This window comes from Crinia signifera, chromosome 5 (genome assembly GCF_055691185.1).
Source record: "Crinia signifera chromosome 5, ASM5569118v1, whole genome shotgun sequence".
Taxonomy (NCBI): domain Eukaryota; kingdom Metazoa; phylum Chordata; class Amphibia; order Anura; family Myobatrachidae; genus Crinia; species Crinia signifera.
This window is the reverse complement of record NC_139221.1, coordinates 234,802,763-234,946,941: the sequence shown is the minus strand read 5'-3', so window position 1 is coordinate 234,946,941 and position 144,179 is coordinate 234,802,763. Positions and strand designations below refer to the sequence as shown.

General features: G+C 42.4%; 2 protein-coding genes across 6 annotated transcripts in view; one reads left to right on the top strand and one right to left on the bottom strand.

Annotated features, from left to right (window-relative positions):
* TRIM71 (tripartite motif containing 71) overlaps positions 1-11,723 on the top strand; it is a 78,745-nt gene extending 67,022 nt beyond the window's left edge. Inside the window, exons 3-4 of the mRNA XM_083188664.1 lie at positions 6,292-6,426; positions 7,726-11,723. Of these exons, the coding sequence (XP_083044790.1) occupies positions 6,292-6,426; positions 7,726-9,177 (1,587 nt within the window). The 3' untranslated portion in view covers positions 9,178-11,723. The remainder of the gene's footprint in view (positions 1-6,291; positions 6,427-7,725) is intronic.
* Positions 11,724-44,550: 32,827 nt separating this feature from the next.
* Positions 44,551-127,999, bottom strand: CNOT10 (CCR4-NOT transcription complex subunit 10). 5 transcript variants are annotated; one of them, XM_083188659.1, is made up of 21 exons: positions 127,861-127,999; positions 125,984-126,080; positions 125,188-125,282; positions 124,075-124,236; positions 122,127-122,277; positions 121,180-121,248; positions 110,396-110,544; positions 109,595-109,678; positions 100,589-100,672; positions 99,195-99,312; positions 97,113-97,259; positions 94,825-95,027; positions 89,380-89,501; positions 86,924-87,100; positions 83,103-83,183; positions 64,599-64,712; positions 55,363-55,493; positions 52,634-52,669; positions 51,741-51,868; positions 50,050-50,125; positions 44,551-44,956 (listed from the first exon to the last, which is right to left on the bottom strand). In XM_083188659.1, exons 2-21 carry the CDS (start codon positions 126,003-126,005, stop codon positions 44,799-44,801), a joined length of 2,307 nt encoding a protein of 768 aa, XP_083044785.1. In that variant the 5' UTR covers positions 126,006-126,080; positions 127,861-127,999; the 3' UTR covers positions 44,551-44,798. The 5 variants fall into 5 exon arrangements, with proteins under 5 accessions (XP_083044785.1, XP_083044787.1, XP_083044786.1 ...); XM_083188661.1 differs by having other exon boundaries at positions 51,741-51,865; XM_083188660.1 differs by having other exon boundaries at positions 127,775-127,974.
* Positions 128,000-144,179: the final 16,180 nt, after the last annotated feature.

The window sequence follows — 144,179 nt, the reverse complement described above, 5'->3', positions numbered from 1 at the left end:
TTGTTCCTATAAGGGTCTATAAGTCTGATCCATTCTGACATTCTTTTGTCGGAATGGATCCGACTTGGGCTATTCAATTAGCAGCCACATCCTACTTTTCAGATTTGGTTGCTGCTGTTGTTCACCTGGCCGGGACCTGGTGAGCAACTGAGGTGGAATGGCATCGGGTGAGCTGCTTTCGTCCGATGGCCGGACAGGTGAGCAAAGTGGGACCCGGCGGGTGGCTCCGACTTGTTTTAAAATCTGGTTGAGATTGCCGGAAACGGGGCCAAAACTTGGCGGATTTGCCCATGTTTCCGACCTGTCGAAAAAAACAGACATTGAATAGGTCAGAACCCTTTTCGACCTATTCAAGTCGGAAACTGGCATCTTTCCAACAAGACTGCAGTTCCAACAGCAATTGAATATTCCCCATAGTCTTTGTAAGGATATTTTTATGTCAAAAGCGTGTTTTAAATTGCTCTATTGTCTGGGCCTTTATCACCTCTGATCAAGGCTGTTCCAATTATCTACTACCTTTTTTCAGGGAAGTAACTTTTCCACAGACTCTTACCCTACCTACCTCCTAGTTTCAGTGCTTTATTTATTATTATTATTATTATTATTATTATTATTATTATACTCAGTATTCTCACCACAAGGGATAATAATTACAAGAGATGCCCAATTACAGCGTATGTAAATAGGCAAAAAATGAACACAGAGTTGCAGTTCACGGCAATGGAGGACATGTCTTTAGAATGTAAGCTCTCACAAGCAGGGATCTCTTACCTCATGTACTTATCCTTTTTTACTTCAGTAGTCTTCGACTGCACCAAAGCAGTACTTATGTTGTAGTAATCGGCTGATGTTCCTATAATCATTTATCCTGTACTTGTCCTGTATTGTCTTTAACTGTAAGTCACGGTTTTCCTGTTTTGATTATGTGTACTCTGGAATTGGGCCCTGCGGGAACCCCTGTGGCTCCATATAAATAAAATATAATAATAATGTACAGGGTATATAAACTTAGGTACATCAGGAAACAATGCTGAAGTCTTGGGCGGCAGAAAACAGAACCATTTGGTGCCATCAAAGGGAGTATGGAGAAGAAGCCGGTGTAAATAAGAGAAGGAAAAGCACATGATGTAGAGTTTTCATTGTAAATGGGAGGGGCTGACTGGAGTGACATGGATGGGGTAGACAGTGAGCATGGAACGGAGTTGGGATGAGTAGTGGATGGATTTGGCAAAGTTTTATAAAGTCTGGTGGGGAAATGCATTGAATACTGCAGAAAGGAGCAGAACTTGCAAAGTCCTGGTGGTAGGATTGGGAGGGGGTAATCGGGTAGGCAGGAGAGGCAGTGTGCATTATCAAAATTAAGAAAATGGTTTAAAGCTTTGTAAGTGAGTGAATATGAGCAGCTCTATTTGGATTCTGAAAGAAAAGGAAAGCCAGCCAAGGGTTTGAAAGAGAGGGGAGGTAGACGTAGTAGGCTTGGAGACAAAGATGAGCTGGGCAGCAGCATTTAGAATAGATTAAAGTAGATATAGGCAGTTGTCAAGGATGCCAGATAGATTACATTAGTCCAGTCTGGAGTTGAGAGGATACGGGTCTGTATGGCATCCTAGGTGAGAGGGGGTCTGATCCTGGAAATATTTTTTGAGATGTAATTGTCAGGTTTGTGAAAGGTACTGAATGTATGGTATGAAGGAGTCAAGGATTACGCCAAGACAGTTGTGCCATCATGAAATTGTGGAGAGTGAAGTTTTGCAGGAGAGTGGGATGATGATCAGCTCTGTCTTAGACATGTAGAGTTTAAGAAAGCACTGGGACATCCAAGAAGAGAGAGCAGAGAGACAGTTGGAGATATGAGGAGAGAGCATTGGAAAGGTAGATTTGAGTGTCCGGATGAACAGAGAGGATATCGCAAAAGAGCTAATGAGCTCATCTAAAGAAGGTGTATAGAGAGCAAAAAGGAGAGGACCAAGAACAGAACCTTGGGGACACCTATTTGGTGGAAGTGGGGGTAGGTGGAGTCCGAGAGATAGGACAGGCAGGAAAGGGCAGTGTCATGTAGACCAAGTGAAGGATTTGCAGACTGTATCAAAGGGAATAAGTAGAGAGTAGTGGTTCTTAGATTTTGCAGCAATAAAGTAATTTGCTGAATTTTGTGAGGACTGTTTCATTTCAGTGTAGAGGATGGAATACAGACTGGAATCCATCAAGCAGTGAGTGGGAGGAAACAAACCCAGTAAGACGGTTGCAGATCATACACTCAAGGAGTTTAGATGCAAAAGGGAGGAGAGAGTGGATTCCTAGTTGGAGAGCGTGTTTTGATTTAATTGTAGGCTTTTTAAGAATAGTGGAGACGAGCCTTCTTTATGGCAGAGGAGATGGTATCTAATGTCCCTGGTATCTTATATCCCTATAGATTGTAAGCTTGCAGCAGGACCCTCTAACCTCCAAGTCTGTCTGTTGTTACCCAGTTTGTTTTATCGCTGTTTAATATGGTAAAGCGCAACGGAATCTGCTGCGCTATATAAGAAACTGTAAATAAATAATAAATAAATGAGAGTAAGAGATTTAAGGAGGTGAGCAAGATGGGATCAGGCAGAAAGAGGCAGCAGAGGTGATAGGGTCAAGTGGGGATACACGGTATAAGGGAGAAGAGGATGTCTGAGTTACTCAGAGGGATGGGGATGATAATGGAAAGGAGTTGCATGTTCTCGTGTTTTTAGTATTTCTCTTCCTTTGAAGACTCCATCCTGTACCTTGTTAAAACTGTTAATATATTTGAAAGGGTCTATTATGTCCCCCATATTCCTTCTCTGCTCTAGACGATACATGTTAATCTATTTTAGCAAAGACTAAATGATCTTGTCTTGTTTTACACTAATGTATTTCTATCCTTCCTTCTGGAGATATGGTTCCAGAACTGAACAGTATTCTAGACGAGGCTGCACCAATGACCTATACAGTGGCATTATAACTTCTTTTGTTACTGCTACAGATTCCTCTCCCTAGGCAACCAGGCATCTGCCTTACCTTCCTCATTGCTTTGTTACATTGCTTGCCTGCTTTCAGGTCATCTGACATGGTGACTCCTAAATCTCTTTTCTCTTACGTAGTTTTCATTGTAGTGCTCTTGATTCTATATGTAGTTGTTAATATCTAACCAGCTTTTACCCAGGGATGACCACTTTTGCTTCCTTGACAATAAAGATCTTTTTAAATGTCCAAGTCTTATAGCTCTGTCATAAAAGCATGTCTTATTATCCACTTTTATTACTTCCAGTTGAAGTGGTGGTCATTCACTAGAGTCTTGTTATCACTGCACTGCGCAATTTGGGATTGTGACATCAGCCACCCAGTCTGTCTTTCTTATAACCTTTCATGCATTGTTGTGGGGTGGAGGGAATAATGTTGCTACATTGAATGGTGGGTTTGCTTTGACCAATGTCCTTTTGGTAATAGTTAACAGCAGCTGTTGCTCTCCAATAACAACCCAATTTCAAAACAGGTGGGATCTTTTCTTAAAGGATCTTTTATGTAGAGATTTGTTATACAGAGCTTTGAAAACACATACAAAACAAGATACAATATTCAAAGCATGGAGCTCCAAATAATAGAATACCGTCTCCGTTGCTTTATCCTTTGGGTTCTATTTATTATGTTTTTTATTTTGTAAAAAATGGGTGATGGCTTTTCTGTAACTCAACTGTTGTAATGCATGGATGTCTCTGTTACTGTCACCACCTTGTCAGCATGAATGCTCCGGCCATTCTCCTATGACCTCTCATTAACAATGTGTTCTCCGTATGGAACTGCTGTTCACTGGATCTGTTTTTCAGGGTTTTTTTGTGCTTTTTCTTAAAGTCTAAAGACAGTTGTGTGCAAATATGAGGAGATCTGGTGTATACCACAACATGTCACCCACCAATCATTCCATGGTCAAAGTCACTTAGATCATATTTCCTTCCCATTCTGATGTTTGGTCTGATCATACTTTTAAGCATGGAGTTGCAGCCAGTATTGGCCAATTCTAATGCTATCTATATTTAAATTAAGTAGGCGTAACTAATAAATTTGGAACTGAGCGGCTCATGTATGGCTGGACATATAGTGTATCTTCATACACCAAGCCTCAATAAGTCATGCAGCGCAAGATGTTTGGCGTGAGTGAGCTGCACAGACCACCTTTTGCCTAAATGTGAGTCATAAGGCCCCCCATACACTATATCGGTTTGACTGAATCTGGAAATAAAACAGGGGATACTGCATCTTGGCACCTTTTATACAGATTCAGACTCTGGGCCTTATTTTGGTTCATTCTTTCTGACAAAATCCTTCTTAGATGGACAAAACCATGTGCACTGCAGGGGGGGCAGATGTAACATGTGCAGAGAGAATTAGATTTGGGTGAGTAATTTTGTTTCTGTGCAGGGAAAATACTGACTGCTTTATTTTTACACTGCAATATAGATCTCACTTTGAAGTAAAACCCCACCCAAATCTAATTCTCTCTGCACAAGTAACACCTGCCCCACCTGCAGTGCACATGGTTTTGCCCATCTAAGAAGGATTTTGTCAGAAAGAATGAACCAAAATAAGGCCCTCTGTTATGCACAGATATAAAAGTATTACATAACAAATCAGTCTGAGCAGCATCGTAAAGGGATTTTGTTGCAGTACAACAGAGATGCACATTTGCATTAGAAAAGATGCTTAGCGCATGCAGTCTCTCACGGGATTTGTCGCGCTGAGAAGGTATGTCTGACGCGACTGCAGCAGTAGGAAAAACACATCTGAAGACACATTTTGGGGGTATTTAATCCAGAATACTGACTGTTGGAACGTTTCAACAGTCAGAAACCCGGGACGTTTTTGGTTTGATCCAACAGTAACTTGTCAGTTGGAATTCAATGTTCCAAGTGTCCTTGGATCGTCAAATACTGCTGCTGATTGTCAAGAAAAAAAAAAAGGCAGTGAATTTGACAGTCCACGACCGTTTTGAAAAAAAAAAAAAAAATATTGACACAGATTGATTTACCCTATTTTGATCCGTCACATATTGCACCCTACCCTATAGCAACGTAGAGATCTTTAACTCTTATGATCTGTAGAGGTACAATATGGGTTGGAGGCATAGTGTAAGCATGTGCAAAGTGCAGTGATGTTTTCACGCAAACTTCATATTGTACAGTCCAAAAAGACACTGTGCACCTGTTCTATCACTGCGGAGGCTTGTGAGGAGTTCCTGCTTTATTAGTAATCTTCTACCGCTGCTCCTGTAGGGATGGTGCTGGGTGGGTGAAAATGGTCCTGAGTTTATTTTCAAATCCCAGTCTTAGTGCAGTGTCAGCCGTGTATAAATGACTGGTTAGTAATACTAATTGTTTGTCATTTATTTATGAGATACATAATCTACACATACTTTTAATAGACTTGCAAAATAATTTCTTTTTGGTAATTAACCCTTTGAGTGCCAACGTTGAGAGATGTGCAAAAAATGCCCGGGCGTAATTGAGGAATGTGAATCACTTTAGTTGTTGCCGGAAAAGGACCTGAAGTCAATTCATTGAAGGTTTTGTTAAGCATTGCGCCAAAAAAGCGGATGTTTTGCACATCGCTCACAGGAACGTTGCCACTCAGTTAATTAGGCATAATAATCCTGTTTTTTCAACTTCTAAATATTTTCTATAGTAGGTTTAATATGAGCCCTTTTCTCTTTTTTGCTAATGTTTGTAGTCCGCTGTGAACCTTGTTTTTGGGAAAATCTTTACAATACTGATGGTCACATTACTGCTCACATCACGAAGGTCCTGGGTTTGATTCCCAATTGACCCTATATCCAAAATCTAAATATATATAATCTACTCCTATTGTCTATAGGAGACTTAAAGCAAAAAATCAATAATAAGTAGTGAAGTTTGGGGCAAAATGGAAACCAACCAAAGATGCTGAAATCTTTTGCAGCCACTTTTTCCGCGGAGCTCACTGAAACCAAATACAGCAGTATACATAATATGTGGTTGTATGTTGTGTCCGTGCATGTGCTCACTATGCCTTTCAAGTCTTTGTGAACGTTGAAATAAAGCCTTTGCTAACAACAGATGGCTTGCAGGACAGGTAGCGGTGGCCCTTCTGAAGTGGTTAAATATGTACCGCTTTATACTGCATTAGGAAAGGGTCCTGTGAACAGAGTGACCTACGTGCTGGTGCTAGTGTGCGCAACATTACAAGAGATGTGTAGCATGTAAGGTAATGCACTTTTTAATTGTGAACATGGTTTCTTGTTTCAATTCACAGCTGAGCCTTGAGCAGGCCCAAGCGCTAGCAGAGCAAGTTGAGATGAAAGCCAAAGTTGCACAATCAGAGATCAAAGCCGTCACATCGAGGCACAAGAAGGCACTCGAAGAGAGGGAATGCGAGCTGCTGTGGAAGGTTAGTAACATTTTGTTTCATGTTCCCCGTATCACATTTACCATGTTAAAGGGTTTATGTATATGGTACATATGGGCATACACAAGGGTTTGTGTGCTGCTGTGTGACTTGGAGGGTTAGTAACCTTTTGTTCTATGTTCCCTGTATCACATTTACCATGTGAAAGTGTGTGTGTGTGTGTGTGTGTGTGTGTGTGTGTATATATATATATATATGCATGCACAATCTATATAGCTGGTACTATGGGCCTAATTCAGACCTGATCGTAAAGCACTTTTTCTCAAATGGACAGAACTATGCTGCACTGCAGGTGGTGGGGCAGATGTAATGTGTGTTTCTGGTTGTATACCTTTTAGCACTTCACCTTACACAGAGACTACATGGTACCACCTGTGGTTAATTGAGCCTCCCACTAAGATAGAATAGGGGGTGGTTGTATAGAAAGGCCATACAACATATTTAAAATGGTCACTGTTATGCATTATACCTAGTCATGCTTTCCTGTCCCTATTTAATGAATGATATTTATATGGGTTCTGTGGCTTACTGAATCAGCCACAGAATATTATTATGATTATAATTAGCCATAGAATATTATGGCAAGCCTAATTTATACTTGTTCCTGTTTGTATTCACTACTTGGAGATTATTTTAAGGTTTACAACATGCAGTATATAAAATGGAAGCTTCTCATCCAATTTAGCAAAACCTCTCAGGTGCGGAAAGGGAGGTGGTGTTCCCCGCAAGAAGAAAAAAAAACTAGTATTCCAGCACACCAAGGGTCATTAGAAATTAGGTTTGAATACTACATGGTGTCAAATAATTCAGAGCTATTAGTTACATATATAGGCAAAGATATGGTAAGCCTCCAGGCTAACATCATGAATTTTCTGATACTGGAGGTCCCTAACACTGAATTATAACATACACGCTCTGGCCCATATAATGGTCTACAGTAAGGCTGCATGACCATACCACTTACAAAACTATATTTAAATTTGAGTGTCAACTTACACGGAGTCACCCCTGGGTCCTCCAAATGGTACTAATAGAACCATCATGCCCTTGCCATACCTAAATTTTAAGATTTTCCTAAATTTTTGATACAAACCATGGTATGCATCATATAACAGGAGGCCTGCTGCTGTTTAGTGGTGTTCTGTTTGAGTTGAATTTGCAAACCTTTTGAAATGTGTAGCTTTAAAATCCTTTATGGAATTAAACTGTGGGTTCAGCAATATGAGCCTCATTGAAGTGTCTTACTAGACTTTTAAATTACTCTGTTGTGTTTATCCACAGGTTGAGAAGATTCGTCAGGTGAAAGCCAAGTCTCTTTACCACCAAGTTGATAAGCTCCACCAGGCTCTTAATAAACTGGACAGTACAATCAATGCAGTGCAGCAGGTCTTAGAAGAAGGTTGTTCCATGGATATCCTTAGAGCTCGGGACCGTGTTCTAGCACAGGTGCAAGATCTAAAGAATGCTAGGGGATTATTACAGCTGCAAGAGGATGACCGGATTATGTTCACAGCTCCTGATCAGGCCTTGTATCTTGCCATCAAATCCATGGGTTTAGTCAGTAGTGGAGCTTTTGCAGCTCTAACAAAAGCCACAGGAGAAGGCTTAAAACGGGCACTTCAAGGCAAGGTTGCCTCATTCACAGTTATTGGGTATGACCATGATGGAGAAACCCGATTATCAGGCGGTGACCTGATAACTGTCCTGGTGATGGGTCCTGATGGGAATCTGTTTGCAGCTGAAGTTAATGATCAGATGAATGGTACATACTTGGTTACTTACAGGCCACAGCTTGAAGGAGAACATCTAATTTCAGTAATGGTGTGCAATCAGCACATTGAGAATAGCCCCTTTAAAGTCAGTGTGAAATCCGGTCGATGCTATTTGGGTATCGGTCTACCTTCACTTTCCTTTGGAGGTGAGGGTGATCATGATGGAAAGCTCTGTCGCCCCTGGGGGGTGAGTGTTGATAGAGAAGGATATATTATCATAGCTGATAGGAGCAACAATCGCATTCAAATTTTCAAGCCTTGCGGTACTTTTCACCATAAGTTTGGCAGTTTGGGATCAAGGCCTGGTCAGTTTGATCGTCCTGCTGGTGTGGCTTGTGACAGTTCTCGTAGGATCGTTGTGGCAGATAAGGACAACCATCGTGTTCAAATCTTCACTTTTGAGGGCCAGTTCTTACTGAAATTTGGGGAGAAAGGGACCAAGAATGGGCAGTTTAATTATCCTTGGGATGTTGCTATTAATGCAGAGGGGAAAATCCTTGTCTCTGACACGCGGAACCACCGTGTCCAGTTGTTTGGTCCAGATGGGACATTCCTAAACAAGTATGGCTTTGAAGGTGCTCTCTGGAAGCACTTTGACTCGCCGCGTGGTGTGGCATTCAGTCAAGATGGATACTTAGTAGTGACTGATTTCAACAACCACCGGTTGCTTATTATAAAGCAGGACTGCCAGTCAGCACATTTCTTGGGCACTGAAGGCACGGGCAATGGGCAGTTTTTGCGGCCTCAAGGTGTGGCAGTTGACCAGGAAGGGCGCATTATAGTGGCTGACTCCAGAAACCACAGAGTACAAATATTTGAGCCTAATGGCAGCTTCCTGTGTAAATTTGGCACTCAAGGAAGTGGCTTTGGCCAGATGGACCGTCCATCTGGCATTGCTGTTACACCCGATGGCACAATTGTTGTTGTCGACTTTGGTAACAACCGGATTCTGGCCTTGTAACCAATTTTCAACACAAAACTGTCTCAGGGAAATGCTATGAAGAACTTTATAATATACAACATCACTGAGCACCTACCTCATTTTTTTTTTTCTCGTAAACATAAACTGTAATTTACAAAAATAGAGCCTGTGAACCATAAAAACAAAAAATTGGGAAAAAAAAATCTACCTCAAAACCTCTTAGAAGGAGGGGTGTTATGTTTTATTTTTCTGAACCTGCACAAAATATCAACTTACCTCAGATATGAATGATGGAAGCAAAATGACAGAATGCAAGACTGCACCTGTTAAGAGAATGTAAAGATCTCTTCTGAAGAAGCCAGAAAGGGCTATAAACTTTAAAAGAATACCAGGAAAAAAATATTGAAACAGACTTTTTTTCTAAGGTTAAAAACGCTTGAGTCCTCTTTAACCAAATTGTAATTCCTCCTTTTACCTGTGCTGCTGCAACAGAGGACGCCTTATAATATTATTACCTCAGTACGTTTCAAGATGAAAAATACCTCCATACAAATAATGTAAAATGTTTTTATTTTCTTCTGATCAAACGTCACATACCTCAGTAACTGAAAACCAATGTCCCGTTTCCTGTAATACTTGTGGGCCGTCTAAGTACGGTGAGCCCCAGTATAGTACATATCGATTGTTTAAGTCATGTGCTTATTCTCCAATTCTGCATTCATTTTTTGCAAATTCCAGTCTGCGCCAGGTGTGTGTGTGTGTGTGTGTGTGTGTTTGTCAATATTGCAAGAATGTTTTAACATGTTCCTGTTGAATCCCCTGCAGGGGATAATTATCGCAAAGATGAAGCACAACATGTACAGGTCAAGTTATTTTCTTGTTGAAACAACGTAATCATTTTGTGGTCGTCACAGTCACAAAACTCCAGGTTATATATTTTAGTGATTTCAGTGATGGGTCATAATAGAGAGACAGCAATGTTCTACTACACTATACAAAGCAAAATGTGTACTTGCCACTTCCACATCTTTTATGTTGAAGAAACTGTTGTTGTGCAGACATACTGTTGTAAATGGCAATGTGGTTGTTGTGCAAATCTAGTTTTAAAAGTTTAAATTTCCGTAAATCACTAGAAAATACATGAATGTATCACAGAAGGATTGCAATCTAACAGTATTTAGCCTGTATTCATGGCCATCATTTCTGTCATTAGAAGCGTTGCGCATATTATTTTGGAGACACAAATAAATGGTTAGAATCACATTGTATTCTTTATAGGAAAATTACTTTTAAAAGTAAAAATTTCAAGGAAAAAAAATGAAAATAAGAGATAATAATAATGAGAATAATCCCATCGCTGCGTCTATTTTTTTGTTCTTCTGGAGTATGGTGTTATCTGATCCATCTTACTTCTTCTTCTAGTCCTCTTTTTTTATATTTTCTTCTTCCCCCAACCAAAGACTTTTTTATTAGGCATTATTTTCTGACTTGGGAAAATCATTTTTAAATCTGCAAGCCAAAAAATAATTTTACAAAACATATATTTTATTCTTGCCATATGCTTTCCAAATTGTGACCATTTAAGCACATGTGAATGGGCTTATTGCTTCAGAAGCACTAGGTCTCCCTAATGCTCCCACCCTCCAACTATTGGCAAATGCAGGCGGCACCCTCCCACTGTAGTGGTGCCCCCCTTGATAAGCAGTGACACCTGCCTTCTAAAAGTAGGTGGTACACTTGTGTTTATTACCGAAATGGCAGGTCTGTCATCTAAATGGGAACATTTTAGTAGGTAAAATTCCAGATTGGACGCACCCCACCACCAACACCAGCACCACCTTTTTCTTTATCTCTCAAATTTGCACTTCTTTCTTTTTATTTTGTTTCTTATATGATAAAGCCTGTTTAACCCTGATCACCGAAAAGAAGGCTGAATTAAGGGTTATCTGTCAAACAGTGGTTTGGATTTAAGGATGTCAAGCTTTAGAGTACTCGCTCCAATTTATATTTTGGCTGCACTTAATGTTCTTAAGCCAGTTGGGTAGAAATATAATCCCTTAAAAGGTGTTTATATATGGCTTTTTAACTTGTGTTACTAGGTAGTAAAATAAGGAGTAGAGATTATTTTATGTTGCTATAGTGGTATTGTCTGATCAGGTCAGCTCTGTTGTACTTGGCCATATTCTGACCTCCACCTACGTGGTCTAGTAGAGCATACAGGGGATTGTACTTCAATGTGTGACTAGCCAAAAGTTTCCTCAGCCAGTGCTGATAATTGTTGTCTTTGGTCTTCCTGATATTGCATCAGGTGGACTTACGCGGTAAAAAAAGTTTGTATATTCTTTAGTACCATACTCGGCAGTAGGTGTTCAGGTACACTCTTATCACTTTAGTCTAGTATGCAAGATATTGATGTGATGAAACAGTATGGTTTAAGCTATCTACCAAATAGTATGACAGTGGGCATATTTACAGTGCTATCAGTCTTGTATTTTGCCGTATTTTCTCAGACTTTATCGGTCTGTACTATATGTAGTTTTTTGCTGCACACACCAATAACATTATGGGGGGGGGGGGGAATTAGGGGCTGAAATGTATTAAGTCTTAAGGGGTGTTCACACTGTGCGATTTTGATTGCTATTCTACCCCGAATCGATTGGGATCAAATCGGATGGCAAGTAAAACGCCTTTGATTTCGACTATATAGCACACATCTGTACTATATATTTTTTTGCCTGCAGTCTATTTTTCTATTTGCTTTCTAAGCCATGGGGCTGCGGATTGGGATTGAATTGGCATCAAATGCGGCTGAAAGCAGTTTGATGTCCATTTGATTTTGCTTACATAAGCAAAATCAAATAGAAAAATAGACCAAATTGAACCATGTGTACGGGGTATGAGAGAGTTGAGCATTTGTCCATGCCAACTAATCCGCTTTAAATCAGCCATTTTACAAGCTGTACTATAAAACCATAAGTAGAAGCAGCTTAGTTGTTGTGGGCAACTTCTCTTTATACTATACACACATACATAGGGAAATATGTATCAAACTTTTAGGATAGTGACCAACAGCAAGCATCAAGCTCACCCATTAAGTTATCTCAGTAATGGTAAAAGTTAAGATGTTTTGCATGGCTGTGAATGCCCATGTAAAGAAGCTCTCAGTGTGAATTAAAGGTGCAGTCTCATGGTACTTTTTTTTTTTTTCGGTTTTATATTCAGTCATGTAGCCTGTTTTAACAGGTGAAGATATTGCATGGAAACTGTTAAAGTCCATTTTAGTTTTATGAGTATTAAATTGCTATAGTATAAATGTGTTAACACCGTTGGTTACAGCATGAGATGCACACATTCCAGTGTTCCGTACACATGGCTGGGCAACCATTTTGTGACTAGTCTATACATTCATTAAAACTTAATCGGCTCTTTTTCATCAGTAGCGATTTAGCCTATAATTTCCATTGGAACTTAATATACTAATATACAATGTAGGATGGGGTGTTCTCTTTTCGACATTGTCAAAGAAATTGAGCATGACCATGTTTTCAGGCTATGGTTTGCACCAAGTGTGGGTGATAGCTTCAGCAGACCTTAGGTTGACACATGAAATAGGTCAACATGCAGTAGATTGACATGGTCATTAGGTTGACATGAGTCAAGTCCACATGGACATAAAAAAAAAACATAAACCTAAGTCGTCATGGACACCGTGTTAGTGTACTGTATTTGCTCGCCATGCTTCAGGTGTGGTGCCTCGCTACACTAGGCACACTATTATACGCTCACTCTATGCCCACTTGTATCCCTTTCACACCAAGAAGCAAATTACAGAGTTAAAGCTTTTCAACCCGGTAATTTGTGGATGGGATCCAGCAAAATGACCCGGCACTCAAAAGTGCCGGGTTATTGCCGGGTGGCCGGTGTGAAAGGGGTATTAGTAAATTTATGAAAAACAAAAAAAATGAATAAACTCAAGTCGACCTAGTGATGAACTATAGTGGTCAACCTAATGACCACCTAACGCTTGTAGACCTAGTGACATCTTCATCAGGAGGCCCATAGGGGATGCAAAGACCTCTGCCTCAGGCTTTTTATATTAAAGTATTCCCCATTCATTACACACTATACTAATGTGAATTGAATTAAACAAGAAGGTTGGGAAGGAAAATAGGAACAAAATCATTTCTGCATCAAGGTATTTCAGCCTTGGTCATTTGGTTAAAAAGTGAAAAGACCAGAGGAAAGCCGTGTGTCCTGGAAACAGATAACTGTAGGAATATGATTCATCTATGGGAATGTTTGATTCAGTATGTACTAGAATGTAGCAACGGTTTAGGTACTCCCTGAACTAGTTTCAAAGCAATCTCTTTTGAGTTCAGGGACTGTTTTATTCATTTGCTCAGTGTGTGGCGAGGGAGACATTGTACCCTTTGAATTGTATGCATTGTACCCTCATATAACACTACACCTCGCTCTGCAAATTAAGGGAAACTTTTTTTGTTTACCATATTTTATTAGTATAATGCATTTATAATATGGTTTCTTTTGTACATTACTGCTACTATTATTAGACTTAAAAATACTCCAGATTTTTCTATTTTTGCTCCCTAGAAAACCATTACATAAAATATTAATTCATGAAGCTGCACCTTTTAATTAGTGGAAACCAAAAAAGAGAAAAAAAAACGGCGCTTATTCCTGTTAACCCAAAAATTTAATTAATGTTACCGTGATATTGATCACTTCAATTATATGTCAATTGCATATCATTTAAGAAAATTTCATAAGTTTAAATTAGATTAAAAATAAAAAACTCTAAGACCTAAAGAATTACAGCAGCGTGAACGGGAATTGCCAAATCCCAAGTAAAACATCTACCTCTACTTTTAATTAGTGGAGTTTTGTATTTGTTTAACGATACGCTAAATTAAGCTTAATCTCTGCTCATACGGGGACATTGATTGTAAGTGTGTGTGTGTGTGTTTAAAATATTTTTCTACCTATATATTCCCTTTTTATTGTAAATCTAAATGTTATGTATGTCCTATGAAGAAATCTAAAAACCAAAGATTACCATTTTTATCATTTTATTTTGCATTTTATAAAAGTGCTCTTCCTATTAGGACAATTCATGGCAAATGTGAGAAAGGCCAGTAGGATTTTGCCTGTTTGACGTTACAACACGTTGTAACACATTTTCTCTCTGATTTTCGCTGTTGCTGTTTTTGTGTTGGACTGTTTTTACTCCCTTTTAGCAAAAATGGATTTGGGATTTGATCACTAGCATAATATCGATGTACACCAATTTCAGTGTGAACCCAGCTTTGACTGGTTTAGGGCTGGTTACCCAGTGACATTAAGAAAATGTCAGGAACGTCAATGCCAAATAAACTCTCTTTTAACATGAGATGCTATCCACTTGGCCCGGTGAGGGCAAGGTCAATTGAACAAGTGTGTAGAGCAGGCATTCCCAACCATGGTCTTCAAGGCACACCTACAGTGCAGGTTTTAGTGATATCCAGGCTTGAGCACAGGTGACTTAATTTGTACCTGAGTGATTCTGATTAAACCATCTGTGCTGAAGCCTGGATATCGCTAAAACCTGCACTGTTGGTGTGCCTTGGGGACCATGGTTTGGAATGCCCGGTGTAGAGTACTCACTACCATCTGGTAATGGCTGTCCTATTAGCTTGTAGTAAACTAATGATTATTCTGACACTGGTTTCTAGTTGCTGGAGGCATCACCATTTACTTGGATCATGCGATATAACAGTATAACATAGGTCTAAAAACTAATATACTGTATATAAAAGAGAATTCTGTAATTTTACCTACAGCTCATCCATAATGTGGTACAAAGTATAATTTTTTTTAAAAAGTAACCGTTCACCTGTCTGTCAGTCAAAGCATAATCTGCAATAAGAAGCCATGATAACACATTGGATTAGGAATTTACTATCCGATGATAAAAGCACCCCATAAATCGGATAGCCTCATCATAACCATTGGTCCAAAATCATGTTTTCCGGCTATTTTTATTGGCTGAAAAAAAGATTGTACCTAATAAGGTATAAGCCTGAATGGGAAGATTTCTCCTGTAGTAAAGTCTATGCGCTGTATGATCTGCCATTTGATGACACAAGAGTCTGGGGCAGATGTATTAAGCCTTAACAAGAGATAATGCAAGGTTGATAAAGAGAGATAAACGTCCAGCCAATCAGCTCCTTACTGACCTTTTTCAAACACCTCCTGTAACATGTCAATTAGCAGGTGATTGGCTGGACGTTTATCTCTTTATCATCCTTGCATTTATCTCTCTTGTTAATTCTTAATACATCTGCCCCATTGTGTGGAGAACGCTAATGCTTTACATCGTACCATGCATTGTCCCTCCTAACGTGTAGCATTTAGATAGGAAGATGCTTCCACACAATTAATCAAACCATACCATGATTGCAGAACAAATTGTGCAATCGTATTATCCGTCTTCAATTTGTTCCGCGCATCGAATATGTAAAGTGTCAAATATAAAGTTTTATGTGCAGGAATTAAATTGTTTTTTTAATGGCACTTTTTTTCTTTGGTATAATCGGATTAAGTTCTATTCACCATATGAAAATACAGTTATATGAATTTGTGCCCATCAATATTTGTATTTTATGGGCATCATATTTGCTATAGTTCATGTCATCCCTCTATAATCAATCTCATGGTTGTGCCCAATCCATTTTTGCCTGCTTTTTGTTCTTCCCATTCCTGGATACACCTCTATCCTATCCCACATTCAGTGATGTCACACACATCCTTAGTCAATAAACCATGCTGGATAGTATTGCTTATTGTGAACAATAGAATGGAAACAGAGGCATTAATACTCATTGTTCAGCTCTTCAAAAGTGTGTGGGGAAAGACAGTTACCTCAGTGTGGTGTGACCATGCACTTCAAGTTGCATGCTGCAACAATATATTCTTTTTGTGCTTAAGTTCACAATGGGTCAAGTTCATGTCTCCTTTGGTTATGCCCCCTAAAAGTACTGGGAACCCTGCCCATAGACCTTAAATAAAAATGCTATTGAATCTGAAAGAAAATCCTGCACTGTGGAGGACACCAGTTGTTCAAACAATATAGATGAATAGAGTAGATCTGTATTTCATTGGATGCTGACAAAAGTTCAAGGAAGTTTTAAACAAAAATGTGTCAAAAAGTAAATACCTATTGAGAATTTAGATACCAAGGTTCGGACCAGTCACAGGAGTCTGTATGAACGTTGTGGATGCTTTTGTCATATGGTAGACCTCTCGCTGAAACAAATGCCTATTTTATCCTGCAGGGCAGCTTTTATAGATCTAGTTTTAGATGTGCATGTTTTAAACACACCATTTTGACATGGGTTTTTGTTGCGTTGCCAAAGCTTTTAGGCATCTTAAAGTTGCCAAAATTAAGTGTTATTTTATTTTTAAAAGATATTTAATTATTAACATTGTGCAAATGTGCTGTAACCAGTAAGACCTTTTTTTAACATTTTTATTTTATCGGTAAACACTTTACTTTTTAGGTGTAGGTTACTTTTCTTGTGTAGCATCCTTCAACACATACATTTTTAACTACGGTGCCTTTTTATATATTTTTTTTCTTCGCAAACTACTTTGACCTCCTCCCCTATTTACAAAAATAAATTGTCGAAACTGAATGCAATTATGTTGAACTAATTGTTGTATTTAAGAAATCCAACAGTGAGTGATATGTAAACGTCTTCTAAATGAATACAGTAGTCATTTTAAACATTTGCTTCACCCATATATTGCCGAATTGCGTATTTGTTTTTGAATGAAAAAGTTTTGGATTTAAGATGCTTCCCCCTCCCCAGTTTAGAATACATTTTTTTCAAAAAGAGACCAAATTGTTAATAGGTACTCAGGTAAATAGCAAGAAAAAATGTGTAGTGAGCAGTAATTGGATTACACCCCAATCACAATTATACTGTTGGGCTAATTTTTACAATTTTATATTCACTGCAAACCTTTTTCTTTATTTCTCTGAAAGAGATTTTAATTAGTTTACATGGTTTAAAAGTAAACATGCTGTAAAACATGGTCTTTTTTTATTTTTTAAACAGAACAAACATGGTATTGCCCTGTGGTATGGGATCAATTATTGACATTGTGATTGTATTTCATTTAAATGTTTTGTGTGTGCATGTATGTATATGTATTTATTTTTAACTTTAATTTAAAAAAATAAAAAAACTTTTTGTACCACGACCACTTTTTTTCCACTGTATATAATCTGTTTTAGAAAACCGAACTTGCCATATGATGCAATATACTGTAGTCTAGCCAAATATTCCATCAAGTAGATGACCTTTGAATACTGGTGTGAATTTCTATTTTATTGTGAAAGGCTATAAAAATAGCTTTACAAAAGTTCTTGTACTAGAAACAAATTCCCAATATATTTATGGAGCGATTTCTCAGTGTGGTCGTTGTACAAAAAATGTATGAATTTTATTTTTTGCGTTTTTTTTTTTTTTGTTTGTTAATGATGGTCTCAACTAATGGCCACAGCAATTAGTGTCTGGATATGAAAAAATGTATTAACTGATTTTACGGGTTTAAATAGCAGACACATTCCATCAGTTTAATACCAATCCAGTGTTGAGTTGGGCCAAGTTGTTTGGTCAAATCCTGGCATGCAAGATGAGCTATTTTACGTTGGGACATATATGCAAACCACGGTCTATATAGATGTTGGGACACATCAATGTTGCAATTAAAACTATGGGCGGTATCCAATTGGCTGTATATCCTTTTATTGTGCTATCCTATTGGCGCCAATGCTGGCAGTTATCGTGGATTAATGTTTTGCATGCATTAGATATGCAAAACAAGGTTCTGGATATACCGCCATTAGAGCCCTATTTTTCCTCGAACACATGGGTCTGGGAACTTGTCCATTATTCCATGTGTTTTCACATAACTGGATATTTTTTTTTTCATCTGAAAATAAAGTAGGCTATAATTATAAAGGCTGAAAATGACCGTCGGGTAAAAATCATGTTAATAGCACAATTTTTCTTCAGAGGTAATTGGATACCGCCCTATTTTTTAAAGTGGACTTGTCTCATTGTAGTCTAGGTTTCTCTTGTTTTATAATGGAGTGCCTTCTTCACGGTGTTGGAAAAGGGAGAGATTTTACCTTTTTTTTTTTCTAGAGATTCTCCCAAGAACAGCCTCTTCCACTCTGCGCAGCAGCAGGGCTGCCACATAGAGCTAGCTGGCTGTGCTGCTGAGCAGATTATATGCACTCAGCTGGCGCCAGCACTATATGTGGTAACACATAAAGAAGGAATTATGCTGTTTGGCATACTAACAAGTACATTGTACTGGCAAAAATTAACCTCTGCTCTGGGTCAACTGTATGGTTCTTAAACCAGAAGCTTTGTATGCTTTTGTGTCTGCGTGGTCATAGACCACATTCTAATGATTGTATTTACCTTGCTGCAAACTCAGGTGTTAAACTCTTTACCATGTTTGGTCCTCTTCTGGCTGAATCTTGTGCACCCTTTGCATGAAATTAGAGAGGAGTCTAACAAAGTTACCTTGTAGTTTTTACCTTCTTGTGTGTTTACCAAAAATGTTATGTTACATATGAGTTTAGAGGGTGTTTTTTTATTTTATTTTTCTCCTATGTGTATTTTTTTGGGAAGGAATTTGGAATATCCTTTTATTTTAGTTTTATTAAGCTGGTGGTATTAATAAAATTTTAAGTATCATGGACAATCCATCCAAGAATGTTAACTATTTAGTAGCTTTTTTATTTGGGGGGGGAGGGTGAGAGGGGATAGAGGAGAGAGAGTACATTTATTTGATAGGGGGGGGGGGGGAGAAGAGTACATTTATTTGATAAAGCATAAATACCACAAGTTTATTTTATTATTTAACAAAAGTACTTTAAGCATTCATCATATAAAGATTTGTAGGACTACAGTACATCTAAGAAAAATTACTCTCTCCTTTTCAAAATCTCTTTTAGGAACAAAATATGTCTTTTTCAGTAGCTAAAAAGCGACTTTGAAAGCGTATCTGCATGCTATGTTATGTACCATGCGACTGTGGTTGCCATGGTTGTAACTATTTAGAATTGCAAACCATTAACAGGAGCTTAAAGAAATAGGATACATAATGATTACCAAGTTTTGTCTTTACACCATGACAGTGGATTGAAGTAAAATAAATTAAAAAAAACAATTTTTTTTTAATGGGATTATTGATTTGCTGTTTGTCAATTATAAATTTTAAGCACTGTTTTTTTTCTTAAGTGCTGCACACATTTACAGTGAGAGTATTTGATTTTGTATATGCATACTGTAATAATTTCATTCCATAATTCATGACTTGCTGATAACCAACTTGCTCTGGCCTTACCAGCTTCATTACATTAGGCTTTATAGGTATAAATCCAAATGTTGGCCCTTTCCACCGCTGAAGGGTGCATATTCAAGACCTTTTTTTATATTATTGTGCATGATTTCAACATTTCCTCGTGTACACATTACATCGCTGCAGCGACAACTAATTCATGAAACATTACTTAATTGAACTGTTTTAATCACCTGTATCCAGCAGGTAGACAATCTGTATCCTGAAACAATATTAATGAGAATTAATTTTCATATAATAATCAGTTTATGAATATCTAAATTCCTAGAGAATATTTGCATGGTCTGAAACCTGTATTTACAGCGGCAGTCATTTTGCAAAGTAAACATATGACACTTGTACAGTATCCTTAACAATCACACATTCAAGCCAGTGAAATAATTATGTTCTATCATGCTGTGATAGTTAGACACTGTTACTCTAAACTTGGATGAGTTTTCCTAGCAGCTTTAGAGCACTACTCATAGGGAGAAATCCTATTCGGCACATTGCGGCATTAGGCTTCATGATTATAGTCTTTACTAATTTTCCCTAATACCTCTGCACTACCGACCATACCACAGGCCCACTGTGCACATCATGATGAATCTGAATTCCCCTGTAAATGTACATAGAACTGACCAATGCATACTGTTTGGGGTACTTTTAACTGTTCTGTATGTGTCAGATTGGCTGAAGGCAAAATTAAAAGAACATGTATAATAAACAACGCATCTATGAAATCAACCAGTAGGGTCTTCACCAGCATCCCCACACCTCATTAAAGTGTCTGTGTCCATTTGAAATGTAAGTATTCCTCACTTTATGAATCTTCTTGTTTTTATATTTGGCTGTTTCTGGAGGCAATGGAAGCAGTGTATTATCCACGTGTCACCAGACAGACATGTTGGATTGTACCACTGCAGCAAGAGGAGAGCGAGTGTTGTCTTGGAATCTACATTTGAATGTAGCAATGTTTTCAGGGTTGTATTGACAAACCCAAAACTACTTATTAATTGTCTGTGACCAGAACAAATGTCTGTTCTTTAGGAACAAAACCCTGGGCAATGACTTATGAAGTTTAATGGTAGAAAACTGTCTGGAATATCGCATTGTCATTGGGCATGGCCTATAGTGTGTAATAATTCTTCCTTTTTGTTTTTTCTCCCCATGTGTGGGGACAGCAGAGTATATCCATATACTTAGGGAGAAAGATTTGAAATGTAAAGTTGCCATGACATATGACCAGTGTCACTATTACTTAATCTGTAGTTTACATTGTCAAATGTGTTCGGTTTTTTCAATAACTTTTTTTTTTTTTTTTAAACTCTGTGGGTGTTTTGTAAAGCACAGACTGTATCCCGCCAGCAGGAGGGAGTTGTGTTTTACTAAAATGACACAAAGTTTTGCTCTGTGGTCCTGCATCTCCTGCACCTCAATGAGGGTGAGCGATCTCTCTTCATTGTTCGTTCAGTGATGTTTGTGCCCTGCCATTTGATGACTGAGTAAGCCAGCGTCGCATTCTGTATATTGGCGCTGCAGAACTGCCAGCATCATAAAGGTTTGCATTGGCGGAGCCACAATCAAGCTGTTTGCACATAACTCCCACACTGTATGTAGGAAGAGCATGACTGAATGCGTGCCTCTGATCCATAGGGCAAAGGTTAAACAATGTTCTGATGGAAGTTTCTGAATGTACTGTCCTCCATGGTCCATAGAGAAGGCTAGAAGTTGTAGCATGGGGATATAATGTCAGCTACCGACAGCCTTTTTAAGTAGCCATTCTCTGTGGACCTTAAATTGTTCCTATGCAGTTTACTTTTTGTTTGCTAAATAAATGTTTTTATGTTAAACTCTTATGGGTCTCCGTGTGTTTATTTCAATGTGTTTCACTTCTACTTAGAAATTGTGATTTGAGGTACAAGGAAGGCTGTACCAACTTCATTCTTTGTATAAAAAAAAAAAAAAGGAACAATAATTGAAGTTGCTCTAGGCACAACAGTAACGACTGACCCCCCCCCCCCTGCCTAATTGTATTATTTAATTGATTAGTTGTTCACCCTCATTTGATGTTGGCCAATTTAATAGAATAATAAAAAAATTAGGACAGAAAAACAATGAAATGACAAACGGTGGCAGATTGAGCTAGATTCCGTTTTCATGGATGGGTATACGTTGGATTTGGTTATGAAAATAAAGAGAAATAACGAAGGTGTAAATGAGCCGTGTATATGGAAAAGGGTGTGTAAGAAAGGAGATAGGGGGATGCCTACCCTACTCACTCAGAACGGAGCGGATACAAGTATCAAGGTTTCTTTAGGGGTCACCACAGTGAAGGGTCAGATGTTATTTACCAAATGGCGCTATTGATGAGCGTACCATACTCACAGCTACGGCTAGTGTTGGGCCTTACATAAAGTTATCTTTTATCGTATCGGACCTCCCTTGATTGGATAACTGAAGATTCTCTCAAGAGGATGATTGTGCCATAGAAAAAAAATAAATTAAATAGATATAAAAAAATATATATTTTTTTATATCTATGTATTAGGTTCTTCATCATTATATAAATGGAGAGTATGTGAACGATGATCAATGATGGAGGTGTGTACCCCACTCACAGGTTTAAAAGCAGTGATAAGTCTGTAAAGGTTTCTTTATCTCACATAGGTCCCAACAAATCATCTAGTGGAGAACATTGATCATAGGATAACAATAATGCATACCATACACACAGCTTATAAGTGTGATCCTCCTATAAAGGTATCTTTGGTGAAAATCCATTCAAAGATTACCCTCACCATAGTCCCTTCAGTAAGAAGCATAAAAAGAAACAGAAGAGTCCACTTACTCACTAAACAATGATTTAATGTAGGATGACAAATCACATGCAGATAAGCATGTACATAAAATACAAAAATAAAATGAAATAATAATAAAGGTAAGGCCTCTGGGGACGCTAAGAGTGGCTACTTACCTTTGACTCCGATGTCATATGGTAGGAAGAGGCAGCCAATCACTCCAGGCAATGAGTTTCGACGCTACTGCTAGAAAAAAGTTGCCTCGTACAGGTGAGGGAGATCCTTGTTAGTGACGGACATGCCGCAGCAGGTCAGTCACTTCCTCGCGGCGGCATCAGCAAATGTGTATGTACTTTCCATTGCTGGCACCTCACCAGGTCCCCAACCGTGTTGATGGGGCTTTAGAATAATATACACATGACAACTGAATTTGGGATTACTTGTACATAGTTTTTGTTATTCCATAATGATTATTTTTAAACATTATTACCACCTCTGCTTCCTTTTGAGCTACACCATAAATACAAAAACATTGTTGATTGATTACCAAACCTACAGTACACATGGCTGGATGCCTTCTGAGCGGGATGTGGTCATTTGGTCAACATAAAAAAGGTCGACATGGGTTTTTCATTGTAAAAAGCGTTTTTTCTTTTTTTAATACTTTACTATCCATGTGGGCATAGAGTGTGGGGGAAAATGGTGCGCCGAGCGAAGCAAGGCACTGTGGCCGAAGCAAACGCAGTACACAAAGGGAAGCACCTACTTCTGAGTTATAATTACTCATTTTTCTGTCGAATTCTATAGGGATAAGGGATATATCCCATTAATTCAGAACAGGAGAATTCCTATCATATTGGCGCTAATAGATTCTCCAAAACACCATTTTTACGCAGTACACTTATATGGTGTGCATGTCAACTTATCAACATACACACAAAACAGGTCAACCTTTTTCATGTTTTTCATCCTCCTTTCATACTTCATCCTCCTTTCACTCTTATACTTACATCTACCCATTCATCTCTCCTGTTGCTGATTTTCCTTTCATCATATTTCCCTCTCTTCACCCTGATCTTTACATCTTTTTCATGTGAATCTCTCTTCTATGGCTTTCCTCACTTATGGCGCAATACTAATACATTTGTAGAAATTGTATATGTTAAAGTGATCTGCTGCCAGTCTGGTCCTGATTGCCAGCAGTGAAGAGTTCGGTGCCAGAGTATATTCTGGAGTATACATTTGAAACCCAACAACACCCCACCCCACCCCCCGGCAAAAACATTCCTGCCGCCCTCCCCTCCCCCCCACATATAACGCCCAATGCACATTGACACATGCTGTGATGGCCATTACACCCCACATCATGATACACATTATGCAGCACACCGTGATGCCCATTACATATGTAGTGTTTGTGTATGTTTCACCATGCCACATTAAGACTGCGACTCACCATCTATTAACAAGCAGCAAGCCCAGCAGACAGGTCAGGATGGAGGCAGGATTACAGGAAGAAGAGGGCATCAGCCAGTTGGAGTAGCAGAGGGCTCACTTGCTCAGTCAGGGCAGCAGTAGCAGAGAGGGGTCCTGTTGAGGGCAGGAGTGGAGTTTAGGGCATGCACAGCCATAGGCGGCCCACGGTGCTGGAGGCAGCACTGGACTGCAGTTCACAGGGCTGGGGCGGAAGGGGAGGCAGCCCAGTTCGCTGTCAGACAGAAACTGACCTGGTATGGTGTCAGTGTCACTTAGACTGCCCTGTGGAGGGCCTGTTGCACTAGGGCAGTGCAGCAGGGGCCAGGGGGGGGGGGGGAAACTTGGGGTTCCCCGGAGACAGCCAGTCAGTGGCAGCCACAGGAGGTGGGGCCCACACACACAGGGCTGGAGTCTGTTCTGGCCCTTCTAGAGAACTGCAGCCTGGGCCCTGGGTGGCAGCAGGGTCCAGGGGCGCAAAAGCTCCACAGACAGCCTGCGGTACTGGCTGGCTGGAGAGAGGCAGGGCAGCAGCAAACTTGATGGAGAGGTGACTGGCGGCCTGGTAAAATAGCGCCGGGGCTGCACCAACATGTATTGGCCCGGGTCACGCCTGCTTTACGCACAGGCTGATTCATGGTGTCCGTTCCAGTCTAGAAGGCACGCGTGCTGCCTGGGCCTCACAGCCATCTCCCAGTCACAAAACTCAGCGGCAACAAGCCGTCCACATTGTCCATCAGAACTGCACTTCCTGGACATTCCACCACTCCCCACAGACCCCGCGGGAACTAGCTCCCCAAGCAACCACAGAGTCTGCTGTACAATAGTTACGCCACTGCTGTACTGCACTATACATTATAAATAAAGTGTTTTGCAAATCCTTAACATTGCATGTATTTCAGGGCTTTTTTCTAGACTATTTGTCTCCCAATGCAAGCAGGTACAAATGTGCACCCCTCCCCTGTACATAAAAAAAAAAGGAAGTGTGGCCTCGAATAATACTACCTTACACCCCAAATGATTTAATGAACACTATATGAGCAACAATATATTAATTTTAAAATGTGGATTGCTGTTCTGTGAAAGCTACAGTACATGAAAGGGGACAATTTTTATGAACATTCGTTAGCTTTCTGTTCACTATTATTTGATTTACATTTAAACTGCTTTTAAACTAAGTTTGAAATTGCATGTCAAATGCACACACACAGTTAACACATTTTTCTTCAGATCTAAAGGTCATTCTTTTGATCTGAACACTTCTAACACATTATATGATGGTAGGAACAGTTAGAAGAGGTGGTGCTGCTGTAGAGTAGCACTCCCCTCCCTCTAAGAGCCACCTTCAGCTAGTTCACAGTCCGGTATCAGGAACTGCCTGTTCTCGAAGGACACGGCAAGGATACTGAGCTGCAGCACCGATATCCTGGCTCCCCATGCTTGCCTAGGCTGCCGCCATTACTATCCGGTACACACTCCAGCATGAAAGCACAGCCACAATGCATCCCTGGACTTGTAGTTGGGTGGTATGAGCACAGGTGCGTCAGCTGGAGGAGGACCCCATCCTCCAAAGGTAAAAGCAACAGCGGGATGAGACGTTCAGCACCCCATGCAGTTGCACAGCTAGTTCCATTGAAGTATTCCAGATTTTGGTGATGCACAAATGTATTCATTACTGGTTCACACATTATACATTTGGTTGTAATTTCGAGATTGTATAACATGCACTGTTAAGTGTCCTTAAGGAATGGAGGCTTTTCCCTGGCACATTCAGAATAATTTAAGACCAGAACATTTGTGAGGCTTGCCCAGTCCAAGTCATCCCTCCTTTCCTTTGATGTGCCCAATGCTGTAAATACCTCAAGGGGTATGAACTTGACAAAGAAGCAAGGTAGATTAGATATTATAGACAAATAGGCACCATTATTTGAGTAATATAGTAAAAAACGGAGAACTCTAGAAAACTAGCAAAATTGAGAAATATAGGAATTATAAGAAATATATTCTATTATAAAAGAAGCATGGTCTGTTTTGGATATCTATTTAATAAAGAGTTGCACAGAAGTAAGGCTTTTTTATGTAGTAAAACTTAGAAGGCAAAAATAATTGTGTGTGCTAGTCCTTGCCACAGGCTTTCTCCCAAACTGTGGGCCCCTACATTTCTGGAAAAAAAAAAAAAAAAAAAAAAAAAAACAGGAGCCCTGCAGTTGTTTTCGTTCTTTGTAGTGCACTGCCCAACAAAGCACTGCCTGCAGGTGGTGGAAAAGCAAGAAGCAATGTTAACATGTTTGCATGTGAATGCTCTGCGTTCCTGAGAGGGGATGGAGAGAACACAAGCATTCAATTCTCAAGAGCCAGGACCACACAATCAGACACTGTAGTTGTCTGCAACGTAACCATGGGTATAACTGCAGGAAAACAGAGGCAAAATAAATGAGCAGGCAAACACATTTCTCTTCCACAGGAAGGACTTAATGCGTTCAACAGATTGCTATAGCCAGGGCAGGCTGCATACTTCAAAAGAACCATTACCTGAAAAGATCTATCGCTTGTCTGATTGATGGAAGCTCTGAGAACCACAAGTCATTCTTCGGTGTTACCTTGTGAAATTATTTCTTCACAAATGAAACAATCTAAATAAATCCAGATGCCCGAAAGACCAATGGGGTCACTGTATGAAATGCTTTCATGAGGACAAAAACAGTTCACATCACATGCCACATTTTAAGAATAGCCCTGGTTGGGTTAAAAAGCAAAGAAAGACTTACCAGTGCTTGCACATCACGGTTAGATGTTCTCAAAAACCGACACCAACAGGATGAACCAGGGAATGATTTCTATAAAGATATACTACACACTTATGGGTATCCCTGCACAAAAATAAATGGAGACTGCTAGGTAATGTGAGGCAGCAGGCGGAGAGGACAGACAGATGGGCCCTTAATATTGACTATATATCAGTAGTACGCTGGTACCTCCTGATTAGCTGAACAAAACTCCATTCATTGGACTGAATGTTGTACTTAAATTATGTTTTTGGGCAGTTTAAAAGTGGATATGTACAACCTAAAATAATTCTTACAATAGGTGGTTTACAACCTGCTACCGCTACATCATGGGACAAATGCACTAAGCTTCAAAACTGATAAAATGGAGAGCGATAAACATGGCAGTAAGCAGCTGATTGGCTGGCTGTCACAGATGGTGTTTGCAAAATATCAGGCAGGAGCTGATTGGTTGGTTGTTTATCACTCGCCATTTTATTATTTTTTGAAACTTAGCCCAAAGTCAGAATGGGTCCTGGGCAAAGATTGCCAAGTTGTTGTTTTTTTTAACAAAAGACGTAACTCAAAGTAGTGAACAAGTCCATCATATGGAAAATAAAATGCATGTGCAATATTTGAATATTGTATTTCCCATGTACTGGATAAGTGCTCCTTAAAGCCAGTCCTTGGGAATAGCAGTGCATGTTTTACAAGTCTCCTTAATAAATTCATTAGAAATACCTGCGAAATGTTTAAAATGTCAGTCTATAATGTATACACCTGTGCTCCAGCAAAGCAATATGGAAAACATACTTCATCTACACTTCAAGTAAACATGGTATCATTTTAAAGATGTTCTGTCCAATGTGGCTAGTGTTCGAATGAAAATCTGGTAATGTATGTAAGCAAATGACAATTAATTATTTCCTCCAAAATTTATTTTCCAAAACAACTTAAGCTGTAAACACTAGGGGTGTACACCGGACACTTTTCATGTTTTGGATCTCAGTTCATGTTTTCTATTTGCGTTGGTTTTGCCAAAACTAAGCTCCTGGGATCTGTATTTATAAAAAAATCATAAAACAGCTAAAATTACAGAATTACATGTTTTTCCCCCTTTGTTTTCTATGGTTTATTAACCTCAATAACATTAATTTCCACTCATTTCGAGTCTATTCTGAACAGCGCACAATATTGTTTTTAGGCCAAATACCATTTCACGACTAAGCTAGGCAACAAAAGTGGGTGGCACCAACACTGGACTGATGCGGCGCACTTAGCACCCTTGCAGTAAAAGAAAAAAAAAGAATTTTTTTTTTATATAAAAATATATATTTACTACAGAGCCCCTTAGTTGTCACCTTTTATTGGTCCCCCAATAATAGCCCCCCTTAGTAGTGCCTCATAGTAGTAGCCCCCATAGTAGCAGCCCCTCTCAGCAGAGAGCATAGCCACATCAATGCTGTCTAAAATCTAACTGCGGGAATGAAGATGGAATCGATCACCAGGAATTATATAGAGTCATGATCTCACGAGAATCTGACAGTGGGAAGAGAACTTTCGACCTCGTTCTGGATCTGTAACAATGGCATCGAGGATTGAACAGCTCAGATCAGGCAAGTTAGGGGGGTTCCTGCTGATCTATAGTAAACACACCTATATGCAATGGTTATTATAGTATTCATGCAGAAAAGGAGATTTTAGCCATTACACCAGAACCGTGATGGTTAAAATCTCCTTTGAGAAAGGTCCCCGGCACAAAGGTCAGCATCAGTGCTGGGGACCCGTGGCTCTGGCTAGTAGAAAGTTAAAGTGGCTGCAGACAGATCACCGGCCACAGGACTCTCACAGGTTGGTGTGGCAGGGATGCGGCAGAGCTGGCAGTGCCCCCTGTGTCACATGCTGCGGGGATGAGCTGGGCAGAGCAGCAGCCATTGGGGAGCAGGTGAGGACACTTTGGGCTGTAGTTACACAAAACACCCGGCCAGAATGCTCCGTGGCAGCAGTGTGCTGATATATGGGCACAACGGCATCTTTACATAGACAGCACCGTGCACACTGGCACCTATACACAGTCAGCACTGGGCACACTGGAACCTAAACTCTGAGACAGCAACAGGCACACTGACACACACAGACAGCACCGGGCACATCGACTGGTTTCAAAATACACCACAGTTATTTTGTCCCACCTATTTTTGGAACCAGGATTATTAATAATAATTATAATTATTATTATTCTTGGTAATTTTTTTGGTTTAACGGTGCCTTAAAAAAAATTGGAGATCCAAAGGGTGCCTTGAAGTGCAAACATTTGGGAACCACTGCCCAAGAGAGTATCAGCACTTTTTTTTTAAGGCACATCTAGCATAAAAGTTTATTGATAATTTAATTTTAAATTAAGTAAATTGTGCCTACCTGTAATCCTTTGGTTCAGTTATGCGATAATATACAGTTGTGCTTTTCGGATTGTACACATTATGATGGGTAGACACTGGCACTGTGTTTCACCTATCACTGTGACCATAAATAGTTTGATGAGGCAAGGCACCCCTGCAAGAGCCTCACACGACCACAAAGTTTGGCAACCACTGCCTTATAACATGTTGTACTGCCCTACCGTCACGGTTAGTCACACCTCAAATGATGATGTTGAGGATGCCAGAAGATGGTAACTGCGTCTTTTCTAAGAGTCCATGAACAGGCTAAAACTGTGGATGGAGGGATCTGGCTTTTGACCTTACCTGTCCAATGACTATACCACAAGCTAACTATTCCTCTAATCAGCTCCCTTCACCTAAACTAATAATCCCCCCATTTCAATTTGTAGTTTTACCCGTCCGTTACCAACTTTGTTGTTTTCCACATAAATAGCAGAGAGTTGCTATGGGTAACCAATCCACTTATGCTCTTTAGAACAGTGTTTCACAAGGTATATGGACAGGCCAGGATTTAACAATACCCCTGCTGGAGCACAGATGTTTACATCAAAATAAATGAGGTATAAGGTTATCTGTCCTCAAGCATGGCTAGCCTTAAAACTTGAGTGCTGTGGTTGGGAATCTTTGCTTTGAGGTTTGTACATTGGTCTGCAGCTTGTCTTTGTATGGCATAATCCAGTTGCGAGGGGATACCAGAGCACCCAAAGGAAAAATAATAGAAATGTTTGGTACTCTTTACCTAGAAGGGCGCCCATCGCGGCCATCGCATGCACTAAAAAATCGCATGCGATGCGACCGACGCGATGCCCGCGATTTCCAATAGGGAACAATGTTAAATGTCCCAATTGACCTGATTTTCCTGTTCAATGTCTCAATTGACCCGATTTTTCCATAGGAAACAATGTTAAATGGCCCACAGAGGCCAAATAGGCACCCTGAAGTGTGAAATGGCCCCCACAATTGTTAACGCCACCCCACGATCAACGTGAACCTGAAGCGTGGCGAGCGCAGCGGTACGCGTCCTACGACCTTTTCATACCCCCACTAAAGACGTCGGCGTGGAGTTGAGAATAGAAGCGTGGCGAGCGGACGCGGATACCTTCACAGGTATCCGCGTCCCCTCGCGGGCTTCACAGCTGTCCGTGTGCGCTCGCCACGCGTCGGGCTCAGTGGCTCGCTGCGCTCGCCACACTTTCTATTCTCAACTCCACGCCGACGTGGATAGTGGGGGTATGAAAAGGTCGTAGGACGCGTACCACTGCCGCTCGCCACGCTTCGGGTTTACGTTGATCGTGGGGTGGCGTTAACAATTGTGGGGGCCATTTCACACTTCAGGGTGCCTATTTGGCCTCTGTGGCTAATTAAACATAGTTTCCTATGGAAAATCGGGTCAATTGGGACATTTAACATTGTTCCCTATTGGAAATCGCGGGCATCGCGTCGGTCGCATCGCATGCGATTTTTTTGGCCGCATGCGATGCGACCGACGCGATTTTTTTTTTACTAACGATGCCCACGATCAAAATCGTGGGCGCCCTTCTAGGTAAAGAGTACCAAATGTTTTGCTATACAGAGACAAATCTGCCTATCCAACACCATCCATCCCCGCCACACACATATACAGTACCTGCGATTTTCTGTATCCCGGAAAAAAAAAGGTTGAAATTCTCAAGAACTGACACCAAAAAAACTCAGCCTTTTCATCTGGACCTTTTGTCAACATTGACCTTATGCATGTGGAACTAGACATTGTCTATCCTTTCATCCATACCCTTGATGCAGAATAGCTGTAAGTAACCCATTGTTTTTACCTTGAAAAAGCTTCTTAGCATAGGAGCAAAACTCGTAAGGGGCAGAAGGACCCTTTTGGACAATCAGGGGAGAGGGATAGAGTCCAGAATTGAGGAGATAGTAGCGGCTGATGGTTGTGGGATAGAAGTGTCCTCATGAAGATTGTATCAATTAGCATAAAATTCGGAGAATAAGTTGGCGATATCAAGACACTGCTTACCAGAGGGGGTGGTGAGGCATTTAATATGGCTGCAGGCCTGACGGCTACGAAATTTACTTGCTAACAAACAGGAAGCTTTATTACCAGCAGTGTAGAATTTGTGACGGAGGCGGGTAAGGGCAGCTTGCATTCTTGTCATAAAAAGTTTCTGGAGTTGAGATCTCACCTCCTGTAGTTGTTTTCACAGTACTTTAGTGGGATGGGTCTGGTTCTGAGACTCGAAGGACCGAAGAGTGGACTCTAGATCAGACTGAGTTTTACGGGCCCCCTTCTGTATAGAGGTGCCCACAAAGTACCGCTTTTAAGGCACACCAATAGGTGAAAATAGGTGTTCTCTCGGGAGTTAGTCTGCATATAAAACTTCAAAGAGTCCGTGAGGGCACCCAGAGTCTCAGGGTCAGAGAGTTGATAATCAGGGAGTCTCCAAGGGCAAGTAAAAGGGCAATGGCAACCTGTATCCCAAGTCCATAGAACGGGGACATGGTCAGACCAGGTAATGGGGAGGATTTCAATTCTCTTAGTGTATTGGAGGGCAATTTTATCCAAGATGATAAAATCAATTCTGGAGTAGCTATTGTGTACAGAGGAAAAGAAAGTGAAGTCTCTCTCCTCAGGGTGGGACGTGCACCAGGCATCATACAAGTCAAACTCTGCAAGCAAAAAAAGGGGAAGAAAACAAATGGAGGGAATAAAGAACCCAAAAGGCCCAGTATATCAGGCCACAGTAGTTGCCGAAGAAAACAGGATCTGCAACATGGTTAACTGGTGGGGGCGGGCAAAACATGCCCCCCACCCATGAGATCATGCTAAATCACAGAGAAATCAAAGCAAAAATAAAGAGAAGGCAATTGTACAATGAACAGTGATATGCATATATGCATCAAATATAGCTATACAGTATTAAGAAATAAGGCACATCATGGCAGTACAATAAAATACAATAAGAATCTTATTGCTACCTGAAAAATATGCAGATAAGACGCCATCATTCAAAACAAGAGAACCATAATAAAAACAGGATATTAAATGGGGATATATAAAGATTAGGGGATCAGTAAAAGTCTATAACCAAACAAGAATACTTGCGGACCAGCCGACAGGGGGCACCACCTAGAAGTGGTTCATGGGAGTGGGAGATCCATATGGAGCAGCAGGACATTCGAGTCAGCTGATCCAGGATGGATGAGGGAATAGTCATTCACTGTTCCAAGATGAAGAGTTTGCAGTGTAGTCAACCCACTTGTGCAACAGATACAGGGATGTCCCATTCCTGGAGAAGTTTTACACCAGCCTCCACCAGAGACGAGATGACAAAAGTAGAGCTGTCGTTCCGCACCAGTAATTTAACTGTGAAACCCCATCGGTATAGTATATCCTGAACATGAAGTGCCGCTGTAATAGGCTGGAAGGATCTTCGTTTGGCTATGGTATGGATTGAGAAATCAGGGAAAAGTTGTAGATTGCCCAAGATGTCTGCATCTTCCGCTTGGCGAGAGGCCTTGAGGATGTCCTCCTTGATGTGGTAGAAGTGTAGGCGTAAGAGGGTATATCGGGGGGATCTACTAGGAGCAGAGCGGGGTTTGGGGAGTCGGTATATACAATCAATGGATCCTTATCAGCCAAGGGCAACAATTTCTTGAAGAGCGACACAGCAAAATCACGCATGCCATCAGCGGGCACAGACTCAGGAACTCCCCTTATTTTAACATTGTTCTGTCTTGATCGATCTTCCAGATCCACCAGTTTATTCTTGACCATGGAAAGCTCTTCTAGGACTGAGTTATGAGAGGAGGAGGAGGTCATTATGAGAAGAAACTAGTTCTTAGATTTTAGTCTTAAGATTGTTGGTACGATCTCCAATAGCCGACACCTCACTACTAAGTTGAGCAATGGAGGATTGTAGATCAGTGGAAAGGTCTGAACGGAGTGCTTGAAGCATCTAATGGAGTGTGCGGACTGTTAGCGGAGCGTCCGCGGGAGGTCCAGGGCTGGATTCAGCAGTAGTTGGTGAGGCCATTGAAGAGGCAGGTGAGGTTTTACGGCTTGTGCTGTCTCAGGGGTGCAATGGGGGGCAAATTTAATAGGGGGTGCCAGAGCAGAGATCTTGCTTTTTTTTTTACCAGGCATGATGGCCCTCCAAGGAATGATACAATGGGTAGTGGTGCCAGGCAGGAAGATTATTTATGGTTCCAGAGCAGGTAGTTTAAATCAAAAAGAAGGTCTCATGGGTGAGGAGGATCTCACATAGTCATTAGAGATGCAGGGTGGGCCCCAGGTAATGCCCGGTTGTGAGCAGTGGGGAGGGGTAGCAGAGTGACTGCAGTTATTTATGTATTTATTTAGGTGCTTTTTATGGTCAGCTTTTTATACTCCCTGTGAGTATTGTTGGGCGCCTGCACGGCACACAGGCGGCGGGAGGAGCAAAGTCCGCCTGTCTGATGATCCCCCGGGCAGGAGGTACAGGGGCTCCCGGCCTGGTGGGGGAGAGAAGTCCACAACCTGCAAGGACGGGGAAACCCGTCCCTGGCTCTGCAGCCCCGGTCGCTGGGTAGGTAGGGGGGATGGGTGATGGAGGTGCAGGGCTCCAGAGGTTGCTTAGGGGGGAGGAGATCCCTTTTGAAGCCAATTTGTGCCGGAGCTCCTGCCCTGCACGTCCGTCCAGCTAGCTAGCTAGCTATCCAAGCCACGCCCCCTCCAGCTAGATCTTAGAGAAAAGATGAGCCAGAAATAATGGCGTACCTTACTCACCACTTCTAGTGGAGGGGTAAAACTTGGGTACTTTTGAACTAAGCTACGTTTGAATCTACGTTGTCAGCGTAGCCCTATGGCTGCCTTACTTGTGTAGTTTCACAACGGCAGCCTAAGCTACGTTGTCTGCATAGCATAGTAAGCGTACGGTCTCCGCGGCAACCCTGCATAGTTATCAGTCACCATTCCGTCCCCAGGAGCTGCAGCTCTGTCCCTGGCAAGCGTAGTGAGCGCCTCTCACACAGAGCCAGTAACCACCAGATCCCCTGCGCTGGCAGAGAGGGAATCCTGCGGAGACACACTCCACCTGTATGAGATGCTTGTGCGTCTCAGTATTGTGGCAGGGTATGGCAACCCTACCGACAGGGTTAGGGGTTCAGTAGCTTGTGAGTCTCCTGCATAAAGAAGGGGTGTGGTAAGCAAATGCATGTCATGCCTAATAAAGGACATATTTGCCAGTGTAATCCGCGTACACTTTATAAGATCAACTCCATGCCGACATGGATAGTGGGGGTATGAAACTTTGGGCTCGCGTGGATAGTGGGGGTATGAAACTTTGGGCTGGCGTGGATAGTGGGGGTGTTTCAGGAACGCATTCACACCTGCCTTATCACACATCTGAGACAGTAATGATAACATGTGTTAACTGGTAACTGGATTTTAGCTAATAGTAAAGAAGTAAAGTACAGGCCGCTAAGCGGCCGTGGGAACACTACGCTGATTCTGACAGGGACGCTAGCAGAAACACTACTTCTGATTGACTACGCTGGCCATGGGAACACTATGCTGATTCTGACAAGAAGGCTACGTTGACGACATAACTGCCGCCGTAAAACTACACAAGTACCAAAACTTGTAGCGGTTTCTTTAACTCGTGGTTTGGGTGGTATGTAGGGACATAGGTCCAAAATAATTTTTTTATAACCAGCATTTAAAAAGTTTAAACAAGTTTTTAATCTAAGCAATCAATAAAAATACATATATCCAACCTAGGGTACAGATGACTTAAAAACAGCTCAAAGTCAAGCACTCAAAAAATAAAAAGCTAAAAATATTGTGACTTGTGTAATAGCACAGCGCCCGGCTACGCTACATTTTCAGCAGAGGCTAAGCTCCGCTGTCAGCGTCGCTCAATGGCTGCCTAGAGTATTTAGCGTAGAGACTGCCCAATGGCTGCCTAGCGTAGTGACTCCGCGGAAGCCCGGCTCTGTCCCTGGCATCCATGGCAAGCCTAATGAGCGCCTCTCACACAGCGCCGGTAACCACCAGATCCCCTGCGCTGGCGAACGCCGGCAGAGACGGGATCATGCGGGCGCCGGCGGAGAGGCGCTCCATCTGTCTGAGACGCAGGTGCATCTCAGACGCTCCTGTATCTCAGTAATTCTTGCAGCAGGGTACGGCAACCCTGCCCGTGTCCACTTTAGGGAGACGGGGTTAGGGGATTCCATAGCACGTGCGTCTCGTGCACAAAGGGGGTATGCAAGTGCGTCTTATGTACAATAAAGGAGGCATTTGCCAGTGCTCCATGTTACATTATGGCAAATGCCTCCTTTTGAAACCCCGCTATCCACGCCAGCCCCCCGACCTGTTCATACCCCCACTATCCACATCGGCATGGAGTTGATTTTATAAAGTGTGGTGAGCGCAACAAGCCACCGAGCCCGAAGCATGGCAAGCGCACGCGGAATACATGTAAAGTAATCCGCATGCGCTCGCCACATTTTATATAATCAACTCCTCATCGACGTGGATAGTGGGGGTATGAACAGGGGAGGGGGGGCGCATAAAGCCTGCGCTCGCCACACTTCGGGCTGGCGTGGATAGTGGGGGTGTTTCAGGAACACATTCAATCCTGCCAAAAAGGTCCAAGGTGATCCAGGAAATAACCAGCAAATTAACAGAACTGGTTTTAAGCAGTTCTAAGGGTGTGTTATAATCACTAGTACAATGCCTGGGTGAATGGAATGGTGCATGCAAATCCGGTGAAACGGAGATCGTCCCTAGATCCTCCTGGTCTCAGTTTGGGGTGCCACAAGTTGCCAACGTGTTTCAACCCACTGGCTTGGGGTCTTTCTTCAGTCTTGAGAAATACCCCAAGCCTGTGGATCGAAACACGTGCAGTCCATTCCTGCGTCCCATCCTCTTCATTCCGGTGCCCAACTTTTTACGTAAAATGTACAAATACACAACTGAAATGTATTTGTTTACTAAAACAATTAAAAAAGTAAAATCCTGTAAGTAACCAATCCAAGATGTAGTTCTCAGTGGGGACCGATCACATAGGTGAGACTTGGGTCCTACATCCCTTGCTCATCGCAAACTCAAGTTGGAATTACATTTTCAAATCATCAATTTCAGAGGCGTCCCCGGCGTCCATGGCAAGCCTAGTGAGCGCCTCTCACACAGCGCCGGTAATCGCCAGATCCCCTGTGCTGGCAGAGAGGGGATCATGCGGGCGCCGGCAGAGAAGCGCTCCAGCTCTCTGAGACGCAGGTGTGTCTCAGACGCTCCTGCGTCTCAGTAGTTATTGCGCACGGTACGGCAACCCTGCCCATGTCCGCAAGTGTGTCTTATGCACAATAAAGGAGGCATTGCCAGTGCTCCATGTTATATACTGTCAAATGCCTCCTTTTGAAACCCCAACTATCCACGCCAGCCTGAAGCATGGCGAGCGCAGCAAGCCCCGCGTTACGCTTCCTCCCGACTTGTTCATCCCCCCACTATTAACGTCTGCGTGGAGTTCATTTTATAAAGTGTGGCGAGCGGACACGGAATACATGTGAAGTAATCTTGTGGCCTACAAACTGAAGATTTGTAGCACTGTTTGTTCTTCAGAATGGGCACACTCCTTAAAATTTAAAGAACGAAAAATTATATTTCCACAGAAGAGGTTGTGAATCCATGGAGGTCTCCTAAGCATGTGGTCCATTTCCAGGTGATCAAACCTTAATTTAAATGAGCTATTGTGCACATGTTCATAAGCACAAAAATGTTTATTACCTAGATATCCATAAACCTCTAAGGGTAATCTCCGATTAGCTGTGGTAAATTCCTGCAGCTAATGGATTCACCAGGGGCTATCCAATTGGCCCGAAAAGCCCAGCACTTACCGTGGATTATACATCGAGTGCCCCGGTACTTGTGACTTATCTGGGTGCCCGATGTTGAAATTGTATGCCAGTACCCTAAGCATGCGATTTGACGCGATTTCCCTTGAAATTCCCTTGAAGAGAAAATCGCGTTGCATTGTATGCTATTGTATTGCATGCGATGCGATTTTAACCCCTTCCTGACGCAGCCAGTTTTTGCCTTCCTGACAGAGCCCTTTTTTTCAAATCTGACATGTATCACTTAAGTGGGGATAACTTTTTTTTGCTTTTACTTATCCCAGTGATTTTGAGATTGTTTTCTCGTGACACATTGTACTTCAAATTAGTGGTAAATTTGGGTCGATACAGTCTGTGTTTTTTTGTGAAAAATACCAAAATGTCGTAAAAAAATGGAAAATTTAGCAATTTTCAAAATGTTAAATTTTCTGCTTGTGAGACAAATAATCATACCACTCAAAATAGTTAATAACTAACATAGACCATATGTCTACTTTATGTTTCCATCATTATTTCAACTTCCTTTTAAATTTTTTGGACACTAGGAGGCTTAAAATATGAATAGCAAATTCTCAAATTTTCAAGAAAATTTCAAACACTGATTTTTTTTTAGGGACCAGTTCAGTTCTGATGTGACTTTGAGGGACTTGTATGTGAGACACCCCATAAATGATGCCATTTCAAAAACTGCACCCCTCACAGTATTCAAAACAGCATTTTGGAAGTTTGTTAACCCTTTAGGTGTTTCACAGGAATTAAAACAAAGTGCATTTTTTTTGCAGATTTGCAATTTTAATACATTTTTCTAAGGAACACAGTAGATTTTACTAGAGAAATGTGACTAAAAATTGATTCCCCCAATTCTTTTGTTTTCATAAATATCCTATATGTGGCCCTAGTGTGCACGTTGACCAAACCACAGGCTTCATAATAGAAGGAGCACCTACTTGATTTTGGAGCCTCCTTTTTATGAGATTATTTTTTAGGCACCATGTAGGTTTCTAGGCACCATAAGATGCTAAAAGTTAGGAACCCCCCCACAAGTGACCCCATTTTGCAAACTACACCCCTCAGGGAATTCATCTAGGGGTATAGTGTACATTTCAAACCCCCAGGGGTTTCACCAATTTTGATACAACTGGGCTGTGCAAATGAAAAATTACATTTTTTACACAAAAATGCAGTTCTGGCTCAAAATTTTTCATTTTCACAAGGAATGAAGGAGACAAAGCACCCCAAAATCTGTGCCCCAATTTCTCCCGAGTACGGCAATGCCTCACATGTGACCAAAAAATACCATTTGGGTGCATGGCAGGACTCAGAAGGGAAGGAGTGATTTTTGGATTTTGCAGCTCAGATTCTGGTGGAATGTTGGTGGGTGCTATGTCGCATTAGCAAGACCCCCGAAGCACCAATACAGTGGAACCCCCCACAAGTGATCCCATTTTGCAAACTACACCCCTCAGGGAATTCATCTAGGGGTATAGTGTACATTTCAAACCCCCAGGGGTTTCACCAATTTTGATACAACTGGGCTGTGCAAATGAAAAATTACATTTTTTACACAAAAATGCAGTTCTGGCTCAAAATTTTTAATTTTCACAAGGAATGAAGGAGACAAAGCACCCCAAAATCTGTGCCCCAATTTCTCCCGAGTACGGCAATGCCTCACATGTGACCAAAAAATACCATTTGGGTGCATGGCAGGACTCAGAAGGGAAGGAGTGATTTTTGGATTTTGCAGCTCAGATTCTGGTGGAATGTTGGTGGGTGCTATGTCGCATTAGCAAGACCCCCCAAGCACCAATACAGTGGAACCCCCCACAAGTGACCCCATTTTGCAAACTACACCCCTCAGGGAATTCATCTAGGGGTATAGTGTACATTTCAAACCCCCAGGGGTTTCACCAATTGTGGTACAACTGGGCAGTGAAAATGAAAAATTAAATTTTTTACACAAAAATGCAGTTCTGGCTCAAAATTTTTCATTTTCCCAAGGAATGAAGGAGACAAAGCACCCCAAAATCTGTGCCCCAATTTCTCCCGAGTACGGCAATGCCTCACATGTGACCAAAAAATACCATTTGGGTGCATGGCAGGACTCAGAAGGGAAGGAGTGATATTTGGATTTTGCAGCACAGATTCTGGTGGAATGTTGGTGGGTGCTATGTCGCATTAGCAAGACCCCCAAAGCACCAATACAGTGGAACCCCCCCACAAGTGACCCCATTTTGCAAACTACACCCCTCAGGGAATTCATCTAGGGGTATAGTGTACATTTCAAACCCCCAGGGGTTTCACCAATTGTGGTACAACTGGGCAGTGAAAATGAAAAATTAAATGTTTTACACAAAAATGCAGTTCTGGCTCAAAATTTTTCATTTTCACAAGGAGTGAAGGAGACAAAGCACCCCAAAATCTGTGCCCCAATTTCTCCCGTGTACGGCAATGCCTCATGTGTGACCAAAAAATGGCAGGAATCAGAAGGGAAGGAGTGATATTTGGATTTTGCAGCACAGATTCTGGTGGAATGTTGGTGGGTGCTATGTCGCATTAGCAAGACCCCCAAAGCACCAATACAGTGGAACCCCCCCACAAGTGACCCCATTTTGCAAACTACACCCCTCAGGGAATTCATCTAGGGGTATAGTGTACATTTCAAACCCCCAGGGGTTTCACCAATTTTGATACAACTGGGCAGTGAAAAAGAAAAATTAAATTGTTTTTACACAAAAATGCAGTTCTGGCTCAAAATTTTTCATTTTCATAAGGTATGAAGGAGAAAAAGCACCCGAAAATCTGTGCCCCAATTTCTCCCGAGTATGGCAATGCCTCATATGTGACCAAAAAATACCAGTTGGGTGCATGGCAGGACTCAGAAGGGAAGGAGTGATTTTTGCAGCTCAGATTCTGGTGGAATGAATGGTGGGTGCTATGTGGCATTAGCAAGACCCCCGAAGCACGGTGAAATGATGAACCTAATAATCCATAGATGTGTGGTATATTTTAAAACACTCCTTTATACATAGGCCGCGTTTGTCGGGGCAAGTTTCATAGTGGAAAATAGTATCCTTTCTTATTCCCATTTTATAGCAAACTTTGCACCTTTTTTGTGTCCTGCCCTTTCTTGCAGTGGAGGGGATTTCGTTAGGAAAATGCTGCCCTGGTACAATACGGGGGCCAGTACTAGAAGTACTGGGGCCCTCTGCCTGCTGGTTCCCAAATATTAGGCCCTTTATGACTTCCTCTAGAAAGTGCATAAATGTCCCCCTCTGGCCGGTAGAACGGAATAGCACGTAAGCGTTATACAGTGCCATCTGGATGATATACACGGTCAGCTTCTTGTACCAGATTTTTGTTTTCCGCAGGGGACTGTACGGCTTCAGTACCTGATCTGAAAGATCCACTCCGCCCATGTACCTATTGTAATCTAGGATACAATTAGGTTTTGAGGTGTGGGTACTGGTACTTCGTACAGGGACGGAGGTGGTACTGTCTCCATGAATTGTTGTCAGTATAAGGACATCCCTCTTGTCCTTATATTTGACCAACAACATATTTTCGGTGCATATTCCCCTGCTTTCACCCCTTCTCAGTACTTGGGCAATGTGCGTTTTTGGGAGGCCTCTTTGGTTCTTGCGCACAGTACCGCAAGCTGCTGTACCTCTTGAACCAAGGGCCTTAAACAGGGGGATGCTAGTGTAAAAGTTATCCACATAGAGGTGATAACCTTTATCCAGGAAGGGGTGCACTAAATCCCAGACAATTTTTCCACTAACACCTATGAGGGAGGGGGGGCATTCTGCCGGTTCAATTGTTGAATCCTTCCCTTCATATACCCTAAACCTGTGGGTGTACCCTGAGGTGCTTTCACACAGCTTATACATTTTTATGCCATACCTTGCCCTCTTATTGGGAAGGTACTGGCGGAATTTAACCCTTCCTTTAAAATGTATAAGGGACTCGTCGATACAAATAAATTTTTCAGGGATGTACATCTCTGCAAATTTGGCACTGAAATGATCAATGACCGGCCTGACTTTGAATAGCCGGTCAAAGGTGGGATCATCTCTGGGTGGGCACTGTGCATTATCTGTGTAATGTAAAAATTTAAGGATTGTCTCAAAACGAGTCCGAGTCATGGCCATACGGTAAAATGCTGTGCTGTACAGAACATCTGTACTCCAATATTGCCTAATTTCTGGCTTTTTTACTATGCCCATATGTAACACCAGACCCCAAAACGTCATCATCTCTACTGCATCTACAGGGGTCCACCTAGCAAATGATGACGTGGGGTTTTGAGCAATAAACTGCTGGGCATATAAATTACTTTGGTCCACCATTAAATTTATAAAATCATCAGAGAAAAATAATTTGAAAAAGTCAATTTCTCTGAGACCTGTTGAATCAAATTGGATTCCTGGGATGGCCAAAAACTCAGGAACCTGGGGCTCAAAATTGTCTGGTGGTGGGGTCCATACGGGATCAATCATTTGGGGGGGGGGTCTCAGCTGCTCTACGGGGGTGTCTTTGAGGGGGTCCCTCATCACTAGAGGAGGAAGAGGAGCTTAAGACGAATCCTTCAAATTCCCCGCTTGCATCACTGGCTGTGTCAGAGTCAGAGGCAAGCATGGCATATGCCTCCTCCGCTGAATACATTCTTCTGGATGACTGGGATGACATTTGGGATGACATTTGGGATGACATTTTTATTTTGGTGTTTCTGTAAGTGTAATGTTTCAACACGTGTATAGTGTAGGGGGGGTACAAACTTTATTTCAACACGGGGGGGTATGTAGTGTGTAGTGTGTATGTAGTGCAGAAAAAAAAAATACTTTATACAGGAATTTGATCCCAATAAAAAAAAAAAAAAATTGAAGGGGTTAAAAAAAAAAAAAAAAAAAAAAAGGGTCCTGCGCCAAAAATTGAGCACAGATGTTGATCAGTAACGTCCGTCACTGAACAGCGCTCAAAGGCAACAGGACACCCACAAAAGCAACGTGGGTGTAAAAACAAAAAAAAACTATTTAAAAAAACTGCAGAAAAAAAATTATATCAACCCTGTGCCAAAAATGCTGTTCAGTGATTGTACGTCACTGATCAGCGGCCACAGGACACCCACAAAAGCAACGTGGGTGTAAAAACAATTTAAAAAAAATATACCACAGCACTCTCCCAAAAAAAAAAACAATTTAAAAAAACTGCAGAAAAAAAATTATATCAACCCTGTGCCAAAAATGCTGTTCAGTGATTGTACGTCACTGATCAGCGGCCACAGGACACCCACAAAAGCAACGTGGGTGTAAAAACAAAACTCCACTGCACTCTCCAAAAAAAAAAAAAAACTGCAGATCTGTGATGCAGTGATGCAACACTGCAGATCTGTGATGCAGTGATGCAGTGAGGGGCAGCAGGCACACAACTGTGGGTGCAACCTGACAGGGTATATATAAAAAAAAAAAACCCTGGACCCCCAAAAAGTTGCTGATCAATTAATTTAAACTGATCAGCACAAAAGGGGGGGCAGCAGTCAGTTGCACACGCAGCACAACCTTTGGTGCAACTGACAGGTATATATATATATATATATATAAAAAAAAAACCCTGGACCCCCAAAAAGTTGCTGATCCTAATTAATTTAAACTGATCAGCACAAAAGGGGGGGCAGCAGTCAGTTGCACAGGCAGCACAACCTTTGGTGCAACTGACAGGTATATATATAAAAAAAAAACCTCTGCACCCCCAAAAAGTTGCTGATCAGCTCAGATATAGTGATCAGCACAAAAGGGGGTGCAGCAGACACAAAATATAGCACTCTCTATCACTCTCTCTCACTATCTCTGACTATCTATCACTATCTGTGACTCTATGACACTGCAGCAGCAGCACACAGGAAGTCACAAGATCCAGGAAGCATCCAGCTGCTGGCAGCACGCTACCAGCGGTGATCAGGTAAGTATCAGGCAAGGTTCAGGTATGTATAGCAGGACAGAGTGGCCGGTGACCGCTCTGCACGCAATTCCAGACCGGAATGGCGTCTGCAGCGCAGTCACCGTTAGTTTAAATGGCGCGCCATGGCTGTGATTGGTCCGTCGGTCCGACGGACCAATCACAGCCTTGGGGGCAGGTGGGGTGAGGTGTCGTCGTCACCGATGACCCCCTCATGCCCCCTCACACCCGGCGGTGATTGACACTTGTGTTACCGAGCGTCTGATTCGCCGGTAACACAGGAAAACGCTGCGAATGGCTGTTCACATTGAACAGCCAATCACAGCGATCGCCGACGGGGGGCGGCATCGCCGCCCCCCCTGGGCATGCAGGGACATGTCTGCTGTCAGGGACAGCAGACATCGTCCCTCTGTCACTGCGTCTCTAGACGCAGTGGCACTTTGAAGTCATGACGTATATATACGTCATGTGTCGGGAAGTACATCCCGGCCATGACGTATATATACGTCAAATGTCGGGAAGGGGTTAATATGTACAGGCACCCAGATGCCTGTTTCATATGTGAAATGCCCCCCAGACCCCATTTTTAATTGTATACCCACCCTGATGGCTAAATGACCCCATTGTTAAAGCCACCCCACTATCAACGCCAACCCGAAGCGTGGCGAGCGCAGCGAGCCCGTGAGGGGTGGCGGTACGCGTCCTCCGACCTTTTCATACCCCCACTATCCACGTCGGCGTGGAGTTGATTTTATATAGTGTGGCGAGCGCAGTGAGCCACCGAGCCCGAAGCGTGGCGAGCCCTGCGAGGGGACATGGATACCTTCACAGCTATACGCGTCCCCTCGCGGGCTTCACAGGTATCCGCGTCCCCTCGCTGTGCTCGCCACGCTTCGGGCTCGGTGGCTCGCTGCGCTCGCCACACTATATAAAATCAACTCCACGCCGACGTGGATAGTGGGGGTATGAAAAGGTCGGAGGACGCGTACTGCCGCCGCTCGCCACGCTTCGGGTTGGCGTTGATAGTGGGGTGGCGTTAACAATGGGGGGCATTTAGCCATCAGGGTGGGTATACAATTAAAAATGGGGTCTGGGGGGCCATTTCACATATGAAACAGGCATCTGGGTGCCTTCACATATTAAAATCGCGGCAAATCGCATCGCATGCAATCTGATTGTATGCGATGCGATTTGACGCGATTTTTAGGTGCGATGAAGAAAATCGGGCGCCCAGATAAGTCACAAGTACCAGTGCCCCTATAAGATGCCCACAGTTCCGCAATAACACATGGGTTTGGCAATTCTTCATGGATCCTGTGTGTTATTGCCAGAAAAAAAAATGCACTAATTGGATAACCTGTCAATTACCATCAGTCACATTAGGGCATATGTATTATCGTGCATTATAATACATCAACCCGGATGCTAATTACTGGGAGGGATTGCAGGGGACAGCCCTGTCAAGAGTTACTCGTGGGCTGTCCCTAGAGCACATAAATTGCGCAGTTAGTACATGTTAAACTTAATCCCCATAGAGCGAAGTTTTTTTTTTTTTTTAAGGCAAACCAGCATCAGGACTAATTGGATAATCCCCTTAATATTATTTTACTTAGTTTCCAAAAACAGCCATTGTATGCTGGTTCCCAAACCTGGAAAATTTTAGCTACTAGAATCAGAAGACATGACACAATGACATTCTTTATGTAAACATGTGCGATGATGTTTATTGTCCCCACTGATAAATTATTCATTATAGAGGAAAAAAACACAAATTTGGGGAAAAGATTGAGGTTTGGCTCAGTAAGAGCAGGATTAGATCCTTTTACTTTCAAGAAACATTTTTCTTGCTACAAATGGTTAAAAAAATGCCAATATGCCCTTTAACGAAGTATGGATTTAAAAATATTATGCCTCAGCTGGACAGTCCTGTGTGCAGGCATACATCACTTCCTCTGAACAGTGGTGAAAGCTGGCATCTGGATTGGCTGCAATGGCTGATGGATGGGCTGGAACAATGGCTTCTTGCGAAGATCCAACATCATTTTGATGGACGGCAGAAGCTGGTTTCTTTTAATGATCTGCAAGGCCAGCTGGGTATTGCCTAGGACAGAAGATCAGGTTATATGTAAGCATATTTGTTGGAGCAGCAGACAAATTAGTGCAGAATACAAATTACATTCATACCTCTTTTACACTAAGGCAAAAACCTGGGTATTTGCCACATGGACCTGGGTGTCTGTGTAAAAGGGGTACTGGAAAAAAAAAAAAAGCCACAGGTCCATTTTCTGCACAAATTCTACAATCCATCAAAATGGATGGGGCAGTACAAATGGTATGCTGGGTCATTCGACCAATGGAGGAGCCCAACCTATGGAGGTTGGACAGGGGGCACACACAGCCTCTGCTTCTGTCTGCTGTATTGTGTATTGGTGTAAAAACGGTATTATTTAACTTATTCTCCAAATACTTCTTGAAGGGTGATGCGATATAAAATACTTAAATATTCCAGCACACACCACTTTCAAATAGTAATATAAAATGCACAAATCAAGCTTACCCAGCCTTTTAATTAGATGTGACAGATTAGACAGTTTATATATGATTACGATCTGATGCATGGGCCCGGGTGTCGTGAGATAGAGCTTACGTGCTGCGCATATGATGTCGTAAGTAAATTATTTGCACATTGTGTCAAAATGCACCAAAATCGCCCAGGAGCTGCGGGGGAGTTCAAAGGAAATCATGAGACAATTTGGATCGGGTGTTGTTCGTCCTAATGTATGGCCAGCATAAGACACAAACCGTGACATATAAATACATCATTACTTCTCTGCTGAGAAAGGATAAAGAAACTTTAGCAGCTCTTATGGGCAGGGGGCAATTACAGACCCATTTCTCTGTGTGTATTGTGGCGACGCCCATGTGTGGTCCCGCACGTTGCTACCGCCTGACTAGATTAATACTGCATGTAGTAAAACTCTAGTCATCGCCAGTGTCCTGAGAGATCGCTCAGCACACATCGCTGGTGCATTGCTGTGTGCTGAGCTATCTGTGCTTAACTAGATTACTCCGCACACTGCTCCCGTCGCGCTGTGTGTACAGCGTATAACTCTGGAACCCAAATGATCTCTTACACAGAACATCACTTTTCCAGATTAACACATTCATATTCGTACTCTTGCACCATTTAAAGTTATATTATGAAAGATTTAGCTTTGACATTTACAGGACCTTCTCAGAAGTTAAAAAGACTCCATTCACTTTTGATAGGTAAAGTGTTCAGATAAGTAATGCAGGATACCACATTGACTATAATTCTTAATTGGGATTGAGGTTTTTATCAATTAAAATCTGGAAAGATTTTCCCCAATGGCTAACACTATTATAGTCTATATCAGGGCTGGGCAATTGCTGCCCTCCAGATGTTGAGGAACTACACATCCCAGGATGCTTTGCATTAGTTTTGCTATGTGGCCATGCTGAAACTGATGCAAGGCATGCTGGGATGTGTAGTTCCTCAACATCTGGAGGGCCGCAATTGCCCAGCCCTGGTCTATATAGTCTACTTTTTATTATTTAGTAGGAGGAAGATATTTGAATATAAAAACAACTCTGAAGCAGCAAGGAGAGTGCGGACTGCTGAAATGCAGCTCTTAGCCAACAGGCCCAGGCCAAGAGAAGCCACTCCCCCTCTCAGGATCTGCCATGTACTCACCATTTACGCTGTATGATCAAAGAAGCAACATAGAAATGCTTAGGTTTATTTAAAAAAAATAACATTTTAACTTCACTTTCTTTGCAAATTTAATTTTTCCCTCCAAGTAACAAAATGTGTTAAAACACTAATGGTAAACAGGTTGAGATAGTGTTAAAGGTTAAAATGATCTTGGTATTGATTGGATCTGCCTGCAGCCTCATTCCAATGCCTACTAGTTATATTTCCTCAGAGTAATAAACTCACCATTACATTACATAAAGCACAAACTCCAGACACATCAGATGTTAGATAGAGAACTCTATAACTGGTGAGCAGAGCAAACATTATTTTATCTGACAACTTGTACTACCATACATAGGGTGCTGCGATGGCGGGTATTAACCTGATAGCATGGAACTGCCATTTGTCGAGGGGAGAAACCACAATGGAGCTTTTGTGCCATTGATTTTGTTGGAGGGACTACTGGGTAAATGTTATTTGCTGAGGAAGCCAAATTAATAATGTGTGGCACCAGGAAAACCTCCAGGGAAAAGCAATATAAATCTAGTGAGATATTCACTTCAATGACATAACGTTCATAAAATATAGATGTAATATAGATTCCTGCTCCTGTAACCGCTACAGACACCTTCCACACAGGCCCCAATATATACACATTGTGTGTGTGTGTGTGTGTTACTACTGAGTATTATTAATTACTTCCCTTAATGTGCTTTTAAACTGAAAAATAACCATTTTACTGATCACAATTACAGGTACTCTGAGTAGCCTTCAGACGCTTTCCCTTAATCACAGGGTGTACAATAATTCAGTGTTGTCTTGCGGAATTGTCCATCTACAGTACATTTTCCATGCTGCACACTCAACACAAAGTTAGAGAGAATTATGTGGAAGCCAAGGATTTCTGTATCTCCGTACTGTAATAAGTCCTACACACACAGCGATAATCAGCCACTTTCTGAGCGATTTTACATAAATCACTCAGAAAGTGGCTGATTATCGCTGTGTGTGTAGCTCACATGGCGACAGGGATGCGCGGCCCCGCGATACATAACAGCCCCGCTTGTTATTGTCCCTCAGAAGGTGACCTTCTGAGCCATCAGCTGCCAGAAGCCGCCCTGCCCCCGTGATGCTGCCTGAAGCCGTGCATAGAGATGACGGAGCTAGCGCTGCTCGCTGCTTCCTCTCTGCTGAGAGCAGCGTGTCACAGGCCGCCCGCTCACCTGCCGCTGGGAGACAGTGACCCAGAAGAGTAGGTGGCGCAGAGCGGCACAGCCTGCCTTCCATCACGACTGCCCACAGAAATGCCTCTACTCCTTCTGTAAGCATGAATGAGAAGACCAACAATCTTCTGCAAGCTGTGTGTGTGGCTTATCAGTGTACTACTGTAGGCAGTAGCGCAGCACCTGCTTTTGCCAATGGTGTGTGTCAGGAACCTCGGTTCTCATACCGGTCGCATGCGCCCCTTACCGGCACGCTGGGGTAATATCCTCCGTAGATCAGCTGCCGGCGCAGTCAGCAATCCCTGGCGTGATGTCTCCTGCTTCCAAGACGCCCCTGCGTCACTGTGAACTCCAGGTGTATTCCCTAATCAAACTGCGGGTCACATGATCCAGGTAAGCTCCAATTCACTTCCTGGTCTGTGTGCTGCTGCTGCGGCTAATCCCATCACCTGCGTCTGATTCCCTAATCACCTGGAGGGATAAAAGCCTGGCTCACAGTCTCCTCGTTGTCTTGAACAACTCGTCAGTTTACCTGTGAGTTCTCCAGCGTCAGCTCCTGTCAAGACTCCCCACTTGCTCCAGAGGTCCGGTTTCCTGAGTCCGCTGTTACCTGCGCTATTCTCAGCGTCCTGGTTATTTCACTCCTGCCAGAAGTCTCCACGTGTTCCATCTGCCGTGTGATCCTGTCTTCTCGTGCAGTCGAGGTTATCTGCTCAGCGTCCGGATATCAGTGGGTTCCATGCCCGTCTCCCCTCGGCTCCCAGGCCGCTCCAGCGATCCCCAGTGATCCCCAGTATCGGCTCCCAGGCCGCTCCAGCGATCCCCAGTGATCTCCAGTATCGGCTCCCTAGCCGCTCCAGCGATCCCCAGTGATCTCCAGTATCGGCTCCCTAGCCGCTCCAGTGATTCCCAGTGTCTCCAGCGTCTTCCTGTGCTACCCTCGTGTCATCCCTGGCTCCCAGGCCGCACTTGTGTTCAAACCTTGCCAAAGCCACAGGGGAACCTGGGCAGAGGGCCGCGACCTGGTCGGCAGTTGCAGCGAAGTCCATATCCCCTTGCGGGGGTCCCTGGTGAATACCACTGTCGGCTTAGACCCCGCGCCTCTGCTTTAGGTCTCAGCCAATCCTCTGTGTCCCCGGCAGGTCGTCTCCCTCCAGCCTCCGTGTATGAGCTCCAGCTACCTCAAGCCTCCTCGCTTCCAGTTCCCTGCGCCCTCCACTGGCGCACCCAGGTCAGTGCCGGGAACACAGATAGTCCAGGCCGTGACAGTGTGTACTAGAGATGTACAAGCATGCTAAAAAGAATGGATTCACAGTAGGGAAGGAGCTGGGTCAGTGGTAATTCCAGTAATTAGGATTGCAGCTTCAAATTTCCATTAAAGTGCACTATAAATACAGCATATAAGAAATCACACTGACAGCTTCAAGTATGAAGATGAGTAGCTGGAGGTGGCATGGGGGCAGGAGATGGGTAGCTGGAGATGTCTATACCATAACATTATTTTTGTGATGAAGTGCAGTTTTTTACGTCACTTTCTGTGTGACAGTTGTGACCGATTTGAAATCTCCCATTATGAATCTCTGACACAAATCTCTGCGTATGTAGGGCCCTAAAGTGCAGGCCCTGTGTAATGATAACAGAAGCTGGCTACAGATAACAAATGCTTGTTAGAACCTGTAGCGTCCAGGATATTTCATTACAATAAGACATTATCAAGGGTGTTTAGCATCCAATAAAACTTTATCGATTTTCAAAATAAAAACAAAATACCACAAGCATAATTCTTTGTTTCAAATTCAGACAGTTTCACTCATTGAAATACAGTAGAATAATGATGTATTTGCAATACTGTGATGCCAGGAAACAAAGTCCCCCACAATCTCCCAAAGCAGGGGCCTTATTCTAGTTCACAATTTCTGACAAAATCCTTCTTAGATGGACAAAACCACGTGCACTGCAGGTGGGGCAGATGTGACTTGTGCAGACAGAATTAGATTTGGGTGGGGTTTTACTTTAAAGTGAGATCTATATTGCAGTGTAAAAATAAAGCAGCCAGTATTTACCCTGCACAGAAACAAAATAACTCACCCAAATCTAATTCTCTCTGCACATTTTACATCTGCCCACCTGCAGTGCACATGGTTTTGTCCATCTAAGAAGGATTTTGTCAGAAAGAGTGAACTAGAATAAGGCCCAATATCACAACAAAGCAGAAATGGTCATTGCAAATACAGGACAATAGGAGATAGATACCATTCTGTAGTTCTAGGTAGACTGCCAGCAGTATTGCCTCTGGTGGGATTTCCTTCGGATGGATCATGGATGCAGCCTAGAAAACAAGTTAATATTAAAACAAAATAAAAAAACAACGCAATCTGCTAATGAATCCCTATGTATTCAGAAGGTTCCCCAAGATGTCTCCCACATGCATAGCTGAAAGCTGATCCAAGATGAGGAACGTAGTGAGACTTAATACTGCAGCTTTTAACTCTAATTGCTAGGACAACTCCCTCTGGGCTCAACACCATCAGATACTGTCTACATTATCCCTACATTGCACTTAGCCCTTCCTGGCTGAAAGAGGATGTTGCCTACGTAATACAGTCAGAACGCTTCATAAAGAGTACAGAGTTTGCAGATGACATAAGTGCATTATATATATATACACACACATATACATACACACACACACACACACACACACACACACTTTTCCAATTAATTGTTAGCAACTGAAGTTACATACTAGTAAAAAGCTATTCAAAAGTCTGAAAAGGGTTCAAAATTCATTATCATTGTTCATTTCTATATGTATAGCTGCATCTTAAGCCCCATCCACACTAAGTGATATTTTAAAGAATATCGCTCATTTACTACCTTCAGATTGATATGGTTTAAAATATAGCTTAATGTGTATGCCAAATATCGGCATGTCTGTGGAGGCCTCTGCAGGTCAGTAACCATGCCCTCCATCATCCTGCCTGTACAGATGAAGGAGTGCATTATTAACGAGGGCCATGCTGCAGATGCCGCCGCTCCCTCCCACATCTGCAAGTGTGTCTGTACTGTGCCGGGTCTCCACCGCCGCCAATATCGCCAGGTAAACACAGCTTTACACTAAATGCATATAGTATCTATCTGCACAATGAGGTTTTCCCCAGTGGGACATAACTGTATTCATTACACAAAGCAGAACTAAGACTTAAGGCCACCCATACATTAGGTCAACTTCTACCCTGGGAGAAGTCACCCAATTACCCCCTTGAGCTGCCTAGGAGGGTCCCAGGCAGCATAATTGCATGTGATATCTCGCATGCGGTCCTATGGCATGCAATATATCGCATGCGATCCCAGCCAAGCCTGCCCGACTCAGAAGCAAATCAGGAGATTGCTTTTGAAGCTGGGGCAATTTGCAGGCTCCAGAGTGCTGCACTGCGCATGGGACCGCACATTGCACCTGTAATTAACCTGCAATCTCTTTTCCGGTAATTGATTATTGCAATTACAAGAGGGTATGGGCCATATGTTCGACAAGCGGAAGGTCAACTTGTATTGGGTCGACATGCATCAAGGTCAACATGTATTTGGTCGACATGCATCAAGGTCAACATGGGGTTAGGTTGACCGGGTCATTAGGTCGACACAAGCATTAGGTTGACATGGGCAATGTCAACAGTCAAAAAAAAAAAATCGACTTGGGTTTTTCGCTTTGTTTTTTTAAACCAGAATGTTGACACAGTCGACATGGACACTAAAAAAAGTGCTATGCTCGGCACACTATTTTATTGGCATTTAATAGCTCCCATTTTGGTCAAAGATAATTGTCCACTAACGGGGACAGTAGGAATTTAACCAAATAACAGACCTTATTCTTAAAGTTTCACAATTCACAAGCACAATTAAGCATCAAGGTAAAAAAAAAAAGAAAAAAAAAGGGATTTTACCTGGTGAAGACATTTTCTTGCCTTATCATATTCACTACGTAAACAGTAAGCGCTGCCAAGATTAAAAAGCATCATGGTTCGAGCAGATGTGACCGAATTTGGGTAGCACTGAGGCATCTGCTTCCCTGCTAAAACAATAAAATGCTTATGTGATGACTGGTAAAGGTTATGCTACCAACAACAACAAAAAAATTCAAACTATTGTGGAAAAATGTCCATGGACCGGACTGTTCTGTGTGTGGTTAGTTTTTAGAATTCGCAAATTTATACAATGATTCTCAAAGTTCCACACCATCTCTAATATGCGTGTTCATAATATGCGTGTTCAGAGTGAGCTCCCAGTTCAATGTCTCGCACTGCTTGGCAGAATTAGCAGGAGAGAAGGTGGACCTGACAATTATGGTGGAAGGATGGGTCACACGTGAGTGTGTGTGTCTGTATATATGTGAGGGGGGAGAAGCAGATTAATATTTATGTTAGCAGTCTCAGTGATCACATATATATGTGGCCATATCAGATAAGAGTAAAACTTCAGCCCAAGCATTTTATTGTTGCATCAGCCAAAATAAAGTAACCGTGACGAGCCTGAAAGTATGTCCGAGAAGGAAGAAACATAGTAAGTAACAATGTGTAAAGCCAAATCAGAGCAGACGGCGGCATTAAATATGACGGAGAAGATCCATGTTAATGGGTATACACAGTAACAATGACAAACCCCAAAACCAGTGTGTCAAAAGGAAAGAATAAAAGTATAAAATAGAAATATTACAACAGTGTGTTATCAATTCTATATGGTCATGCATTCAACAGCCAGACTACTTTGGTCTATGCAAAGAAAACAAAAGCAGTAATTATATAGGCGTGTTTTGTTCACCGATCTATAAAATGCTTACCAGACTCCATAGGCTCATTTTCTCCTTTATCAGACCCTGTAAAATAAATATAAAAAAAACTGAACGGGATAAAAAAAAAAACACCTAATGGTTCTGTCACAAGCACTTTAGAAGTAACATGAGCAAACTTGGAGTATTTGAACAGACAAGCCACATAGAAAACCACCGCAGTGTCCATATAAAAAAATAAAAAAAGGAAATAGGTGTTAATAGCAGAAAAGAAAAATGTTGCAATTAGCTCTTTCTCTCAGAAGGTAGAGCTAGAACTAGACTTCAAAGAAGCAGTATTCTGAATTTATATCCACATCCATAGGCCAGCAAAAGCTTTGTGTTCCTGCCTAATGTTCTACTACCATATTCTTCGGACCAGAAGACACACTTTTTCTCCCCAAAAAAGCGGGGACAAAAGTGTTTGCATCTTATGGAGAGAATATCCAGAGCAGATGGAGCCCACCATGTCTGCTCTATGCTGCCCGCGCATCTAAGAGCACTGGAGCAGCAGGGTCAGGTCGGCAGTGGGTCCCTGCAGTGTATGTGATATCAGTGACGGGGTTCCTGCAGCGGATGGGAACTAGTAGTTCTCATCCACTGCAGGGGGACACCACCCCCCCCCCCCCCCCTTATATCACATACACCGCAGGCAATGGCGTAGCTAGGGGCGTCCGCATACCTAGCAGCCTGGCTCCACGCTATCACAGAGACTCCGTACACGCACACAGCAGCTGAGGAAGAGAGGCCGCTTCCGGGTGCAGAGGTGCGCCGTCCTCTGCTGTTCTCTACTCCCTCGGCCCTGCCACTGCGTTCCACCTGCCACTGGCTGCCCATGTCCCTTACACTGCGTGCTTCCTGCTGGCGATCGCTGCTAATTAATGGTTCCTGAGGGCAATATAACCGCCGCTGCCCGGTTGGTACGGGTTGTGCAGGTGCAAAGTCGCTTCCCTCCCCTATACACAGGCTGAGCTGCATCCCTGTAGCATGAGATCCGGGATACATATCAGGTACCCTGGACTGTGGATGGGAGCATTGCTGCAGTGGGTACTTTTTTTTTTTTCTGTTTTCCTCCTATAAAAACTAGGTGCGTCTTATGGAGCGAAAAATACAGTACTAGTATTAAGATATTTTGTAGCAGACAAAGGATTTGCCTATATTTCTGTGCAGCATCACACTAGTCTGCTTTTTAGTATTAAAAAATCCCATATAAAAATACCTGAGCAGTATATTAGAACAAAACCAAATTGACTAAATTATTGCCTGGGACTTATTATTTAATGTGCCACTGAAACTACCTTTTAATTTATGAGAGCAGTTCTGCTTTACAAATTTACATTTGTGCTGGTGATATATTATGTATTCAGTATATGCACATGACAATTGATAACAGCAGACCAACCACTAATTCTAAGTAAATTGATCACTACAAGTTCCATTTGACTAAATCGTATTTCTTTCAAATTTGCTCTCAGAAGAATATGGTTTGTACCAAATGTAATTAAGTTACCGACCAAGATTTTCCAAGTGAAAAAAAAAAATGGTACAGAACAAATTAATTTGTTTACTTGATGTTCTAGTGGCACCCAGAACAAGAGGTTTGTATGTTTTATTGTTGATTTAAAGTTATTTTTTTTAGCGTATTTGCTGGAAGCATCTACAAAAAGTTGTAGTGGTTAGCATTACTGCCTAGCAGTGCTAAGGTCATGAGTTAACGTCCCTAACCAAGGCATTATATGTGTGGAGTTTGTATATTCTCGTGCTTGTGTGTGTATCCTCCAGGTGCTCGGTTTCTTCTCACAAGCAAAAGGTAGGTTAATTGTCTTTGGTCATAAAATGAATCCATCCTAGACTGTACATGTGTGTGCGCGCGCGCACATGCGTCTGTGTCTATTTGGTAGGGAATATAGATGGGAAGCTCGACTAGGGCAGAGACTATTCAGTAATTCGCATTAAAGTGCTGCAAATAGTTGTGCACTATATAAATAACATAATTAACCCATTGCTTGATCTTTTGGGCTACCTAAATGTTTTGATAGGGATTTTTTATCATACAGGAAATAATCATTTTGGATGTCTATGTACATAACAGCATGTTGTATACAGATAGAGACCAGTTTAGTCTTGTAACCGCTGTTATCTCTTCCAGCATATCAGCCCCCTATACTATTTTGGTAAAGTGCTGTTTTATATGGTGTTTATTTGTTCTCTTTGCAGAGAACAGTACAAGAATTTTAGAGCATACGGATGGTGTAATGGTTAGCATTACTGCCTCATAGCACTGAGGTTATGGGTTCAATTCCCACCATGGCCCTAAATGTGTGGAGTTTGTATATTCTCCCTGTACTTGCGTGGGTTTCCTCCCACAATCCAAAAATATACTGTTCGGTTAATTGGCTCCCAACAAGATTAACCCTAGAATGTCTGTGTGCATGTACATGTGGTAGGGATTATACATTGTAAGCCCCACTGGGGCAGGGACTGATGTGAATGTTCAAATATTCTCTGTAAAGCGCTGCAGAATATGTGTGCGCTATATAAGAAACGGTTAATAAATAAATAAGGTTATGCAAAAACACAATTAGTCCCTGCTTCTAGTATACATGGTGTGCCTGTTACACGGCAGATAAATTATGAAGTGGTGGAATTAGAAATATTGTGTTTATGAGCACATGTATGCATTACAACATTTCCATCAGGCAGATAAAAGCATGATATTAGTCAGTTGTGGTTTCATTAACCTTGCTCCTGTTCATTCGATGAAACCCCCAGGGACACATCTGTGACATTCTCTGGGTTCAAGTGAGTGATGGCATCAGAGATCCTGTCCAGAGAGATGAGTGCTTCAGCAGCATACAAATGACCTAAGAACCTGGAACCAGGAAAGAAAGAAAAATAAATAAATAAACTAGAAGTCTTGCAGCACAGGTATTCCTGTTCCCACAACTTTTCTAATGCATTTGAGGGATCTAAAGTGTAACAATGTGCTGACCTTTAACTCACTCAGGGTCAAAGGGGTCAGATAGTTTCCATTTCTGCAGAATTTTCTAAATTCCTGTCCTTGAAAGAAAGTACTGAGATGGTATAGAGTGACAGGGACTCTCCTTGCAGAATAAGGATCAGCTCTTAAATGATGTCTTTAATCTACTGTTCCAGAAACATACTGTGCCAATTTCCAAATCAAGCACACACATAGAAGATATATTTGCGTAAAATAAGTGGATATTATATATGGAATGGCAGAATCTTGCCAACATTTGGAAGTTTATTCCTTCGTCATCAGAGTATAATGGGAGGAGTTCCCGATCCCATGCATGATCACAGCTTCAAGGGCTGCTTATCGTGGATTATGCTTCAGGTGCCCCAGGCAATCCGGATAAATGCCGGTTATTGGGGTCAGTTTGACAGCCCACTGAACCTATTAGCAGAAGTAAATTACCACTGCTAATAAGAGATTCTGTGTGTTGTCTTCTGCAGCCATGGGAGGCCAGAGAGAGATCTGCAGCCGGAGACAGTGTGGCTAGACGAGCTGGTAGGGGTTCAATTAGGTGCTAGTAGGTTGGCACAGGAATCTGGAGCCATGGTAACTGCAGTGCATCCCACAGTTTCTGGGGGTGGCGGGGGTTCCATAGAGTGTGAACACGACGATCGAGGTGCTCCCACAGATGCTCAATTGGGTTCAAATCTGGGGAATTAGCGGACCAGGGAAGCACTTTGACAGTGGTTGGATAAGCACGTCCTAGACTTCAGACATTTCTAGCCATGTGACATGTCGCATTTTCTTAAACAGTTTCTTACAAAGCATCGGTTCCTTATGGGTATTCACTATAGATTATTTCTGTAATGTAATTATGATATTTCTATTGATACAATTGTAATTTGTTTATATATAGATCTATATCCTTAGTATCGCTCTATGTACATTTGTCTCTATGGTGATGGGAGCACTGACGTCTAGGAGGGCACAACAGAACAAGCACAATGAAGCCATTGGCTGACAGTGCTAATCAGGTCCAGAATTTGGCAATGTGCCTTAATTTGGATGATACATTAAGGTAAGCATTTTTTAACTATATAGATGCTGCTTCCATCTGGAGACACTAATTTTGTGAACTACAGATTGTTTACCCCTTTTGGAAGCAATATATTGCTAGAAAGGCTGCTTTAAAGTGACAATAATATGTATTTATTTAGTTTTTTTTTTATTCTTTTTATTATTTATCACTGTTTATATGCATTATATCTTTATTGTCTTTAAGTATATTATCACCCTTAAAAACAAAAGAGATGCCTCTATATTTTGTTGACTGTAAATATTTGGTCCGGGTTCTGGAACCGCTGCGTTTGTTCCTAAATTTTACGTTAATTTGTTCATATTTGGACAATGTTCTACATTATGTCTTTTTGCCTAACTATTTCTTGATGTATCCATGGCATCTCATTAATAAAATTTATTTATATATTAAAAAAAAAGTGGATTATCCCTGTATTCGATATTAGGTGCATCCCCTGGCAATTCTGGAGCCCATTTTATGTTAAAAAGGTTCTTCATATAGAATGCAACACCTTTAGCAACTGCTCGATCTCATCGGTCCTATAAAAAAAAAATTCTATTTGCAACTTCTAAGACCATTCGTTCCAGATCACCCCCGAGGAAGTCCCAAGGGACGAAACGCGTAGGATTACATCTGTGAAATCCTCATTGTAAACATCAGTTCATGTTGGATATCATATGATTTGTTTAATTGTCTTCTGGATTGTAAAATCGTCATTTGAACTGAAAATCTATGTACCAATGTGTTGAATAAAAACTACCTTTGAAAAGTGTGTAAATTCTGAGGTGAAAATACCTTAGGGTGCACATCTATCCCTTCTTTCCATTTCTACTTTTGGTGCATTTTACAGATTTTGCCAGAATATTAAAATTATACATATTATACACATACACACACACACGTATATTTACAATCAACACTTTATAATTGCTGAACATAGGTAAAATAGTATTAAAAAAAAACATTTACTAACTGTTTTTCATAGCTTAAGAAAGAAAGGAGAAGGAGAGGGACATAATACAGAGGGCGCAAAAACATATCCATAGCTTCTGAGTAACAAACTAATCAGAGACTATGCTGGCAGTGTTTTTGCTTCCTTGAAAGCATTTTTGGAATGTCTAATCCACGACTCTCCCTTCCCCCTTCCAATCACAGCAAAATTCACAGGTCTGGCAAGACTTGTAAGGCCTGGTTACGCCTTAGAAAATGTGTATATGCACCAAAAATAAGAATACATATAAAAAAATATATATGTTTACTAGTTATTAGATCAAGCTCTGAATAGAGGGAAGTTAAATTATTGTCACCCTTGACGCAATATTCAAAATTGTTTACTGCAGCGTAAATTGTAACAATTTTGAATGATAATTTTCCAATAATTTTGATCAAAGCAAATGTTTAAAGATATCTTCTATTTTATTTAATCTGGAATCTCACACACAAAAAAAAAAAAAAAAGGAAAAAAAACACAGGTATAGCCTATATAGGGCCAGATTCATACACTATAAGCCCCAGTGTATCTCTAAATAAACAAAATTACAACTATTGCATAATTATGTATGAAAATATAAAAGCAATTTTAAAGCTTGTAATGTAATACTTAGCAATACTTAACGTTTATGTACAATCATGTGGCCAGCTGGGGATCATCATGTGGTCATGACGAAAGGCCTATTTTTATGTGGAGGCCTGGAGTTGCAGCTCCATCCGCCCATTGTTAATCTGGCTCTCAATCTATACATCGCTGAACCAGAAACCTGTTATACTACTCTTAGCCAAACAGGAATGACTATAGTGTATTTCTGTTTTGTAGTGAGTTTGTACACATAAAATGTACAAAGTATTTATTCCTACAGGTCGGTACCCTGCTAACCTGATCAATAGGGAGAAAAATACTATGGGCCTGATTCTGGTTCACTCGCAAAAGCAAATTCTCGAAACTCCTTAATGGACCAAACCATGTGCACTGCAGGTGGGGCTGATGTAGCATGTGCAGAGAGAATTAGATTTGGGTGAGTTATTTTGTTTATGTACAGAGTAAATACTTGCTGCTTTATTTTTACACTGCAATTTAGATAACAGTACAAACCCCACCAAATCTAACTCTCTGCACAGGTTACATCTGCCCCACCTGCAGTGCACATGGTTTTGTCCATTAAAGAGAGAGAATTTGCTTTTGTGAGTGAATCAGATTCAGGGCTTGGGTGTTAAAAGTGGGCACATTATAAAGTCTGAAGCATTCCAGATGATGGGTCCTACACTGGTTCTATTTTTATACCTCTATCAAATAGTACACATTCATGGGGCAAAAGCTTTAGTGTCATTTTAAAGTTGATACTTTTAAATATTAAGTGAAACATCAAACCAGTTTCACTTGTTTCCATGATTGCTAATTGCACTTTTTCTAGTAATGTAACGGTTTATGCTTGATGGCTTCTAATGGGATGCATACATATACGAAAGAATGACAGTCAGACAGAATAAAGACACTGGCATCCCAGGAGGGAATCCCAACAGGGGTCAGGTATATACCCTAACTATAGCCATCCCAGCTAGTGCCTAACCCCCATAACCCAGCGCCACCTAAACATAAGCCCCCCTTCTATGTTCGCAACACTAACCCTCCCGAAGCCTACCCCTAAGTGCACCCTAGTGCCCAAGCCTAACCCTCCCTGCATACTTCCGTTCAGGATGCTGGCAGTTGGGATTCTGGTGCCGGCATCCTCATGGATGTCAGCATTCTGGCACAGGTCTCCTGCAGATAGACAGTATGCCGGCATCATTTTTGTGACTACTTGCATCCCATCCCCTTATAAAACTCAGCACTTTGCCAATACCTTTCTCAGTATCTTACGTGTAAGAACTCTACATTACCTTCAAGTATCTACCAGATTGGCAAGTCTTTAAAGAGGTTTGTCCTTCTTCCTATACATACTACTTCAATTTAATTTCCCAGCCATAACTTGTAACCTGCCAAGTCTCAGTTATAGCCACTTATAAGAAAACGCAGAGGGGAATAGCAGAGCTTTGTATGGGGGCACACTTCTCATATGATTGACTGACTGTGGTGCTTGTGAGCCAAAAAAGTTATTTTCATTGGCTCACACTAAGAGGGGGGGGGGGGGGGGTAATCAATGTGCTGCCGCTATTCCCGAAGGGGGGAAATAGCGTTGGCTCTCTATAGAAGCCAGTAGTATAGAAGGGTTGATTTCGCACTGGATTCCTGCCTGTTGGTACTATGTACGTTAGAGTAATATACAAGGCAGTATGGACTCCTGTACCCCAAAGTAGTATGCTTGAAAAAAGCTATCCAATCATATAGGGTGGGAGGTGCTCCCCAAAGTCAGAAACAACATAAATTTACACATAGAAAAAGAAGACTTTCATTGGGGGCACAATTAGTAAAGGGAGGGATGTAGTGATTTGTTGAAATATTAAAACTTGGCGTTTATTTAGATAAATTTTGAAAATGGTCCTATGGTACCCTCTCAGTTTAAAGATCCGAGCCGGGTGTAGGACTAAAGAAGGGAATATAATGATATTCCACTAATATATTGGTTTACATACAGACTTACAAACATAAAACACTCACATGCACAGGGTGTAATAAATTACCCAGTGATTATATTAATTAGGTAATGACTGTCTCCAGGAAGGGACTGTATAGTTTAATTTCTAAACAATCTCAAAAGGAAGATTTACAGAAAGTTTCAAATAGAAGAATAGAGAGCTGTTAGCTTGGTCTCTCCACCTATCCTCCTACTTTCACCATCATGTTTCAGAGGATAGTGGTTCGGAGATTTCAAGGCAGTGAAGCTTATTTGCTCAGAAGTGATAGATTCACTATTTCCTTCTGCTGCTTGCTTTCATATGTGCGGCAGCACTGGTGTTTAAGTAACATTTACAGTACCGCCGTTCAATTGTCAGTCAAGTGAGAGAGGAAAGAAAAGGAGGAGGAGGTAGTGAGTATTCCTGTGCAACCAGCCTAATTCCAGGTTAGGTTTTAATGGATTGTATCGTTGCTATATTGGATACACACTGGCTGTTTAGTATTCAACAAATTGGTACAATGTATCCGTTAGGTTGCATAGCAAGAACAGTACACAAAAGAGATTAACAGGATATTAATTCCCAATCAGACTCTGCTGTCATCCCATCATTTTGAAGCGGATGGGTGATGAGAGATCTGGTGGGATATCTGTTAATTTACAGAAATAGATTTAGAAAAGCAAACTCTCTGCTCCTATGCGTTTAACATGTGGCTATAATCCTGATATCATGTACATTGCAGGAATAATGCCACCGGTCCCGCTAGTGAGAGGAGTTTATAGAATTCAAAGTATAGTGTTAATTTAAACAGAGATATTTGCTGCGTAATTAGTGAACTTAAAGTGTTCTTCAGGACTAATGTCCGTATTGTGCAGTCTATAGAAATATCAAAGGTCAGAATGTCTGCCCATATATAAAATTTCAAAAAACCGTACTGTTAGTCTTCCTTTAAACAGAGCAGCGAGAAAAGAAGAAACATATATTTGCACATAAGAAAGTAAGGCAGCAATGGCAAAATAACGGCTTACAACGGCGCCAATAAATTAGAGGTATAGCCTGCAGGCATATAATGGCACTGAACAGCCCCAAATGGATGGTGATAATCAGTAGAGATATAATGCCACTTATCTGGTGATGTATTCACCCTTCACTCGTGTCCGATAGAAGTATCAGTCCTTCCTGCCGTTCAGGACAAAAGTGCCTCCCGACGCGTATTTCAATGTGCTGGCGTCTGTCTCCTAATGCGCTCTGTTCAGTCTGCGTGCAGACTGTATTACCCGGTAGCGTATGACAGGCTCCGGTTGTGGGAGCGGACCTGTCACTGGGTATCACCCTGTGCGGTGACGTGGAACGTGGGAAAACGCGTTTCGCCCGTATTGGGCTTGATCACTTCCATTATATGCCTGCAGGCTATACCTCTAATTTATTGGCGCCGTTGTGAGCCGTTATTTTGCCATTGCTGCCTTACTTTCTTATGTGCAAATATATGTTTCTTCTTTTCTCGCTGCTCTGTTTAAAGGAAGACTAACAGTACGGTTTTTTGAAATTTTATATATGGGCAGACATTCTGACCTTTGATATTTCTATAGACTGCACAATACGGACATTAGTCCTGAAGAACACTTTAAGTTCACTAATTACGCAGCAAATATCTCTGTTTAAATTAACACTATACTTTGAATTCTATAAACTCCTCTCACTAGCGGGACCGGTGGCATTATTCCTGCAATGTACATGATATCAGGATTATAGCCACATGTTAAACGCATAGGAGCAGAGAGTTTGCTTTTCTAAATCTATTTCTGTAAATTAACAGATATCCCACCAGATCTCTCATCACCCATCCGCTTCAAAATGATGGGATGACAGCAGAGTCTGATTGGGAATTAATATCCTGTTAATCTCTTTTGTGTACTGTTCTTGCTATGCAACCTAACGGATACATTGTACCAATTTGTTGAATACTAAACAGCCAGTGTGTATCCAATATAGCAACGATACAATCCATTAAAACCTAACCTGGAATTAGGCTGGTTGCACAGGAATACTCACTACCTCCTCCTCCTTTTCTTTCCTCTCTCACTTGACTGACAATTGAACGGCGGCACTGTAAATGTTACTTAAACACCAGTGCTGCCGCACATATGAAAGCAAGCAGCAGAAGGAAATAGTGAATCTATCACTTCTGAGCAAATAAGCTTTACTGCCTTGAAATCTCCGAACCACTATCCTCTGAAACATGATGGTGAAAGTAGGAGGATAGGTGGAGAGACCAAGCTAACAGCTCTCTATTCTTCTATTTGAAACTCTCTGTAAATCTTCCTTTTGAGATTGTTTAGAAATTAAACTATACAGTCCCTTCCTGGAGACAGTCATTACCTAATTAATTTAATCACTGGGTAATTTATTACACCCTGTGCATGTGAGTGTTTTATGTTTGTAAGTCTGTATGTAAACCAATATATTAGTGGAATATCATTATATTCCCTTCTTTAGTCCTACACCCGGCTCGGATCTTTAAACTGAGAGGGTACCATAGGACCATTTTCAAAATGTATCTAAATAAACGCCAAGTTTTAATATTTCAACAAATCACTACATCCCTCCCTTTACTAATTGTGCCCCCAATGAAAGTCTTCTTTTTTTATGTGTAAATCCCTATAGAAGCCGCCAGGCCCGTTCTGCCGATAATGACTGTGGATTGTCACGATCCTGGCCGCAGATCGACAATCCACGGCTGTGTTTGCGGCCACGCCCCCTTTGCGCCGATCGGCAGGCGGGACATTGAATCAGCTGTTGTTTAAAACACTAACGGGCCAGGATCACGGCTTTCGGGAGGGATAGACAGCCGTGATCCTGGACTGAATACCCCCCCGAGTGGTTAGTCCTCATCTTTAATAGAATATCCAAATTTGCTCATTGTAAATTTAATTGTAATAAATGCTGAAATAAAAGATATTTAATGTCGGTACTTATCACGGCGCCCACAAAATCGGCCGCAAATCGCATGGAAAAAATCGGATGCGATTTTGCGGGCCGATTTTTCACTTTTTCCGGACAATTTGCATGCTGTTCCATTATTGCACACCCCCGATTTCCATCGTAGTGCATTGCATGCAATATAGTGGCATGTGATGCATGCCATGCGATGCATGTGAAGCGATTCGATTTGTAATTGTACAATCACCCTGATGGGTGATTACAATGTTAAATGCACCGCCATTTTTAACGCCACCCCCACTATCAACGCCAACCCGAAGCGTGGCGAGCCTGCGAGGGGCGGCGGTACGCATCCTCCGACCTTTTCATACCCCCACTATCCACGTCAGCGTGGAGTTGATTTCAGATAGTATGGCGAGCGCAGCGAGCCCAATGCATGGCGAGCGCAGCAAGCCCCGCGAGGGGACGCGGAATACATGTAAAGTAATCCGCGTCCGCTCGCCTCGCTGCGCTCGCCACACTATCTAAAATCAACTCCACGCCGACGTGGATAGTGGGGGTATGAAAAGGTCGGAGGACGCGTAACGCTGCCCCTCGTGGGCTCGCTACGCTTCGGGTTGGCGTTGATAGTGGCGTTAACAATGGGGGTGCATTTAACATTGCAAATCACATCGCATTGCATGCCACTTGCTGGCATGCGTTGCTATGCAATATTTAATTGTACAATCAGGGGCATTTTCCCGAAAATCACATCGCATACCATCGCATAGTACCTGTGGGTGTGCAAGGGCAAGGATGGAATAACATGCAAATTATCAGGAAATGGCCGAAAATCGGCAAAATATCGGACGCAAATCGGCCGATAAATCGGATGCCATATCAGATGCGATTTGGATGGAATCGGGCGCCGTGATAATACACAAGTACCTTAATGTCTATTACATTATATTACATTTCATAACAGGTTGACAAAATTATTTCAAGCACTTGACAAAATAGAGAATATGTTTACAATTCAATTTACATTCAGACAATAACAGTTTTAATGTATGGCATAACTACATTTAATATAAGAGAAGACAAACTTCATTAGGTATCCAGATGACAGTCAACAGGTTGACATGCATGGGAAACATGGTCAAAGTAGACAAGGCAAAGGTTGACATGAGTTTTTCGAAAAGTTTTAACTTTTTTTTTTTTTTTTTTTAAACTTCCATTCTCAAAGGCTATAGGTGAGAATGGTAAAGTGTGCAGAAGAAGCATTTTGCCTACAGCATGGCAATTGAAGTGAGGCATGCTAGTGGAAGTGGTACACTAATTAAGTGTCCATGTGCTAAAACCTACAAATGGACACAAAAACCCCCTTAAATTCATGCTGAATTTTCACGGGTCGACCTTCTGACCGTTGAACCTTTCATACCATATCCACTTACTTAAGAGATCCTGACAACCTTGGCTGCTGAAGAAGTTTGTCTGCATGGTTTAAGGCCATTAGATTATCGCCCAAAGCCAGAGCAACATAGGCACTGCAAGCGAGGACAGAACATCTGTAACAAAGGAGAAAAGATTGAAAAAAAAAAAAAAAATAGTGACTTCACTGAAATATTGCAAGAAAAACATACGGCTCCTAGTTGGTAATGTCCTTTATTTTCAAATGACCACTAAACCAGGACTGGCGAGTCCGACCATTTTGTCTGCAGTCATAATTTTTTTTACCAAACCCCCCCCCAAAAAAAGTTGAAGTATCCTTCGCAAAGATTGTAAAAAACATCTGGGCAGTACGGATGGTGTAATGGTTAGCATTACTGCCTCACAGCACTGAGATCATGGGTTCTATACCCACCATGGCCCTAACTGTGTGGAGTTTGTATATTCTCCCCATGCTTGCGTGGGTTTCCTCCGGGTACTCCGGTTTCCTCCCACAATCCAAAAATATACTGGTAGGCTAATTGGCTCCCAACAAAATTAACCCTAGAATTTCTGTGTGTGCGTGTACATGTGGTAGGGAATATAGATTGTAAACTGCACTGGGGCAGGGACTGATGTGAATGTTCGAATATTTCGAATAAATAAATTGATTGAGAGAATCCAGTTCAAGATCGCATATCATCTATCTCGCCAATGTAAAAATGCCTAAGATAGGTCTGTATAGATGTCGCTGGGACTGAGCCGGAGGTTGTAACTGCTGCCCATCTGTCCTCCGATTCGCCCCCCCTTCTGGCGGCGGCAAGCGGGATCGCATGTGAAACAATGCATGTGAAAGGTCCAAATAAGATATATCACATGCAATCCCGCCGCCTGGGAAGATCTCGGGTGGCTAAAGGGAGTTGGATGGCCCATTCATTGCTGCGTTACAGCGCAGTAGTGTATGGGAACCTTAAAACAGACTATCAAATTATATTGGCAAGTTATAGATTGGCAAAGCAAAAAAAAAAAGCACACAGATGAACATGTGGAAAGAGATATAGATTTGTGTGGGTTATATTTTTTCTGTGCAGGTAAATACTGGCTGCTTTTTTTTTTTTTACACTGTAATTTATATTTCAGTTTTAACACACGGCATTCAAAGCTAAAAGGTGCCTATAGACAGGTCCAATTAAGCCTGCTTGTATCCAATTCGGACGGATTGGGCCAATTTATCGGATGAAAACTGGCCAACAGCAGGCCAGATGGAATAAGTGTTCCTGTAGATCAGTGGTAGCCAACCCTAGCCCTCGAGAGCTACCAACAGTTCACAATTTCCAGACAACCTAGCTGCTGCACAGATGCAATCATTAATCACTGACACATTTTAAAAGATACACAGATTGAGCTAATTAGCTCACTTGTGATTCTGTGAGGAGACCTGCAAAACATGCACTGTTGGTAGCTCTCGAGGACTAGGGTTGGCTACCCCAGCTGTAGATCATACGTGCAGCACATATGAACTATCAGTTCGGACCCATCAGCAGCACATCGCGGGTGATTTTTAGCACCTAATGAAGGCCGTAGGTGTGCGCCAGCTAGCCCTCCCTAGAAGTGATCAGGTAGGTTGAAGGGAACTTGTGTATGGGGGCCTTAACTCTTTGCACATGTTACATCTGCCTCACCTGCAGTGCAGCATGATTTTGCCATTTTGCATGCTTTTTTGCTCTTCTGACAAAAGCTGAATCAGGCTCATAGAACCGTTTTTAACCCTTCAAGTGCCAACATCTATGAGATGCGCAAAATATCTGCTAAAAATGGCAACATATCTGAGTGATTTGCAAAATACTGGCTAAAAATGCCAGCGTTGCTCACATTTGTTATATTAATTTAAATAAAAAATGTTTTGTATTAAAAAAAAAAAAAAAAAAAGAATATATATATATATATATATATATATATATATATATATATATATATATATATATATATATATATATATATATATATCCTATATATGCTAAACATTACAGGTCATTATGATTAATAAAATGTTTGCTTGACAATTTTCACACCAATTTTGACAAATTTGCAGTAGCAAGGACAATGATCTTACATAATCTTTAAAACATAATAATGGGATGTAAAAGTGCTGAAGAACTTCCTTTCTTTCCAATTCAAAAAAACATTTTGTTGATATATTCGCCACTATCAAGAACCCTAACATTATAAAATGACAGCACCCCAACATAACACATTTCTCATCTGCCTGACACACCACATTGTACATTCATACATTGTGTGCCGCTGCTTTGCTCCCACAATGCTTTGCTGTGACGTATGCTGGCACCTCATAAATAAATTGTTTTTCAAACACACTGATTTAGGAACATTTGAGAAGCAAGAGCCTTGTGCCGAGCCCAAGGTGATAAGACCTGAGATTTACCACGTCCTCTTCCTGGATCACACAGAAAACATTCCTACAAGGAAATCCGAGCCACACATTGACTCCTTCAAACAATCACACAACAGGATATAAGCATATTAAATTAAGCCAGTGATTTCTGCACTGGACTCGCCCAACAGGCAGTCCTTCGTTTACCGGACGCAGGACTAATTGGAGGACTGTGATTAATTTAACATGACAATCAAGTTTACTTTGACCATTTTCTTTTTGTAATCTAGTAAATGTTTACTAATGCAATGATAAAGGTTAGTGTATATGTAAATTAAGTGTTTATACGAAAGAAAGAAAAAAAGTTCTATTATGCCCAAAACTAGTCTACAAGTCACCACATTTTTGCAATGATAAAAAAAAAATCTGAACCCAAATCTCTCCAAACAGATCTGTTCATGTATGGGGTGTACACACACACTTCAATTTGGACAGGTTTTAGATTCGATTTGGCTTCTAGAAGCAAAATCAAATCGAAATGTGTTACCTGCCTTCAATGCAGATTCGATCTCGATGCGCAGCCCCGGTATCGATAGCAAAAATAGACTTGTCAGGCTGGCGATCGAAGGCAGTGTATTGCTGCTCTATGGGTAGTATTCAATGAGGCCGGCGAGGGGGTTAAAAAGCGAGGATTGCAGAAAATCAGCTATCCTCGCTGTTTAACCCCCTCGCCAGCGGCTCGCCCTATTCAACGTTCTAGGGAAATCCTCGCCATCACAGGACGGCGAGAATTCCCGAAAACAGCGGGACCCTCGGCTAAAGCAGAAAATTCACTGTAATTAGCCGCGAGTCTCGCTGCTTCTGGAGCTGCATACGCCAATTCCCCCTCGCTCCAAAAAAAACGGAGCGAGGGGGAATTGGCGTATGAGGGGGGTGCGTTGAATACTGACAGGGTGAGTGGTGACAGCGAGCAGGAAGCCCTGCTCGCTGTCGCCGCTCTCCCACGGCATTGAATACACCCCTATGCAGCATAGCTCCATCCCTCCCCAGGTACGACTGCCTCCTTCCTGCTCGATTCTGCCGGAATTGACAGCCGCCAGATCGAACGCACCATAATGCTAACTTATTTCATAGATACCAACCCCTCCCCCCCAAAAAAAAATTAAATAAAATAAATATGTTGATGGGACTCTTGCACCAGTTTCATCAGAAAATAATACAACAGAACAGGGCTTCATTGGAAGAAGATGCAAAAGGGCAAGTGAAGCACAAAGATTTAGAAAATGATCTATTGTGTCACCAAATGAATTGAATAATCATATCTATAAAGAATTTGTACATTGTCAATGTTTTTACTTTCTTAGTAATTGGTTTAGACAATTTTAATGTTCATTAACATACATGTACCCCAAATATAGCACCCAAAACAGCACAATGGCAATACAGAGGATCTTAAAAAGTCATCACTTTCCCGCTTCATTTTTTTTTGTAACAATTCAATCACAACTTCTGAATTTGAAAAACATTTTTTGGCATTGATCTATAAAGTACAGAGTAAAATAATAATGATTCCCTCCACATTTGGTGGAGCTGCTGTTGGACGTTCAAAAGTTGACTACAGTAGCTGCATTTTCTCCTTCCTTCTTTAACATGTTACACTGCAGCTCTTGTTCCCACTATCCACAACGTCCAGCCTCTGGCAAACTTTCAAATGAAATTTACTTATGACATCCAAGACTCCTGTAAGTCCTTTGAAATGGTTTGAGAACCCTGGGCACTAGTTCATATTCTCAACACAACTTTTGCTGAGTAAATAAGCAATTGCCCTTCTTCTACAACAGGCATGGGGAACCTTTGGCACTCCAGATGTTGTTGGACTACACATCCCATCAATCCCTGCTACAGTTTTGCTGTTTGGTCATGCTAAAACTGTTGCAGGGCATGCTTGGATGTGTAGTTCAACAACTGGAGGGACAAAGGTTCCTCATCCACGGTTTATTCATTCTCTCTTTCACCCCTGGATTCTTACCCCACCCTCCCCAAGTTTTATTTTTTTTTCTCCCTCTTCGTTATCCTCCTTAAAAAGGTGATTTGTAACTGTGCCACTACCTACCTATCCTTGATCCTTATTATGTAGTTAAAAATGTAGCTTTTAATTTTTCTTCTGTTTTTCAATGACTGTAGAAATTTTTTTATTAAAAAAAAAAGGGTACTTGTTTCCTAGCACGGCCACAAATCTTGGCCATCGGGGGTAATTTTAGTGGCCTGCGACGCGACCGACGCCCCCGATTTTTCCATTGAAAACAGTGAAAAATCGGGTCGGTCGCGTCGTGTGCACCTAAAAATGCTTAAATGGTCCAACCGCGATTTCCCCATAGGGAACAATGTTAAATGCCTCAATTTACCCGCGATGACCCCGATTTCCCATAGGAAACAATGTTAAATGGATCAATTTACCCAAATCAGCATAGGGAAGAATGGTAAATGGGCCAGAAACCCAAAAAAAACCCCACAGAGCAGTGGAATGTCCCCCCAAAAGTAGTTGACGCCACCCCGCGATCAACGTAAACCCGAAGCGTGGCGAGCGCAGCGAGCGTCGGCGGTACGCGTCCTCCGACCTTTTCATGCCCTACTATCCACGTCGGCGTGGAGTTGAGAATAGAATAGTGTGGCTAACGCAGCGAGCCACCGAGCCCGAAGCGTGGCGAGCGCAGCGTTCCTTCGCGGGCTTCCCAGGTGTCGGCGTCGCGAGGGGACGCGTATAACTGTGAAGGTATCCGCGTCCGCTCGCCACGCTTCGGTGGCTCGCCACACTATTCTATTCTCAACTCCACGCCGACATGGATAGTAGGGCATGAAAAGGTCGGAGGATGCGTACCGCCGCCCCTCGCGGGCTCGCTGCGCTCACCACGCTTCGGGTTCATGTTGATCGCGGGGTGGCGTATAGTACTTTTGGGGGGACATTTTTATGTTCAGGGGTGTTTTTGGCACATTTAACATTGTTCCCTATGATAATTTGGGTAAATTGATCCATTTCACATTGTTTCCTATGGGAAATCGGGGTGATCGCGGGTAAATTGAGGCATTTAACATTGTTCTCTATGGGGAAATCGCGGGCATCGCGTCTGGCCCATCGCACCCGATTTTTTTAGCGGCCGCGATGGCCCCGATTTTACCCCTGATGACCGCGATTATGATCGTTGTGGCCGTGCTAGGAAACAAGTACCAAAAAAAGCAACTGGAACCTTTTCGCACAAAAAGAATCCAAAATTAGAAAGGACTAGAATGTAAAAAGCAAATCATTCACCATGTCACTTGTGTGCACCTAAGCAATGTGTTTATCTAGAAAATGATACATTGCCCAAGCCAGTAAGAAATCCAGAAATAACCCATTTTCAATTGGGTTGTAAATGTAAATATCACAATATCTTTCGGGTCAGAAAAGTAATGAATTTCCAAACAAATTTTTTTAAATGCAGACAGACAAAAAGCATTCTACACAGGTCAATGGTTATAGGGCACAAACATGAGAAAATACACGAGACCATTTGCAATGGCATTAAACACATTCAGACCCAACTTCTTACTCAAATTTGGATCAAGGTGGTGACCAATAACCCACCAAAATGTATCTGTGGGTAACTTTTTGCTCTGATGGCTATCCAATTAAAGCTGGCACAAGTGAAATGCCTAGGGCTAGTAAAAAAAGGCAGTTTAGTTTTCATGTGAAAACAGGGCTGCCACCACAGAAACATGTTTCACTGAAATAATCTGTTTTTCGCAAATAAACTTTTCATTTTTGGCATCCTAATAGGATTGCCTGGATAAAGAATATCGGCAAAAAGTAGGGAAAATCAATTATTTTCCATAACTAATTGGATACCCCTATATGTATGAAACTACAGCCATATTGCCTTGAGAAGGGTAACCCCTCACAAATTTGTTGTGATACATCAAGAGCACTTATAAGATAACGCCACCAGGCATTGACCAAGCTACAGGAGTCAGCAGCAGTGTTTCGCAACCTCAGTCCTCAGGAGCCATAACTAGTGTTCCCGCTAGGCTGTTTTAGCTGGGCGCTGCGCCCTGCCCGATTTTTAAAGAGCAAAATGCGCCCTGCCCCTCTCGCAGCGCCCCACTAAAACAGCCTGCCTCCTACTCTTATGGTGATACCGGGGAAGCCCGGCGCCACAGTATATAGCGGTGCCCGGCGCTTCCCCGGCAGTGCAGAGCCTTCGGGGTGGCCGGGCCTGCCCCCTTCAGTGATGACGGTGGCTGGGCCCACCCCTTTTCTTGACAGCCACGCCCCTTTTGTGGTGCCGGCGGCCCGGGACCGCCCAGAACATTGACGTCAGCGGGCCCGGTCCGCCCCCTTGATGCTGTCCCCGTGCAACAGTGCCCTGCCCGCCCCTGTTCCTAGAAGGAACACTAATAACAGTTTACATATTTCAAATGACCCAGCAGGTGTATTATATGGTCCCATATTAAAGAGCCAGAGGTGACTTATAAGAAAACATTTGAGGTCCTGAGGACGGATTCAGTATGAAATCCCGTCGTTCGGGATCCCGGCGTTCAAAATCCCGACGCCGGAATCCCGACAAGGGGGGGGACGTGGATCGCCCCCCCTTGCGGGCTCGCTGCGCTCGCCACGCAGGGGGCCCGGTGCCTCGCTACGCTCGGCACGCTAATTTATTCTCCCTCCAGGGGTGTCGTGGACACCCACGGAGGGAGAAAGTGTCGGGATTTCGGCGGTCGGGATTCTGAACGCCGGGATCCCGACCGCCGGGATTTTAACTGCATCCCCTGAGGACCAAGCTTAAAAATGACTGACGTACATTACTACACTAGTAGCCACAGTTGGGCAAGTTAAGACTCTTAGGGAGGTATTTCTGCCTGATATTTCCAGGCGGAAATAGTCAGTTTTCATCAAGAATAGGTTGAACTTACATTCGACCTATTTAATGTCAGGTCCGTTTTTTCCCACTGTCAGAGAAGATTCCAACAGTCGTAAAGCACATGGATCGGCAAAAACAGCCACAGGTTGATGAAAACAGGTGATAATTTGACAATCCAGCATCAGTTTTTGACAATGCAGATTCAACTTCATTAAAAGGTCAAATCTGATTGCAGATATTTCTGCCCGTCCGAAATATCAGCCAGTATTGAATAGCCCCCTTAAAAGGCTGCTGATAGAGAAGAAATACCCCAAAATTCTCAATGAATTGGAAATCGTATTTGCTCTGCAGATGTACATAACTTGGATGTTCAAATTATAGCTAAGAGTAGAACAAAATGTACCATTCAATAAGAACAAAAAGATTAATGATGTACTGTATATACTAGAGTATAAATCGACCCGAATATAAACCTAATTTTACAACAAAAAACTGGGAAAAAAAACGTATTGACTCAAGTGGGACCCTCACTCGAGTATAAGCCGAGGGGGGCTTTTTCAGCAAAAAAAAAAAGTTCTGAAAAAGTAGCCTTATACTCGAGTATATATGGTACGTTTATAATTAAAAGTTAGTGCATAGTTGTTTATTGCAGATTAATATGATTGTGTACATGTATTCTTCAGTGTTTTGTTTTTTTTAATAAAAAACACACATCCCGTTTATTGCAGCTGGTAGTTACCTTATAAATATACTTTTATGCTTATTTACATCTTAACTTAAATGCGTCCATATTGTTTTTCTTTTCCCCTATTGTGCATTTGGGCTGTTACAACTGGAGTCTTCTTGTAACTGCCAAACCCGTTTGCATCTCACAGCACGTCAGATCTCATGGCGAAGCATGGGGTTTCTTTATTTTTCTACTCCCAGGAGGCACCCACTTTAATTATACTCAAAATAGGAGGAGAAGCCTCTTCGTGCAAGTACCGCTGTGTCTTTTTTACAAGTGTCACAACCAATCTGAGTGCAGACAAAAAGTTTATAATAATGAAAGAAGTTCATTTAAGTTTAGCAAGAATCTGCCCAACCTACACATAATGGATGCCAGTAGTGCATGTTTTCCACAGGCTCCCATATAGCATAACTGGATGTCTCAGTAACAGCACTGTGATGAGAGAAATACTCAATGCGTTACAAGTTACAGTCAACTCCAATCATATTACTTCAGTCATTAAAGAAAATGTACATGCTCTTGGCTGTGCAATAACACGTTTCATTTTACCACACCTAGTATCTTCTACACACAGTAGTGGAATGATGCACGTACAAAAGTAATTGGAATTAAAAAAAAAAAAAAAATAAAGTATATCAGGATAACATGGCAAAAAAAAAAAAAATCTAAATACTTCAGCTTCTTAAACTGCACTTTGCGACTAATCTTTTTAGTCTAAAAAACGTACGCATCAGTACATTTCTTAAATTACACAGCTAAGCCAAGGAACATTTGGCTATGCTTTGCTTTTATAGGACCACACAGACATACACAAAAGCCTTTCTAAAAGGGAGCTGTGCCACGTGTGTGAGGGAGACTGCCATTAATTCTAAGTAACAGCATTTTCAAAATGAAATGTCAGATCAGTTAAGTGTTTGCCCAACCAAGTTAGACAGATTTGTGGAGCAGAAGAATCCCAAGTCCAAGCAACATTTACAAATTGCTTAATCCAAAGCCTTGTGACTCTACAACTTTCCAAGACATTGTTCCTTTCCTTAACCCCTTCATAACGGGAGGGTTTAATGAAAGATAAGACAACATTTGATTGTTTTGCTTTATGTTGGTTAAACTGAGAATGAATGTTCTGTAGCTGAACTATTTAGTTTTTTCTAAAAATTTGGTCTTCTCTTTTTGGTAAAAAAGGGAAATAAAGGACTGTCCATGCAATTTAGAGGTAAAGTCATTTCAAATAAAATTAGGGTTACAAAATTCATACGCTACAGCAGTGATTCCAACTCAAAATCCTCATGTATGCCCAACAGGTTATGTTTTAACGATGTCTCTCTAGGCAAATAGGGGAGATGATTACCCACCCCGCAAAATACATTAACTCACCTGTGCATGATTAGAGACATACATTTTTTTTTTTTTATATAATAGCATTGATTTGGTTTGTTTTGTGGATAACAACTTATTTGAATTAGTTTTAAATTATTTTCATCATATTACTTACTCAGATGCTCTTTCTGATAATGTAGTATAGTGGAAGTCTTTGCTACCTCTTAAATGTCACAAGATTTCCATTGGTCAGTATGCAAGACCAGGCATCCCATTGATATGTATATAACGTATAGTAAATGTCATGTACAAATGTGAAAACAGATACTTCAGTGGAAGTAACCGTACAGTAATGTCAATTTCAGTGGAAGTTGTCCTGCTGAATTTATACACTTCACCTTATAACCAGATAATCCTATCCTGTAAATAGGATAGCTGGTTCGGAAAAAAATGAAATTTGAAAATCTTGTTGAATGAAGTTATTTACTTACTTTTGTGGCACAACCATATTCAAGCATGTTAGCACATTAAAAAGGCCAATTAATAGGTAGGATAGTCCACAATTACTACATGTGTATGTTTCTGTAATTGTAATTCAGTTAATTACCAGCAGAGTGACCTGTGAAGGCCAAATGAGCGTAAGGGCTGGTATATGGGCATAGCCCATTAGATCTGACCAACAAAAAATGACCCAAAAGACAAGCAATGGTAAATGTATGGAGTGTCTTTTCAACCCTCAATACAATGTTTTTCTCACATGAATTATCTTGGCTAATCTTCATTGACTATTGACACAGAAAGCCACGAAAATGTGTGTGTGTTCTATCATACATGGGTAAAATTTTGAGCAGACTACTTTCTAAAGCAGGGCATACACTATACAATCATCTGGCAGATCTGGTTGGTTGGATTGAAAATCTGGCAATGGATGACAGCAAATGATAATAAAACATTTGAAACCAAACTCTGGAGAAATGGACAAAACCGTTGTTTACACAAATTGGTCACATTTATTTATTGAAAACCACCGTTGTCTACGTGTATTATTGGGGAGTGCCGCCGCAAGAAATTGGCTTTATTTAAAAACCACACATTTCTAATGTCCTCCAAACATGATGCCTGGCATTCACGCCAAAGAGTTCAATCTTTGCCCCATAAGACCATTGAATTTTGTTTCTCATGGTCTAAGAGTCCTACAGGTGCATTTTGTCAAACTCCAGGTTGGTTGTCATGTGTTTTTTTTTTTACTAAGGAGTGGCTTCCGTCTGGCCACTCTACAAAACAGGCCCGATTGGAGAAAGGAGAACCTTCCAGAATGACAACCATCTCTGCAGCAATCAACCAAAAAAGAATGCTGGTAGCTCTGACAGAGTGACCATCAGGCTTTTTGTCTGTCATCTCCCTGACTAGGGCCTTTCTCCCCCAATCGCTCAGTTTAGACAGCCAGCCAAGCTCTACAAGAGTCCTGGTGGTTCCATTCTTCCTTCATTTACGGATGATGCAGGCCACAGTGCTAATTTGAGCCTACAAAGCAGCAGGTATTTTTCTGTACCCTAGCCCAGATTTATGCCTTGAGACACTCCTTTCTCCGAGGTCTACAGACAATTCCTTTGACTTTGTAATGCTTGGTTTGTGCTCGTACATGCACGCACGGTCAAGTGTGGGACCTTATATATAGACAGGTGTGTGCCTTTCCAAATCATGTCCAATCAACAGGTGTACGAACATCTTAAGGACAATCTGATAACCGGATCCCCCTGAGCACAACTTTGCTGGCTGTGAATACTTATGTACATGGGTTTACTTTTTTTCTATTTTAATAAACTTGCAAAAATGTTTTCACATTGTCATTATGGGGTACTAATAAGCCTGCTATAAGCAAAGAGAGAAAGATGTCGTTTCACTCGCTGCCAACATATGGCAGTGTTTCGGAGACATACAAACGGACACACGAGAGAGAGAGAGAGAGAGAGAAAGAGAGAGAGAGAGAGAGAGAAAGAGAGAGAGAAAGAGAGAGAGAAAGAGAGAGAGAAAGAGAGAGAGAAAGAGAGAGAGAAAGAGAGAGAGAAAGAGAGAGAGAAAGAGAGAGAGAGAGGGGGGTTTGTTTGTAGAATTTTGAGGGAAAATTAATGTATTCGATTTTGGAATAAGGCTGTAACATAACAATATGTGGAACAAGTGAAGCGCTGTGAATACTTTTTGGATAAATGCATCAACAACTACGAAGCACTGAGAAAAAAAACGTTTGTAAAACCATGGAGTTCGGAGAGAAGATTTCATTTTGACAGCAGATGTTTCTTTAGTATGCTTGTACTATTTTTTTTACGGTAAGAATAATAAATCTAGAATTAAAGGAAAACTGTTAACTAATACCCAAGTCCATAGAGGGAAAGATTGAGGACTATAAAGCAAAAGCAGTAGCTTTGCATCAACATATAAATTGAGTTTATTACATGTAAACTGGGCCCCTGAACCAGAGCTATCCATGTGGAAAATCCCAAGTCGGGAAATGCCAGTCAACAAAAATTTATGAGCAGAGACCACTGCATTTGTTTCAGGATGCAAATCAGTATTAACTCCATGCTGGAGCAACTGCAGAACAATAACCCCATCAGAATGTATTTTAAAAGACAGTAAAAGTAAAGACAACTGGAAGGAAAATACTGAAGAACTGTTATTGAGTATTAAAGTAGTAAAAATAATGAAAAAAAAAAGTGTAAAAAAAAAAAAGTAAGGAGTTAATTGAAGCAAAACAAGAACAGGGAGGAGAAGTGGTAAAAAGTGGGATCTAGAGAAGGAAAACTTCAATAGAAGTAGGGTGAATGAGCCACTGAATAAACATGTTCAGGTTTAATACATGAAAACTAGTTTTAGGAGTCTCATTTATGATTACATTAATTTATACTTATTTGGTGGCTTGTCATTTCTGCACCTTTTCTGGCTGTAAATTTCCATTCCTTCAATCTTTAAACCAAAGTTTATTTAAAAAAAAAAAAAAAAAAAGACCTTGTAAAGAGTATAATACAGGTCACCAAATAGATTTCATTTTGTATCTTCTACATACACCGACAACTTAACCAACAAAATTTCCTAACCTTCATTCACTAAACCATGGGTGGCCAACCAGAGGCCATGAGACAAAAAAAATGTTATGGTAAGACAAAGTCGACACCATTCAGAAAACCGGTGTGGCCTAGCAACCACGCCCCATTTTTAAATAGGTTGTGGCCTAGCTGGCACAAAGACGTGGCCCATTTTTGCATCTTTCGAATGACATTTGTAGAAGCATGACCTTGTGTCTTCTTGATAGGCTGGGGGGGTGAGACAAGCATATTGAAAACGCACACGTTCTGTAATCTTCCCAATACAAAAAATGTTATTACCTTTTTACTTTGCTGGAATTTATTAGTCTGACTTTTGACAATTGTTTTCAATCATTTTTTAATTCTGGCTTGTATGCGGTTGAAGCTACTCGCAGTAATTATCTCATATTTGTGTTTAAAAGAACATGCATATGTAAATGATGGTGAGGACACTTACCAGTTTTTGTCAGCAAAGGTTCTTTAGATGGAAAAAGAGACTATCTAGAAGTTCATGCATTACAACAGTGGTAAGCAGAACAGCATCCCCAAAAGCCAATCATCTCGAATGCAGACTTAGATGGACTACAACGGCACACTGGGTTCCACTCTTGTTATAAGAAAGGAAACGGAGGCTACATTGTACACAGTCTCACCAATATGGAACAGTTGAAAATTGGGGAAACTGTGTTCCCGATTCTCTGTATCTTCAGCAACATGCAGATTAGAATTGCGGTCACAATCTGACAATTAATAAGAGTACATCAACAGTTCAGGTCGCTAGTAGCAGTGTGCCACAAATAGGCCTCTTTAATATCAATTAAGGAGCCCGATGTTCACTTTAATATCACATGATCATCAGCCTACATGAATATTGGTTACTGAGCACGTGGCCCTTAACGGCCAAAACCTACCCATATTCTAATGAATATTTGCAACAGAACACCACGTCGCCTCAGCCTTCATCCATAAACATAATAAGTAATGTGTACTTCAATTTTCTCCAAATTCACTAGCTCTCAACCCATCCCAATAGTCACTGCACTACTGTCCAGCTAACAGATCTGCAACGATTGCATGATGCGGTCATATCAATATGAACCAGAATCTACATGGAATGCTTCCAGTAGCTATGTAAATCTACACATTGAATTTAGACTATTCTGGAGGCAAAGTTTGTTCATACCCAACACTAGAAAGATGTACGTTATAAAGAGACCACTGAGTACTTCTGCAAAAGCACATGTGTACCTGTCTTTCTTGGTTTCTATTCTACTCATAGCAACCACTGCCTTTTATCTGTACTATTCCACTCTGGAACAGTAACTAACGTGTGCAAATTACATTTTGGATGAGCATAGAATTCTCAATCAAATCACTTGAAAAAATATGCGGAAACCATCAAAGATCTTCATGAGGGTAGGGATCACAAGGGCATTAGCTTGGGAAGTGGAGGTGAGATAGTATGTTTGTTGGATTCATGCACCTTTCAAACCCAGTGCAGTTACTCTTTCCTGAATATATGAGTTCCTCTTTTCTGCCTGGTGTGTCGCTCTCGGCTTTAGTTCTTCTCACAGAGTCTGGTATGTTTCGCAGAACTGATAAACACACTATACTATGCTAGAAACATCAAAGCACACAGACAAACAAGATGAACTGCAAAGGTGCAAGGTGCTAGAATAAACAATATAGGGTGATTCAGGTGGGCTCACAAATCACATTTGGCTTGCTAATAGAAAAAACCATGCGCACTGCAGGTGGGGCAGATGGAACATTTACAGAGAGTGTTAGATTTGGGTGGAGTGTGTACTTCAAACTGATATCTATATTGCAGCGTAAAAATAAAGCAGCCAGTATTTACTCTGCACAGAAACAAAGTAACTCACCCAAATCTAACTCTCTCCACAGGTTACATCTGTCCCACCTGCAGAGCACATGGTTTTGCACATTAGCAAACCAAAGGTGCTGTGAGAACAAACTGGAATCAGGCCCCAGGTTTGTATGGGGCTAAAAAGTGTTTGAAAAGTCTTTCACAACTTAACCAAGAAAAAAACAAACATACAGATGGAGCAGCTCTCACTGCCCATCTCCCCGATAGTAATATTTGAGCACAGATCAAATGGATAAATGTGGCACTCTGCATATTACGGTTGCTTGCCTGTACAATGCCTTATTGTGTCCGGCCGGTAAGGTTTAACCCTTTCAGTACCAACAGTTCTGTGAGATGTGCAAAATATCCTCTAAAAATGCCACATTTGTTATATAAATTCAAATAAAAAATATTGTGTAAAAAACATTAAGGTAAACGTGTCAGCTCGTTCTGATGAATAAAAATGTTTGCTTGGCAATATTCACACCTATTTTGACAAATTCATTTTGCTCTCGAAGAGTTAACACAGCCAGCTGAACAGAAATGGTTATAAACCATGTCATTTTAGTCAGGTAATTTTATATATATTTAAGTTTTTATTCTGGCAGAAACAGGTCCTTTAAATGGATTGCTACAGATATTTTCAATTATAATTTCATATTCATTCAAATATTCCTGAGGATACTCATGCTATATATACTGGCAATTCAAATGAACAGATCATATATTGGCCACTGTGTGCCCTACCTAGCTCATAAACTCCTCCTGGTAAATGACCAATCTCCTTTAAAAGTGGGCGTTTATAAGTGTATATGTAGGTTTACATATACATTACAAGATGCAGCGTAAAAAAAAAAAAAACACACACACACACACACTTGATGAAGCAAAAAGCATCTTGGCTGCATCCTCTGATTAAACCGTACAGGCAGCATACACTCACTGTAGCAGCAGCTCCCTGTAGCTTATCTCACTTTGAGCAGGACCAATATAATCCGATACTACTAAGTGCAGTTCTAGCAATGTGCGAAATAACCATTACATTTGGTTCCTAAGCAACCAATCTCCTTAAAAAGGTTAATGTCTGACCCCTAGGTTACAGCACAGTATAAAGCGCATGCTATGTATGTATACAAACATGGTGTGACAAAATATCATTCACAATAGCTCTTAAGAAAGTAAAATGTCTGGATATGCTTCAGTTGTAGAACACTTTTCAAGTTCATTGGACTCCCAGACAAAAGGAGTGAGCTGATATTCTGAAAACCGTGGAAGGGAATTTCTATCCTTGAAAGAGCAATTTCCCCAACAGGAGCCTATAGCTTACTGTTTAAATCTGCAGTGCACTACAGGCCTCCCAGGCAAGAAAGGGATTACACTGAACTTCCACTTGCAAACAAAATAGACTTGTATTCCCCCTTCATCGCCCCATGGCTGCCACGATCAGATCACTTGGTCATGACCTATTCAAACAAGACTTGCTTGTTCTCACACTTTAAAACGTATGGAATCTCAAAGTGCAGCCAGGTGATGCAGAGACTTATTGAACCGTTGCCCAAGAGGAATGGGAAAGCTCTGGCAGTCACTGAGGCAGGGACAGTCCATGTGGGAAGATTTCCTTGCTCCTACACTAGGGCCCCCAGAGCTATAAGCTATACAGGGCTGGCACAAACTGATGCACTGCACTGTCTGATCATCTAGTGTACACTTCTAATAGAGCAATGTTTCTTACCATTTGTCTTAGGACCGCAATGTGAGGACACAAGCTCACAAAGCTTATGTTGCAATGCAATTCTTAAGTTTGCAACACAAATTTTCTAGCGCTCCCTAAGAACTCACCTCTTCTGGCAAGCTCATCATATTACAAAACCCCACATAGGGGGGGTATTCAATCTCAGCCACTATTTCCGCAGGTGGAGATCCACCACCGCCTATTCAATGCTGCTGTTTCCGGTAGCATTGAAGACAGACCCCGACAAAGCAGATCAGACTTTAAAACAAAACATGTCAGACCTGTTTTGGTCGGAAACGACCGTTGATTGTCGAATTCACAGATGTTTTTCGACAATCTGCGGCAGTTTTTGCCAATCCAACCAATTTTGGTCACTCAACACCCAGAACCTTGAACTCCTGCTGTTGAGTTACAGTATAGCTGAGCAAAAGGATTGGGACTGTTTAGATGTTCCTACAGTCAGAATCCCAAATTGAATACCCTCATAACCTCCAGTAACATTCATATCCAATTTTATTCCATCAGGACTGTCTTGCAATTTGGCGGGACTGCCACGGTATAGATCAGTGGTAGCCAACCCTAGCCCTCGAGAGCTACCAACAGTTCACATTTTCCAGACAACCTAGCTGCTGCACAGCTGCACTCATTAATCACTGACACATTTTAAAAGATACACAGATGGAGCGAATTATCTCACTTGTGATTCTGTGAGGAGACCTGCAAAACATGCACTGTTGGTAGCTCTCGAGGGCTAGGGTTGGCTACCACTGGTATAGATTCTTATCCTTATGTGTCCCTCCTATTCTACCTATAGATTGTAAACTTGCAAGTAGGGCCCTCCTACCTCTATATCGGTCTGTTACTACCCAGTTTGTTTCATTACTGTGGTTTCCAACTGTAAAGCACAACGGAATATGCTACGCTATACAGATGGAGCGCTTCTCAGCTCAGAGAATCACCAGATTCCCTGAGCTGGCGGAGAGGCGCTTAATCACGCGAGCATCTCACACGCTCGCGTGTCCCGTCCGTAAAGCGGCTGGGAGCCTATTCACTGCCTGTCTCCGCTACAGGGAGTGGGGGCGCGACGTGGAGCCAGTGAGTGGCGCCTCCTGGCAGATGGTGCACAGCGGTGATTGGCGATAGACTCGCCAGGAGCAGCTCTACTGAGAGCTGCTGCATCTGTATAAGAAAGTGTAAATAAATAAATAAAACAAATAAAGTGCACTTCCCTAAATCGCATACTTTTATCCCAAGGGACCCTGAATTTGTACAAATGTAATTTAATGTACTGTAGATTTGAATTATATTATTTGTGACTACACTGGTCTAATACTGGTCTAATATGGGGGGAAATGGTTTCAATGACTGCATTATATAACGCAATCATCTCTACCTATCATCAGCGGTCTACCAGACTATCAAAGAAACCTATGGAGACTACTGTTGCAGGACCAAAAACCCTAATTATAAATATGGGGAATTAATAAATGATGCAGTAATTCTCTGATTGCAGTACTCACAGGATTTATTCCACATATACATTTGATACAACTCTCCAATAGCATTTATTTATATAAATGTAATTATTTGAAAGGTGGTACATGTACAACAGAGAAACTCTGTACTAGCTTACAGCAATGTGTTTGTTAGCAGCTAATCATTAATTTAGAACCATATACACTCAACTTGGCCATAAAACCAAGCAACATAATTGCTGTTCCCTTGGACAGATTGCTCCAATTCTTTTTAGCTCTTTGTGGTGACCACACAAACCAACAACAGTTCTCTTTCACCTTTAAGTTCATCAAAGTCCAATGGCCCAACTCAACTAAAGAACCAAGTGTGCACTAGGTGGATTTCTAACTTCAGTTAATCATGTGGCTGGCTGAAGCGTGACTTATTTTTTTACCTTGGTAAATACAACTATTGTAATATGGTAACATGATAAAATGGTAACCTTTTGAAAAAAAAAACAAAAAAAAAAAAACTTTCAGCACATCTCATATTACGCTCTAAAGCAGTGTTTTTCAACCAGTGTGCCGTGGCACACTAGTGTGCCTTGAGCTGTTCTCAAGTGTGCCCCCAGATCTAGAGATGCCCAAACCCATTTACAGCCACCACCAGTTCAAATGTTATTTACTGGTCTCTTCTTTTCATGTAAAGGGCCAATGTATTTTATTTTTGTTACCTGTGGGGATCAGTGTGATTGTTTTTAATGTGGGGCCAATAGGTTTTTTTTTTCCTGTGGTGGCCAATGTGTTTTGCCCTCTGGGGATCTTAGGGTGTGCCTTGGCAATTTTAAAGTATTATTTAGTGTGCCACAAGGTAAAAAGGTTGAAAATCACTGCTCTAAAGAGACAAAGCCCCCCAAAAATTACCTAGTAAAACTCATGTAGGTTAGGCAAGTAGAACACTCTACCACTTCTATAGAAAACCATATCGTTCATAAATTTACAAGTAATTGCTTTCAGGAGGGAATCCCATACAGTGAAATGGACTAAACTAAAGTAATACCTTAAATTTTCAAGCTCTTGTCTTTTCAAGGGTGACGATGGTGGAGCAGGAAGGAACTTCTCACCTTCATGGTTTTTATTGCTGGGATAATAAACATCAGAATTACAAAAATCAAAACATATGATTTGACTGCAAACAATCAATACATAAATAGCAATAATTATACAAGATGTATAAAATTGCAGCATTCTTATCTACTTTTGCAAACAGGGGTTTGTGGATGGAAGAAGCGCAACCAATTGAAAGAATGCAGCCAATCACACAATGGATGGGGTTACACCTGTCCCCAAAACAACATATACAGTGCAATTTTTGTGTGACGTGGCGTAACTCTTTCAAAAAATGTTCTTGAATTTTACTTTTTAGCAAAATTTATTGGAACAAGACAATACAGGTGGGTGAAAACAAAGACAAATAAAATACAGACAAAACCTGTATGTCTCTGGATAATTCTCAGGATGCAATTCACTTCTGGGTATGGATAATCATTTGGTATCTCACCATCGATGTGGGCTGCGGTGGGCTATGTTTGAGCTCAAAACTGCGGCACCACCGCAGTAGGCTTAGGCGATGGATTCCCCAGTCCAAGAAAGTGCAAGTGCGTCCATAAAGTGTCCAGATAAAGTGCATGTGCCAAGGTGCTCTGTTTTCAAGTTGTGTGTGTGTGTGTGTGTACACACACACACACACATATATACACACACACACATATAGACTTATAAACTTCGGTTGCCTAGCATTGTTGCTTTCAGCATAAAAAATGTTCTGAAAAATTAGGCTTATACTCGAGTATATATGGTATATATATATCTATAGATATATAGATCTAGAGATCTATATCTCTATCTATCGATACACACATGCACATTTGAGCCCTCTAATATTTTAATTATTTATAAACTCTTATCATTTTTTTCCCTGGCAGTATTGCTCCTTTACACTATTTTAAACTGAACAATTAGTCGCTGCAGCCTTATTTACTGTCAACATCTATATATATCTATATAAACAATATATACACTAAACATCGGCACTCACCTTTCCTAGTTTAGGGGTGCCCTATGGCTTGTGACCACATTGTTTAAATGGGGTGCTCCCTGTTTTAACATTTCATAGCTTATGTTAACCATTTCCCTAGATCATAGGTGTCAAACTCAAGGCCCGCGGGCCGAATCCGGCCCGCCAGACCAACTCTACTGGCCCGCGCCGCCAGACCAAGTCTATTGGCCTGCGCTGCGCTGCCAGTCTATAAAGCCGGCTGCCTCCTGAGAACGCTGTGGTGCTGAGCGTTCCCAGGAGTCCAGTGCGCTGCCCGGCGACGTGCGTGATTGCGTCATGCCCGCGCAGTATGCTTAGCCTCAGGCAAAGGAGCGTGGGGTGCGGCTGCGGTGACGGCTGTCCTGCCCCGCCCTGGCGCGCGACGGAGGGGGGATCTTTTTGCCTGCTGCCACACACATCATTGCAGTAAGTGGCTCTCCTTCAAAAAAAAAAATATATATAATAAAAATGTAAGAATGCTGGCTATGGTGTGACTCACCTGCTGCACGCTGCAGCACAGAGTCTTGTCACATGGTGGCTTGGTGGGCTGCTGGTGGCATATTGAAATAAGTATATTTAATGTACTTATTTAATAAATAAGTATTTGAAATATGCTTATTTCAATATGCCACCAGCAATACAGCCCACCAAGCCACCATGTGACAAGACTCTGTGCTGCAGCTTGCAGTAGGTGTGTTATATATTAATAAATATATGAATGATGCTGGCTATGCAGTGACACACCTGCTGTAAGCTGCAGCACAGAGTCTTGTCACATGGTGGCTTGGTGGGCTGCTGGTGGCATATTGAAATAAGTATATTTCATATACTTATTTATTAAATAAGTACATTAAATATACTTATTTCATATACCAGCAATACAGCCCAGCCCAGAGTCTTGTCACATGGTGGGCTGTATTGCTGGTGTATGAAACAAAAATCATTTTTCAATAAATTGCACTTTTGAATATCTACTTGTCATTATTATGACTATGTTTCTGCTTTAAGACCTAGTTATTACTTACAAAACAGTAATAATTGAATGCAGTGACAATAATTTATTACGATAATAAAGAGTGGACGCATAGTCCTATACAACCGGCCCTTTGAGGGTGACCAAACTGCTGATGCGGCCCCCGATGAATTTGAGTTTGACACCCCTGCCCTAGATGATTAGTGACAGGTGTGTTGGTAACTGCTCACATATAAAAGTATAGTCTGCTGTGAGCCTTAGACCAGATAGCATGCCTGGAATCAAACATTAATGTCATAGCTATGCGTATTGTAACCATTTTGAGTGATAGTGTTAGGACCTCCAGAAAAGTGGGGTCCCGTGAAGGGGGCTGCAGCCTTAAATGCATTGATCAATTCAAGAACTAAATTTCCACTATTTATTAATATCAGTTAATTTAGTGTGTGCAGAGCCCCTAAAATGTCTATATATATCTATCTATCTATAAATATCTATATCTATCTATAAATATCTATATCTATCTATCATGGCTAGTGTTCGTGAGTCTCAGAAACACTGCTATCTGCTGGCAGAGAGTGAAACTACATCTTTCTCACACATGCACAAGAAGGTAGCAGACTAGCCTTTAAAGCTAGTCAACGTGTCCTCCGACCTTTTCATACCCCCACTATCCACGTTGGCGTGGAGTTGATTTCAGATAGATATTTCAGATTCAGATAGTGTGGCGAGCGCAGCGAACCCGATGCGTGGCATGCGATGCGATATTTTATCGTACAGTGTGGGTCTGTGGGCCCGGAAATCGGGTCCCATCGCATACCTTAGTGGTATGCGATGCGATGGGCGCCCTGATAATACACAAGTACCCTATTTTTAAATGGCCTGAGTGTCGTTGTACCTGTTTGGATTATTGTACTTTCTTTACTCGGGCACAGAGGCCCGTTTTTGTTCTGTTCAGTGTCTGCAGTGTTGTGTGTGTCTATTAAACGCACACACATACACATACTTTTATAAGAAAGCCCTAAATAAATATATATAATGTGTCAGTGTTAGTAACATAAGGGACCCACCTTGAGGTTCTTCCTGATATGGTAGACGTACATGCATTTTTGGATAATTGTCAGTGTTGGAAGTAAGGGGGTACGGCGTGGTACGGAGTACCTGTAAGAAATATGTTGCAGGTACGCAGTACCACTTACCCCCTGACCCAATGTCATTTCTATTTTTATTTTAAGTCTAAATATAACGCATCCGCAGCCCGCCCATCCCAGCGTTATGATTGGTGCTGTATGCAGCTACCGGCTACTGCTGATTTAGCCTGTCACACTGACAGGCGTCAGCGGCTCTGACAGCATGAAGAGCAGGTTCCACAATTGTAAGCACAAGCTGCCCGGCTCTCCCCCCCCAAGCAAGAACCAACCCATCCCGAGTCATTCCCTTTTTCTGATTCCCTGTCTCATGATGCCACGCCACTATTGTCATTTAGTCACTCCTCTAGCTTTGTGTGACCACGCCCCCTCATGACACATGGCCACACCCATTTTTTGGTGGAAGCTATCTGTATACCGCCAAGAAAAAAAATTCTACTTTCACCACTGATAATTGTTTAAGAATTATTTGTACCCAATGTTAAATTATAATGTTTATTATAATTGTTCTTATTTGTAGTATTCTTGGCACTTGAATGTGCACATGCAGGTTTCTTTTTTCCAAGTAGCACAAGAATAATAGCACCTCCTATGTTTACTATTATATTGTACAGTCCAGCCCAAACCTGCCCAGGCTATAAGAAGTTATGTTTGTCACCATTTACCTGCATGCCTCACTGCTTTCCCCACTGGTGTCTGTGTTGCCTGTCTGACTGACATTTTTTGCACCATTTTCTTTATTAGCGTCTTGTTGGTCCTCAGGCAAAAGGAGTAATGCGTTTCTTAAACAAATTGCAGCAAACTCCATACTGGCAACTGGAATAGCAGAGGATTCCCCATCACTGGAGAGGATAAAAAAAAAAGTGAAAATATTATACAAGGCAACAGTATGATTTAAAGTGTCAGTCTTTAATTTGGTTTCCTCCTCCACTAGATTCCCCATTTCATGTTATCATATAGATTATTCATTTGCAATAGACAATGGGCTAAAGTTCCAGCTTTCACAAACTGATGCTTCCGAGTGTGATCCACCAAAAATGTAAAAAGCTGCTGATATTATAAGTAAAATTCACTATATAGGGTATCATTAGCTGGAGTAATTTTTTTGTACAGAAAAAAAAAAAAGGTACTTGTGGATTATCACGGCTCCCATCGCATGCCATCGAATGCGATTTTTACCGATTTTTGCAGTTATTAGTCAAAATCGCATACGATTTTTCACTGAAAAGCATCCAAATGCATTGGAATTAGTATGAAACATGTTCAATGGCACCCAAATGGCATTTTTGAGGCTGTACCACCCCAACTATCAACGCGAACCCGAAGCGTGGCGAGCGCAGCGAGCCTGCGAGGGGCGGCGGTACGTGTCCTACGACCTTTTCATACCCCCACTATCCACGTCTGCGTGGAGTTGAGAATAAAAAGTGTGGCGAGCGCAGTGCGCCACTGAGCCCGAAGCGTGGCGAGTGCAGCGAGCCCCGCGAGGGGACGCGGACACCTGTGAAGCCCGTGAGGGGACGCGTATACCTGTGAAGGTATCCGCGTGCGCTCGCCACGCTTTGGGCTCGGTGGCTCGCTGCGCTCGCCACACTTTCTATTCTCAACTCCATGCCGACGTGGATAGTGGGGGTATGAAAAGGTCGTAGGACGCGGGCTCGCTGCGCTCGCCACGCTTCGGGTTCGCGTTGATAGTGGGGTGGTACAGCCTCAAAAATGCCATTTGGGGGCCATTGAACTTGTTATATACTAATTCCAATGCATTTGGATGCTTTTCAGTGAAAAATCGTATGCGATCGCATGCAATGCGATTTTTTCGCATACGATGGCCATCGTGGGAGCCGTGATAATCCACAAGTACCAAAAAAAAAAGTTATTGTAATTTTTACCGATCGTCATTATCAGGTTTTTCAATTATAGACCAAATTTTTCCATGCAAAAAAAATTACCTTTTTTTTTTTAATTGCATTGAAGCATCGGTTAAAATACAAAATCACCTATGTTTGCATGAAAATACACAGTATCTGTGAAAACACATGGACATGTGTATTTGTGAGATAGGGATATAAAAAAAATGCTTAGTTATTAGGGATTTGGATTTGCCTGAATCATAAATGCTCGATGTTGTCATTGGGATCAATAGGATAGCCCAGGATAGTCAATGAGCTGCAGTAAATTAACACGACTAGTTGGATCTGCCCCTATAATGTATGTTTTAAATTGACATTGAGGAGTGGGCACAGGACCCTACAATTCAATTATACCCCTTTTACACCAGCCCTAATAACCCGGGTTTCTGGGTTGAACACTGGTTGTACCCAGATCGCAGTGCAGTGTAAACGTGTAACCAGGGTCGACGCGACCAGGGTCCCATTCACTGCAAAGGAAAAGCTGGCGCTGGGAGATGCTGTTTCCAGATATTAATCTAGCTTTTCAAGTAACTGGACATTAGAGCAATGCACAGGGTAAGCAAAACGAAAAGAAAACCCGATAAAAAAAAAAAAAGTAAAGTAAACTATAAAAACAGACTGTTTGTTCCCGTGAAGGTAATAAAAACCCACTATAAGCGAATTGTTAATTTATCTCATACTGGGGGGACAAGTTACGATTAAATCCACTTAACAAATTGTCCACCACATCTGTGGGTAGATAATTTAATTTGGGTAAATAAGTCTAGATTTTACAAAATAGAATAGCCATTGTATTATATAGCTGCATATTACTGTAAATGGTCCACAAAAGTGTTTATAGCATGTCATCCCCATGTTATGTTCCCATTTTAATTTAAAATAAATAAGAATTATAGACCAAAATGAACATTGCCCCCTAGTGGCCACACTGTAGCTGTACCTGGCAGGGACTTTAGCATGAAGGCTTGAACAGCATGCCTTTTTAGTTATCAGTTTTATATATTATTTCAGTACCTTCAACAGAAACATTTATGCTTCTTGGTAGACAAAAATCTGTTATGTGAAATAGTCACTTAATATTTTACGGTCTAAACTGCCTCAAGAACGAATGGACATTTCCAGCAGTTACCACACTTCATGAAAAATTGCACAAAATGAATATTGTTTGTGCCCAGGCAGCTCATGTGACAGACATGTGAAACGGAAATACTCACTTGTACAGGAGATTCTGAACGGACTGCGAAGCTAAGACTATTTTCCGGTGATAACCTTGACCCACTATGGATTGTACTATGCCCTTCTTGCTTGGTAGACCTTTTGTTTCTTGCTCAAATGTCTGGAAAGTAAAAAATATTTACTTGGTCATATGTATAAATAACAAGGAAATATATTATAAAAACAAACATCTATGTTTTAAATGCTGGTGGTATTACCCATAGATGAACTATAGAGGTATGCATTCCTACATTAGCTATAGCAGAGATCGTAAGCGAATCAGGAAACCTCAATGAGACATAAATGTAAGGAATCATTCTACGCGCTAGCATGCAGTAACAACACTGCAACAACACTGCAACTCAATCGTAGTAGTGGTAGTCCACAGAATTATAGAGCGGAGCAGGCTACTACTTCCTGAGACTAGTTTACACAGTCATCACAGCTAGGAAATACTAGTTACACCTTACCTGTACATTTACACAGGCACTAAGAAGAGCACAAAAACAAACTGTGGAATCATTTCAAGAATAAAGGTGTAATTTGTACACACTTTTGTAATTCTGTATTTTTTAATTCTGTATTTGTTAAAGTTACAATTAGTGGCCAGCTTCCAGGTAAAGCGCTATTCAACCCTATAGATTGTAAGCTTGCAGCAGAGCCCTCCTACCTCCAAGTCTGTCTGTTGTTACCCAGACACTGTAAATAAATAAAATTAGTGGCCCACGGCAAGCTGTCAATTAGCCTCAAGGCATGACTTTGTGCAAATTTCTGCCTGTACCTCCACATTTAAGGCTGCCATTCACTAGTGCGATAAACACTTTTATTGCGATTCCGATGCATTGCACATCACGTCATTTACCAGCGACTGCAATGCGAGAAGCATTCCCATACACCTTACATCGCACATCCTATGGGCTACCATGAATATTCATCGTAGCCCTTGCTGGTATCGCAAAAAAATGTATCGTATGAGATCCTGCCGCCCAGGAGCTGCTAGGTGAGTTTATGGGGTATTGCATGCGATAGCTCGTCCTAGTGTATGGGGGCCTTAAGTAGTGCATCAGATTTAATCGTAGGCTTACGATGGGCCACTAACTGAATAGTCCCAGGAAAATGTTATTTACAGTAGGAAGTGCCAGGAACCTGGTCTAGTGCACCCGTGTGCCTAAACACTCTGGATTTGACCAAATTTGTTGTGATCCTGTGAGTGTAATGAAATTTGAAAACTTTGCACAAACCCAAACACCAAGGAAATGCAAATTCTATTCAGTTCTCATGGTGAAGGAATGCACATTTTCTACTTTTTCACATTCTCAGAGGGCTTGCACAATCAAAAAAGGCAAATTTCCTCAGAAAAATATACGAGTTTGGATTTGTATTGCACATGCAATCTTAAGGGCGAATGTGCCGTGAATGCGGCTTACTCACACCTAACTGGATTGTCCCCTTTCTGTGAAAGCAAATCTACCAATTAAAAATGACAGATGAGAACACACACAAACACGTATCTATATGTTACACAACACAGACATGTCAAATCTGATAGCTCAGTAACTACCTGCATGTGTGTAGCCCAGGGGCTCCCAATCTTTTTTGATTCACGGCACCCTAGAAAATCAGACTTTTTTTCACGGCACCCCTAGGTCAATTTTTTTTAATTTTGATTGGGTTTATATGCGATTCTTAGTGGCAGTTATGTGGTAAAGGGCAGGATTTGCTTCTGTTGGTACACATTCTATGATTGCCAACTACCAGCACTGGTTTTGCTCATAAATAATTAACCACTAATAATTTGAGTTGGTCCTAGACCACCAAGCCGTGGCACCCCTACATGTGTCCTGAGGCACCCCAGGGAGCCACGGCACACAGTTTGGGAACCACTGGTGTAGCCATTAGTCTGAAAGTCAATACTACTTCAGGGGTATTCAATCCAGGATTCCGACTGTTGGAACGTCCCGACAGTCGGCATCCCGGCCAGTTTTGGTCTGATCCAACAGTAACTAGACAGTCTGATTTCAGTGTTCAGACTGTCAAAGTCCGGTGGAAATGGCCGCGGATTGTCCTAAAAACGGCTGTGAATTAGACAACCCACAGCAGTTTCTGACAAAACAGATCCGACAGCCTTTAATGCTGTCATTAATGGATACTCAATGTGTACTACAATATTACTTCTGTATCGTTGGAGTGAAAAGGTACAGAATAGCAAATAGAAAAGGAAAAAGAAATCCTTAAAAAAAGTACGAGGGGTGATTGAAAAGTACGCGTTAGGTTAAAAAAAAAAAAAAACATTTTGTTGGCGGAAAATCTTGATTTTTCAACAGTCCACTTTTAACTCGATACACTTGGCCCAACGATATTCCAACTTTTTTAAGCTCTCCAAAAATATGATGCAAAATCTCTTTCCACTGAGCCATTTTTCCAAGTTTGGAAAAAGGAAGAGGTCGCAGTGGGCCAAATATGAAGAATACGGTGGATGCAGCAGTAATTCGTAGCCTAAATTCCACCAATTTCATTGTGGCGATGTGGGACAAGTGTGCCGGCGCATTGTCGTGGTGGAACAGCACTTTTTTCTTAACCAAATGGTGCCATTTTCTCTCTTCAATGCGTCGTCGAATCTGCCCAATAATTCAGCATAATACTGCCCTGTGATCGTTCTTCCCTTTTCCAATGCCTTTTGAATCCCAGAAAACGGTAGCCATGACCTTTTCCGGCCGACGTTCGCAGTCCATGGTTTTGACTGTTCCTTTCTTTCTGGATTGTAGTGATGGATCCAGGTTTCATCAACAGTCACGTAACAACACAAACTCCTTTGGATAGTGCTTAAACAGGTCCAAACACTGCTGTGAAGTTGTCATTCAATTCTGCTTGTTGTCCAAAGAGAGAAAATGCGACATCCATCTTGCAGATAGCTTTGTCATGCCCAAATGTTCATGTAGGATATTCTGCACACAGTCAAATGAGATGCCTTCGGCGACCTGGACACTTCATCGAGAACGGAAGTACGACCACGCTTGAATTCATTGAACCAATATCTGATGGTTGACATTGAAGGTGAAAGGTCCCCATAAATGGGTTTCCAAATTCTCTGATTCCCTCACACCTCTTAGCATCCAAAAACAAGAATCTAATCACTGATCGGTACTGCACTTTCTCCATAGAAAGTAAAAGCTCAAACTTGCTCACTTCCAACAGCTACCAAAACAAAAAGTACACAATTAATTTATCTGAAATCCGGACAGTTGTTTGACAGATGACACCAAACGATGATATACAGGTTTGACATCAGTGTCGCCATCTGTCTTTAAACACTGGTACTTCTAAATGACCCCTTGTACAAGTATACATTTATACTTCTCTCTATTAAACTCGGGTTTTAATTTTTTTAAACGGCCCCAAAAGTCCACAGAATAAGGTTTTTTTTTTTACATCTGCGGGTCACTAGATCATTTAAATGGAAAATACAGAAACATCCAGAGCAGGAAAGAGACAAAAGTTAGCCCAAGCCGAAAACCTTGGCAGTTTCAATTTGTCTGGGAGTGAATAAGAGTTTGCAGAACTTGGAGTGTGCGGCGCAGTCCTTTTTTTGGAAAGCAGAAGCAAAGGAGGACCATGCTCAGGACCAGGGACAGCACGCAAAGCTAGTGGAGATCCGGACTTGCATTTTTTTGGATTTTTACATAGGTAAGGTTATTATTAGGGAAGGTTATTGATGGTTTTTTTTATTTCTTGCTTTCATAACATGCGCTCATTTGGTTTTAGAGGTTTTTAGATTAGTTTCTTCTTTCGGAATTGAGGTGTGTACCTTTTCTGGTAGTAATTTATTTTTTGTGCTAGGAGTAATATTGCGCTACTTCAATTGTCAGCATATATTTGCAAAGGCTCGGTGGCCTACGTTGTATATATATTTGGGCATATCGTCTAAGATATTTAATCTACATTATAATGTGTGGCCGGAGCTTACTGTCTTTGCTGCATTTTTAGCTAGCCACATGTTTTGCCTGCCACCATGGCACATGACACCCACATCACCTTGTATTATCAGGAGTGTCCCTATGGATTCACACTCGCCATTGATGGCAAATGCAACCATAGGCAAACCTAATGGTCATTATGGCTTAACTTGTTTTGATGTAGTTTAAAAATGCAAATTGCCTACAAAAAAACTGCTTCCAGAGCAGCAGACTGCAATATGCTGTTATCTCCCTGAAGTCTCAAAAAAAGGAGTAAGAGCTCTGAGGTAAACAGAGGATTGTGGGAATAATAAACATTACATGGCAACAAACAACAATGCATCATGGGATAATATGCCCCATCATGGAAACAAGACAGAAATGCCAATATTATTGGACAAAGCATAAAACTCCTCCAAAAAGGGCAGGATACATACTGTAGGTGACACATCAACACATGATTTAAGAACATGAACATCAAAATTGACAGTTACATTTTTTAAAGTACCCTTGTCACGACAATCAACACTTTCTAGAGGAAATGGCCGTAAAAGTGTTTGTAAGCTTGCGTAAACATCTTGAATATTGAACATTAAATAGGTTTGTGAATATATCTTGACAGATCGAACACAAATCGGCTCGGTATGTTGCAAAAGGCACATTTCGAAGTGTGAGAGAAACTAAAAAAAAAAAACATGCCACGTGAAAACGACTTACGCAAAAACATTGAATACGCAAAAGCAAAACGACAACAACAAAAATAAACATCTCGCAAAAAAAAGAAAAAGAAAAAAAGACTTGGACCGGGATTGCATACCCCGCTTGTGCCTAATCATATTTGTCCATAAAGGCTGGGAACCTCTGGAGCAGCGATTTGGCAGGATGAAATGAGAGGTGGTTGCAACTGTGAGTCATCTGATATGGACTGTATAGACACGAGGTGTCAATGACATTTCTGAGAGTTGTGGAGGCAAGAATGGAATAAAAGATTCAAAACTAGGAAACGAGAACAGAAAAGTGACAGAAATGTCAGATATTAGGAGATTGCTGAGTTTTTGGCTGCATCTTGGGACATAGCCTAGTAATATTCTGAAAGTGGAAGCAGCAGGACTGGGAGAAAGACTGTGTGCAAAGTCAAGGAGTGTGGACTGTTAGGTTGACAGGTGTAGGTCGACACATGAAAAAGGTTGACATCATCAAAAACTTTTCCTGTGTCAACCACTGGCATTTCAACCTTGTGCTTGAGTCAACCTTTGGTCAGTGTTGACCTAGACCATGTTGACCTTTTCATGTGTCAACGTATTGCTTTTCGACCTATCAACCAGATACAAAATTCAAGACCGCATATTGATGAGGGGATATTGAGGAAAGTTAGTGATGTTCAGAGAGAGGTCTTTGAAGGCATCTATAAGCAATGGCACACAGAAATAACTACATATTAAGATAAAACTCAAAATAAAAATGTTATATTGACAGAATGAATTTACTTACCCCCTTATTGGCAGCTATACAGCACTCTGCTAATCTTAACCAGAGGCGAGGGTTTGAGTGATACACTTGAACAGCTTCTATCAAACATTCAAAGGCTGCTAGCGGTCGTCCAATGTGCAGAAGCTGAATACCGCAGTTATAGAGCAACTCGTAGCGTTTGTTGGTCAACAGTGTACACATCGGTCTGCCTGAAAATTTCTTCCCTGATAAATACAACAGACACCGGCTTTAAGAATTTATGTAGCATGGATAGTTCATTATGAAAATTATATATTTTAAGATATACAGTGCATCTGGAATGTAGTCAAAGTGCCTTCAAAGATTGAATAAATTATTCTACACAATATCCCATAATGAAGTTTATTCAAAAATAGAAATGACATGTACATAAGTAGTCACTACATTTGCACAATACTTAGCACCTTTGGCAGCAATTACAGCCTTGAATATAATGCCACAAGCTTAGCACACCTATCTTTGGACAGTTTCGCCCGGTTCTCGTTGCAGCACCTCTCAAACTCCAATAGGTTGGATGGGAAGCGTTGGTGCACAGCCATTTTCAGATCTATCCAGAGATGTTCAATTTAACTCAAGTCTGAGCTCCTACTGTGCCACTCAAAGGACATTCACAGAGTTGTCCTGAAGACACTCCTTTGATATCTTGGCTTTTGAGCTTGGAATCGTTGTCCTGAACCATCACAGCAGTCTGAGGTCAAGAGCATTCTGGAGCAGGTTTTTATCCAGGATGTCTCTGTACATTGCTGCATATAATCTTTCCCTCTATCCTGACTAGTCTCCCAGTTCCTGCTGCTGAAAAACATCTCCACAGCATGATGCTGACACCACCATGCTTCACTGTAGGGGATGCGGTCATTTGGTCTACTGCATTATGGTCGACAGTCATTAGGTCGAATCCATTAGGTCGACATGCTAAAAGGTCGACATGACTCTAGGTCGACATGGGAAAAGGTCGACATGATTCTAGTTCGAAAGGTCATTAGTTCGACAGGTCATTAGTTCGACAAGGTCATTAGTTCGACAAGGTCATTAGTTCGACATTGTCTATGTCGACATTCACAAGGTCGACATGGAGTTTTTCACTGTTTTTTGAGCCAACATGTGCCTACAGGCGGTATTTCATGCCCTACCATCCACTAGGGCGTGGTGGGAGAATAAAATAGTGTGCCGAGCGTAGCGAGGCACCGTGCCCGACGCATCGCGAGCGCAGCGAGCGATGCGAGGGGATGCAGTGCACTTTAAACTGTGTCCATGTCGACTGTGTTGACATTCAGGTAAAAAATCAGTGAAAAACCCCATGTCGACCTTGTGAATGTCGACATAGACAATGTCGAACTAATGACCTTGTCGAACTAATGACCTGTCGAACTTTTGACCTTTCGACCTAGAATCATGTCGACCTTTTCCCATGTCGACCTAGAGTCATGTCGACCTTTTAGCATGTCGACCTAATGGATTCGACCTAATGACTTTCGACCATAATGCAATAGACCAAATGATCCCAACCCCACTGTAGGGATGGTATTTGCCTGGTGATGAGCAGTGCCTGGTTTCCTCCAAATAGGACGCCTGGCATTCATGCCAAAGAGTTCAGTCTTTGTCTCATCAGACCAGAAAATTTTGTTTCTTATGGTCTGAGAGTCCTTCAGATGATAGGTGGAAACAGGAGGAACCTGAGCTTCATGGCAAAGGTTGTGAATACTTATGTAAAAAAAAAAAAAAAACTTTTCACGGTGTCATTATGGGATATTGCACATAGAATTTTGAGGGGAAACTTTCATTTATTCCAATTTTGAAATAAGGTTGTAACATAACAAAATGTGGAAAAAGTGAAGTGCTGTGAATGCCGTCCGGATGCACAGTACATAATCTGAATTTAAAAGTAATTTACATCTAAAAATATATCTTTATTGTTGGCTCAATAAACCCCTCATAAGCAACAAATGATAACACAAATGAGTACCGATATATTTCCTGGCTTCAATACCCAACATTTCTCCATTGTAGGCAAGCATATAAAAAATTTACCTCATGGAAATGTGTAACAAAAGCGCTTAAAAAATAAAATATTTAAACATTCAGACTCAATGCTATCAATATACCAGTGCTAAACAATTGACAAATACCCAGCATGCCCCTGGTATGTTGGGTAACATATTTGAATTAGTTACTTTATTAATGTCATATTTGTAAAATGCAGCAGGAAGTGTATAATTTGTGCCTGGCTACAGCTAGTCATCTATAACATGTATAACAAGACAAGGCCTCACCTGGGTCGGCAGGCGTGGATAACTGTGCACATGCATTGTCATTTTCCTGAATAGCCTTTTTGAAGTAGAAGAGACCTAAATTGTGTTTTCCCATTGCAAAATGAATGCAACCAAGATTGTTCCAGAACATGCATCGAACACATTCACCTAAAATTAGAAACACTCTACATGTTAGATATGTATCCTTACTGTTGATGCTAAGTGCAAATCACATTGAGATACAACATTTATTATTGTCCATCCTTAAAACAGTAATTAACTTATTTTTACAATAGCTACTGTACAGATTGAAAAGGCAGAAATTTTGAAACTTTAACCCAACAGCATTCATGAGAATGTATTTTATATATTCACCACAAACCAGTGACATTCATGATCAATATCCATTAGACATAATGGATATTCATGAGCACCTGGTACCTAGTGATTTAATAGGCTGGATTCTCTGGGATATGGGTTCAGCCAAACAGCTGAGTGAGGCAATGGCTACACACTAAGCACACATCAGAGAAATGAGAATAAAGTACTGTATAACATGCCTTATACACTAAGTGCATCTGTCATTAGATGCACACTGCAGTATATAGGATATGCTGTCCACTTACCCAGTGTAGATAAATGCCTACTTCATATAGTCAAGCCAAATCACTCCCATTAATCTTATAATGAACATCGCATAAAACAATGTCTAAAATATGATGTACGTGTGATAACTTTGTACAGAATGGGTACACCTTTTCACGAAAACCATAAGAAATCTCCTATTACCATTAATTTAATACAATAAATAGAAAATTACAAAAAAAAAACAGCAGCAGTGTCGAAATGCGTTTGATCATGCAACAGAGTTTTCAGGCAAGGTACACATTAGTAATTATGCTGAGGGACGGGACAATTTCCAATTGTTTCGGTCCATCGCAGATTGTTGGCACACACTAGACAAGGTATGTCCAACCTTGGCCCTCCAGCTGTTTGTTAAACTACAAGTCACATCATGCCTTGCCACAGTTTTGCTATTCGGGAATGCTAACAACTATTCCAAGGCATACTGGGATGTGTAGTTTCACAACAGCTGGAGGGCCAAGGTTGGACATGCCTGCACTAGATGATTTAATGAATGAGAGATTATTTCTTCCTTCATTAACCCATTGGGTTCCAACGTTGCTGTGAGAAATGTGCAAAATATCCACTAAAAATGCCAGGTCACTTGATTGAAGTTTAGTTAAATATTGCGTCCAAAAAAACACAATTTATGCAAGCAAGGTTGGCACTCAAAAGGGTTAATGTGCAGACAATATCGTAGATTGACCACGCAATATTGTATATAGTCACCCTTTAAACAAGCTTAACTGCATGTCGTTTAAATTTGACATATCAATATATTTTTGTAATGTGCACCCCAGCTTAGGTTTTAAAACTCATAACATTACTTGTACTACTTTCCAAACCGTATACATCATACTTTTTACCCTTTTTGTAGGAATTACAGTTACAAAAGGTGGCAAAGGTAGGACATGAGACGAACATAGGCAGGATAAGGTTTATAAAAAATGTAAAAAAAAAAAATAAAAAAAAAAAAGCAATAAATTTTTTTTTTTTTTTTTTTTTATCTGCTATTGGTAATGTAATACATTTTCATCACTGTAGTGAGTGTTCATTTTAAAAACACACAGTAACAGTATATACTATTACTTACCTAGCAAAGACACACATATAAAAAAAAAAAAAAAAAAAAAAAAGACACATGGCCTAACTGTAAGGGGTGTGGCCCCACAAGAAAATAAACCCTAGTTTGGCACCCGGCACTCTCAGACATTGACCACCATAGGAGAAAAATTGGCATTAGTGTGGCATTACTAGATCCTTGTCTGGCAACACTAATGATTTGGAGAACAATAAAAATCCCTTTGCGGACAGTACCTTAATCCAAATACACAGCACTACATCATCTTGTAGCATCCAAAGTTCTGTTAAGCAATGTGATTCCGGCAAGCTCACAGGTTTGTACTGACTTTTACATTATTGGTGCTTTAAATCTGTAACCGAGGTCACTGGGAGTCTAATAAAAGTTACTCAATTTACCTGTTTTCATGAATCCTGGATGCTCAGCAATATTTGAAGAGTTAAGAAGCTTCACAGCTTTTCGATAGTTTCCTCTGAGGTACTCAAAATTACTCTTCAAAAATAGTGATGGGGCTGACTGTAAAACAATAAATGCCATCATATTAGGAAAACATACAAACATCAATGAAATGTATACTAAAAATAAATGTTGAGAGTCTATTAAAGACCATTAAGGCCCCCCAAAAAAATATGAAGCATTAACAATTTGCATGTTTTCACTTATTACAGGCATAAATGTATAAAGAGAAGTACATCTCAGCAAGGTACTTCAGACAGAGAAACATGGACAGTGAAACATAGCACCGCATCCCCTCACATGGCTCACTACGCTCGACTAGGGATGCCAATCCCAGGGCATTTTTTCAATCCCGGGATCCGGGATTGAAAAATGCTCAATCCCGGGATTCCCGGGATTGGCATCCCCACAAAAAAAAAAAAAAAACATTTTTAGCATAGGACCCACCCCGGCCGACCCGCACATCTACTTACATTAGGGTGTGGGCGGGCGGCCGGGAGTGGGTTTGGAGGTGCACGGTGCCTCCCGGCAAGTGCACCTCCATAGAAGACAGCAGGCGGGCGGAGGCAGGCGGGCGGCGGACAAGAGGCGGGTAGGCGGTCACTGGTGACGTGTGGCCTGCGCAGCCTGACCTCTACTGTCACGCTACACAGGACGCACGCCGGGTCAGGTTACGGGAACAGCCGGGCAGCGTCTGAGCGAGTGCCCAGACGCTGCCCGGCATTAGACTGCGCATGCGCAGTCTAATCCCGAAATCCCGGGATTGGATTCTCCAATCCCGGGATTGAAATCCCGGACTTTTTTAGGCCAAATCCCGGGATCCCGGGATTGGCCACACTACGCTCGACACACTATTTTATTCTCCCACCACGCCCTAATGGATGGCAGGGCATGAAATACCGCCTGTTGGCACACAAAAAGGTGAGAAAACCCCATGTCGACCTAATGACCGTATCCCAAGACAGTTGAGCATGTAATTCAAAGTGATGCTGGGAGCTGCACTGTGGGACTGAATAAATAATGCTCTTAACAGCAACATTACAACCATAACCTTGCTCCGTTATACCCCTGTAGGGGTGTGCAGTAAAATAAGCTTGTTAGGCTGTGGTAAAGTATCAGTAATGTGTGCACATCGCATCCCATCACCACATTTACTTCAACTGCTCCATGTTGATATTCTGCACCTATACTGAACAAAACAACGACTACATTTAAATCACTGTGTGGTTGTACAGCAATCTACTGTTCACCGCAACCCTGTTCTGTGTCTCAGAGTTCAGACAGACTAAGAATACATAAAAAGAACATTTACACATTAAACCACACATATACTTACACTTCCAGATGTGTTCATAACAGACTTTATCTCTCTCTTGCATGCTTTTAGAGATTTTATTTGAATGTAGGCCCTAACTTTGTACTGTAAAGAAAAGGTACACGGTCAGACTAGGTATATATCAGGTTGCAAATAAGTAGTCAGCAAGCAACCACTGTTGAATTCAATACTATGGGCCTAATTCAGGTTTATAAGTAAGCAAAAAGCATGCAACAGCAGCCAGTACTTACCCTGCACAGAAAAAATACAACCCACCCAAATTCAAACGTACAGGTTACATCTGCTGAGCAACATGGTATTGCTCAGTTGCTTTCCTATATGTACAGAAATCCACTTCCACTTGATGCACAGACCCTTGGGCTCTCCCATCCTAGAAAATGGAGGTGAAACGCCCCAGTTTCTAGTAATGCAGCCACCCTTAAATGCTGCTGCCTGCCAATCAGGTAGCGGCTAATTACGGGCGACAATGAAAGACGCAGAATGTACTTTGGGCAGCTGCAGATTCCCTCCATGTCTTGAACTCAGAATCAGGCCTCATGTACAATTCTTTTTCCATGTGTGTTGTATACAAATTAAGGGAGTCAGTCCTGAGAGTTGCCCCAGTATGCAATAGGTGGCACATAGGAACTCAAGCAGCCAAAACAGATCTCCATTTTGAATGAAAGAGAACATTTATTTTGGTGTAATAAAACAGGTTAGGTTGTCCGGTTCCGACCTTGAGGTGAGAGGTCGAGGCATGTGAGTGCTCCGTTGCACCTCCACCCCTGGCCTCCTACCTGGTATCCCCCTCCCGATATTGAAGCAGGACGCCTGGCCACGAACGCAGCAAAGGCGCCGGCGAGCGCACCGCACATTCCAGGATGCCTTGGCTATGGCGCCGGATGTGCGTCATCTGACCCGGCAATAGCCTCACACAGCGCGGCTCCGTCTCCGGCTCCCGTCTCAAGCTTACCCACAGCATACAGCTAATGAGGGGAAGCCATATGGATGCCACTAGACGGACCGAGTGATACCTGTAACCCGCAGCCTGCACGGATCCACGCAGGCGTCTAAGCCATAGCCTGCAGCCTCTCTTTGCCCCGGCCCCGTGGAAATTGTTGCAGCACATTATTAGGGACTACTTGACTGAGGGACATTTGCAGCCTGCACGGATCCACGCAGGTTCCTGTGCAATAGTCTGCAGACTGCACTTTGTTCTTGGGCTCTGCTCTATGGACTGTGTTATACTGCTAATGAGATGAAGTTTATGAAAATCCCCTGCCTGCCTGAGTGACACCTGCTGCTTACACGGACTTACCTAGGCCCCTGTGCAATAGTCTGCAGTCTGCTCCTGGCCCTGTTTCATGGACTCTGCTACAGCATACTGTTATTGAGACGAAGTGTTCTAGAAACCCCCTGCCTGCCTGAGTGACATCTGTAACCCGCACGGATCCACGCAGTGAATTGGGGCTGTGGAAATACAGCTACTCCCCTGTCGTGGAGGGGTCTCCTGAGGGGTCACTGGAATACTGGAGGACACCTTAGAAGTGGAACTGACTGGTAGCAGTGTGGGGTAAGAACCTGTGACATGCTTAAAGGTACTGCTGTAAAGTAAATTAATTTTGATCCCTAAAGAAGGAAAAAAAAAAAAAAAAAAAGGGCTACAGTTGAGCAGATTGGACGCTGCACAAAATCAGTTCTGGCCCCCGTGTATTTCTGACTGTGGGATAAAGTGGACAAAGGGGTAAATAACTTTTGTAGTTGCCTTTAAAACTTGTCCTTAAAAACCTTGCCCTCAAGAAGATACCCCTGTTGGAAAAAAAAAAAAAAAAAAAAATATAAACAGAAACATATTGGAGAGATCTTGCCTTCATAAATTGGAACCAGATAAAATTAAATGGTGCGCTGACCCCCTTATATGGTACCAATAACGGATGGAGAAATATCTCTCACCTCAGATGCCGAGGGGATCCCAGAGAAATCGTGCCCTTAAATTGCAAGCTACAGCAGAAATGGCTGCTATAACTAAGACACAGCAGGAGAAACAAAATAAGCAGGAAAAGACACCCCGCTTAAGTACTCAATCTCTCCATACCCAGTCTGTTTCCCCAGAAAGAAACCCTCACGTTACGTATGCTGAAGTAGTAAAAGCAATCCAAGAGACCATGGCTCCGTTGATGGAAGCACAAGCAGCGAAACTTGACGTGGCCATACAAGATATCACAGGGCAGCTTAAACAAATAGCGCACGTACAGCAAGTTACTGAAGTAAGAATGGGGGAACTATTTCAAGATGTCGCCACGCTTAAGGAAACTACCCCTGTTTTCCAAAATAAATGCCAGGAAATGCAAAGTAAAATTGACAGTTTGGAAAACAGATTGAGAAGAAATAATTTAAGAATTGTGGGGCTAGATGAAAAATTTAAAGGCCCTGAACTTAATAAATTTCTTCAGAATTCGCTGCCGGAAATATTAAATATCTCTGATACATGTCAAGGTATGGTGGTGGAAAGAGCCCATCGTTTGGGCCCACTGAAAGAAATACCAGGGAGTAGACCCAGAGTGGTTATCTTTAGATGCCTCAATTTTCTACATAAAGAAGCCATATGGGTAGCATCAAGAAAACACCATGACCTGATGTGGGAAAACTCAAAGTTACTGATATTTCAGGACTATTCAGTGGAAGTAGCACGAGCCCGCAAAGAATTTGCTCCAATCTGTACAAAATTATTTGAAGCAAAAAGAAAATTTGCATTAATGTACCCCGCCCGATTGAGAATATTCGAAGGAGATAACATTAAAGAATTCTCACTAGCGTCAGCAGCAGATAAATATGTGACAGAACAATTCAGCAACGCCGCTCAGGGATCTGAGAACTCTGCAAGCTCATAAATATGAAATATATGTGAAGAAGGGATGATCTTCACTCCCCCTCATCCGAATATGTATAATCATGTTTAAAAAAAAAAAAAATCTATTTGGAAAAAGGGGGTGATGGGAGGGTGGGGGGGCATCATATACATGTACATATATAAGTATAAATTGATTAAGGGGTGTAAGACAGGGGCAACATTATAACTTAGGTTAAAGAGCTGGAGAAAGTTAGAATGAGTTATAAAAATAATATTCCGCCCACCAGCACATCTATGTGCAATAGATTGAAATATGTCCTTGTGAAATGGATGAATTGGTAGGAGGTAAATATTAAGTATTAAAGGCTAATAAAAAGGGGGTATATATAGAAGGAGATGGTTTGAGACCAAGTCAAGGATGGCTGACGACGCACTCAACTAAAGATAAAAAAAAAAAAAAAAAAAATGTACAAAGGGAGGGGTGAAGGGGGCAGGGGGAGATGGGGAGTGGGGGAGGCTAGGAGGCTTACAGGCTATTAGTGAAAATTGTATAACTTTTTAGCTTGTTTTTCTTTTTCTTAAGTTTGAACCCCGGAAGTTAACAATTTAAATAGTAAAACATCTGTGTTGAAATACATCACAACGCGGATGCTTAGGATATATGTGAAATGTATGTGTGTTATTTCCCTATGTTTTGTACGTCAATTTCCCTTTATGTATCCCTTAGCCAGGAGGAGGGCATTTAGTAAATATGACATTAAATAACAATGAAGAATTTTAAAATTGGTACGCTGAATGTGGGGGGATTTAATACCCCGGTAAAACGTAGGAGAATCCTGACATATCTAAATAAAAAAAATTTGGATATAGTCTTCTTACAGGAATCACACTTAATACCCCAAGAGATACAGAAATTAAATATTTTGAAATGGTTAGTATTAGCCGCAGCTACATATAATTCTAAATCACGAGGGGTAGTGATCCTGATAAGAAATACTATAGAACATGAAATTGTATCGGTTGATAGTGATGAGCAAGGAAGATATGTTATCATAAATGTAAAATTGGAAGGAGAATTATATGCCATGTGTAATATCTACGCTCCAAATGTTAATCCTCAAGCTTTTTACACTGCTCTGAACAAGAAACTTAATCTCTATAAAAATCAAACATTAGTGGTGGGAGGAGATTTCAATGTGGTTGCGTCGAATATTCTAGATAGAAGTACACCCTCAAAAAAAAGAAAACGGGCTGCTGAAAACATAATTACTACGCTATGTGAAAAATTTCAATTGGTGGACACCTGGAGGGCGTGTTACCCAGTAGAAAGGGAATATACATGTCTTTCAGCAGCTCACGGGTCCCTATCAAGGATAGACTATATTTTAACCTCCAGACGTCTATTCCCTAGAATAACTGATTCTAAGATAGAAACAATAAGTATATCTGATCATGCTTTATGCTGGGTCCAGGTGGTCACTAGGGTCGACAGAGGCCCAATTCGGCAATGGCGCTTTCCAGCATATTTGGCTAATTCTGTACAGTTCAGGGCTATGCTGGAAATAGAATGGGAGGAGTATAAAAAAAATAATGTAGAGACAGAGGTAGAGGACCCGCTATTATTTTGGCAGGCTTCCAAAGCGGTGATGCGAGGAATAATAATATCCTATTGTAAAAAAAGAGAAAAAGATATGGACAGTAATTACCTGGAAGCACAGGCTAGATTAACCCAGTCTTATCAAAATTTTAAAAATAATCCAATAGCTGATACAAAAGCAACATACTATAAAGATAAAACAACATTTGAAAAAATTCTAGGAGGCATAGAAGCCAAATATAGTTTCCAGAGGAATAGTAAATTCCATCGTTTTGGAAATAAGGCGGGAAGATTGCTGTCACACCTCCTTGTAGGAAGACATCCTCCTTCCATTATAAAATCTATAAGAGGAAGGGATGGTATCCTGAGGAGGGGAAATGGTGAGATATCTAAAGTATTTCACGACTTCTACTCCACACTATACTCATTACCTGAAATAGATAAAGGAGGAAAGGAAGAATTTTGGGCTAAAATTAATATACCTGGCATCACAGATGAACAAAAAGAATCCCTTATAACCCCTATATCCCTTAAAGAAGTCCTGAGTACAATTTCAGCATTAAAAACAGGAAAATCTCCAGGCCCAGATGGGGTAACAAATGAATACTTTAAAATATTAGCTCCAAAATTGGGCCCCCCATTAGTGGCAATGTTCAGAGTAATTATGGATGGAAAGGCTCCCCCAAACTATTTTAACTCATCAATAATAAGAATATTACCTAAGGTGGGGAGAGATATGGAAAATCCTGGGTCATATAGACCAATATCCTTACTAAACACCGATTACAAAATTTTTATGAAAATTCTTGCTGATAGATTAAAATTAATACTTCCATCCATAATTCATCCGGACCAATCAGGTTTTATATGGGGACGCCAAGCAGTTGTTAACATCCGGAAAGTAATAGCAGTAATGGAGTGGCTCAGGGCCCATCCCGCCAGGGAGCAGAATGCGATTCTCTCCCTGGACGCGGAAAAAGCCTTTGATTTAATTACATGGGACCATTTGTTCGAATCACTAACCAGATTTGGTGCTCCGGTCCAATTTATTGACTGTATACGTCTGCTATACGGAAAAGCGTATACCCAGGTGATCAATAACGGATACTTGTCTCAACCGTTTGAATTGAAGCGGGGGACAAGACAAGGATGTCCATTGTCTCCACTCCTCTTTGCCCTCGCCTTAGAACCATTGGCCATAGCTTTGAGAGCTTCCACAAATTATAAAGGTGTAAGGGTAGGCGGAGAGGAGGTTAAAATGGCACTCTTTGCCGATGATATGTTACTGTTCATAGCAAATCCCTCAAAAGCTATCCCAGAAATAGTATCCCTGATAGAACTGTTTGGATCTTTTTCTGGGTTTAAGGTTAATTACAATAAATCGGAACTAATGACTCTGACAGAGAGAGAGAAGCCTATACTGATAGGCTCCCCTCTGTCCCAGTTTTCTAGGGTAAAACATACAATGAAGTACCTGGGTGTACTAATCCCCCCATGCGTAGCAGACGTGTACTCAGTCAATTTTAGACCGGTAATAGCAGAAATATCAGCCCTACTACATAGATGGACTACCCTGCCCCTATCACTCTTGGGAAGAGCAGCAGTTATTAAAACAATTGCATTCCCTAAACTATCTTATCTGCTACAGATGATCCCAATAAACCTGTCTAGGCAGGACTGTATAATTGTAAAAACAATATTCTCCAAATTTCTGTGGGCAGATAAGAAACCAAGAGTAGCATATACTAAACTGCAGCTGCCTAGGAGTGAGGGGGGGCTGGGGATACCAGATCCATTAATATATAGTAGAGCCGTTAGCTTCAGATATATAACGGATTGGTGCTGGAGGCAGTCGAAATATACAAATGGAGCGATAGAAGAGGCATTATTTGCACCCTATTCTTTGGCAGCCTTAATACATACACCTAGGGGAAAGCTTCCGTCACATATCATTAATAATATATTGCTTAGAGACACGTATAAGGCATGGAAGGATACAAATAAAAAGATAGGAAGGTCCCCTTATGTTTCATGCTTTATTACTTTTTGGGGCAACCCACAATTTGTACCAGGACTGGAAAACCCTCAGTTTCTAGAGTGGAAGGAAAAAGGCATTTCAGCCATAAAAGATGTCTTCGATCCAGGGGGATATATTAGATCTTTTCCAGATATAAAGGAAGAATATAGTTTACCACAGTCACAATTCTATATGTTCCTCCAAATAAGACACTTTATTCATTCCCTACCACCTGTGGGAGTGGAGGAATTGAATGAAGACCCAATAGGAAGCATTCTTCAATTGGCTCATAAAACTACCTATAGATTAAGGTATTATTATACGAAGGCATGGGTAACAGAGGGAGGGAAAAAATGGATGAGAGCAATAAAAAGTTGGGAGGGAGATATAGTAGCAAACCTACAAGGTATGACAATTTTGAAACAATGCCAACAAACATTGAAATATTTACACACTGCTGTACTCCAAGAGGTATATTTGAAGGTACTATATAGGGCTTATATAGCACCAGCACAGAGAGCTCATATGGCCATTGGAGAAACAGATGCATGCGTGAAGTGTGGCCAGAGAAAGGCTACATTCTTTCATAATTTCTGGCAATGTGGCAAAGTGGCAATATTTTGGAATAAAATTATAAATTTTATAAATAATACATTTAATCTAAGGATTAATAGAAATCCTAAAGTATGCCTATTATCCGTAATGGATGAATGGGACCTGGGAAGAAGGAAAAAAATCCTAACTCCAATATTGACGATAATTCTTGGTATAGCAAAAAAAATGATCCTAAATCATTGGATTAAACGCTCAGCTCCAACCATACTGGAGACTAAAAACTTCCTACTTAATATCCTATATATGGAAAGACAGGCAACCCTACCGGATATAGAGACAGGGGTGATACGATTCTATAGAAAATGGGGTTCATATATTGAAACCCTCCCTCGGGAGTTACAAACTCAAATTCTGCACATGTATGAGAAGACAGTATGGTCAATGACTAGACAATTAGGAAATGTAGAAAATCGAGATAGTGCCCCCAATAACTGAGATATAATGGTACCATAAGGAAAGGTGGAAAAAAATAAAATAAAAAAAATAAATAAATAAATATAGAAGTTAAGGAGATAAGGATCCTCAATGGCTAAGGGGATGAATATATTAGGGAAGTGTTTGTTTGTACTTGTCATCTATGTAAATGTATGTTTTAGTTATCCCCATGTCAAAATTCCAACTCTGGTAGAATTAGAATATAGTAAATAAAGCGACATATAATATGGTCGAAATACCCCATGAGGGTAAAAGTTAAAATAAGACGGGCAAGGTTGGTTAGGTCTTTACCTTTGTTCTTTCTTTCTTTTATATATACAGATATTCTTCTTCCTGGTTATTATAAAAAAATACATACGTTCGAAAAATAGGAGGAGATGGATACAAAAAAGTGTACAAAGTGAATAAAAGAAAATGATAGGAAGGAAAGGGGAAAAGAGAAATAGGGCAAATAGACCCCCTGAAAGGGAAAAAAGGAGGGAAAATAAAGAAAAAGAAAGATGGGAAAAAAACCTATAGAAAGTTGGTCATATGGAAAAAAAATGGAAGAAAGAGGAGGAGGGAAGGGGGGAAAAACACTAAAGGGAGGGGAAGGGAGGTGAGGGAGGGGAAGGGAGGTGAGGGGGGGGGGATGAGAGGGGGGAGGGGGCGGATAAGTTCACTATGGGCCAATCACACAAATCACAAGAAAAAAAAATATGAAAGAGGGGGGAGGTAAGGGAGGGGATAGGAATATAAAGACACATAAGTAAACACTTCTTAAACACAATATACACCAGGCCCCAGAATAAAATAAATAAGATGAGCACAATCACACATCACATAAAAAAAAAAAAAAAAAAAAAAAAAAATATATATACAGATACACACTGAAACCCCCAACCTATAGAAGGGAGAAATAGTAGACCAAAAGGTAAAACAATCCCACCTTTCTTGTTCCCCCTAGGGGAGATAGACCCTAAGGGAAAATATGGATATATATGATGCCGCGTAAAGATATGTAAAATATGTCGATCAAATTTAATATGAGAGAATGGAATATATGTGTTAAATGTTAATGCAGAATATGCATATTTATGTTATGTGATTATATTGTGAAAAAAATACCAATAAAAAAGAATAAAAAAAAAAAAAAAAAAAACAGGTTAGGTTAGGTTGCAGGGCAGGATGGTTAGGATTAGGCAGCGGAGTATGTAGTTTATGAACTTATAGGATGGTGGGGTTTACGGTTAGATGGGAGAAGAGGGAAAGTATACTTACCAGATCTATGTCAGGATTTCCTCCAATGGGATGCCAGCATCAGTATTCCGACGCCGGCATCCCTACCACGGTCATCCATATGTATTCCGTCAGTGGTGGTGGTGTTAGCGGGGTGGCCCGAGAATGGTATTGTGTGATTGGACTTTTAAATGGTGTAAAGGATTTCCTTTAAATTCACACACACCAAAAAGGATCATTTGCGAGATTAAATTAAAAAAAATAAATTATAAATATGTTTAAAACTGTTCACACCTGATGAATTTTTGACTTTGCGGCTTCTAGCTGAGCTCCTCCCTCAGCCTTCAGGTTAGAGGCTTCTTTGTTGTTGCTGCTTGTCTGCAAGTAGGAAAAGTGGCATTACAAGTTTTATACAGGCATGGGTAAATCCACAATTAAACATAACTGAAGAGTGGCACTACTCCGATATGGTCACGGAACTGTGCTTTGCTAACTGGATGCACCTTGCAGAAGCTATGCAGTAGTGTGCCCTATATACTAAAAGGGAACAATAACATTGGGGGGGGGGGGGGGGGGGGTAATTTTCAGGGATTTGGTTTTGTCTGCACGAGACAGGTAGAACAAAGGACCGGATTCAGAATGGTTAGCATGGCTGCAAATATTGCAGATGGACAAAACCACTGCAAGTGGGCAAATCCTAACATGTGCAGAGAGAGTTAGATTTGGGTGGGGTGTGTTCAAACTGAAATCTAAATTGCAGCGACAGAATAAAGCAGCCAGTATTTACCCTGCACAGAAACAAAATAACTGACCCAAATCTAACTCTGCAAGTTACATTGGCCTCTCAAGCAGTGCAACATGGTTTTATCCATCTTCAAAAATGGCAGCTTAGCTAAATGTCTGAATTGGGCCCAAAAAAAGCACAGGCATCGGCACTAACTGGATAGCCCCATTGGGAGTAATTTGCCACAGTAAGATACAGCGAAAAGTATCCATACAAGTAAATTTGCTAACTTTAATTTCTATGTACACTCAACATTTACAAGTTACAATCTACTGCAGGTCTACGTACTGAATAAATGCTCAACAACATACCTCACTATTTTTACCATTTTTATTACTGTTGCTGCCCTGCAAGATCATTTTCTCCAGCACCACCAAAAGATGCAAGGCTTTCTCAGTTTGGTAAGTTAGGAGGTACAGGTCTATGAGCAGGAAGCATACTGCGTGTGCAAATTTCTCTTCTGAAACAAAAAGTACACATTCAAAGGATCTGCAGGTACGGAGTAGTTCCAATAATCCATAACAATTTCCTCTTGATGCTTTATATGGGGATTTTGACAAATAAAATACACCTAACTCTGTGGCTCTCCAGTTACTGTGCAACTACAAATCCCAGCATGCCATGCTACAGTTTTGCTATTAGGGCATGCAAGTAAATGTAGTTTTATCAAAGCTCAAGAGGCACAGTTTTGTCAGGACTGGACTAAAACATTTCAGTAATACATTAACATACATATGCCGGTGCGAGCGGCCGGCGAGGGGGTTAAACTGCGAGGATCACAGAAAACCAGTGATCCTCGCAGTTTAACCCCCGCGCCGGCCGCTCGCACTATGCAACGTCCGGGGGAATCCTCGCAGTCACAGAACTGCGAGGATTCCCCTAAACTGCGAGAGCCGCGGCTAGTGCAGCAAACTCGCTGTAATTAGCCTCGGCTCTCGCAGCTTTTGGAGGCACATTCGCAAATTCCCCCTCGCTCAAAAAACGGAGCGAGGGGGAATTTGCGAATGAGGGGGGGTCAGTTGAATACTGACAGGGTGAGCGGTGACTGTGAGCAAAAAGTCCTGCTCGCAGTCACCGCTCGCCCACGGCATTGAATATATGCCTGTATATTAAAATCAACAGAAAAACTTCCATTTGTACAACTATCTTTATGAACAGATATAAACTAAAACAAATGCAAATATGTGCTTTCAATAGCATTATCTTAACACTTGTGGATAAGCAGACCAGGCTGGGGCCACACACAGGTTCCTGTGCCTACACATCAGTGGCGCAGCCACAGTGCCCTAACGCACCCGGACTCAAGTGGTTCCCGCTGAATGCTGTTTGTAGCTCAGGCCTTAGGGGGTATTTATTAAAGCTTAAAGATAAAATTGCGAGGGATGAAATACCAACTAAAACGTATTATTTACAACGGCAGTTGGGAGCTGATTGTTTGGTGTTTTATCTTGCTTCCAGCTTTGATAAATACCTCCCAGTGATTTAAAAAGAGCAATTTAGAAGATAAAATAAAGGGTTTGTAATACATATTATATCAAGCATATAATACACATTTAAGACAAAATGCGAGCAAGAAAAATGAACACTAATTAGCTGTGGTCACATGAAGTAAAAGTAAAAAATAATATTCATTGTTATTTAACAAAGATATTAAGTTTCACACATTTTCTGGCATACAAAAAATAAGATCAATAAACATTCAGGTAAACTGCCAACTAAACAGCGAGAAGTGTTTCATGAAAAAGTGCCATTGCAAACACTACAGGAAAACATTATGCCATTAACGCAGTTATCTTGTCCCAAAACGTCTGCAGACAACAAAATATTAGCATATTTTATTGAAGATGGAATGCTGCTCATCAGATTCTATTATCTTCTAGAAGGTGCTAAATACCACACCCACCTCAGTCACCTCACTATGGGCGAGATGCAGGCAGAATCTTTGCCGCCAGCCTCTACATGTATACCGGCGTTAACCAAGGCCGTATGCATGAAGAATTCTGCAAAAAAACGGCTCTTGCGATGATACGACTTCAAGGTTCTGCACCCACCACATCCAACCTCCGGAATGTAAGGCATTTTGGGCTTGGTGCATATGGGGGCCAAACCTCCAAAAACTGCATTTTGGTTTGGCAGAATTTTTTTACTTTGCTGCATCTCACCCTATGTTACACCCCCAAGACACTTCAAACCCTCTTGGAGGGTAGATCAAAAATAGGAATTTGGTACTCACCGTTAATTCCCTTTCTCCGAATCCGTAGGGGACACTGAAGTCTACGCTGGGGAATAGAGTGGTGTATCGGAGGAGTCGGCACTTTAAGAAACTTGAACTGTGGTATGGCTCCTCCCCCTCTATTCCCCCCTCAGACCTCAGTCTTAGTTGACCGTGCCCGAGAGGAGAAAAGAGACCAGGGAATCCCCAATAGAGAGAAAGAACATTAACAAAAACAAACAACCATACTACTCAATAGGCTATCAACAACACCCAGACGCATGCATAACCAAACATAACTGCATGCGCTCAAAATAAATCCCCCCCTTTTGGCCTGAACAGTGCCGGGAGGGTGTTCAGTGTCCCCTACGGATTCGGAGAAAGGGAATTAACGGTGAGTACCAAATTCCTATTTTCTCCTTCATCCTTGGGGACACTGAAGTCTACGCTGGGGACGTCCCAAAGCCATCCCCACGGGTGGGAAGGCACTGGGCATCCTGAAGCACCGCACGGCCGAAACTGGAGGCAGAGGCCGCAAAGGTGTCAAACCTATAAAACTTAACGAAAGTATTAGGGCCCGACCAGTTGGCCGCCCTACATAACTGTGCCAGGGAAACTCCCCTGGCAGCGGCCCAGGAAGGCCCCACCGAACGGGTGGAATGGGCCGAAATCCTGACTGGCGGTGACTGTGAAGCATGAAGGTAAGCCTGCTTAATGGTGAGACAGATCCACCTAGCCAGAGTCTGTTTAGATGCTGGCCAACCCCGCTTCGCCGAAGAATACAGGACAAACAGTGAATCCGACCTTCTGAGATCTTTGGTCCTATTCACATACACCTGCAAGGCTCGGACCACGTTCAGCGAGGCAGAATCTCCCGTAAGAGCTGGAACCACGATTGGCTGATTCAGGTGATAAGATGAAACCACCTTAGGCAAATAATCCAACCTGGTCCGAAGCTCAGCCCTGTCCGGATGAAACACCAGATAGGGAGACCGGCATGAAAGAGCGCTAAGATCGGACACCCGGCGTGCCGATGCCAACGCGAGCAGTAACACCGTTTTCCAAGTTAACAACCGCAAATCAATAGAATCCAAGGGTTCAAAAAAACTTGACTTAAGATAATCCAAAACTAAGGAAAGATCCCAAGGTTCCTCCGGAGCCCGCACTGGGGGCTGAAGACGGAGAACCCCGCTCAGAAACGTCTGCACCTCAGGAATGACGGCAAGACGCCGATGAAAGAAAACTGACAATGCAGACACTTGTACCTTAAGGGACCCTAGGCGCAAACCCGCCTTAAACCCGGACTGTAGAAACTGCAGCAACCGAGACAAAGAAAAAACAGCCGTGGGCAAGTTACGGCACTCGCACCACGCTACATAGGCCTTCCAAATACTATAATAATGCCGTGAAGTAACCTCCTTCCTGGCTCTTATCATAGTGGGAATCACTGACTTAGGAATTCCTCTTCTGCTCAACAGTGCGGCCTCAACAGCCATGCCGTCAAACGAAGTTGCCGTAAGCCTTGGTAGGCGAACGGCCCCTGCTGTAGAAGATCGTCCCTTAGAGGTAGCTGCCAAGGATGATCTGTCAGGAGCCCCTGAAGGTCGGCATACCAAGGACGACGAGGCCAATTCGGTGCCACCAGGATGACCGTGGACCTCTCCCGCTTGATTCTTCTGAGTACCAACTGAATCAAGGGCAACGGAGGAAACAGATAAATGAGGGCATAGTTCCAACTCGCGGTCAGCGCGTCCGTCGCTACCGCCTCTGGATCCCGAGACCTGGAACAATACAGCCGCACCTTCCGATTGTTCCTGGAGGCCATCATGTCCACCTGAGGCATCCCCCATCGGTGGGCGATCTGGGCAAATACCTCCGGATGTAAGGCCCACTCCCCAGGGTGAACATCCTGGCGACTCAGATAGTCCGCCTCCCAGTTGTCCACCCCGGGAATGAAGACCGCTGACAAGGCCAGAGCATGCCGCTCTGCCCATTGCAGAATTGGACGGACCTCCTGCATGGCTCCGCGACTGCGCGTTCCGCCCTGCCGGTTCACATAAGCCACAGCCGTGGCATTGTCCGACTGAATGCGAATCGCCTTCCCTCGGAGGATCCCGTCCGCATTGGACAAGGCCAGACGAATCGCGCGAAGCTCCAAGATGTTTATAGATAGCTTCGCCTCCTGAAACGACCAACGACCCTGGAAGTGCTGTCCCAACACAACCGCTCCCCAGCCCCGGAGGCTGGCATCGGTCGTTACCAACGTCCAATCCCAGATTCCGAAACGTCGGCCCTCCAACAAATTGGCCGACAGTAGCCACCACTGGAGAGAGAGACGGCTGCAAGGCGATAAAGCCACCATCCTGTACATGTGCAAGTGGGAGCCCGACCACTTCCTGAGCAGGTCTAATTGAAAGGTCCTTGAATGGAAGCGGCCGAACTGAAGAGCCTCGAACGAGGCTACCATCTTGCCCAGCAATCGAATACATAAGTGCACCGACACTCTCCGAGGTCGAAGCACCTGCCGAACCAATTCCTGCAGTGACAATATCTTTTCCCGAGGCAGAAAAACTTTTTGAACCTCCGTGTCCAAAATCAACCCCAGGAATACAATCCTTCTTGAAGGATTCAGCTGAGATTTCTGGTAGTTGAGAATCCAGCCATGGGTCAATAACGTCTGGCAGGTTACCTGAATCGCCTGCGTCAACTGATCCCTGGATTCGGCCTTGATGAGTAAATCGTCCAAATAAGGAACGATCTTTACTCCCAGAGAATGAAGCACCTCTACCATCACTGCCATTACCTTGGTAAACAGACGTGGCGCCGATGAAAGACCAAAGGGCAGAGCCCGAAACTGAAAATGGAGATCCCTTATCGCGAAGCGAAGAAACTTCTGATGCGGGACGTAAATGGGAATATGCAAATAAGCATCTTTGACATCCAAAGATGCTAAAAATTCCCCCGGCTCCAGCCCTGCAACCACAGAACGAAGAGACTCCATTTTGAATCTGTGGTACGTGATGTATTCGTTTAAAGCTTTTAAATTCAATATTGGTCGAACCGAACCGTCCGGTTTCGGAACCAGGAACAGGGAAGAATAAAACCCCTCTGTGCGTTGTTCGGAAGGAACCGGCATTATAACTCCTGCGGTCAACAGCTTCTGTACTGCTTGAAGAAGCAACTGACGGTTCAATTCCACGTAAGGCAGACCTATTGTAAAAAACTGGCGAGGAGGAGTACCGGAAAACTCCAGTCTGTACCCCTGCGCAATGACGGACAGAACCCACTTGTCCTTGCAAGACCCCTCCCAGGCCTGCCGGAAGTCCAACAGGCGAGCCCCTACTCTGGGATCCCCCAGGTAGGAGGGCCGGGAGTCATGCTGCGGGCTTTTCGGTTTGCTTGACGTCTGCGCGCCGAGCGGCTGGTCCTGAGGAAGTGGCTGCTCCACCAAACCCTCTGCCTCTGCCACGAGAAGCGGTAAAGGATCCTCTGGACTTACCTCTGAACTTAGGTGCCCCCCGAAAGGAGCGAAAAGCCGGGCCTTGATAAGGCTTTTTGGGAGGAGGGGCGCGGAAGGCAGGAAAGTTGATTTGCCTCCTGTGGCCAGAGAAATCAACTTGTCTAACTCCGGCCCAAATAAGACCTCTCCCGTAAACGGAAGAGCCTCTACCGCCTTTTTAATGTCCGCCTCCGCTTGCCAGGACTTAAGCCACAATGACCTCCTAGCCGTAATGGACTGAGCAGAAATCCTTGCCACCAGAGCCGCAGAATCCCTTGCAGCCTCTCCAATATACATCGCAGATTCCCGCATCTGTTCTGCTAACTGAATGAACTCCTCAGACGAGCCCTGATCATTCAGACCTTTAGACAAATCCTCGGCCCATTTCTCCATGGCCCTACTGACCCAGGAAATCACAAGAATGGGCCGAAGTGACACACCTGCGGTTTGAAAAAATCTGCTTAAGCCCCGCCTCTAGACGCCTATCTGGCGCCTCCTTGAGGGCCACTGCCCCAGGAATGGGAAGTGCCGCTTTCTTGGAAAGCTTTGACACTGACGCGTCTGCCAACGGCGGAGACTCCCATTTTGCCCTAGCCTCCGGAGCAAATGGGTAAGAGGCCTTAAACCGTTTAGATAACTGAAACTTTTTTTCTGGAGACCTCCAAATATCCAGAAGAGGTTTCTCCAATTCCATAGACTCTGGGAAGTTGACCACTGCCTTAGCAGACCTCCCAAAAATAGAAACCTGCGTCGGCGGCTCCTGCTCGCTAACATTGAGGGTAGATTTAATAGCCTGAATGAGGGCCTCTATACCCTGGGCCTCCTCCTGAGGAACGTCCTCCACCGGATCTATAGGATCCTCCTGAAACATATCCCCATCTAAAGGGTCCCCCCGGTTCATCCTCTGAAGTATCTCCCTGTAACAATAAAGGAACACTTCTTTTCCTCAGGGGAGGAGGAGCACTTGCGGACCCTGAAGGCACCGCAGTGGTTTGGACCAACGCCTTCACTGATGTAATCAGTTCTCTGGCCCAGGTAGGCTCCGCAGCAGACATGGAAGCCAGTTGCACATGCAATGACTCCCTGTCCCTGCGAGACGCAGCCATCTCTGATGCCAGAGTGGCTAACACACTGGTAACTGGTTCAGAATAGGGACCTGACTCTGCCCAGCATCCCCTTTGAAGCAATCCTTACACAAGGATACACCCTTCACATGCTGCGTAAACTGTTGCTCACACTTAGTGCATACAAACAGCTTTGGAGAAGCTTTTGACTGAGACTTGGTTGCCATCTGCACACACACACACCTTACACACAGGTGGAAGGAGGTGAAATACGCCAGACAAAGAGAGCCCCCAACAAGGACCCCACACCAAGACCCCACACCAAGAGCAAAAGCACCAAACTAATAGGGGGAGAGGAGCGCACCTTCCCCGAATTAGGCCCACCTGATAATCTCTCCAGCGGGGAAGTCTCACAAGAGAAAATCCCCTCCACTCACCCAGCGCAGCATTCAATAATATCCAGGCTGAAGAGGGAGAGAAAGCGTCCTGCTGTCCTGTTCCAGAGAACTGTAGAGGCACAGCAGACAAGGGAGCAGCGTGGCAGGCACCGGCGTCTGACGCTGAGGACTGCAGCTAGGACGCGACCACTCACAGGTCCGCCCCTTCCGTCCTCATCAGAGCGCGCGCTGTACACAGCGGCGCTGATTGGCTGTCTGCTCCCTGCTGGACCAGCGAATTAACCCTGGTCCAGCCGTCACCCAGCGCTATGCGCTCGCACGCCCTGCTCTCTCCGGCGGGCGACTAGGTCGCGGCCCCGTAACACAAGCCGCAGGCAGCTGTGGCGGGACCCAGACGCCGATGCGTCCGTGACCGGAGTCAGCCGCGTGCGCCGCAAGCGGTGCCGCTCTGACCCCCCGGAGAGCTATCCCACGTCGCAGGCAGCCGGCACGCGCTGGCTGCCTGTCTCATATATAAACAAGCAAAAACAAAAAAGGCCCCAAACGGAGCCCCTTGCCCAAGGATCCGACTCCTCCGGGCACTAAACTAAGACTGAGGTCTGAGGGGGGAATAGAGGGGGAGGAGCCATACCACAGTTCAAGTTTCTTAAAGTGCCGACTCCTCCGATACACCACTCTATTCCCCAGCGTAGACTTCAGTGTCCCCAAGGATGAAGGAGAAAGTAGAATATTCAATGGGACCCAGAAACAGTGGAGTATTATCCCAACATTAAAAAGTGAAGGGTCACACTGAGCGCGATCACTGAAAAAGTCAAGGCACCGTGCTTGTAGTCATAGCATAAATAAAAACAATAGTGTTTTGGTTTAAACCAGCTAACCCTGGTCTTGGATACTAAAGAAAAAGACTAGCATGCCATTTTAATGTTCTAAAAGGGCAATTCAATTAGCATCAACGGTATGTAGCTTTTAGGTAAAGTGCCCCGAGCTGTTCAATCGCATAGCGCTAGGCACTTGAGGGGTGCACTTAGTCATAGTAAATTACATCTCCTGGGTTAAGAGTTATGCACAATGCTGTTACAGCAAGTGGTAAGACCGTAATTATGTCTGAGGCACTAACTAATGGCAACAGAACCACCTAGTGGCACAAACTTACTGCAGAAGCCATTTAATAGCTCCGGTCACTTAACCTGGGAACCACATCCAAGCACTGCTAAATGAATCACCCCTTTGGATTCCACCATGATATCGATCATTGCACATGTTAGGAAATAATATTTCTTAAAAGAACAAAAATAATATATAAATATTTTTTTTTTTATTTGATGGACCTATGAACAGCCTATTAATGCCCCTTTCAGGCCGCACTTTTTACACGTTATTTTGCCATTTTTATTTACCGATTTAAACGGTAATTTGCGCAGAGTGAATTTACCGGTTTTATTGAACTGGTATTTCTAAACGGTAATAAAGCAGAGTCCTACCGTTTTTTCTTCATCCACTGTTTTCTATGGGTTAAAACGGGTTCAGTGTTGTGAAGGAACAATAACTGCATTGAAATACCGTTTAAAGACATGCGGTGTGAAAGGGGTTTTAGCTGGTAGACCCGTTTTTAGAAACGTTTTAAAATACCTGGTCAAAGCCAGTTTTGCGGTCTGAAAGCAGCATAAGACACACAAAGCCAGTTTATGTATGTGAAAGTAACAAATACAACAATAAAAGTTGTATCTAAAATGTAAACGTTTTTAACTGCCCACTAAATATCAGTTTTGTTCAATAATTGAAATTAGAAAAAAAAAATTACCACCAAAAAAATAAATAAAAAAGCCATATCAGTTGTGTTGCTGTTGGCAAATCCCTAAACTGCAGCAGTTCTAGCAAATCTGCATAGTAAAACTGGATGCAAACCATTTGGTTCCACCTCTTCTATTTCATACATACTCCATATCAGGCATTATCCTCCAGGAGCCCCCTTAAAAATGTATCAGGCACCTACATGGTACTGGTTCGAATTAGCACTTCCTGGTACCCCTGTCCACTGGATTACAGCCCATGACTTTTTCCACAACCACCAACAATAGACGTGCACTAAATATATGAAGCAGTGATAAGAGTGGAGAATTGAGCCAGTGGAGAATTTGCCCTTGGCAACCAATCAGCTGCTCTGTATAATTTAATAGTATGCAAATTAGAATGTTACTTCAGTGCTTCTTTACCCTTATCACGGCTTCATACATCTACCCCTATGTGTCTAAGCATTCTTCCCACTAATAATTTATTAAGCTTTATTTCCTGGTTAATAAAGTGGTAGTCTGTCAAGCAGTCTGGATAACTGCAGCTTAATGGATGTGATAAAAGGTGTACACCATCCAGTTCTAAAAATCAGGACTGCTGTTTTAGGTTTGACCTTCAATAAAAATTACTGCAGTTTCTCGAACTCGGAACTTATAGAACACTAAAAAGAGCAGGTTTTCAAGGTATTCACAGGAATAATTAGTGCAACCTGTATATGTACTGTGTAATGCTGGCCACACATCAGACCAACTTTCCTCCAACTATCCAACGGTACTTGTGTATTATAGCGGCGCCCCCGATGTACATCGTACGATGAACGTATCGCATGCCATGTACCGGATGGCATGCGATGCGACGCGATTTTGACCCCCTAATGGGTGCTTACAATGTTAAATGCACCCCCATGCCACCCCCCCACTATAAACGTGAACCCGAAGCGTGGCGAGCGCAGCGAGCCCACGAGGGGCGGCGGTACGCGTCCTACGACCTTTTCATAACCCCACTATCCACGTCGGCGTGGAGTTGAGAATAGAATAGTGTGGCGAGCGCAGCGAGCCACCGAGCCCGAAGCGTGGCGAGTGCAGCGAGGGGACGCGGATACCTTCACAGGTAAAACGCGTCCCTTCGCGGGCTTCACAGGTATCCGCGTCCCCTCACTGCGCTCGCCACACTATTCTATTCTCAACTCCACGCCAACGTGGATAGTGGGGGTATGAAAATTGTATGCCATCGCACACTATCGAACGAAATCGCATACCATCGTATGCGTTATGGTATGCGATGCGATGGGCGCCGCCAAAATATACAAGTACCCATCCAACTAGTTGGTTGGATGGAATAAAAACCTGGTACTGGATAGGAGCAAATGTAATTGGTAATTAAGTCATTTGTTTCCCAAATCGGAAAATGGACAACAACTGTCACTCAGACAATGTACTGAAGTTGGACCTATTTGATTTAAACAACTTCACTGAATGTTTTTGTCCATTCTCCTGAGCTTGTGAGCAAATTTCTTATTGGCATTTGCCCCCACACAGTACCAGATTTTCAGTCCAACCAACCAACTAGTTGGATGGTTGGAGGAAAGTTGGTCTGATGTGTGGCCAGCATTAGTCAGTCAGTTTACACATGTGTTCGAGAGACACGAATACAGAATAATGATTTATCACTTAGCACTAAAATTTGTTGACCTGTGAAATATGCGCAAACTACTTATCCAACTGGGCACAATACGCAATTAGTATGCCCGCTTATTAGCAACTCATCAATGATGGGTGGAAATATCAGAATGAAGACAACTTAGATTAGGAGAGAACTATATAAGCACCATGCATCAGGACCTGTACCCCTCACTCCTATCAGAAAATTAGACACATTTTCAATGTACATCTGAATAAAGGCCATTTAAATCAGAGGCATGTAATCAAAAATAAATAGCTGCACATTCTATTTAACTTTTACATAATGTTGATATTATTCCAGAGTTGATGGAAATAATTAATAAAATAAGAAAGTGGTGCTACATTCAATCTGCTTCCACTGGTACACGGTCCCGAACAGCTGCCAGTTTACACAGCATCCTGGTAAGAAAAAAGCAACCTCAAAATGAAATATTAGTGAGAGTCTTCACCTCGTCTGTATGGTGTACACGATCCTTTAGTGCTTTGGGGCGTCGTTCTGGGTATTTTCAGACGCCTCCCTAAAATATCAGTGGCAAAAAAGCATAATGGGAAAGGAAGTGTATAGAAATAGTTAAAGAGTGAGCGATCATTTTTTTTTAGGCGGTCAATAGTCCCCCAAAAATTATTTTAAACTCAAAAATACATACTAACTGTACAAAAAAAAAAGATTTACAGGTACTACATATTTTAGCAATTCTGCCACTTTTAAAACTAGGCCAGCATTTTGGTTTGTCCTCCACACCTTACATGATAGTCCCATTAGAATGGCATGCCAATACTAAATATAAGGTCAAACCATTGTGACATTCACATTAACACCTTTTTGTACATAGATGCTGATAATTAGTTCAATCCATGCATTTCTCAGTCAATTAACTTAGAGATCTATGTGCAAGTAGACAGTAGTTAAAAACCCTGCAAGTAGCAACTTCTACATTGTAAACAGGACTGGTGCACAGTAGCAGCAAATTCCAAGTTCACAAGCGACAACATTTACAACTTATGTGAAAAACACCCTCAGATATGTTAAAAAGACTCAGTATTATACCCATTGTTGATGTTATGTCAAAGAATGAGCACTGAAACATAAAATCAGAGAATGGGATAGACAACTCACTTGACCACCTATTTAGCAAATCAGCCAGCGCTACTATAAAAGCAAAGTACAGTGTAAAGATCGTTCCATCACACATATAAAAACAATGAAATATTTCATATGAAAACCTTATAAACACTAAATATTTCACTTAGAAAAGATAATTAAAATGATAATAAAAGTAGTCTAATATCATAAAGTAGTCTAATAATCCCAAAAAAACTGATAAAACAAAATGAAAAAATAAAATGCAAGCAATATAAAAATAACAAAAAATACAGTAAAGTCTGCAGAACTTACCAAAAGGCTCAATAAATTGGTAAAGCTTTTCTCCAATAGCAATGGCTTCCATGTGCTGACGCAGGTAGTACAGGATGACTGCTTGGTTATAGTAAAGCATGCTGTTCTCCACATCATCCAAACTATCCATCTCTTCAACCGCTGAATGAACCTAAGAATAACATTTAAAAAGGAGGTGGCTGGTCACCGAACAGATCTGAAGTTTCCTGCATATAGTTTACCATCAAAGCTTACATATACGTATGGAAGGAAGCGGTAATGCTCCATAAGTGATGGGGACTGGGAAAAATTAAACACTTAAATATACGGGTGTGGATTAATAGAAAGCCAAATGTCGACCGGGTCAAAAGGTTGACATGCATTTGTCACATTTTTTTCTGTCAATGTAGATATATCAACCAGAACCAAAATATACTGTGCATAACAACTAAAATCAATAGGATTTATTAAACGATACAAACCAGATGATTCAATTCTGTGCAATTTGTCAAGAATTTGGTCACTCTAATGCCCTTTTCAGACCGCACTTTGGAAACGGTATATTGCCGTTTTTTTACCGTTTTAAAACGGTAATCTTTGCGGTCTGAAAGGTGCAGATCCAATTAACCGGTTTGAAAATACCGTTTTTTCAAACCGGTTAAAATGCAGGGTCCTACCCGTTTCAGACCCGGTATTTTGGGATCAAAATCGGGTCTGAAACGGTATTTAGGACCCAGCCAATGAGCTTGGTCCTAAATTCAGCGCAGTGAATATTTAATGAGCGCTCATTAAATATTCATAGCACTGGAGCCGCCCGCCGCCGACCCCCCCCGCGCGCGTTAACAGGGAGGGAGGCGGCGCTGAAAGCTGCACTGGCTTTGACCCTGTATTTGGAAAGTTTCCAAAAACGGGTCTGCCAGTGTCAAAAAAAAAAAAAAATCGGCACTTAAACGGTAATATACCGTTTAAGAGGTGCGGTGTGAAAGGGGTTTTACCTGGCAGACCCGTTTTTGGAAACGTTTTCAAATACAGGGTCAAAGCCAGTTATGCAGTCTGAAAGCAGCATAATTGAAACTTCGGGAAAAGGTCATTCCCGCTATTTTTTTCAATGCAAATCTACATCCAACACCTTGCTTTTAGCCACCACTAACCTTCCCAATACCATTCTGTGATCTTATTTACTCTTTTTTGGGGGGTGTTAGGCTTGTTTCACACACTCCAGCTCCTGCCGGACGGTGAAATCCCGTACGGCCAGGGAGCCGTGCCGCACACACTAGTTTATAATGGAAGGGATGTCCGTCCCGTGTGAATGGACACAATAGTGTCCATTCACAACTAATGTGTGCGGCACGGCTCCCTGGCCGTGCGGGATTTCACCGTCCGGCAGGAGCCGGAGTGTGTGGAACCAGCCTTAGAGCAATTATCATACTCCTACCATTCCATCTGCACAGGTTGCACACAGTAAAATGAATGCTCAATATCCCTACAATTCTCTGGATTTTTACAATGAAAACAGGAATAATGTGAGCGTGCTTCACAAAAATCACTTGTTATGTGCATGATTTATAAGATGTGAACTTGCACTTACAAACTCCTGCAGAACTGAGCTGGCACCAAAGTTTGCGTGCAACGTGGGGGGGGGGGGGGGGGGGGGGAGGCACAAATTCCCAAAATGGGAGAGACACCAAAGCAAGGACAACACTGTATATTCATAATGTATGGCATGCACACAAATACAAAGCTTTTGGACAGACACACGGAATCGAAAAAAAAAAAAAAGCATTTTCCGTGGAATTGCAGAAGCCAAGGAGGTAATACTACCTTATATGTCCCACACTAAGTACATCTATATTATTAGGTGGAGAACCATGCAAGCTAAAGCTGGTCACTGAACCTTATTACACAGTATGTATAAATATATCTATGTATATCAATTTGTGGACAAGGGACAAATAAATCGGTTTGTTACCTCATTCTTTAGTTGGTTCAGAGTCTGTTTTAAACTGTCCGTTGTGCTCTGGTCACGTTTATAAAACTCTGCGACTGCCATGTTCAACATTACTTTGTAGTCGTCTTTGTTAATTTCTTTCAACTCTTCAAGTTGCTGAATGCAGGCCTCATAATTTCCAGCCTGGTACACATAAACAGGTTTGGGACAAATAAAAAAAAAAATGAACGTTTCCAACAAATATACACAAGTAATATGAAAGAGCAACTGATCACTGCGACATAATGTAATTGAACTGCTAAGCATGAAGGACGTTACTAGAATGCTTTCTAGTGCTTATCACAGTCCTACAGACAGCCGTGTAGCACCATATGGGAGTGACCGGTACTTAACGCTACAGGTAATGAGCAGACTTTTCTGAAAACGGTTGAAAAGGAAACCGGTAGCGATGCTTTAGGGCCAGATGTGCTAAGCTTAAAAAGTAATAAAATAGAGAGTGAGAAGTCACCAGCCAATCAGCTCCTACCAGCCATTTCACAGGTTGTGTTTGAAAATGATAGGTAGGAGCTGATTGGTTGGCAGTTTATCACTCTCCAGTTTCTCACTTTTCAAAGCTTAGTACATCTCGCCCTTAGTGAGAGAGATGGGAATGGGAGACAAGAGGACGAGAAAGATGGTAAGAGTATGGAGAGATGGGAGAAAAAGAAACCCTACAAAACACAGTGTAGATCAGTTCAACAATATGCATACGGACTTATAAATATGACAATAAATATTACTAGGACTCTTGAAAACTTAAGGTGGCCATACATCAGAAAGATATTGTACCCAATCATACAATCTCAATTGATTGTAAGATGGATTGTATGCAGATTGTGTGCACATCTTGTGTACACAATCATACAATCAATCAGCAGATGGATTGTATGACTGATTGTATGATGGATTGTGAGTAGATTGTGTGCACAAAAACCACCAAGGACTGCCGGGGATTTCAAGGGAAATTGTACACACTCATGAGCGCAATCGATCTTAAAGATTGATCTTTCTGATGTATGGCCAGCTTTAATTAAAACATCTGTATATAGCTTGCACTCAATTATATAACAATGTAAAATACATAAAACAAATTACCATGAAGGCCTGTAAAGCACACCTGGACAGCTCCTTTTCTTGGTCGGAAATACCAGAGCAGTTGGCAGAACTCTCATGCTTTTCTGTTCCCTGATCTAGAAATGATCACAAAAGTAATGAACGGCAAAAAAGTTCTTATACTGTCTGAACCATACAAATTCTATTCTACTTAACCACCTTCACTATAAAAACACGCATGTAAAAATGTGTACAACTGGAATGGATGTATATAATGCAGACTCAGCCGTCACTGGACCAAGCTTTTTAAAAGAAAAGGCTGGGGAATTCAATTAACCGCAAACGAGTTAATTTTGCACAATTGAACTTTTCACGTCTATTGCAGAAGGCTGCGACGGAAAAGTGCCCCCTTTTCCTCCACACCGGCTGCACTTGCACCAAAACTAAGCAACAATTGAATTGATCGGTTGTTCATTTTAGCACCCGCTATTTTTGAAAACCCATGCAGATCCTCTTCCCTGCCTGGGGTGTCGCTTCTATTGCTTCTAGCAGTGTGGTCTGTATATCAGCACTGATATGCAAACCAGACCTGTGCTAGAAACACCACAGCAGACAGCGACACCCCAGGCAGGGAAGAGGAACTGCATAGGTTTTCAAAGATAGCGGGTGCTCGAATGAACACTACAATCTAGTGGCAGCTGGGTCGTACAACAACCGATTTCACTCAAAAAAGTTGTTTCGTTTTGCCAATGTGAAGTGCGGAGATGATGCAGGACATCTATGTTCAAACTATTTGGCTTATACAAAATATAAATCACATTTCTGAATAAGTAATTACCTCCTGCTTTATCGGCAGCCATTTTTTGCCTATTGCGGATTACCAAGCTTTTGTTCCAATCTCTGAAGTCTGTTTTTTATAGTACAAAGATTTTTACCTGCAGGAAACAAAATAAATAATACATTCAACAACAACAATTTATTCCGTTTAATTGCACAGTGTCCATCCACTTCTCACAATTAAACAAATATTTAAAAAAAAATGTTGTTTATAGTTTCCTGGCACTAGTGAAAATAAATAAAACAAAGGGGCATACATAGGGGGTGATTTCATCCTTTTTTTCCAAAGCGATCTGATTAGATCGCTTAGAAAAGGAGCATGGAACGCTCCGTGTGTATGGCCTGCAGCACTGCCGATGCGTGGTACCGCACATCGGTATCGCCAGGCTGGGTAAGCCAGTTCAAGCAGATTTGATATAAAAAACACTTTTCTTTACATGTAAATAAGAATCTTTAGCCAAGCACAGCCTAATTAAGGGGTCAGCAAGTGTGTGGAGCAAACTGTGCCCAGGGAGAAGAGCACTAGATGCTTGAAACGCATTGGCAGTAACTGACAACTTTCGATTGGACCTACCCAGTGCTAAGCTATCCCTGTCACCTACAATCCTTGTTGGCTCCAAATACCCTTAGGGGTAAGAATTTCCTCTATGCATATGTTATTATACCCATTTGTTAAATCCCTTTAATTTATCTCTTGGCGCCTGGTACATTTGTCACACCAATTTATCTACAGCCTAATAAGTGCAAATGCAGGGTTGGACAGGCAAAATCTCCAATGGGTCCTGCTGCCTGTGGGTTTCAACTTCTCCTCTAATGTCATGTTATAGAAAGTGCACTTACATTTTATCTAGTTACTCTATTAGTGGTTCAGTTGCCTACAGAGCAGGAATATTGGTGCTTGGTTTGTTTCTACAGAAACTACACCAAGTACTGCCAATGTTCCAATCAACACTTTGGAATATCCTATATGGGCCCAGGCACTGTAGTATCTATGCCAGTTCTCTCTTCCCTAGTTGCATGCCAAGCCTCTGAAGCAGCGGTTCCCAAACTGTGGGTCCTGACAAAAGTGGGTTGCGACTCCTTGTTGCTGACCATCATTGATCCAAGAATGTTCTGTTGCTTCGGACTCCTCACCTCACTGCCTTAGAGATCTCAAGTCATCAGACAGTTCTGCCCCCACCCCAGTGCTTTGCCTCTCCAGTCCCACCCAGCAATCTCTGCCTACCTCTTACATCACCACCAGCCATCCTCATCACCCACTGCCTCTGTCATGCTCTGCTTTGCCATAGAGCCACTGCATCTCCCTTCCACCCTCCGACTCTCCCTGTCAACCTCTGCCAATCCTAACAGTCACAATGTTGACAGATGGCAATGGTTTAACTTTAAGCACTAGGCTTAAACAGTGGGATGGGCGAGTTAGGGATATAAACATCACCAGGAGCTACTGGCATTGTCCGGATCTTGACAACCGAATATAATTCCCAATCTATGCGCAGTGAGTGGCATGTGCCAAGGATACACACAGTACATGGCATTTGTCCACAAATACTAACAGTGCATGGCACATACCATGGATACACAGAGAGCACTGGAGATGCCACTGCTACATAGAAAAAGATATGAAAATATATTTGACCGATATCTTGGTGACACTCACAAGCTCCCTATAACTACTACAAGTGAAAGGAGAGAGTTACCACTCCTGGTGAGTTTTTTTTTGTAAGTGGGGATGGAGCCTGGAGGTGGGATAATTGCAGTGCTCTATCCTTGAGCTCCATCCTCAGCCCTTTACCTCTGTTCTCCCTGAACGTGCATGACTGTATCCTGTTCTTCCCTCCGCCGAACCCACCGCTGACATCACCCCCAGCAACCACTCACCGGTACCAAAGCAACCCGCCGGACGCTCCGTACATTCCCTGCAGTACAGCTGTGTCTCCGCGCATGCGCCGCAGTAGCTTCCTTCCTGCGACGCTCGCCTCTGACCCCAGCGCTTCCGGGAGATACGCGAGACACATCCGGGTGTGAGGGTAACGCGATAACTATTATTTTGTCCCCTCAGCGCCGCCATATATGTGAAGACCACTGCGTTCGTATGGCGTTACTGTGCTTTCCAGTCCACAAATTAATGGCAGCTCTATCACATGTGTATAGGGGTGTACACACGGGGATATTTAGGCTAATGGATAATTTTCACTAAGCAGTTTTGAGAGAGATTTTGGGTAGATAAACCGGAGATTTTGACTAAGCGATTTTGTCTATGATCTAGTAAAACTTGCCTTGCCTGCACAGTCAAACTATGCTAAGCAACTTATGCACATACCTCCCAACTGTCCCGATTATCGCGGGAACGTCCCGATATTTTGGGACATTCCCGCCGGCAGTGTCGTGCGGCGGGGGGCAATTGTGAGTCCACCTGTAGTCCGTGAATGCACACAGCATCTATTCTTGCAGGCAGAGTGGCTGGGGGCTGGCCAGCAGCTCGCAGAGGAGCTGCTGGGTATGCCCCCATCGCGGCGAAAAACGGGAGCGCCGCGAGTATAGGCCGCGCCCCTTTCAGACAGGCCACGCCCCAAAAATGCACCCTGTCCCGCCGCCGGGGTCCCAGGTGTTGGGAGGTATGTAGACAATATTGGCTAAGCAGGAGAAAAATAGGGAGATTTTTCTATGACATTAAGGGCCCTCTGGTTTCTGGAGTCTGTAAAGGAAATATTAAAATAACCACAGTACTCCTATAGTGACTGGTATTATTTTAATATATCCAACAGGGTTTTACACATAATAAGGTATACCTCAGGTATTGCCACAACAGACACTAAGGGGGTGATTAAACACTGATCGTTAAGCTGCGGTTGTTCGCTGCTTAATGAGTGCCTAGGTGCCGCCCAGCCGTACGTGAACACATCCCCTAACATGCGGCTCAAGGGTCGAGAAATCATCGGCCCACCTGTGTCCCCAGGGGAATGCCCAGCGTTTTCATGGATACACCCATAAAATGGGCAATCCCCTGATGCCACCCTGTTTCTGCCCCCTCCCCTACCCGTATGAACGCCTTGGCAATTTTGATAGTCTCCGAAAGCATTCGTACAGCATACCTCACAACTTCTTGGGAGCCAGAGGAGGGATAGGGGACTGCGGAAAACATCGGGGTGTGGCCTAATTTTGTGGGCGTGGCCTATAGTCGCGTCTCGCCCACGAGGCCACACCCCCCTCTGTGAGCCTCTTGCCATGCCCCCAGCCTCCTGGCTGCGGGAATAGACGCTGTGCACATGCGCACAGTGTTTATTCACCGCTGCTCACCAGCCGGCAGGGGGGGTTCCCAACAGCCCCCCCCCCCCTCGCTGCAGGACACTGCCGGCCGCGGGAGGGACGCGGGAATGTCCCCAAAAACCAGGACATTCCCACGGTTTTCGGACTGTTAAGGAGGTATGGTACAGTGGCCCTGCACATGCACAAATCCATGTCTGCGCATGTCCAGAGCTGCACCATCAGTCCACGGTGCGAATATGCCTGGGACCAGTTCAAACTGAATCAGGCCCTAAAATACAAAGATTAGTGAATCCTGCAACCTGTCAGCCAGTGGCGTAATTTAGAAATGCCATTCCCCCTCCCACCAGTGTCCTGTGGTGACGACAGCAGCTCTGCCGAAATCATCAGAAAAAATTTCCACTGTAACATTTTTACAGTGGGGGGCTCCTCATCTTTTAAAGAACCTTTGCTGCCTGCCATATTCAATGATTTGAGGGCCCATTTATCATTTAACTAATTTGTGATGTAATCTGGGCTCAATATTATCGCCCAGGATCGCATTGCAGAATGCAATCACATAGGCATGATGTATGATTGGGATGGTTAAGGTGGCCTAACAATAAGGATGCTGTCAGTCAGAATACCAACACATTTTAGCAAGTATGCTAACTCCTCTCCTTACCCTCCACTGCCGCAGCCTTAAGATGACCATACACTACTGTGATGTATCACAGCAGTGTATGGTCACCAAATCTCCACGAGCTGCCCGGGAAGGATCACATGCGATACATCGCATGCAGTGCTTTCACATGTGATGTATAACATGCAACCCCTGTTCGCCGCCGCCGGTAGGGGGGTCCGATTTAGGGGCCGATGCGCAAGGGACCATGCATTGGACCCAATGGCATGTCATACACATGCGATTTAGGACAATTTCTTTGCCCGAACCTTTGGAAACGGGTGAAATTGGCCCAAATCCTTGTAGTGTATGGGGGCCTTAACACTAACCCTTCCCCTAAAACCCTAATCTCCCACTCGCAGACTATCCCTAAACTTCCCTGGCATACTTATGTTCGGGATGCTGACTGTCCGGATCCCTGCATACATTGCCACGATAATTAGTATTTACATCAAACTCCTGAGGGAAATATTCTTTGATAAAGGGACCCTTGGTTTAGAAGTCAAACACAATTCTTAGTTAATTTAGCCCTAAATTAGAGAAGAATTCTCTGCCACATGGATCTATAGCACCACCTTGTGTACAAATCAAGCTAGTGCAAAGAATACATTTAATTGAAAAAAAAAGCTTAAAAAAGAAAGTTTTAAATGTTAATAGAGGTACAGGTGAAGTATCCCTTATCCAAAATGCTCGGAACCATGAGAATTTTGGATAACGGATTATTCCGTATTTCGGAATATTTTAATATTTCAATGATGTATTTTGAGGTATCTTGCATTTATGCTGTATAAACACATCAACCACATGAAATACACACAAATATATCTTATTTGTTTAAAAAACAAGGTTTCAAAACATGAAACAAAATTTGTGTACTATCTTAGATACTGAATTTAAATGCCAATAAATAATTTTCTTGCACATATATAGCATACCTCCCAACTTTCATTGTGCAGGACCCAGGACATGGCTGATGCGCGCCGAAGGCACGCCGAAATTTCCGGAGGGCGTTAACTAATTTTGGGGGCGTGGCCTATACTCGCAGCTCGCCCGCGAGGCCACGCCCCCATTTTGCCGCTATGGGGGCATGACCCAGAGGCTCTGTGAGCCTCTAGCCATGCCCCCAGCCCCCTGGCTGCGGGAATAGACGCTGTGCGCATGCGCACAGCTTTTATTCCCCGCTGCTTGGCAGCCGACAGGGGGAACTCCCAACAGCCCCCCCTCACCGCGGGACACTGCCGCCCTGGGGTGGGACAGCGGTACAGGCCCTAATAATCGGGACTGTCCCGCTAAAATAGGGACTGTTGGGAGGTATGATATAGTGTCAGTTACATATCATGTCCTCAGTAGTGCTGGTACAAATGTCCCCAATAAGTTTAAGCAAAAAATAAATAAAAAAAATTAACTTTCTGGAATGTATGGTTTCTGGAATAATTCGTATAAGGGATATTCGGAAAAGGGATACTCAACCTGTATAAGATACTAGTTAGCCTGCTCGAAGCAAAAGATTCAAAAGTTACTCTGCTACCTTTTGTGATTCTGCATGTGTGAGAAAGAGGTATAGTTTCTCTCTCTCTCTCTCTCTCTCTCTCTCTCTCTCTCTCTCTCTCTCTCTCTCTCTCTCTCTCTCTCTCTCTCTCTCTCTCTCTCTCTCTCTCTCTCTCTCTCTCTCTCTCATACAAATAAGCGGCACTCTGAGACTCAAGTACAGGTGAAGAGGTGGAAGTTTTATTCCATGTGCTTCTTTTGGGCACATGGAATAAAACTTCCACCTCTTCACCTGTACTTGAGTCTCCGAGTGCCGCTTATTTGTATCCTGTATATATCCAGAGGATCCACTCCCTCTAGTCTGAGGGCACCGGAGCAAGGATTCCCAGGCTTACTTTTGCTAAGACCAGAGTGCCGGTTATATTGGATTGTATATATATATATATATATATATATATATATATATATATATATATATATATATATATATATATATATACAGAGAAGAAAACGTGTCACTCCAGGGACTTCAACCAATGTGTTATTTATTGGCGCATATCAACGTCGTTTCGGGACACTTCCCGTCATCAGGATAATCATTATTCTGATGACGGGAAGTGTCCCGAAACGACGTTGATATGCGCCAATAAATAACACATTGGTTGAAGTCCCTGGAGTGACACGTTTTCTTCTCTGTATATGTTGGAGCACGCTGTGGCTTTCTGCGTGAGCACCCGGGCAAATATACTATTGCCATCCCCTGCTGGCAAGTGGAGTGCCAGACCTCTCTAGCTGCTATATATATATATATATATATATATATATATATATATATATATATATATATATATATATATATATATATATATATATATGGAAAAGATGGGGGGGCCACACAGTGCGCTCAATATGAGTGATGGATGGAGCTGCAGCCCTGAAAGGATCCCCTGATAGATGGGACCCGGGTAAAGAAATGGAGAAAGATGGAGTATTCAGGGTGCGCTACAGAGACCTTATACAATTTAGGCTGTACAATTCAAATGTTTAAAAAACAATTTATTAAAAAGATGCTCACAGGAGCATAGCAGTTTAAACACAAGGTTCAATTACAGATACTGTGAGCTGAAGGTATGACAATCTGTATGTACACAAGGTAGATGGATGTCCATAAACGACAAATGAGCCCAACGCGTTTCGTCGTTCGCACGACTTCCTCAGGGGCATGGCATAATATGATAGTCACACGGAATTGTGGTAGAACTCTAGGATACTCCTAGGTAGCGCAATATTATTTTGGCTGTAGAGGCTTGTTGGACCTACAATTATAGACGTGGTATCCACTAGCCGTAGTGTATACGGGTATAGAGACAAATATTCTTGATGAGAAAAAAATGATATTTGGTCTTTCAGTCAGAGTAGTGAACTGCTAGGCTCCACAATAGTGAATGCACTTCACTATTGTGGAGCCTAGCAGTTCACTACTCTGACTGAAAGACCAAATATCATTTTTTTCTCATCAAGAATATTTGTCTCTATACCCGTATACACTACGGCTAGTGGATACCACGTCTATAATTGTAGGTCCAACAAGCCTCTACAGCCAAAATAATATTGCGCTACCTAGGAGTATCCTAGAGTTCTACCACAATTCCGTGTGACTATCATATTATGCCATGCCCCTGAGGAAGTCGTGCGAACGACGAAACGCGTTGGGCTCATTTGTCGTTTATGGACATCCATCTACCTTGTGTACATACAGATTGTCATACCTTCAGCTCACAGTATCTGTAATTGAACCTTGTGTTTAAACTGCTATGCTCCTGTGAGCATCTTTTTAATAAATTGTTTTTTAAACATTTGAATTGTACAGCCCAAATTGTATAAGGTCTCTGTAGCGCACCCTGAATACTCCATCTTTCTCCATATATATATATATATATATATATATATATATATATATATATATATATATATATATATATATATATATATATATATATATATATATATATATACACTAAACAATTTATAACATTAAGAAAGACTGACCGATCGTAATAAACTGTGTTATGCTTACTAACTTAAGGCCCATACACACTTGACGATTTTCAGCTGAAAAATCGGTCAAAACTGCCGTTTCGAGCGATTTTCGGCTGAAAATCGCCCAGTGTGTATGCCCCAGAGATTGCCGACTAGCGATGATGCGCGCTCCCGCATCATCGCTAGTAAAGTGGTTCTGGTTTTTCATCCATCATCGCCATGTGTGTACGCTGCCCCGGGCTGAAAGATTAACCACTTTCAGCCCGGCGGACCGCCCCGCTGCCTCCCCCCGCCTGTCATACTCACCAAACTGGTACGCCTGTCATACTCCCCAAACTGGTCCGCAGCGCGCCACTCCTGTCATCTTCTCTCCGGCCGGCTGCTGCTGCTGAGGTCCCTGCTCCCCGGCGACTTGCCCCCCCCCCCCGCCCTGCTCAACACAGGAGCACAGACAGCACTGCTCCCTGACACATTGTACCCTGCTGGTCCTGCCCCCTGGCCGCCAATGTGTATAATTTCACTGCCACCAATATATTAATTTAAATGAATCAGCAATATATATGTGTATCATCCACTGGAGGGGTGTGATGCGGCTGCCGCATTGCTCCACGGGGGAATTATGCAGCTGCGGCCGCATCGCTCCGAGGGAGGGAAGGGGCTGGCGGGTGATGCGGTCGGCGCTGCATGGCTCCACTGGGGGGGTGGAGAGGCCTGCGGGTGATGTGGTGAGGGCTGCCGCGTCACTCCATGGGTGTGGCGGGTGATGTGGCGTCGGCCGCCGAGTCGCTCCGGGGGTGCAAGGAGGGTTGCGCTCCCCGTCTAGTCCTCGCATGCTATTTAAATAAATAAACCACTACTTTGGTATAAGATATATCTATCACAGATTTTGGCAAAGTCTTTTGAAATTAAAATCTTCAAGTGTGTATGAGCCTTTAGTACATACCAAATGTTTCCCTATAAATACATTTACTACTACTGTGTTGTGTATGCTAAATCTAACAAATTGGATTAGTTACAGAAACATGGGATATTTCTTTAATCAACATGTGTACAAAAAAATGTATTCTTAGTATTTTTATAAATCTATGCAGATTTGTAGTAGTCACATCAAGTGTAGAGTGGGGCATAGCACATGGCCGTCAATAGGGCACTACTGCGTGTTCCCAAAGAGGGGGCATGGTAGTCTGAAAAGGGAACATGTGCTTAAGTCACTTTCCATTTTCATCACAGTAGGGGGTGTGCCCAGCGGTCACAGTTATGCTGGGCAGCCCCAAAGCTCTCTTTGCAGGATAAACAGATGTTATACGCATGTGCACGGCATCTATTCACCCAGAGCCGGCCCAAGGCATAGGCAACCTAGCCAATTGCCTAGGGCATTTGGATTGCCTAAGGGCGCTCCACGCCTAGCCTAAGGGCCGACTGCTGGAGGAGGCTTGGGGCATGGGATGCGAAGCGATCAGATGCGATTTTGTACCTGTTCATAACCACACTATCCACTATGCATGGAGTTGATTTTATATAGTGTGGCGAGCGCAGCGAGCAACCCAGCCCGAACCGTGGCGAGGGGACGCGGATTACTTTACATGTATACCGTGCCGAGTGCAGCGAGCCCCGCAAGGGGACGCGGAATACATGTAAATTAATCTGCGTCCCCTCTCCACGCTTCAGGCTCAGTAGCTCGCTGCGCACGCCACACTATATAAAATCAACTCCATGCGTAGTGGGGTTATGAACAGGTACAAAATCGCATCCGATCGCATCGCATGCGATGCAATCGCATGCAATCACATACGATTTATCTGCCGCCGTGAAACTAAACAAGTACCAAGCATTTTTACAAGTTTGTGTTGGCGTGCAATTATTTTAGCGTTTGCCATTATATTTAAGGGTTATAAAGTACCATAAAGATATAACCATGTTTTGATAGTTAGCAGCTGAACACAGACTTTTTTTAAAGGAGCAATGATTTACAAAGCATAACCAGGTCTTGTAAATTACTGCCGCTTAAAAAAAAAAAGTCAGAATTCAGCCGCCATTCCTCACCCCCAGCAAACTCGGGTGCTACTTATGCCAGCTTTGCTATTTGGCCATGCTAAAACTGTTGCAGGGCATGCTGGGATGTGTAGTTCAAGTTTCAAGGTTCTCCATTACTGCCCAATGATGTGTATTACAGTACTAATGCAATGTATCCTGGAGGTCCAGGCTGCAAAATATCTGTAAATAGATACATGTGATATTTATCAGGTTCACCAAAAGCCCAGCACAATGGGTAGGTATAGACTGCTTTTGGGATCCAGTCAGCAATGCATTTCAAGGTTATCTTCAAGCTGCGAAACTCTTTTGTTATCTCGGCTTTGCAGTCTCACTCTAGACTGTCTGATTTCATAAGCAGGATTGTCTTTTTTCATATCTTTAACTTCCTTCATTTACACCACATACTGTATATTAGTTCTATTTTTATTTTATTTTATGTGATTTCGTTTTTTGCACAGCTTGTGATTCTGACTGCCTGATGATGCATAACATTGTGTTGCTCTATAAATAAACAATGAAGATGGTTGGTTAATTGTTTTTTGACAAACTCTAGTATGTATATAGTAGGAAATATAGATTGTAAATTCCACTGGGGGAGAGTCTGAAATGAATGATTACAATTATTATCTCTAAAGTGGTGCGTAATACTGTATGTAGGCCTACATAACTAAATGATAAATCAATATTTGGTATGCACAAGCAAACATCTCTCAACAGATGCAGTATTTAGAATATGAATCATAAAAGTAAGTGCCCTGGGTCCCCCAAGACTTAATCCAGCCCTGGATGATATAGCTTTAACCCCTTCCTGACACAGCCAGTTTTTGCGTTCCTGACAGAGCCATTTTTTTCAAATCTGACATGTATCACTTAAGTGGGTATAACTTTTTTTTGCTTTTACTTATCCCAGTGATTTTGAGATTGTTTTCTCGTGACACATTGTACTTCAAATTAGTGGTAAATTTGGGTCGATACAGTCTGTGTTTTTTTGTGAAAAATACCAAAATGTCGTAAAAAAATGGAAAATTTAGCAATTTGCAAAATGTTAAATTTTCTGCTTGTGAGACAAATAATCATACCACTCAAAATAGTTAATAACTAACATAGACCATATGTCTACTTTATGTTTCCATCATTATTTCAACTTCCTTTTAATTTTTTTGGACACTAGGAGGCTTACAATATGAATAGCAAATTTTCAAATTTTCAAGAAAATTTCAAACACTGATTTTTTTAGGGACCAGTTCAGTTCTGATGTGACTTTGAGGGACTTGTATGTGAGACCCCCCCATAAATGATGCCATTTCAAAAACTGCACCCCTCACAGTATTCAAAACAGCATTTTGGAAGTTTGTTAACCCTTTAGGTGTTTCACAGGAATTAAAACAAAGTGTAGGTGAAATTTCAAAATTTATTTTTTTTTGCAGATTTGCAATTTTAATACATTTTTCTAAGGAACACAGTAGATTTTACTAGAGAAATGTGACTAAAAATTGATTCCCCCAATTCTTTTGTTTTCATAAATATCCTATATGTGGCCCTAGTGTGCATGTTGACCAAACCACAGGCTTCATAATAGAAGGAGCACCTACTTGATTTTGGAGCCTCCTTTTTATGAGATTATTTTTTAGGCACCATGTAGGTTTCTAGGCACCATAAGATGCTAAAATTTAGGAAGCCCCCCACAAGTGACCCCATTTTGCAAACTACACCCTTCAGGGAATTCATTTAGGGGTATAGTGTACATTTCAAACCCCCAGGGGTTTCACCAATTTTGATACAACTGGGCTGTGAAAATGAAAAAATTTAATTTTTCATTTTCACAGCTCAGTTGTATAAAAATTGGTGAAACCCCTGGGGGTTTGAAATGTACACTATACCCCCTGATGAATTCCCTGAAGGGTGTAGTTTGCAAAATGGGGTCACTTGTGGGGGGGTTCCACTGTATGGGTGCTTCAGGGGTCATTCAACCAGAATCTGTGCTGCAAAATCCAAATATCACTCCTTCCCTTCTGAGTCCTGCCATGCACCCAACTGGTATTTTTTGGTCACATGTGAGGCATTGCCATACTCGGGAGAAATTGGGGCACAGATTTTGGGGTGCTTTGTCTCCTTCATTCCTGAAAAATTTTGAGCCAGAACTGCATTTTTGTGTAAAAAATTACATTTTTTTACACAAAAATGCAGATCTGGCTCAAAATTTTTCATTTTCGCAAGGAATGAAGGAGACAAAGCACCCCAAAATCTGTGCCCCAATTTCTCCCGAGTACGGCAATGCCTCATATGTGACCAAAAAATACCAGTTGGGTGCATGGCAGGACTCAGAAGGGAAGGAGTGATATTTGGTGGTGGAATGAATGGTGGGTGCTATGTCGCATTAGCAAGACCCCCGAAGCACCAATACAGTGGAACCCCCCCACATGTGACCCCATTTTGCTCACCAGCTTTGGGAGGGGGGCTGGCGCTGCGGCTGGTGGGGGGGTGGGAGGGGTGCTGGCGCTGCGGCAGCCGGGTGGGTGGGAGGGGGGGCTGCCGGGTGGGAGGGGGGGGGTGGGGGGGGGGCTGGCGATCGGTGGTGATCGGTGCTGTACTTAACAGCACCGATCACTGTATATATATATATATATATATATATATATGTGTGTGTGTTGTGGGGTTTTAGCATCAAACGGGTAGGCACAGGTGAGGATTTGGCACAGACTTAGACAGTGACATCACGGCTTGGGTCCAAAACAGGGCTTGCCTGAGTTTATTGCAGCACTCAGAGCAAGAAACTATAAAACAGCCTTTACACTTCAGGCAAAACAGAAAATAAAACCTGCTCGTCTGAGCTCTAACTAAACAGAATAAACGTCCCTCTCTATACCAGGGCCACACTATGTGACACTGGACACACACAGCAGATATAGATCAAGTAATGCAGTACTTACAGCCTTGTCTCTCTCTAGCAGCAGCTTACTGCCTCCAACACCCAGGGAGAGAGAGAGAGAGCCCTATGGAGAGGGCTGACTCCTTTTTAAAGAATCAGGTGCTCTCCTGATTACCAGCCCAGGACAGAACACCCTTTGTAAGCCGGAGCTTACCACACAGATTGAAACAGCCTGCAGTCTATATGCCATAAGACAGGATTCTAGGGGAAAGGTACCTGCCGTCTATGACTTTCCCTGCCACTGTCTTACATACCCTCCCCCTCTGTTCGAACCTATGGGGTCGGACACTGTCTGCCAACTGGCAGTATGTTCGGGATAGGGCATCGGCATTACCCTGAAGCCTTCCTGCTCTGTGTTCCACTGTAAATTTGAAATTTTGCAAATTGAGAAACCATCTCGTGACCCTTGCATTTCTCTCTTTGGCTTGGTACATACATGTAAGTGGGGAGTGGTCAGTGATTAATCTAAAGGAGCGTCCTAAGAGATAGTACTTTAGGGATTCAAGGGCCCACTTGATTGCTAAGCACTCCCGCTCGACTATACTGTAGTTTCTCTCCGCAGGTGTGAGCTTCCTGCTCAAATATGTTACCGGGTGTTCCTCTCCACCAACTTCTTGGGAGAGGACAGCACCTAGTCCCACATCAGAAGCATCAGTCTGTACGACAAACTCTTTTTTAAAATCTGGAGTGATCAGGACTGGTTGATTACAAAGGGCCACTTTTAATTCTTGGAATGCCCTTTCAGCCTCTGGGTTCCAGCTGACCATAACTGCCTTACCTCCTTTGGTAAGATCGGTTAGGGGCGCTGCCATGGTTGCAAACTGGGGAATGAACCTACGGTAATACCCCAGAATTCCCAAAAAAGCCCTGACTTGTTTTTTTGTCGAAGGACGAGGCCAGTCTTGGATAGCCTCCACTTTATTTATTTGTGGCTTTATTATACCTCTCCCGATAACATACCCCAGGTAACGTGCCTCCTCGAGGCCTAAAGTACACTTTTTTGGGTTCGCTGTCAACCCCGCCTCTCTGAGGGAATTCAACACCGCCTGGACTTTGGGTAAATGACTCTTCCAGTCATCACTAAAAATTATGATGTCGTCTAGATATGCCGAGGCATACTGACGATGGGGTTTAAGAACAATGTCCATCAACCTTTGAAAAGTTGCTGGAGCCCCATGCAACCCAAAAGGCAAACAGAGATATTGAAACAGACCATCGGGGGTGACAAACGCTGTTTTCTCTTTGGCACTATCGGTAAGAGGTACTTGCCAGTAACCTTTAGTTAAGTCGAGGGTAGAGAAATATCTAGCATGACCAAGGCCCTTATTCTAATCGGCTCGGTACGGCCCGCGTGCGGCCGTACCGCCGATGTTTTCTCTCTGCACATGCGCAGAGGTCACTCTGCGCATGTGCAGGCGAATTCTCCGTGTTAAAAATTTAGACGCCGCAAAGGGGGCGTATAGGGGCGTGAGGGGCTTCATCCCCTCATTTCCCTATGTGTACGCCCCGCGTTTCATGGGCGTTCCCATGCAAACGCGGGGCGTACGCATGGTAATGAGGGCATGACGCCACTCATGGGGGCGGAAAGCTGACGTCGCCGGATGTCAGCTTTCAGCCCCCATACAAGCTACCACACGGACGATTGTCCGTGTGGTCTCAGCTTGCGGGAGCTGCCGCGGCGTGCGGTCCTGCCTTCGATGGTCGTCGACCATCGAATGCAGGGGGCAGCTCCCAGCATGGTGGAGGCGTACGCCTCCACCATTTTCGTGCGGTTCGCCAGCCGTCCGTGTACGGACGGCCGTGGCGAACCGTATGGTGGGCGGGGATTCGTCTGGTGCGGTCGGAGCCGCATATGCGGCTCGACCGCACCAACCAGAATAAGGGCCCAAGTCTTTCAATTAACTCATCAACTCTTGGCATTGGGTAGGCATCAAATTTTGATACCTCGTTCAGCTTCCGGAAGTCATTACAGAAGCGCAATGAGCCATCTGGTTTTGGAATTAACACAATCGGGCTTGACCACTCACTTTTAGACTCTTCGATAACCCCGAGGTCTAACATTTTCTGGACCTCCCCAGATATGGCCTGTCTACGCGCTTCTGGTACTCTATAGGGTTTTAAGAGTACCCGAACTCCAGGTTCGGTGACAATGTCATGTTTTATGGCTGTGGTGCGCCCTGGAAGTTCTGAGAACACATCATAATTCCTTTGTACTAACTCTTTAGTTTCCTGCTTCTGGGATTTGGACAGGGTCTCTGACACCCGCACCTCTGGGCTATCACTAGAGGGGGCACTTACAGCTGTCAGAGTCTCTCTGTCTTTCCAGGGTTTAATTAAGTTCACATGGTACAACTGTTCTGGCTTCCGTTTACCTGGTTGATACACTTTATAATTTACACTTCCCACTTTTTCAATGATCTCATAAGGCCCTTGCCACTTAGCAAGAAATTTGCTTTCTACGGTGGGCACTAATACCAACACGCGGTCACCTGGGTTAAAGCTTCTTACCCTGGCTGACTTGTTATACACTTGACGTTGTGCTTCTTGGGACTGCTCTAAGTGTTCCCTGACTATAGGCATGACCGCAGCAATTCTGTCTTGCATAAGAGAAATATGCTCAATGACACTCTTGTAGGGTGTAGTCTCCTGTTCCCAAGCTTCCTTTGCTATATCAAGCAGTCCACGAGGATGTCTGCCATATACTAGCTCAAAAGGGGAAAAACCTGTGGATGATTGGGGCACTTCACGGACCGCAAACATCAAATAAGGCAGAAGACAGTCCCAGTCCTTCCCATCTTTGCTCACTACCCTCTTCAACATCCCCTTTAATGTTTTATTAAACCTTTCAGCAAGACCGTCAGTTTGTGGGTGATACACTGATGTACGTAGATGCTTAATTTTCAATAGTTTACACAACTCTTTTGTGACTTTAGACATGAAGGGGGTTCCTTGATCGGTAAGGATCTCTTTGGGTATGCCGGTACGGGTAAACATGTTGAAGAGCTCTTTTGCTATGGACTTTGAAGAGGTATTCCGCAAAGGAATAGCCTCAGGGTAACGAGTGGCGTAATCCAACACCACGAGAATATACTGAAATCCCCTTGAGGATTTTACCAAAGGGCCGACCAGGTCCATTGCAATCCTGTCAAAGGGCACTTCAATAATAGGTAACGGAACCAGGGGACTTCTAAAATGTGTCATGGGAGCCGTCAGCTGACAGTCAGGGCAGGACTTGCAGTAGTCTTCTACTGCGCGGTGAACCCCGGGCCAGTAAAACCGTTGCAACACGCGTTGTGTGGTCTTTTCAGTACCTAAGTGTCCTCCCATCGCGTGTTTGTGAGCAAGGTCTAAGACCATTCTACGGTATGGCCGGGGCACCGCCAGCTGCTCAACTATCTCCCCACGGATTTTATCTACCCGATACAGTAGTTCCTGGTTAATGGCCATATATGGGAACTCTTTGTCAGCATTGGGGTATTGGGGCTCACCATTTATGACTTTAGGATTTTCCCTAGCTCTTAATAAGGTGGGATCTCTAAGTTGAGCAGTCCCAAAATTGTCACGTGACATCTCTAGCTCAGGCATGTCACACGCTTCTTCCTGCTCCTCAGCTTCACCTGCAAGAACAGCTAGGGGAAAACGGTCAGATTCAATAGTGGTCACCCCTACCGTTTGAACCTCAGTATCCTGATCAAAAGGCTCAGGACTAATCACAGGGCACACATTCTCATTACTAACATCATTTCTAGTGCAGTGTACATTCTGTTTCCACAAGTCCCAGAACAATGGGAAGTCTCTTCCCAGGATCACACTATGCATCAGGGTCTCTACCACGCCCACTTCATGGGACACAGTTCCACAAGTACTCTTTAGCTGGACTAAAGCTGTGGGATACTCCTTGGTGTCCCCATGTATGCACAAGACCCCTATGTAACGTCCTGTGAGTGTCCCAGGGTCTACCAAGCTGGCATGGATGAGAGTAACTAAACTCCCAGAGTCCAGTAGAGCACTCCCGGGATAACCATCCACCTTTACATGACATATTTGCTGTCCAGTTTCTGACACAGTCTCAGCAGAGAAAACAGAACGTGCATATAAAGAGCTTCGCCTGGCTGTATCACTCTCCATTGGCTCAGAAGTAAGGGGGCAATTGGCAGCAATATGCCCAGGTCCATGACAACGCCAACACTGTATGCGGCCCCAGTCTTTTTGCGACCCAGGTTTGGACCCTACTGTCCCTTGGGAACGCCTCTCCACTGTTTGTTCCCCATCTAGGCCACCTCCCTTTACAACATTATTCACCCCTCTAGTAAACGGAACAGTCTTACCAGATGATCCGGACGATTTGCTGTTCTTGAGGGTGGAATGTCCAGGAGGCACTTCTTGGATTAGATTTTCAGTAGCTCTGTACCTCTCAACCAAGTTGACAAGCCCCTCGGCATCATTAGGGTCGCCCAGACCGACCCAGCGCTGAACCTTTGGAGGTAAGGAACAAAGATACTTGTCCAGCACGACTCTCTCCATGATCTGCGCTGGTGTAGACTCCTCTGGCTGTAGCCATTTCCTTACCAGGAGGACCAGGTCATACATTTGGGACCGCGCAGGTAACTGTTCAGAAAAAGTCCAGTTATGCACCTTCCGGGCACGCACACTCCTGTTTACGCCTAAGCGAGCAAGGATCTCTCCCTTGAGTTTCGCGTAGACCTTAGCATCCTGCTCACTCAGATCAAAATACGCCTTTTGTGGTTCTCCAGTTAGAAAAGGCGCTACCACACCTGCCCATTGATCCACGGGTAACTGTTCACGCTCTGCTACACGTTCAAACACCGCAAGAAAGGCCTCTACATCATCCGTGAGAGTCATCTTTTGCAGAGATTTCTGTACTGCAGCCCGTGTGGTTGGAAGCAAGGGTTGGGGTGTTTGCACACTCTGCGCCACACTCTTAGCCACATTCTGTATTTGCTCTTGTAATTGCAGATTAGTTTGCTGCTGTTCCTTTAAGGCTTGTCTGTTGGATTCAAGCAGCAAAACATTAGTTTCAGCCTGGGCACGCATGGCCTCCTCATGCACCTTTTGCTGATATGCGTTTGCCTGCCGCTGCAGCTCATTTGCCTGCACCAAGTGTTTTAAAAGGTCCTCCATTTTAACAGTCTCCTGTTGCAGTGTTACAGCAGCCTTTAGCCAGGACATGCAAGTATCAGCGCACTCCAGACACTCACTTGTGGCTGGTTGCCTTTAGCAACAACTTCCAGCTTGCTGTAGCAAAAGTCCTATAGTTCGGTGTATGTCTCTTTAAGTGAGATGCTTGCTCGCATTCTCCACCATATGTGGGGTTTTAGCATCAAACGGGTAGGCACAGGTGAGGATTTGGCACAGACTTAGACAGTGACATCACGGCTTGGGTCCAAAACAGGGCTTGCCTGAGTTTATTGCAGCACTCAGAGCAAGAAACTATAAAACAGCCTTTACACTTCAGGCAAAACAGAAAATAAAACCTGCTCGTCTGAGCTCTAACTAAACAGAATAAACGTCCCTCTCTATACCAGGGCCACACTATGTGACACTGGACACACACAGCAGATATAGATCAAGTAATGCAGTACTTACAGCCTTGTCTCTCTCTAGCAGCAGCTTACTGCCTCCAACACCCAGGGAGAGAGAGAGAGAGCCCTATGGAGAGGGCTGACTCCTTTTTAAAGAATCAGGTGCTCTCCTGATTACCAGCCCAGGACAGAACACCCTTTGTAAGCCGGAGCTTACCACACAGATTGAAACAGCCTG

Excerpts from the sequence above, each read along its gene's own strand:
- CNOT10 (XM_083188659.1), bottom strand. The coding sequence starts at position 126,005 with ATGGCTGCCGATAAAGCAGGAG. Across the intron at positions 110,545-121,179 it reads GTGTACACCATACAGACGAG|AAGAGAAATTTGCACACGCA; the intron begins GTGAAGACTCTC and ends TTTTTGTTTCAG. Across the intron at positions 95,028-97,112 it reads ATCCACGCCTGCCGACCCAG|GGAAGAAATTTTCAGGCAGA; the intron begins GTGAGGCCTTGT and ends TGTATTTATCAG.